Source organism: Oryzias latipes, chromosome 9, assembly GCF_053564925.1.
Source record: "Oryzias latipes strain Hd-rR chromosome 9, Olatipes_Hd-rR_3.1".
NCBI classification, from domain to species: domain Eukaryota; kingdom Metazoa; phylum Chordata; class Actinopteri; order Beloniformes; family Adrianichthyidae; genus Oryzias; species Oryzias latipes.
In genome coordinates this window covers 4,264,680-4,405,519 of record NC_136245.1, presented here as the reverse complement: position 1 = coordinate 4,405,519, position 140,840 = coordinate 4,264,680, and the positions used below count along the sequence as shown (strand labels likewise).

The 140,840-nt window shown below is 42.5% G+C and overlaps 8 protein-coding genes across 11 annotated transcripts; 4 read left to right on the top strand and 4 right to left on the bottom strand.

Annotated features, from left to right (window-relative positions):
- Nucleotides 1-799: 799 nt before the first annotated feature.
- mymk (myomaker, myoblast fusion factor) lies at nt 800-6,512 on the top strand. Its single transcript, XM_004072933.5, has 6 exons — nt 800-1,053; nt 1,302-1,416; nt 2,129-2,277; nt 2,420-2,536; nt 2,641-2,781; nt 4,497-6,512. Exons 1-6 carry the CDS (start codon nt 919-921, stop codon nt 4,698-4,700), a joined length of 861 nt encoding a protein of 286 aa, XP_004072981.1. The 5' UTR covers nt 800-918; the 3' UTR covers nt 4,701-6,512.
- A 16,802-nt stretch (nt 6,513-23,314) lies between these two features.
- Nucleotides 23,315-35,200, top strand: slc2a8 (solute carrier family 2 member 8). Its single transcript, XM_004072805.5, has 10 exons — nt 23,315-23,712; nt 24,254-24,416; nt 25,460-25,666; nt 25,812-25,911; nt 30,832-31,043; nt 31,122-31,271; nt 32,384-32,492; nt 32,568-32,720; nt 33,063-33,208; nt 34,672-35,200. The coding sequence occupies exons 1-10, from the start codon at nt 23,624-23,626 to the stop codon at nt 34,816-34,818; spliced, it is 1,476 nt and encodes a 491-aa protein (XP_004072853.1). The 5' UTR covers nt 23,315-23,623; the 3' UTR covers nt 34,819-35,200.
- A 2,687-nt stretch (nt 35,201-37,887) lies between these two features.
- hira (histone cell cycle regulator a) lies at nt 37,888-57,865 on the top strand. Its single transcript, XM_023958805.2, has 25 exons — nt 37,888-38,197; nt 41,704-41,766; nt 41,857-41,967; nt 44,145-44,235; nt 44,308-44,402; nt 44,478-44,573; nt 44,842-45,002; nt 45,086-45,253; nt 45,335-45,448; nt 45,531-45,601; nt 45,685-45,790; nt 46,139-46,354; nt 46,494-46,579; nt 47,374-47,568; nt 47,651-47,794; nt 47,869-48,082; nt 48,160-48,288; nt 49,487-49,635; nt 50,570-50,731; nt 50,804-50,862; nt 54,737-54,842; nt 54,959-55,081; nt 55,153-55,316; nt 55,534-55,622; nt 56,905-57,865. The coding sequence occupies exons 1-25, from the start codon at nt 38,161-38,163 to the stop codon at nt 57,019-57,021; spliced, it is 3,066 nt and encodes a 1,021-aa protein (XP_023814573.1). The 5' UTR covers nt 37,888-38,160; the 3' UTR covers nt 57,022-57,865.
- Nucleotides 57,866-60,519: 2,654 nt separating this feature from the next.
- On the top strand, nt 60,520-79,462 carry LOC101163013 (interleukin-6 receptor subunit beta). The gene is made up of 16 exons (XM_011479669.4): nt 60,520-60,722; nt 61,510-61,614; nt 64,315-64,432; nt 64,517-64,647; nt 64,717-64,847; nt 67,090-67,249; nt 67,566-67,648; nt 67,895-68,096; nt 69,265-69,447; nt 71,857-71,955; nt 72,365-72,505; nt 72,581-72,706; nt 73,127-73,211; nt 74,222-74,303; nt 78,077-79,071; nt 79,279-79,462. The coding sequence occupies exons 1-15, from the start codon at nt 60,650-60,652 to the stop codon at nt 78,479-78,481; spliced, it is 2,124 nt and encodes a 707-aa protein (XP_011477971.1). The 5' UTR covers nt 60,520-60,649; the 3' UTR covers nt 78,482-79,071; nt 79,279-79,462.
- Nucleotides 79,463-81,036: 1,574 nt separating this feature from the next.
- Nucleotides 81,037-87,517, bottom strand: nudt12 (nudix (nucleoside diphosphate linked moiety X)-type motif 12). 3 transcript variants are annotated; one of them, XM_011479670.4, is made up of 8 exons: nt 87,385-87,517; nt 84,457-84,667; nt 84,000-84,294; nt 82,416-82,689; nt 82,165-82,332; nt 81,934-82,047; nt 81,511-81,710; nt 81,037-81,339 (listed from the first exon to the last, which is right to left on the bottom strand). In XM_011479670.4, the coding sequence occupies exons 2-8, from the start codon at nt 84,660-84,662 to the stop codon at nt 81,229-81,231; spliced, it is 1,368 nt and encodes a 455-aa protein (XP_011477972.1). In that variant the 5' UTR covers nt 84,663-84,667; nt 87,385-87,517; the 3' UTR covers nt 81,037-81,228. The 3 variants fall into 3 exon arrangements, with proteins under 3 accessions (XP_011477972.1, XP_004072854.1, XP_020561944.1); XM_004072806.5 differs by having other exon boundaries at nt 87,230-87,447; XM_020706285.3 differs by having other exon boundaries at nt 82,416-82,566; nt 87,230-87,446.
- Nucleotides 87,518-91,718: 4,201 nt separating this feature from the next.
- On the bottom strand, nt 91,719-117,144 carry slc12a2l (solute carrier family 12 member 2-like). Its single transcript, XM_004072807.5, has 26 exons — nt 116,484-117,144; nt 113,819-113,941; nt 113,585-113,660; nt 112,519-112,614; nt 111,169-111,308; nt 110,974-111,084; nt 109,008-109,116; nt 108,765-108,892; nt 108,117-108,201; nt 107,162-107,310; nt 104,637-104,744; nt 104,202-104,325; nt 104,014-104,115; nt 103,735-103,890; nt 98,417-98,516; nt 97,907-98,018; nt 97,695-97,835; nt 97,478-97,584; nt 97,160-97,239; nt 96,130-96,270; nt 95,888-96,007; nt 94,929-95,040; nt 94,620-94,706; nt 94,263-94,398; nt 94,100-94,167; nt 91,719-92,157 (listed from the first exon to the last, which is right to left on the bottom strand). Exons 1-26 carry the CDS (start codon nt 116,943-116,945, stop codon nt 92,022-92,024), a joined length of 3,309 nt encoding a protein of 1,102 aa, XP_004072855.1. The 5' UTR covers nt 116,946-117,144; the 3' UTR covers nt 91,719-92,021.
- A 4,153-nt stretch (nt 117,145-121,297) lies between these two features.
- Nucleotides 121,298-140,018, bottom strand: gramd2b (GRAM domain containing 2B). 2 transcript variants are annotated; one of them, XM_020706286.3, is made up of 15 exons: nt 139,773-139,936; nt 139,643-139,677; nt 139,074-139,193; nt 134,041-134,128; nt 133,848-133,917; nt 133,517-133,620; nt 130,888-130,983; nt 130,739-130,810; nt 130,260-130,346; nt 129,284-129,377; nt 127,897-128,031; nt 125,782-125,857; nt 125,598-125,702; nt 125,413-125,497; nt 121,298-123,161 (listed from the first exon to the last, which is right to left on the bottom strand). In XM_020706286.3, exons 2-15 carry the CDS (start codon nt 139,645-139,647, stop codon nt 123,120-123,122), a joined length of 1,179 nt encoding a protein of 392 aa, XP_020561945.1. In that variant the 5' UTR covers nt 139,648-139,677; nt 139,773-139,936; the 3' UTR covers nt 121,298-123,119. The 2 variants fall into 2 exon arrangements, with proteins under 2 accessions (XP_020561945.1, XP_011477973.2); XM_011479671.4 differs by lacking the exon at nt 139,643-139,677 and having other exon boundaries at nt 139,773-140,018.
- Nucleotides 126,362-127,890, bottom strand: LOC144994388 (uncharacterized). The gene is made up of 2 exons (XM_078952149.1): nt 127,044-127,890; nt 126,362-127,011 (listed from the first exon to the last, which is right to left on the bottom strand). Exons 1-2 carry the CDS (start codon nt 127,841-127,843, stop codon nt 126,453-126,455), a joined length of 1,359 nt encoding a protein of 452 aa, XP_078808275.1. The 5' UTR covers nt 127,844-127,890; the 3' UTR covers nt 126,362-126,452.
- Nucleotides 140,019-140,840: the final 822 nt, after the last annotated feature.

The following is a 140,840-nucleotide window of genomic DNA, read 5'->3' as shown; positions in this document are numbered from 1 at the left end:
GTTTTTGGCAAGAGAGCTTCCTTCTACATGACTTCAAGAGCAAAGAGGAGTAACTCCGCAAAGGTCTAGTTTTGGTGGATTCTCATTTCAGACAGCCTGAAAACAACTCCTGACCCAAGGACTACCACTCAGTGAAGGTAGCCTCTGTTCATTAACCCTTGTGCTATCCTAGGCACTTTGACATTGGGAGTTGGGTCATCTAGACCCACTAGACAGTGCTCTGAATCTTTTTTCTTCAATGATTTGTGATCTTCACTGGTGTCCATGGATTACATGAAATCTTTCCACCTTTATCCACCTTTGTCATGGAAGGGAGAACACGTCAATGTAAGGGTGGGGTCATCTAAGATAGCACAAGGGTCAAGGCTTGTGCTCAGCTCTCTGAAGGGTTTGTCGGGATCAGTCCAGCTGTTGTGCTAGAATCTTTGTCTTTGTATTAGGCTGATGGTCTCACGTTTTTACTCTTTGAACTCTCAGAGCCAGTTGTCCCACAATAAGCCCCTATCACTAAAACTTCACCGCCGTGCTCCACAGTTGTTACAGTTTAATAGAACTGAAGTAACAGTTTAGCTAGCAGCATCTTCTAAATGCTGCTCATTCCAACCCACATGTCCCGTTCACCCCCAAACACATGCTCATACTTTAATAACCCAAAGCCATGCTGCAATGCATCATGGTAGCCCCTACCCTGTGCAAACCTCTCCCATGTTGGGCTGGTATGAACACAGCTGCTCTCCCATGAGGCAGCACGTCACATGCTTCTGGGGCATTTAAACTTTAAAGGGTCCAACGAGGCAGCTGGGTGTGTCCACATGCGGGCTCATGATCTGAAGGCATCCAACCCCAGCTTCTAAGAGAGAAGACGCTGCAGGACGTACAAACGTTTCTTCCACAGCTTGGTTTGCCGTTTTTCAAGCGATGGGGGCTTTCATTGCCAAGATGCTGCTGCCCACCTTCAGCAGTCTGGTATTTCTTCCTACGGCCAGTGTTGCCGCCAAGAGAGGCTTCCACATGGAGGCCATGGTTTACTTCTTCGCCATGTTCTTCATCGCGGTGAGAAAACTGTAGCTGGAAATGTATCTTAAAAACGATTTTAAAATGTTTTTCCCACACTTTAGAAGTCCTGAAGAATAGTTTGTAGAAGTCAATCTTAGAGATAATTGTTGCTCAGATCTGAATCCAATGTGAAGCAAGAACATAAAGTTATTGTCATTCCTTTAGGGTGACAGCCTCTGTGAAGGTCATAGAAGTTTAGTTTAGAACCAGAGGGTCCAGGTAAAACCCTGTTTGTCCCCCTTCAGGTTTACCACGCTTGTGACGGCCCAGGCCTTTCCATCCTGTGCTTCATGAGATACGACATCCTGGAGTACTTTAGCGTGTACAGCACTGCGCTCTCCATGTGGGTCACTCTCATAGGTGAGGCTGGGACTCCCAGAACCAGCTTTCCATAAACACGCTCATTCCAGAGCCTATTTCTGATCTCGTGTTTTTCTCTTGTTGTGATTAAGTGGGGCTCTCTGAAACACCTGTCCTGACTCTGAGAAAACAGGCAGTTGTCAAAAAAACACATGTTGTGGCTCAGAGATATTATGTCAACTGCCCCACACACTTGTTACTGTCACACACACACACAACTGTGTTGGGTCCCTGTAAAGCTCAACAGCCTTGCGGCCTGCACTGATGCTCCGCCTACTGGGTCACTGTACCGCAGAATCACAGAGAATGAGGACAGAACCTCATGTATTTCACTGATATTTCCCTGCACCTTCAAACAGACCGGCTCAGTAAAACCGAAAAACCAAACTGCGGACTCTTCATCTAAGCATTCCTCAGTCTGAGAAGGTTCACTTTAGTCTGTGGTCTGACAGGACAGAGTCGATGTCTGACTCAATAGAGTATGTAACATATTTTCTTGTTTTAACAGTACAGAGCTGCAGTATAAACACGATTCACTGCTGTTTTACTGTATCTGCTGTTAAAAGAAAAAAGTAAAACCTAACCTGTACCTTTTGGAAATGACACACCAGACATGCAGTTACGTTTGACTGTATGTTCTGGTTTGTTTGGCTGCTGTAATCACTTTGTTCTGTGCTTGGGTGCAGCTGTACAGTAAATGTTTTCCGTGCAGCTCTTGGTGACTTCGATGAACCCCAGCGCTCCACTTTAACCATGTTTGGCGTGTTGACCATTGCTGTGAGAATCTACCAGGACCGCTGGGGCTACGGGATCTACTCTGGCCCCATTGGATCTGCCGTTTTCATCATCACCGTTAAATGGGTGAGACACAAGTAACAAGAAAGGCTTTTCTCTTATTTATCTTCATCCCAAGGGTGCCCTCTGTTTATCCAACTTGCCTCCATTTTCCTCTTTCTCAATGAAATCTTATTTTATTTCGTCCTTTCAACTTCTGCCGTTTCAGCTGCAGAAGATGAAGCAGCTGCGGGCCGTGTATCCAGAGAGGACGGTGTACACGCAGCAGGTCGGTCCCGGCTGCTGCTTCGGTGCTCTCGCTCTGATGCTGCGTTTCTACTTTGAGGTGACTTTCTTTTCCAGCTGACACCAGAAACAGTCCAAGCTTGAAGCGGAAGCACCCATTGTTTAAAGTGATTTGTGGCGTCTGCGTTCTTGTCGTCTGGGCAGGAATGGGACTACGCCTACGTCCACAGCTTCTACCACCTGTCTCTGGCCGTGTCTTTTGTGCTGCTGCTGCCGAAGAAGAACCGCTACGCCGGCTCAGGACAGAACGCAGCCAAGCTCAGCTGCTTCACTCTGTGCTGCTGTGTAGGTCACACTGACATGTCAGTAACGCTGGGAGGGGGGGAGCGGTGTTTGAAGCCCAGGATCTAAAACATAAATTAAAAAAAAAGTATAGTGAAAAATAAATATTTTTTATTCCACACAGTGGAAAAGTAGAAGCAGCAAATGAAATTCTCAACCAGCCGATATCTACAAACATGTAAACTCACCTTGAGAGACAAGAATGCCATGAAATACTTTCACTCTCAGGTCTCTAATGTTACATTCAAACTGAACCCGATTCATGGGTCGAATTCGTGCCCCCTGCTCGATGTCTGCATAAAAATATGTTCCCTTGACGCTGCCGCTGTGTGTGGGAGGAACTACAAACTTTTTTAGCCTCATCCCTACATGGTAGCATTGACTTTGCATCTAATTTATAATGCATGGAAGACACGGATGATGTCAAAAAGCATCGGTAATCACATTTCTATGTCAGGGTTCATGGGATCATTCAGACTGAATGACAGACAGTCAGCTGTCCTTCCTTTTCTCTGTGACCCACTTTGAAGACTTGCTGTCTCACATTATTCCAAGAAGGGAAAAAATAAAATTAGAAGAACTTTTTATTATTGTCTTTATGAAAACAAGGCAAACCTCATAAAGCTCTGGAGGAGAACTATATCAGATTCTCTTCCATGTTGGCCTAGGACTCCACCCACTGATGACATCATCAACAAGCCAAAGCTAAGTTCCTGCTTGGTTGAAGCGACAGTCCTTCGTTGTTCAAGTTCAGATCTTTTAACTCTTGACGTGTCGCAACGTGACGCTCAAAACACGCTGTAGCTGCCCCTCTTAGCATGTCTGTATGTTGACTTAACATTGAAACTGGATGCCGCTGACGCTCAATGCTGTGAATGCAGCATTAAAGACCTGCTGTTATTTTAACCAAACGTTTAACCCTTAAGCTTTTTCATTTTCCCCTTTTATACTGTAAGGAAGTAGGCCTGCATCGTCAGCCTTCCTCTCTGTGCATCACAGTTGAATTCTGATCAAACTGTTCCTGTTTTGGCGGATGAAGAAATTTGATTCCAAAGTCTTGATTTTTGCTCAGATTCAAGTTCTTACACGTTAATTTTAAACTAAAGTGAGTCTTTCTCATTAACTTTCAATCAAACTAAACTCGTCATTTTCTAGCAAGGCTGTCTTTGATTCAAACACTAAATGTGTTGATGTCTGTGGAGTCTGAGGGCACATTCACAGTCTCCTGATTTGACCTGCACCAGAACCGGTTTTCTCTGATCCTCCTTGTTTGGAAGGGATGAAAGCTCACCTGGAACATTTTTTATAGACCAAACAAAAGAATTGTGGTCTTCTTAGAACAAAGATCTTTATTCAATTCAGTTATCACCTAAGAATGTCCTCCATGAAACACTTCCTGCCCGATGAAGCCCTCAGTTTTCACTTTCTGTGAACCTTTTAAGCTTTGAGCAGCTTTGTAGTTACAGTAGTTACAGTTTTTACTCCATGAGAATTAAAATTCTTGCATTATTTATTTACTTGCCTCTTTAAGCATTTCATTTAGGTTTGTCATTTTTACTATACAGGTTTTGCATTCTGTGTTCTGAACACAGTTCTGTTAACTTATCTGTGAGAAGCAATAGGAAATACTTTGGTTGATTTTTACTCGATCAAGTGTTGGCTTAGCGCAGACGGTATCGTGTTTTTCTAATCTGCCTCCTTGATTGTTCCATTTCCAGTCGATGGTGCCTGTTTCCTCGGAGAAGAAGACAGAGAAGCAAAAGAGGAAGAAGTCATCTCAGACGGTCTGGACGGTCCCCACCAAGAAACCCTGGAGCGGGGGATGTAGCTCCTCCACTCTGCCCCTTTACACCCCCCCACCCTCCACTCCTGTCAAAGGGACCAGCATCAGCAAACTCAAGGAGATGAACGGCTGGAAGTGACGCAACGACTTAGCAGGACTTTGTTCACAGGAAACCTTCAGTGCAGAGGAAATAAACTTGTCTGTGGCTGGTAAGTTAATCTACTTGGACAGGCAGCCAGAAGCCATGTGGACAGTCCTTTCAACCATAAAAACTCATTTCTGCTGCTGGAATATTTAAGGCCATCAGAGACTCATCCACAGCCGCGGCAACCATCAGATGAAGAGCAAATCCCTGGTGGAGATGAGATCTTAAGGTGGATTAGGCCTCTGGTGCCCTCGAAGACCCGACGTTAGCAGCTGTGTGAAGCGCTGTAGCAAAGCTGAAGACCGCAGAACACACACAACTCGAACACGAGACGGCAGCTGAGACAAGACAGTAAAACTGACTGGAAGATTCATGAGAAAAGCAAACAGGCAGACGGTTTTTTTCTCTCCAAAATATATAAATTGTCTTTGGAGATGTTCCTCTGGGGAGAACCTTCGTCTGCTTCCCTCTTCTTTTTCTCTTCCTTCTCTTTCCATCTCTGAGAGAAGTCATCCACACGTGTTAAAGAATTATTAGCCTGTAAAGCACCTTTCACTGTTTTATGTGTCCTGGAGGTGCCAGATGTGTCATGTGGAGCATCAGACGCTGGAAAGCTGCAGCCCAGACATCAGACAGACTGAGTACGGAGCAGGTGGACTCCTGTCTGTTAACCCATTATCTGCTCTGCAACCAAATATTTGGTGAGCACAGGTACTGTGAAGCTGTCAGTGAGCATTCAACACACACCACAGCTGCATAATCTAATCCAGCTGCTGCAACAACAGTTAATGCCCTAGCAACCACTGCTCTTACGGGCGGATAGGGGATGTCTCTATCCACCTGTACAGGGCACGCAGGTGGCCTGCAGGAAATATCAAACAATGGGATAAAAAAGTTTCGTGCACAGTTTTTTCTTCTGCAAGCGACAGATCACAATGAACCTCATAGAACACATGTTGGGAAGTAAGGATAAATAGACGCATGCGTATTGTACGTATTTGTCATTTTTTTCAACCCCCTCAAAGCATGTTAGTGCTGTTCAAGTGAAAAGTGAGTACTCCTTGCGCCTCCCTTGCACGCAGCCTGGCTTTTAGAAGTCAGAAGATCAGACAATCGGAGAGTAGTCTGTGTGGACATCCTTGGGCCTCCTACGGGCACTTATTTATCACGTGCAAACCTCATGCATACAGCTTTTGCATACAGTCAGTAAGGAGCCAGAACTCGCATCTTACTAACGACAAGAGCGTGGCGTAAGGACACTGTACGACAGCATCACTTATACGTCATAAGTGTCGTAAGACAGGCTTCTTCTGAGTTCATGTTCAAATCTAGACTTAAAACATTTCTGTTTAGCCGTGTATGTGACTAAAAAGTGAATTTTACGTTGATTATTTCTATGATGTATTGTGATTTTAATGCATTTTTCTGTTTTGTGAAGCACCTTGAATTACTTTGTGTACGAATTGTGCTATACAGATAAACTTGCCTTGCCTTGCCTTGCCAAAGACCTCAACCGAAGACAAAGGAGCTTGAACTACACCTGGGTTAAGGCCTAATGCTTCTAAATTTGAGTTTTTATACAAGTCTAAATCCAAGTGGTTCCGCTCACTCCAGGACTTGCTTAATGTTTCCTACGAGTGTTGGTGGAGGAAACCTTTGAGTGTTCATGTACACATGTACTAATGTCTGTTTTCCTTTAAAGCTGCATGTCTTTTTTTATTTCATGTGTGTATCATACTTGTTAATTATCAAAAAATGAATGTTGTACATTTCTGTAATATTTGAAATGAAAAAGAAATGTAGACAGACGTCTGAGAGCCGTGCAGAAGCTGACCACTCTGAAAAACCCTGACTGGCACATACTTCAAGGCCAACTTCAGTCTAGCAACACAAATCCATTTCCAGACCAACATATTTCATAACTGTTTCGCTTCAGAAGGACAGGGAGTTGTGCGTGCGTCCACGTCACTTGCCGCAAACACGACCCAAAGACTACAAACGTGCTCTGCGTATCTCAGACAAAACAGTCTGCGTCCAGGATGAGAGGGAACCTCCCTTTCCATCGGGGAATGTTTTGAGCCGGGGCCAAGCCACCGACTGCCGTGCCCAGAGAAAGGTGTTTTTGTCTGGATTCAGAGACCGAGCTGGCTGCTGCTCCTGGTCCTCAGAGGACAGTAACATGAACCTTTTATTGCACAAGTATGAAACACTTTTCAGCTCCTGTTCAAACCCTGTCTGAGAGGCAGAGGCCCACACACGTTCAGGACTGGAGGATCAGGGTTCCTCTGTAACCAAAAACCAAAACGTGAGCATGAGGGCAAACAGACCCTTCGCGGTTTGTAAAAACATTTGTGATAAACGGAGCAGAATCACTGATCTGAACACAGAGGGGTCTGCTTCAGACAGGAAAGTGCATATCTTTGATTTTCTCGTCTGAGCTGCAAAACTGCACAGCTGGATAGCTCCAGTGTTGGTGGCCATTTAGTTGCACTGCTAAGGTTAGCTTGGGGTTGTGAGGGGCTGTAAGCTAGCAGGAGAGATGGTAGACAAAGGGATGATGGGATGTCAGTGCAGGCTCACTTCACACCAGCAGTCCCGCCCACAACTCAGAGGTGAACATCTAGTGATATTCTGTCGTTCTGCAGAAACTGTGTCCTGGAAAACGACACTGTTTTTTTAATTTTGGCTAAAAACTGCATAATCATAATTACTTTTATTATTTTACTTTAACCTTTGTTTTTCTAACCAGGTAAATCATAATCTCTTTTACAAGGGTGACCTGCCCAAGAGGTCAGCAGCACACGTCACATAGCCACAGTATAAACATAACAAGACAAGGCATTGTTTTTATAATATAAAATTAAGGAACAGCAATAACTTAATGTTGTAAAATGTAATGGATGTAAAGCAATCTGACACAAGGTGCAAAACTGCATGAGAATGTTTAATTCCAAGACATGTGAGGTGCACAACAGCAACAAATTAAAAACACAGGTACTGATAAATGAAAAACTTTTCTCTGGTACATGGAAAGAAGAGAAGTGAGACAACTTCAGACAATTTCCGTTCAGTTTGGAGAGTGTTCCAAGCAGAAGCCGAGGAAATGTGAATGCTTTTTGCCCCAACTTTCGTCTAAACATGAGGAACATGCAGATGTAAAACAAGACCGCAAGGCATAACGACAAGTGTGTTTTTGTGTTTTGAAGAGAGAACGGAGGAACATTGGAACCAAACCAAGCAGTGCCTTATAGGCCGAGGTCATCCAGAGCGGGTACCTTTGACTGCTGCTCACAAAGGGCCACTTCGCTCATACAGGCATACAGTTAACGATAATGAGGAACAGGACCTCTGGGAAGGTTTTACAATTGATCAAAAATGACTGAATTGGGACTTTAAAGCTGAAAAAAAAGTAGCTGAAAGTTTTTAGATTCCATGAGAAAAATAAATGCTTAAGGAAATGCTATAGCACTTCATTTAATCATTATTGGCTGCATAAAAAGCTACATACTTGTGAATGTGGTCTTCAAAAAAAGGGGACAAAAACTTAAAATAAAAACATTCTTATAAGCAAACAATAAAGTCATAAAACCAATAAATGAATACAAAAAACACAAATGCCATTATCGAGGAGAATCCGTGATTATAATTGAATTATCTAATCTTTATATCATTGCTGAAATCTTTCAAAATCATTAAAGGAATTAAAGCTTTTTCTGGAATTTTTAAGAGGCAAAACTAAGCTAAACAAGGTAATTATTGATGCCAACTGGCTACCTGTGCAGAGCTGTCGGTCACGTGAGTTTTTTTTTATCTTGCAGTATTGTGAAATATGTCGTTTTTGATATGCCTCAAAAACCACATTCTTTAAGAGCAAACACGTTTTTTCCATTTTTTTCCAAATTGACATGCTTCCATTAAACAAATGTGTTATTGCAAACAATTTGCACAATTTAATAAGCAATGGAAACGGATCTAGCGTGGGAATGTCTAAGAGTCATTCATGCAAATTCAGCATCAATCAACAATCCTGAATGTTTAGAGACACCCTGTAGCTTTTTAGCAGATGTTACCAAAAACATCTCATTTTTACACCCTGTACATACTGAAACTTGTGGAGTAGGTTATGTTATTGTGGAACATTAACTCTGTATAACCATTGGTATGTTATTAGAAACACACATCCTTAAAAACTCATTGTCATTGTAAATGACTTGGTCCATGTGTTTTTGCCCTGTGGTTCATCATCATTCCACTAGTGGCAGTAGAAGGACTTTTCCCGCTAATTTCAAAAACATTTGCTAATTTTGCCAATTTTTTGTTAATGGAATGACATAATTCTGCACTGATTTATGAACTAGAACAATTTAAGAAGTTACCAATCTCCTGTTCCAGCACAACCCAAAGGTTCTCTATTGGGTTCTGGTGACTGCGGAGGCCGTTTGAGTCCAGAGAACTCATTGTCATGTTCTAGAAACCAGTCTTGAGATGATTCCAGCTTCATGACATGGAGCCTTATCCTGCTGGAAGTAGCCATCAGAAGATGACACTGTGGTCAGAAAGGGATGGACATGGTCAGCAACAACACTCAGGTAGGCTGTGGTGTTGGAACCATGCTGAACTGGTACTAAGAAGAAAAAGAAATATACTCACATCATTACACCACCAGAAGGAGCAGCCTGAACCAGTGATGCAAGGCAGGATGGATTCATGCTTTCATGCTGTTGACGCCATCAGAACAGGCAACGTTTGCTCTTTTAGTTCTTTGAGTTCCTGTTGTCTGTCTATCAGCTGGAACCAGTCTGGCCGATCTCCTCTGACATCAACAAGGCATTTCTGCCCACAGAACTGACGCTCACTGGGTATTTTCTCTTTCTCTGACCATTCTCTGTAAACCCTTGAGATGGTTGTGGGTGAAAATCCCAGTAGATCATCGGTTTCTGAAATACTCAGACATCAACCATGCAACACTCAAAGTCACATCAATCACCGTTCTTCTCCATTCTGACGGTCGGTTTGAACTGCAACTCTCCCTGCACTGCTTGCTGCTGATTACCTGTGTTCAGTCAGTCAAATTGCAGAGACATCTGACTGAACTCATCAGCAGCTAGCAGGGTTTAACCCTTGTGCTATCCTATGACCCCCCGTCCTTACATTGACGTGTTCTCCCTACCATGACAAAGGTGGATAAAGGTGGAAAGATTTCATGTAATCCATGGACACCAGTGAAGATCACAAATCATTGAAGAAAAAAGGTTCAGCACTCTGTCTAGTGGGTCTAGATGACCCAACTCCCAATGTTAGTACCTAGGATAGCACAAGGGTTAAAGATCTGGATGACATGCAGGCTGATAGATCCCAAAGACCAGGAATGAGCAGCCCTGGTCTTGACCATGTCTACATGCCTGAAGGCATTAAGTTGCTGCCATGTGACTGGCTGTATAGAAAATTGCATGAATGAGCTGGACAGGCGTGCCTAATAAAGTGGCCGGTGAGTGTAAATTAAAGGGCTGTACATGGCGCTCTGTGTAGCACTCACATCTCACAGTGTGAAGGCCCAGGTTCAAATCCCGCTAGGTTCTTTCTAAGTGGAGTTTGCGTGTTCTCCTCGTTAATGAGTTGGTTTTTCTCTGGGTACTCCAGGTTTCTCCCACAGTCAAAGAGCTTCATAGGCTAACTGGTGTCTCTAAATTACCCGTGTAGCTGTGGGTAGGTGTGTAAAAGGTCAACTAAGGATATCCTGACGTCACCACAGCCCTTATGAAACAAGTGCTATGAAAGTACTATTTGTGTAACTATTGTTCACTTGTTCTGGTCCAAAACCATGTAAATACTTGTAGTCTCTCCAGTCAACTTCCTGAGCAGAGAAACAGAAATCAGCATCACCATCCCAAAACAGTGACTCTGCTGCCACCTACAGGGAACCCTGCGAAAGAGCATGTTGAGGTAAAAGACTGTACTGCTGTTTTCACAGGGGATTTTATTTTTTTTTCTGTTTTTATTTGGTTTACTCCTCAGATCTTTTTTTTTTGTAAACCTGCATTGACTATAGACTATGAATTTCATTAGCTGCTCTATTCAACAACATTTCTTTTAATCCTGTGGTCCAAAGAGAGAAACGAAGGTGCAGTCTATAGGCCGCGTCACACAGCCACTACATACATTTTCTATATTTTTCGTGATCCACGCGTGATATACATGATTCATAAGTGTTTCTTGTGTTTGTCATTTGTCTGTGTGCGCAGATGTCTGTCGAGGGGTTTGGCCGACGGGTCTGAATTCAGTTCTGAGCTGTTCAAAATTTTTGTTCGGTTGAAAATTATGCACTTTATGTATAGTTTTTATACAATTATTGTGTAAATCTTATGCAATTGTACATGATTTTTGTTGTTTATTCATACTTCTTCGGTGGTTTTCACGTGATTTCTTCGCGATACATCCGTGAAAATTTCACGTGAAGACCACAACTTTTCGGTTTTTGCCGTGAGATAACTTCATGAGCAACGGAGGGACCTGCATAAACAAACAGAGGGAATGACATGCTTCTTGAGGTGAAACAAAACTTAAAGTTTATGTTTCAGAAAAAAACAGTTTTACTGAAGGATCGTGTGGTCGCCAATCATCAGTGAAATGATTTTTGAACAAAAGCAGAAGCAGAGTGTAAATTGGCTTTGAAAATCTTTTGTCAGGCGTCTGTAAAAGCAGAAGTCTGGACACATTGCTGACATTATGAGCTTTTTTTGCTGTTGTGTTCTAGTTTAAGACATGAATCCGTCTGACAGGCTGAAACTGGTTCACACATACATGACTATGATCCCTTGCAGAACCGCAGCGCGACTCTGACCTCATTGTTACTGGATTAGCGTGCAGACGCAGGCCTCTCTGGCCCCCTTAGGTCCAGGCTTTGGAAGGCCTTCGCTCTACCGCCATCGTTCTTGCTGACTGTGGGGCTGTAATTATGGCCAGAGATAACATATCGGCTGCCTCCTGGAAGTGGCTGCAGATGATCGCTGATTAGAAATCCACCAGTCCTACAGTTTTGGTTCGCCTAAGTGGGTTTTCTGAGGTTATGACTCGTCCTGGAATTATGAGCCCGGCGTGTTATGAACAAGGCCGAGACGGAGCTGCACAGCAGGGTCATCAGGACGCAGCATCTCCTCGGCCTGCTGGTCTGCTGGAGCGAAATACCAGTTTCCCTGTTTGAAGAAAAAGTCTGACATGACAACAGTCGAGTTTAGCAGAACAAGAGAGGAGGGTGACTCTGCATGAAGTCCTAGAACAAAACACGACTGACTTCTGCACAAATTAACTCATCAAGCTTAAGAGACTTCCGTATTTAAGTGGAGTTTTGCTGAAATAGAATGATTTGATTCCATCAAAAATAATTATAATGAATTGAGTAACAAACATCTTTAATTTTTTTTACATTTTTCAGCACATCTGTCTTGATGGTGAGTCACGAGGTATAAGTTTTAGATGCCATGACTCAACTTCAAGACATGATAAATGAGAACCTTCAACGAAAACCTTAAACTGTGCTTTTGAAAATCTAAAAACCTCAGCTGCAAACCTTTTTAAAGAATTTGTTGGACCTTGGGCTCCTGAACCTGTACTCTGTGTTTTAAAATTCCCTTTAGGTGTGAAGTTCACTGCAGCGACTTCATTATTATTTGGAGCATTTCTTAGATCAATTTTGGGAATTTTTACAATTCCCATTTTTTACTTTTCTTTTGAAAATCCTTTCTGCTTTTATTTTTTACTTTTTTTGGCACTTAATTTAATTTTACAGGACAAAATTAAGTGTTGTCCTGCTAATTTAGCATCGTATTTGTCCGGGTCAGTGGTCTGCAACCTTTCACACTGAAAGAGCCATTTGGCCCAGTTTCTTGCAGACAAAACCCAGTGAAAGCCACAAAGTTCACCATTTAAAAAAATACACCGTCTTTGTCGCCATTAATTTATATAGAATAGCTTTTAAGTATTCAAAATTCAATAAATTATCTAAGAGTTATATTTCTCTATCGATAACAAGTTTAATTTATTGTATTTTTTACAGCAGCACATATATGTTCCTTTTAAAAATACAATACACAAAATGTGTCCAATAGGATCCTCCTGCTGTCCTGAAGGGGGGGGGTTATGACCCAAACGCAAGGATGAGGAGGTAGGAGGTTCCAAGTCAACCAAAGTGGTTAATCCTAGAAAGAAAACATGCCCAACTAACAACTACAACTAGAGATACAAACAGGGAATGAGGATGTATGGAGGGCACAGGAAGAAGGCAAAGACAGGACTTAAAATACAACAGAACAGACAAATCAGGACAGATTGGGACCAGGAAGTAAAACTAGAACTAACACAAAACAGGAACCCTTCAAAATAAAACAGGAAACAGAAACTCAAAACATGACAAAAATAGAAACAAAGGGAAATAAACCCAAGCCGTGATTTACTTGGATTAGAAATGAAAGAGAGTCATACATGGCATTTTCTATCGTTATGACTTATGTGCTGTCATCCTATTTCTCCTTTCTCTATCGATTAAAGACATAATGACGAACAATCCAATTTTTAGAAAAATAAACAGAGCATATAAATGCTGTTACATACTTTTAAGAATGTTGCCTCTGAACAGCAACTTGTTGTGCAGCAGAAGATCAGATTTAGTGCTTTGAGTGCATTTGAATAATAAACCACTGTGACAGTAGATGAAATCTATTACTATCAAATTTCTCTGTTATCTGACCTGTGGGCATTTTTAAGTAATGGTAAAAAGCACACAGGCCTCTCCAATGGTAACAGTAAATGGTAAAATTAAATGCAATGGAAAAATTAAAAAAAGAATATTTTAAATAGTTTGCTCTATCTATCTAAACATAAAAAAGGATTGAATTTTAACTTAATCAAACCAAAACTGCAAACCTATTATTTATTCAAATTGATAGTATTGGTAGGAATTACAAGATGAGCCACATGTGGCTCCGGAGCCTCAGGTTGCAGACCCCTGGTCCAGGTAGTGTCATTGCTTTTGGCAGCATTTTTGTTGCTCTTTTTAATATCTTTTTTATTTATTCCCCATAACATTTAGTACCATATTTATACTTTCTGTTGTCTAAATTCTGAGCTCTACAGTTAATGCATGTCCTTTTGTCTTTTGGCTGCCTTGAACTTCTTTTGTGAAATGTAGAACTATATCAGTGACGGGACATTTTTTACCTACACTTTCCGCCTGTTTCGGTTGTTTTTGGTGCTTCAGCACACATCAGCGTTTTCAGTGAGCAGCTTCTGCTGTCAGCATCCTCACGTGCACCCTCACGTGCACCCGCACAGGAAACTGGTCATGACTTTTCTGGTCTTGTTTTTTGGCAGAGAAAATTTGCATGTCTGAAGATCTGTTGTTACAAAACAAATCAGTTTATCTCAGTAAAATGTTACCTGCTAAATATGAAACACTAAATAAAACTGCTGTGGCAATAGGATACAGGAAAAATATAAGTTATACCTTCAAACGCAGCGCCAAAAGAGAGCAGAAGTCAGCCTTGAGTCTGATCGTACAGCTGAGAGCAAGAACATCTTCAGATCCTTTCTTTCTTCTTTTCCTTTTGGCATATCCTTCATGGGTTGCCATCTAACCCTGTCTTCTGCATCCTCTACTGTAACACCAGTACCTCATGTCTGCCTTCACTCCATCCATAAACCTCCTCTTTGGTCTTCCTTCTGTCTGGCAGCTTAAGACTTTTATTGGCTTTTATTTATTGGCTTTAGACCAGGGGTCGGGAACCTTTTTGGCCAAGAGAGCCATAAACGCCACATATTTTGAAATGTAATTTCGAAAGAGCCATACAATAATGTGGTGTCCTTTTCCCACACTGAGACTTAACCTCTTTTAAGGTTCTTTATTCTGGTTAATGCTGGCTGTAACAAATGCCGTAAATTAATTCAGCAACTCCTGGATCTCTCCCGCCGAGACGAGAGCGCTTCTCCCAACTTTATATTCCCCTGCTCCCGCTCCAGCCCTCCCATTTCCCTTATTCGGCCCATAGCTGAACCCCATTGGTCCAAACTACCTAACAACAGGCTGAGCGACAGAACTGAGGGCCAATCAGATCACTGCATGATGCGTTCATTGAACTCCAGAACTTATAACACGGCCCAACAGCCACCCAGTTAAACTCAAGCCGCGACAATATGTTTAAAACTAAATATACAAGTGAATGTGTGCATTTGATGTAATTTCAACACTTCTAAAGTACAATAAGTCTGTGGATTCTTTTTAATAATATCGTTATGCTGTTGCTAATAAATGATGAGTATTTCTCGTGGTAGTTTTGCTGATGGTCTAGTCTGGTTGATACGTGGTGAGTTTCTGCTTCATGCAGGCGTTGAGACTTTAAACGTGATCTTAGGTTGGTATGAATGTTCTTTAGATGTGAGACAGACTGCTCACACAGACGCGGAGCCAAACACACACTCACACGCTGCAGTGAGTGACGGGCAGCAGGTTTTACGTTTTTACAATCCCTGCGCGATTCACCTGCTGTCCCCACAACACCTCACCCCCACCCTCTGCTTTCTCCCTCACACATCCCGTCCCCGCATCTGCGCGCTCTTTCTCAGAGACGGGAGCGCGCAGTTTTAGGCACGTCAATTCACAAGTTTCCAGCTGGTACAAACTCTGTGAAATAATAGATAATAGTAAAGTGATAATGCTGGCGCAGATCCTTCTCTCCAAGCACCGCTACTACTGCGCGCCTCTGGCATCGCATCGCGCCCGAGAAGGACTGGTCTGATGAAAAAAAAAAAATGAAGATTTGTCTGCGAGCCACATGTGACCATCAAAAGAGCCATATATGGCTCGCGAGCCATAGGTTCCCGACCCCTGCTTTAGACCAATCAATTCATTGTCTCTCCTATGGACATGTCTGCACCATCTCAGACTGGCCTCTCTGACTTTATATTCAAAACCTCCATCTAACATTCCTGATCCATCCTGCTCACTCCCAAAGAGAACCTCAGCATCTTCATCCCTGCTACCTCCAGCTCTGCTTCCTGTCTTTTCCTCAGTGCCACTGTCTCTAGGCTGAACAACATGGCTGCTCTCACCACAGTTTTCTACACTTTTCCTTTCATTTGAGCTGAAACTCTTCCATCACACCTGACACTTTTCTCCACCCTTTCCAACCTGCCTGCACTCTCTTCTTCACTTTTTTTCCACACTCTGCAATACTCTGGGCCACTGATGATAGAAGCTTCAAATCCTCCACCTCCTTTGTTCCTTCTCCCCGGAACCTCACCCTTCCAGTTGGGTGCCTCTCATTCGCACACATGTACTCCATCTTACTGCGGCTAACCTTCAGTCCTCTCTTTCCTGTTTTCCTGTTTCCTGCTCTCGCTACAAATCTCTAATATTGTCTGCAAACATCATAGTCCATGGTGATTGCTGTCTAACCTTCTCTGTCAGCCTGTCTATCACTATTTCAAATAGGAAGGGGCTCAGAGTTGATCCCTGGTGTAACCCCACCTCCACTCTAAATTCCTCTGTCGCCCCTACATCTCACCTCGCCACTGTCTTACAGCCCTCATACATGTCCTACACTGCTCTAACAGACTTCTGTGTCACTCCAGACTTCTTCATACAATACCACAGTTCCTCTCTGGGCACCCTGTTGTAAGCTTTCTCCAGATCTACAAAGACAGTGCAGCTTTCTCCGACCTTCTCTGTATTTCTCTATCAACATCCTCTAAGCAAATGTTGCTTAGCCTGGTCACCAAGTTCTTCTTGTTCATGCGTTTATGATCTCGCCTAACTTCGTTTTATGCCTTGTCATCAGGACATACTACTCATGAGTGGTCACCTGAGTTTCCAGACTTCCTGAGCAGAAGGACCTCACGGATTCATCCTGTCACGCCACGAGCTATTGACGAACCTCCTGTCACGCCACGAGTCATCATCCAGCTTCCTGCTCCCCCACAACTCCAAGCCACGTCGGACAATATTAAACTTTATTACTCACCTCATGACTCACCTGTGTTTTCCTTCTGAGTTCCAGGGTCTGGGTCTGTCTCGCCTAGCAAGTCATGACACCTACAAACACTGATCCCACCTTTTGCTGCTGGAGGTTCCTCTCAAAGACAAGACAGAGTCTCTCATCCTGGCTCTTTAGCCTGTGTTCGTTCCCTTATGGCTCTTCTCGTGCAACACAGACATCCTCTCACAGCTCAGTATAGATCTATGGAGATGAACTTCACTACAAGTAACTGGTATCTCGTTGCCATCACAACAACCTCCTGTTTCTGGTATGTGGCTGGTGTTGTGCCTCATCAAACTAAGGAAGGAATTTCAAACTGGAACTGATTTTCACAGGTTTATCAAAACAGAAAAACTTTAACTGTCAAAAGAATTTTTCATGGTTTCTGCAGACGATGAAGAGGGGTTGGATTTGTCAGGAGGTAAAAGGAAAGATGATGCTGTCCATAAAGACATTCTGAGCCCAAAACTATCATACTTTTATTCTAGGGTTAAAGTTTGTGTCAAAATGCTGCACAATAACATTGTATTAACTCCTTTTTGAGTAATTCGTTCCCCAAACTGGAGCTTTCGTTAACTAATCCTTGCTGACAACATTCTAGAAGACAAGGAGTGCAATAACAAACTCAGTAAGTTCTTTTAGGAATCATATTGTGGCGACCTGGGGGTCAGCCCCACCCATGGCCACTAAGAGTCCTGGGAAATGTGAAATCTTGTACCATGTGTGAGAAAGCTGTTGAGGGAAGTGAGGCTCATTTTGTAGACTGTTCACGTTGTCAGCCCTCCAATATAGTGGAATTGATGCCCGAAATGATTTTGAGGGGTGTGTTTATCTGTCTATCACACCCTCTCTGAGACTGTTTGAAGTACGCCCCCCCTCTGCAAGTGATGCAAGAGCTGAGTTGTAACAATATTATCAGGCTGCTCTCAGGCCAACAGATGATTCCAAATCCCCACTTTACTTCTGTCAGTCTTTTTTAACTCCTCTCAACATCTACCTGTTTTTTTTACTTGTCTTGTCCAACAGCTGAGCAAACAGATGAGAGCTGAAGGCCTTTTGTCTTGGACATATTTTATTGTTACTGCATGGAGTTATGAATCTTGTGATACACAAGGTACATATTTGAATAAACCCCTTTTGTAATTTAGACAAAACTTTATTATTATGTTTATGACCATTTTTTGTTTGAGCGGATGGAAAAGAAGAAGATGGAAGAATGGGGGGGTAGGAGGGTGATTATAGAAGGCGGGGGGTAAAATCAGAAAACATAACGCAACAAGTTTCTGGAAGTTTATAATCATTACTGTCAGACAGCACATCTAAAAGGGGCGGGGCCTGTCCACAGACACTCAAATGACATAAACCTACCTGTTGGCTCCAAAAATGTTCACATACAAACATGTCAGCATGTACAAAATACAACTACCGTTCACTCAAGCATACTTATGCATTCAGACTAACATGTGAAACATTTCATTCAGTCATGCAAACTATTTGTTGAAGCCCGGCTTTACTTGAGCAGCGCAGCTGAAAGCCTGCAGTCACAAGGAAAAGGCCTCTGTCAAATAAACACTGACCCTAAGGATACACAAAAAGCAGAAACATCAACATTTCATGTTTGCCTGTTCATGCAAGATTACAAATGAAGCGGCTCAATCCAAACAACAGCAGAACAAACAGGAATTACACAGTTATTCATGGTTTTAACTAGGCCTGCACAATAAATCGCAAATTTATCGTTGTCACAATATCAAGCTCTGCAATATAGATATCGCAAAAGACGGCAAAGATTGCCATAAATGGTTACCTTAAATGTGCTGAAACAATCTAATGAAGTAAGCTTGAAGAATTTAACGAATCAAATAAATCCATGTTTGACCAATCAGATATGTACGTAACTATGTAGACGAGGCAGCAGAGAGGAGATCCATTGTAAAAAAACTGCTGCTTTGATAGATTTGGTCAAAGCTCAGGATACAAAATAAATATAAATAAAACTCAGACACTCATGTTTAATTGCGTTGCAAATCAAGGTTTAAAGGATTGGAAGATAAAATGGGATGCCAAATCACTTGAGTACCTGGGGGTGAATATACCTAAAGACCCAGGAAAACTTTATCAGAATAACTATGAACGTATAAATATCAATATCAGAAAAGACATAGAAAGATGGTCCACATACACTCTAGGATTAAGTGAAAGAATACATGTTATAAAAATGAATATACTACCACGCCTCCTTTACCTCTTTCTAGCTTTACCAGTAGAGATCCCACAATCCCAATTCCAAAAATGGGATAAACTTATATCAAGATTTATATGGGAAGGAAAACGACCAAGAATACGATACCACACTTTACAACTACCCAATATTAAGGGGGGAAGAGCCTTACCTAATCTAAAAGAATACTTTAGAGCTGCCCAAATACATCGTTTAGTATACTGGTGTAATACAGAGTATGTTGCCCGATGGAAAGATATAGAACTTTTTACACCCAAATTCCCAATTCAAACATGTATGGGGGAAAACGGGGTCCCAGCCACTGCTAAAGAGCATTTAGATCTAAATCCAATAACATTATTTACTCTTGAGAACTGGTATTATGTTATAAAACAATTAAAATTAGGTAAAGAAATCAGATTGTTGAAATGGACAGCATATGACGACAAATTTAGACCTGCACAATTTGATCACAGATTTAAACAATGGGCTGACAAGGGTATTACGGCCATGTGCACAATGATAAAGAAAGGTGAAATGAGAGAATTTCAGGAACTTAAGGACACATATGGTCTAATAAATCAGGACCTATTCAGATATATGCAAATGCGAGACTACTATGAAAAGCAAATCAAAACAGAGGAACACAAAGTACACCCAATAATTAAGACATTTATACAGGCCTACAGTGAAAATATTCCCAAGATTATATCAGTTCTATATAAGCACCTTATGGAATCAAAAATGGGTTCAACTCTATATGTCAAAGCAAAATGGGAAAAGGATTTGAGAGAGAAAATCTCAGAGGAGAAGTGGGATGATATGTGGAAAGTTCACCAAACCACTACGCAGTCACTAAAATGGCGAGAATTTGCCTGGAAAAATCAAATAAGATATTTTATAACACCACAAATCAAGGGCAAACTAATTAAAACTCAGCAACTCTGCTGGAGAACTTGCATGGATGAGGACTCAAATCATACACATATTTTTTGGGAATGTGAGAAAATAAAGCCCTTCTGGGACACCATCCACTCTGCTATATGTGAAACACTCAGGTATAAGATACCCCAAACCTGTCTTGTGATGTATCTGGGTTACTTAGAGGGAACAGTACATAAAACGGACCAAAACCTAGTAAAAGTTCTTCTTGTGGCAGCAAAGAAAGCCATAACTAAGAACTGGCAGAAGGCTGAAGCCCCAACACACAAACAATGGATGTATATTGTGGAAGAAATCCAAACAATGGAGAGACTTACATACAAACTAAGAATGAAGGAAGAAAGATTTCTGAAGGACTGGGAAAAATGGTTTTTGTACAAAACAAGAAAAGGTTATGACATATTGTTAACTCTGTGATCAATATCCTGGTTAGGAGGAAAATTTCAACCTGACAACTTTACGTACCTTCTTGTACTAATTTTTCATTTTCTTTGGATTTTTGTTCAATATATGCTGTTTCACTGCTTCTAACTTTGTTCCTGTGTTTAAAAACAATAAAAAGATATTTGCAAAAAAAAAAAAACTGCTGCTGAATGGAAGTCACAGAGCTGCAGGAAGGCCTCGGCCTGACTCGCACACAGCGGAGGCTGAGACACAGAAAAGGTGTGACAGCGTTGGAGAAGCAGACTCATGCTCTGCCCTCGTCATTGCCTGCGCTTCATCTGAGCAGCTGTGGAGACAAACATCAGACCTGCAGAGACTCTGTTAAGTATGGTTCTGACCTGGGTTTAGGGCACATAAGAATCTGAAGAGTTTCACAACAGCCCAGCTTTAGCGTCTGGATGGCTCAGTTGACTGGGTGTAGGAGTGCAGCATGGGAAACCAGGATTTGTCTCTCAGGGGACTTGGTGAGCTTCATCCATTGTGAGTCCTTGGGAAAGATCCTTCATGCTTCTGCCCATCTTTGTAGCTTAGGAATGTCCAAAGTCTGGCCAATGGGCCAAATGTGGCCCACATTCAAATTTCCACCAGCTTTCAGGCTCCTGTCAGCTTCAAAAATGATATTCACAGTATTTTGATGAAAATGAATTTTGATCTAGGACCCTCTTGGCACCAGAGTTTGCCATGAGGTCCCGCAGCCGCCTTTGAGGGATAGAACTCGGATGGAAGTCCGAGATGAGGAATGGGTCGAGAATGACATTGGAGTGGACCCATAAACGTACCCCTCCCAATCCGCGAAATACTGCAGCTGTCCTCGCCGGGAATCCAGTAGTTTCTTGACCAGATAGGCTTCCTTGTTACCAACGATCAAGCGGGGAGTGGACACATTGGAAGCTCCTGACCCCCCGTCCCCAGGTCAGCCAGCGGGCTTCAACAAGAAGATTTGGAAGGTGGGTGGCAAGCGAAGGTGACATGAGACAAGAGTGACTTGTGTTAGAGTTCACGTAATTGTCCTTTGCTTACACGCTATTATCACCATAACATGATTGTCTTAGTTCTATCCTTCAGTAAGAAAACACTGACATGCTTGGTGCTGACTATACAAGATATGATGTTCCTGTTCTGCCTGATTGAATGACCCACTTTCATGTTTTCAACCCCGGCCACCAATAAAACCAGACTGGATCCACTGGGAGGGCAGAACTCCTCTGTGACAGCTTGTGCTGTGACAGACGGGCTTCTCCTTCAGCAGAAGTCTGAGAAAAATTCACATTTCCTGTGTGGTTCTTCTCTTTCATAAGGGAAACTCATAACCCTGAGCCTTGCTTGACTATTTGAAGCAGACCCACGTACCTGGGACTGAGCTTGTTGCTTGGAAGACACAACTGGACATCAAAGGTGGACAGCCAGACCCATTGTCCGGGAGCCAGACACGGCCCTTCTCAGCAATGACGGTCTGCTCAGTGGTCCTGCGGACAGCGTGACAGAGTTGCACGTGAGCCGTCACCCACGCCCCGCATCGAACTATGGAACTATGCATCCACTGCCAGTAGTTCAGACGGAGTCCCTTAACAGGGAAAGAAAAGTGGTTGTACTCCTAACGGTGACAGGCTAGTGGCTCCGTCTTTGTTTTAGTAGTCTATATGCTTTAATAAATCAAACATATGGTGCAAAGATTTGAAGAAAAAAGCCCACTTAAGACACCCCCTTTTAAAAATGCTAATTTATTTTAACTATCCAGATTATAAAATGCTTTTACACAACACTGACCTGTGCAGTTATGAAAGTTGTGCAGGGAGGGTGTCCTGACTTTGGGTTGTTCTGTCAGGAATTTGAGTAAATCATCTGCTGATTATACTGATTGTTCAAATTGATTAAAGGTTATATAAATAAATCAATGTCTTTCCTTCAGATAACAGATATTTACTTCTGGGTGGCGTACTGCCTTTTAGTGAAGACTTAATGATGTTTTTGAAACAAAGAAAATACTTTTTGCAGAAAATTTGCTGTCTTCCAAAACCTGAAATAATTATGAGCAGAGCACCATTCTAAGATAGAAATGCTGTGTTTTGTCATTGAAATGTGTTTACTTTAAAAAACACAACAATCTGACCACTAATTGGCACAAACGTAAAAGCTGATATTTTCAGTTTTTTTTACCTCTATAACTTTATTACAAATTAAGCTTGAATCAAATCTTGGAAGTCTTGAAATCAGACAACCGTAAGATCTTTTTGTTAAAACAGGACGCCTTGAACTTTCGTTTTTTATTTTATTTTATTTTCTATTTAGATCCAGACAAAAAAGGAATTTCATATTGACATTATGACAGTTTGTTCTTCATATATTGAAACTTTACTGACGATATTCATCCAGAATCTGAGCCGATTGAAGTTTTAAAAAAGAAGCATTTATGTCACCATAACAGGAACCAAGGGCACAATTTTAAACCATACGAAACTGCAAACATGACTTTTTTTAAACTTCGGTTTTACAGTTTTTTGTTTTTGTTTATATCTTTAAAAAACACAAGGGTTCTACAATATTTACAAAATATGAAAGAGATTTTTCATGATTTGCAAATGAATCAACCTACTTAACTTAAGAATGTATTTTTGTAATAATTAGCATAAATGATTGGCCTTTGGGGAAAAGAGTAAGGTGAAAACATAAATATTATTTAACTAAACTATGAACAATTTTAACATAGCAACAAATAGGCTTTAGGACTTGGAAGTCTACAGTATTCTTGAAATCCTGGCTTCTGGCTGATGATTTGCGACAGTTTACAGTTTTAAAGGCACAGATTTTTTAAGGATTTTAGGCATTCCCCACTAGTTTTCAACTAACAAACAAAGCAGAAAATTTAAAGGTGCTCTGAAAAAGCTGAAAATTTCAATGTAGTCAAGATCACAGATGGTCTTGGTGTAAAAGAATAAAACAAAATGAAAAAAATCTATTGGATGGACTTTTATTTTGAAAGCAACGCGTGCCGGATTCAGCTGGCGCACGCGGCGGTCAGGTGACCTCGCTGTTGACAAAGCGGATCTGCGCGCAGCTGCAGAGGCAGAGGTTGGTCTGTCTGCCGCGGCTGTGGGTCCGGGCTGGGAGCTACTGAAGGAGCGCCGTCCAACGTGCCTCGTTCTGGTCCTGGTTCGACTTCCGACCCGCTTCGTGCTCTCAAAGCGGCTCGTGCTCCTTCGGTACTTTGTGTTCCAGCCTCGCCCATATCCAGCGGTCCATGACAGAGCTGAATCCGGGAAGGAGCAGGCAGCGCGGCCGCCGGTATGGACAGCGAGAGACGGAGGCTGCTGGACGCCGAGAGCGGCGACGAGACCCCCGCGGGGCTTATATCCGAGCAGGACGCGTATCTGAGGTGGGTCCACGCGAGCATCACGGAGTTCGCGCTCCAACAGGTGCGCTTGATTTTTCCGGCTGTGAGCACCTGGTTCTGCCACGGCTGCAGTCCAGCCTCAGATCATGTGATCGGGATGACGTTACTGCTGCGCATACCTGCGAGCTTCACGGAGGGAAGTGTTCAAAATGTTTCCAGTTTGAGATTAGTTTCTCCAAAACGACCAAGACTTCTGAGAAATGTCAGAAATCCTGCACGCTGGGGTTAAAAAAAATTTTTTTTTTTCAATTGAAAGAAATCAATTATTAGAAATAACATTTTTTATTTGGGGATAAAGACATTTATCCACAAGTTGTCCCAAAAATACATGTAAAAACTAGTCAAAAGTAGTAGATGAAGATTATTTTATTAAGTATACTTGAGTATGAGTATATAGCAAATAGGATATTAGTGTGTAGTGCAGAAAATAACTAAATACTTCTACAGACTAAATTAGGAACTATTTAAATTTCATAAGCTGCACAACTTCTGAGTTGTTCCAAACTTCCTTTTCTCTCCACAGTAAGGTAAAGAATGCGAAGCTCTACCTGGCCACCTTCGCCTCCGTCCTGGGCCCCATGAGCTTCGGATTCGTGTTGGGATACAGCTCCCCTGCCATCCCGGAGCTCACCAGGATCTCTGACCCCCGGCTGCGGCTGGACGACGTGCAGGCCTCCTGGTTTGGGGTGAGATGCCCGCTGGGACCATTCATTTCTGTGTCTGGAGGATCATTTTTAGTCTCTTCTCAGCATTTCTGTGTGCTGCACAAGCACATTTTTGCTGTAGTGTTAAACAGAAAAAAGGGTGATAAAATACAAACTGAGTTAAAGGAATAAAGTATATAGCTCTGAGAATCAGACTCGGTCCAGAAAAAGGTGCTCAGTTGTCTTTATGTAGAAAAACACCAGGATTTTTTTTAAAACGTTCAAAGGTTTCACAGGAAACAACAATTCTGTTTGGAAACACTGAGTACTTTGTTCACCAGTCTACCACCAGTTTCCAAAACATTGAACAAAAACATTTTTAAATAAAACTGGTACTCTTAAAATTACAAAAGACAATTGGTGGGTTTTCTTTTTCATTCTAGTTTTAGAGCAGTTATATCCACTTAAGTTATCATTAAATCATCCTTTCAACTATTTTCAAAGCGTTCCCAGTGGTTTTTGCTGTTAGAATTATGTCATTTTTAGCCAAAAACAAAAAAAAACTGTGTTGTTTTTTAGGCCATAGTTTCTGCAGAGCAGCTGTAGTTCATTAGAAACTCTGAGTTGTGGGCGGGACTCAATTGCATGGATCAACCTGCCCCACCTTCCTCTTCCTGTTCGCTGAGAGCTCTCTACAGCTATCTTACAGCCCCTCACACCACCGCCCTAACATTCGCGGTGCAATAAAAATGGCGAGCAATATCGAAGCCATAAAGCCGTAGAGTTTAGATCCAGATCCCAGCTCGGGTGAGAAAACAAAGACGTTCATGGATCCATTTGTCTGACAGTGGATGATCAGAACGGAGCGGAGCAGGGAGCTTGTGATGTATTTGTCATTTTATTTTATTTTAGTTTATCTATCCCCCCCCCAAATAAGCTCTTTTCTTACCCCCCCCCCCCCTTTTTTTTTTGGCTGTGAAGAGGACCAGTGGGGGCTGCTAAAAGTATTATCTTTGCTCAAGTCTCCATTGGATCTTTGGATCTAATGTGTTCGTTGCTTGTTCTTCTTTCTTTTTTCTTTTCAGTCCATCGTGACGCTGGGAGCAGCAGCTGGGGGGCTGGTGGGGGGCTGGATGGTGGGGAGGATCGGCAGGAAGCTCAGCCTGATGCTGTGCGCTCTGCCCTTCGTCTGTGGCTTCACCATGATCATTGCAGCGCAGAACATCTTGATGCTCTACGTGGGCAGAGTTCTCACCGGCATGGCCAGCGGGGTCACGTCTCTGGTTGTTCCGGTAACTCTCATTTGAAGGGGCAACTGTCACCCCTACATATCTGATGTAACCACCTAGAGTTCAGAGACGTGCTCATTTGAGTCCTCTGAAGCACAGACTCTCCGTCAGCTGTATCCGATTGACATTAGTGTCTGTCCTTGCACAGCTGTACATCTCTGAGATGGCTCATGAGAAGGTGCGGGGAACGCTGGGCTCCTGCGTGCAGCTCATGGTGGTGCTCGGCATTCTACTGGTGTATTTTTTAGGTAAGTCGTCGTTTTCTACAACTTTGAAACTTTATTCTGTAATTTAAGACGAATTGGCAGTATTGGGTTGAAAGAGCTGTAGTCTGTTCTTTTTTTTTTTTTTCGTTAACTCCATCGGCCAGGTCTGCAGTGTTTAATCTGATGTTACCCAACTGCTCCGACACTCTCATGAGGAGACCTCATCATCGTCAGAGGTGGTCAGATCCCTCCTCCTGCAGGCTGCTGCTCTCTAATCTAGTTAACCGCATACCAGTCATATTTGTTCAGACAGTCATGCTGCCTCCTGTTATTCTGCCCCCTATGATGCTCAGGGCAGCCGAGCAGCACGGATGCAGCCCCGTCACTTCATAGTACTCGAACCTGATTGGCTGTCAGGAAAAGCTGAACAAAGTACGAATAAACAGAAGAGAGAAATGCAGTTTGAGACAAAACTTACAATAGCTTAGAATAATCTTAAACTCTTCGACCACCTGTTTTTGACCCAAAGTCCCTGAAGCTCTTCCTAAAAGACCCATATCATGCAATTCTTAAGTCTTTCAGAGAATCATTAATCCACATATATAATATATTACCTTTGGCATATTAAAAAAAATGTTTTTTTAAATGAAATGCCAGTTATTTTTGCAGCTCATTTTCCTAGTAAGACCACTCTATCTCTGAGGCCCCACCTTTTTCTACTAGTGACGTCATCCTAGAGTCGGCCTCGGCAGCGTGTCTGCATTTCACCCACAAAAACAAACAACATCCAAACTTTTACAAAGATCTATGTGCATGTTGTGCATAGCAAATGAAAGCGTTTAGCCGATCACCGCTAGCTCCGTAAAAGTGGGTGTGTGTGTGTTAGCCTTGGGGGACATAGCTGGCAGCTCAGACTCTTCCTGGAAGGGGCGGTTCCTCACTTTGTGACGTCACAATGTGAGAACCTGCTTGTTTTTGTGGATTGGGAGGGGCTGGTGCTCAGGGAGCAGGTTTTTAGAGGAATACTCAGAAACGCGTGAATGGATCAAAATACCGTTTTAGGGTTGTTTTTTGTGAGGAATTAACATTATACAACACTAAACGACTCAAAGAACTTAAATTTGGGCATATTTAAAACCATGCTCCATGGCAGAGTACATACACTTAAAATATGTAGCTGTTGTTATCTGACCATTGCATCATGATAAATATCCCTATGGTGGCTCAGTTGACTGGGTGGAAGACTGTCACACAGGAAACCTGGGTTCCTGACGCGTGCAATCCAGTGTGGGTCTTTAGGCAAGACCCCTTGAGCTACAGCTTATCTGGGTCTCCCCGTGCCTTGAAAACAGTGTTGTGTGAAGAAGGGCATCCGGCGTAAAAAATCTCCAAATCAACTGTTTAAATCCATGAAAGCTGAGTTGCTGTGGCGACCCTTAACAGGATCAGCTGAAACGTGAAAAATGACTGTCAATGAATCAAGATCATCATTTCATTTGGTAATACCCCACTATGATTATAAGAGCACATCTTTGTAAAATAAGAAGTTGAAGCAGGCGGGAACGAGAACATAATAATCAACCACGGCGGACGATGCTGCTGAGACCAGTCATTGGAAGGGAAGCGAGGTCACCGATTGGATTCATGTTCGGGGTGACGGCTCCATTCAGGCCAAACTTGAGGACTCTTATCGCAACCGGGCATTTTTTTTAAAAATTTCCAGCGAAATGGCCGAGCGGGGTGTTGAACCTTTCCAGGGGTGACTTTTTATTCCCTTTCCGACCGTGGACAGAAGCGCGGGGGACCGAAGGCGGATCCTCCTTTGGGGTTCACTTCCCTGTTCGGACCCTCAGATTCTCCAGAGAGGGTTAATAAAGAGTCAACAGCAGTTCTGCTGGGGGAAACCTTCTTTTATAATCGTTCTCCTTCCTCCCTAGCAAACATGAATGCGCACCCCCACTGCCCCTCTCACTGCCCCTCAGAGAGGAGAGAGCACGTTCAGTAGGCAGTATTCCCCATGCTGCGCTGCATGCGTTCTTCTCTCTCTCACACACAAGCGCGCGGCCCCAGCACTTTTTCTTTTTTTCGGCCCCAACACATACACATCCCCATTCCACAACTGTGGGTACAGACGATCCCGGCTCCAATGCCTTCTTAAAATGAGAAGATTGTTATTGTGCTGGCTCCTTTGTGAAAATGAATTTAATAATGCAAAAAGAGATCCGCTGTTGACAACACTGTTGTTGACATCCATTGTTAACGTTAGCTACTTCCCCCTATATACTCTTCTGCACATGCGGGTCATTTCACAGGAGATCACAAAAGTTCGCATTTTAATGAAAATGTGAACGGCCTTGCAAAAAAAATCGGATTTTTTCAAAAAATCTGAATTGAGCATTAAGCCCTGCAGTGCTAACGTTGCCTAAATGACTAATTTGTAAAATGTGATGTCATTTTTAGCAAATTCCTGAAAAATGAGGCAGATAATTGTGAAAGGAGAAATGAAGGGGGGGATATTTCTGTCCAGAATCAAATCAGTGAAAATGCTTTTAAGTCCCTGAAACAAGCCAGCTCAGAGTTGGAAGCTGCTCATGAATCAGGCTGTTGTCTGTGTGGACAATTCTTTTATGTCCTTTGGATTCACATAACGGCATTACTGGCAAAGCTGAGACTGGACTTTCCCTTAGGTTTTTCATTTAATCCTTGTGAGTCAGAAAATCTCCAACTGTCAGGTGAACTACTTGTTTGACTGTCTTCTCTCTTTACCTTTGGCTTTGTCAGAATTTCTTGGGGTCTGCCATTTTGTAGAACTTGTGTTTGCCGTTTTTTAGGCCTGTCCTAATCCACGATTCCAAAATCCAGTGCACTGGAGTTTTCCCAAAAATGTAGTGTCCATCAATGCCAACTTGATTGGTGAATGCAGAATGCAAATGGATTGCCTTTTATATACATTTATTTTTTATTAATCATCCAAGTTTTCATCATCAGAACACAGTGGATTGTAAAATATTAATATTTAAAAGTGAGAATGTGTATGAATTGCGTCAAAATCTACGGCACTGGATAGTCCTGCACTACATAGTCGTTTAGGGGTTGGTTGTCTTTATGTAATAGATGTTCAGGCCCATTAATCACTTGTTTCCAGCCTTTTCCATACCTACCTCTTTATTTTTGCACTTCCTATTAAAAACTCATGACTGAATGTTTAACTAGTTCAACCAGTTCTTCCCAATAAACCAGCTGCCCCTGCCTGACTTGTTCAATCTCTTAGTTTGTTGGCAGGATATTTCAGGACTTTATGGCCCATGTGTGCGTGATATTTTTTAAGGTAGCACTTAGCTATAATCGTAGGGGTTACTATACTTTCCTTGACAACACATTTTACCGTGCCATTCCAACCCCCAATTTTTGACATGACAGCAGTTGTATGTTGCCAAGGTCTGTTGTTTGGATGTACCAAAAACAGACATCACAGTAAAGATCAACTGTTCCTTTACAGAGGGAGTACGCCACCATCTGGCACATGCTGGTCATTGCACTAAAACTACAGAAGTACAGGGAAGTCTGTGTGTGATTTGGTACTGAGTTAGCCAGTTCAAAGATCTGACATTGGTCCTGTAGTGTCACATATTTAACTGACATTGTAGCATTGAAAGTCCCTCCCTGGTCCTGTAGTGACACACCAGAGACGTGCTGTGTTAGAACACGGTTCTGCTTTGGAAAACCTCTGCAAGCTGGCCTCAGTGCGGTTATATAGGTTATATTGGCTCATGTACAGTTGACCTGGTTTAAAGACTCTCTACAAGAGTCTTTAGATCTATTGTAAAAGGGTTCCCAGTGGTCTTTTAATTAGGTTGATGCGGTTTTTAGCCCAAATCAAATTACTTGTGTTGTTCTCCAGGACTTAGTTTCTGCAGAGCAGCCGTAGTTTGTTAGAAATTTGTCTCTGAGTTGTGGGTGGAACCATTGGTATGTTGCGACCCCTTCCCCTCCCTGTCACAAAAACTCTTTTCCCACTAGCTTACAGCCCCTCACACCTCCAACCAAACATTAGCGATGCAACAAAAATGGCGAGCAATATTGAGGCTATCCAGCTGTACAGTTTAGATCCAGATTGCAGCTCAGACGAGGAAACAAAGACGTTCCTGGATCTGTTTAATGCATCAGAATGAAGAGGAGCAGGGAGACTGTGGCCCGCCCAGCATATTTTCGACGTCACAAATATATATTAATACATAGTAATAATCATTATTATTAATTATTAATATTAATTAATAATAATTATATCATAACAATAATGTATTATAATAATGGTAATGATATACATTAAGCGGCTGGGTAGCTCTGTTGGTAAGGTAAAGGGCTGCCACACAGGAATCTAGGGTTCGATTCCTGGAGGGCAATAAACAATGGCACTGGGGGAAATTACCATATTAATGGCGAGCAATTAGCATCACCCAGTGGGGGTCCTTAACCCTAACCGTACTGCCTCCCGTTCAGCTGCAGCCCACCGCTCCCCCAGGCAATGGGTCAAATGCGGAGAAGAATTTCCCATTGTGGGTTTAATTAAAGTATCAATTATTGTTATTATAATCTTTTTCAAGAAACATGTTTTTTGTCTGCTTTTGACTTACAATGATATGAACAAAGAAACGGTCAGAAATGTAATTTTAAACTTAATTTTCTTTATCATTTGTCCTCCATGAGATAAAGGCCACAAGACCATGTTATCATTGGAGTGGCTCTTTGTGCAACCTAACCGGAGCCAGATGAGTTCATCAATGCTACGGAGAGTGTAGTTGGGCAGCCAAGTCGGCCTTTTCCTTTTTTCCACAACAAACCAGTAGCAGTTTTAGATTGATGCCAATTTTTTTCTTCATTGTGAAACGCAGTGGTCAGACATTTGATGTCCCCCTCCAATGGAAATCCTGTTTTTTGAGTTTTGACGTGCATGTGTGGCAGGTCTCTTCATGGATTGGCGCTGGCTGGCCATCTGCTGCTCCGTCCCTCCGACGCTTATGATGGTCCTCATGTGCTTCATGCCCGAGACGCCCCGCTTCCTGCTGTCTCAGGGCAAGAGGCGGGAGGCGGAGGAGGCGCTGCGTTTCCTGCGAGGACCTGACGCTCCTGTTGAATGGGAGTGCGCCCGCATGGAGGATGCCAGTGACAGCCAGGTGAGATGATGACTCATAACCTCACGGGGTAAGGCGTGTTCATGGCTGAGGCTGATGGGCTGTGCTCCGTCTCCTCAGGGGACCAGTTTCCACATATCTGACCTGAAGGACCCTGGTGTCTACAAACCCCTCATAATCGGCGTCATGCTGATGGTGTTTCAGCAGATGACTGGGATCAACGCCATCATGTTCTACGCTGAGAATATTTTTGAACAGGCTCACTTTGAGGTAACGGATCTTTGTAGACGTTTAGGTTGGCGTTTCGGAAAATGTCTCGTAACAGTCCGTCTGTTTAAAATATAAACAGACCCACAGTCAGCTTTTCTTTTATTTTTGAATTTTTCAAAATCTTGTTGCACTTTAATGAAATACTAAAGTCATATTTGTCCATTTGGCCTTTAGATCCTTTAGTTTATTGGTTAAATAAATGTTACCAAAAACTTGAGTTGGTTTAAACTCCGATCATTCATTCAAAAACCAGATTATTACATTTTTAATAAAACCCATAGACATTGTTTTATCTTATGAATGTTTTGGTAAATCATTAAACCAATTAATACCTGGAAAATACCATATTGATGCCTCTAATCTATCAATTAATTATCAAAACTTATATTAAACAAAAAATTAGCTTTTTTCAGATTTTAAATTGAAGACTCTAAGACAGTTTTACCTTTTTGTTCAGTTAAATATTTGAAAACTATTGTTTAAAATCAAACACACATTTAGACATAGAAATTTAAATTTAATTTCATCCTGTTTCATTGAAATAGTTTATTGTGAATTAAAATCCGATTGATTCAGTAGTTGTGGCACTAAACCCACCACGAAGATTTACCCCCACCCCCCAGTATTTGTTGAATAAATGAGCTCATTCTCATCATCAGATCATGGAATTAGACTGAACTTAAAACATTAAAGCGTATCTGACATTAAATGCTCTTTCAGTAAAAAAAAAAGCTTTTCAAAAATGCTTCCTATCTTTTGTGGTTTAGTATCTGTGGTGCAGAAAACATTCACCACCATGACTGAGAAAGGGAAAGGGCTGAAAATGACCGAAAGACGAATGTAGAAACGGTTTATAAAGGTTTAGAGAAGAATGTCGATTATTGAGATAAAACTCAAAAGTCTGGAGAGTCTTAGTCACCAAAGCTGGGTTTGTATTGTACTTTAAAATATTTAGATTTATTGAAACAAAACAATAACATAACACATTATAAGGTAAATGTTCTGCATGCGATTGATCACTAATGTATACATTTATTGGAACATAAGTGGAGAGGAACACGGTCATAAATCTTTATGTTCTCGTCTAAAAATGAAGTGTGGATGTTTTGCAGGAGAGCGACCTGGCCTCCGTGATTGTGGGTCTGATCCAGGTGGTCTTCACTGCAGTGGCGGCACTAATTATGGACAAAGCGGGCAGGAAGATCCTCCTCATAATCTCAGGTGTGCTGACCTCATCAGTTTGCAGCGTTTAGAGCTGTTATTCCGACGAGCCTCACTTGATTCTTTCATTTCAAGGTGTTGCCATGACAATCAGCACTGTGGCGTTGGGGGTCTACTTTCACTTGATGTCCAAACTTGGCAGCGCTGTCACTGACTCTACGAGTGTCACCGCTGAACAGCCAGATCTGTCCTGGCTGGCACTGGCCAGCATGGCTGTCTTCATCTCAGGTGGGTCTCAAACACTTGGACGTTAGATGTAGGTGTCGGCCGCTAGGGATCGAAGTTAAAGCAGTCATGTCCCAGTCATGAGGTTAATGGTTTCATTTCCGGATACCTCCGTCACATGGCAGTGTCCCTGGGAAACACGCTGAAAGCCCCTCTCCCACAGTTATCATGGAGAGAAAACACAGAATTTATTGTCAATTGAAAATTGCTCCTCCTGTGGTCGTTTGAGGAACTGCAAAAGTTAGTACTTCCTGCTTTGCTTCAAATTCAGGAACAGAATGTGGGGGCTTCCTTAGACTTTATTGGTTGAAATTGAAACCGCGTTTTGACGCCACTTCTTTTCAGGGTTTGCCATCGGCTGGGGTCCGATCCCGTGGCTGATCATGTCAGAGATTTTCCCCGCCAAAGCCAGAGGTTTTGCCAGTGCCATGGTGGTCCTCTCCAACTGGGGCATGGCCTTTGTTGTCACTAAAACCTTCCAGGACATGTTGGTAAGTTCTTCATTGCAAAAACCAAAGGTTCTGCAGCTTTTATGTTGGATTCTTGCTGATCCTGGTGGTCAATATCAAAAGTTGTTTCTCACATTTGATTCCTTCAATGAGTGGCGAAAAGTTGCAAAGAAGAGGATTTTTTTTAATCCAGTTCCCATGACTCAACTTCAAGACATTCCTTCTAATGAAATTGGAAGAGAAATTTGTTTTAGTTCTATTTAAAGGGCCTATATCATGGAAAAATCAACATTTTGAGATTTTAAGTGTATTGTAAAGTTTGATCCATTCATGCCCCTCCGAGTATTCCTCTAAAAACCTGCCCTCTGAGCACCAGCCCCTCCCAATCTGCGAAAATGAAAGGGTTGTCACATTGTGATGTCACAAAGTGAGAAACCGCCACTTCCAGGAAGAGTCGGTGCTGCCAGCCCCGCCCCCAGGCTAAAAGACACGCCCACTTTCTCAGTGAAGATAGCGATCGGACAAAGACTTTCATTTAATATGCACTTTATGAACATCCATCTTTGCAAACGTTTGGAAGTTGTTTTCGTGGGCGAAACAGACACAGCCAGCTCTAGGTTGACATCATGAAATGGGCGGCACCCACTAGGAGCAAAAGGCGGAGCCTCAGAGATCGAGTCGTCTTACTTCCGGGTAGGAGTACAGCTGCGAAAATAACTCGGATTTCATTAAAAAGTCATTTTATAAATGTATAGTGTACCAAAGGTAAGATATTTATATATGGATATAGTTTACGCTGAAAGACTTCACAAAAGCATGATATAGGCCCTCTTAAAAAATAAAATAAAATAGAAAGCCCAAATCTGGCCCACATTCCCCCTTAAATAAAACAGTGTCTGAATTAAAGGTGCATAAACTCAGACCATCGGCTGCATACATGCTTATCAGTGCAGCTTTAACACCAATGCTTGGTTTATGCCCAACACAAGAAAGTATGAAGTCTGCAGATGCAGGAGAGATGGAGGTGGGCGATACGGCAAAAAGAAATCAAATGTCCCCAATATCTTTTTTTTTTTCCTTCCAAACTCGATTTTCTGGTGTGAACGTAATAAGAGTTGTATTAGATTCAGTTTATTTATAACGTACTGGTTCACTACTTAAACCTTTGCACAAAATCAGCTTAAATACTTGATTTTTATAATTCAGTTCTGTCCAGATAAAGCAGATAAACCTAAAATACTTCAATTGGATGCTAAGGACGGCAGATTACATCGAAGTGTTTTCAATGAAATCTCTATTGATCAAGCAAATGGTGCAGAACATTTAAACTAAACCTGTTCTGGACTAGATCATCATAACACAGGTTGGATAAACATCCGTTCTGAGCAAACTTTGCTCGGCCTTGTTGATACAGATTCTCTAAATAAGGCTTGTATTGATTGAAGGGTAAATGGTTTATAGCTCTGTCCCTCTGAGACCTCATGTCTGTTCTGTGGTTCTTGCAGATGTCTCTGACCAGTGCAGGAACCTTCTGGCTCTTCTCGTCTACCTGCGTCGTCAACATCCTCTTCACTGTATTCTTCATCCCTGAGACCAAAGGAAAGACGCTGGAACAGATTGAGGCCATTTTCAGAGGCACCTCAGGTCCATAAAGGGCGGAGCCGAAGGACTTGTAGATGAAAGTGGACGTTCCTTTCTCCACGCCGGAGAGGCCAACTTAAACACATCACTACTGTCGCTGATTCATTCACGGTTGATGTAATGATGCCAACCCCGGCCTTCAGTCAGACCGGCCTGTTTCCCATTTGTTTAAAAAAAAAAACTGCGTCTGGAACTGAGCGGCTGACCAATCATTGGATGAAGATTTCTTTGAACTTTTCAGTCCGTTAAACGGAGGGTTTCAACTCTGCTGCAGCTGTTCTGCCGCCCTGCAGATCTCTGCGCCGACACATGGAAAACGGGGATGTTTGGGCACACTTGCACCAGAAATGTTTGTTTTACTGTTGGTAATGAATAAATGTTTGTTAAGCTCAACCTCCTCTAATCTCCCCCTGTGTTATCCTCGTGTTAAGCTTTACTTTTTACTGACCCACTTTACTCAAAGTCAAATGTAAAGACCAGCTTATGTCTGATTAAAGCAGAACTGAAACTTCTGCTCATGACCAAAATTCAGCAGAAGTCTTGACTACAAAGAATACATCATGAAGTGTTGAGATTGCAAGCTGACACATAAGGATTGAAAACTGACATAAATTCTAAACAGAGATGTTTTGAACTTTTGCTCGCCTAGTTTTGGAAAACTGAAGCTGTATAACTTCATTCTTCTGAATGAATCCAAACCAGAAAAGCTTTAACTTTTTGAAAACAGAAATAAAAAAACATGTTCTGTATACTTCAAAATAATGGATTCAAACGTGATGTTTTCTAAAAGATGGTGGCTTAGGTTTCTACAATAAAAGTGACTAAAAATGTGATACTTTCTTTACAACACAATACAATTTTTTAACATGTTGGGAAGATGCTTTCAGAGACAAGGCCCTCTGAAAACACTTTACTGAAGATAATTATCAAAAAGAAATGGATGTGATTAATGCAGACCAGAAAACATCTGGTCTTTGGTGATCAGAGCTCCTGGGACGGTAACCCCTCTTTCCAGCAGATCCCTGGAAAAACCTCAGACATCTCAGTCTAGAAAAGCGCAGGTCTAGGAATGTTAAGAGTACTGAGCAGGATCCTCAAACCCCCAGCCTCTGGTAGATGTCACGTCCAGCTGGACGTAGTAAAAATCAGGTGGTCTTTTCTCCAACAACGCCTTTCATCAGGGTGAATCATTGCTTGAGGTTGATGTAAAATAAATGGATTAGCCTGTGAAGGTTTGGATGTAGGATCATACTCAAAATTAAAGTGGAAAAACTAATCAAACTTCAATGTAATGTCTTTGAAACCAGTCAAAATGAGGCTCAGTAGTGGGTGTGGCCTCCACATGCCCGTATCTGACGTCCCTGCAACGCCTGGGTTTGCTTCTAATGAGGTGGTGGATGGTTTCCTGGGCAACTTTACACTTACACCGAATTCCTTCAGTTCTACCAGAGCCCTGTTTCTGTGAAGGACTTTTCGGTTGTTTTTGATGCCGTTTCCCTCAACCTCACCTATCTTTATAAAGGATCTCCATCTGCTCTCCAACCACAGCTTCATGTGACGGACACTGCTGTCGGAAAACTCTGCTTCTCTGCTTTGAGAAATCAAAACAAAGCCATCCGAAGACTATTCCAGCAGGAGCTAAAAACTGAATCCCCGGCCATAACTTTCTGGACTTCACTTCATGGTCAAATGTGTTGGGAAAAGGTTTGGCTTCTGCCAAACAAATATCTTCTAAACAACAAAGTGAAAGAGGTTTCGTTCAAGATCATTCATAGGTTTTATCCAACAAATCAGGATATGCAAAGGCTAAAAAGGGATATTGATAAAAACTGTTCTTTCTGTTCTCAGTCTGAGGAAACGTTGGTGCATATTTTTTGGACCTGCAAGTACACAGAAAAAATGTGGGACAAATTAACAAACTTGATTAAAACTCAAATTTATCCACATTTTACCTTAACATGGAAAAACATCTTATTTGGTTGCGTTAATTATAAGACATTTTTATTTCAATTTATTTAATAAATCTTCTGATTTTATTAACCAAGTATTATATTCACAAATCTAAATTCAGCAATAAAGCTCCTAATTTTCTTGATTTACTAGCCCTTGTTAGATGTTACTTACATTCCATTTCCCCCAGTACAAACAAAAAAGCTATTAAAACGTGTCACCTTGCTCAGCTGTATAATTTAATATAAGTTTATTTTCTTGCTTGTATATCCCTTGGCGTTTATTTTGAACATTTGATGTACAGTTTATTGTTCCTTGTTCTTTTGCTGTATGTCACTTTGTTCTGCATCAATTAAAAAAAAAAGAAAAGAAAAAAAAGGATGGTTTTCTGGGGTTCTCCTCCCAAACCTGGACCAAAGCATCTGCCAAGTGCTGGACAGTCTGTGGTGCAACCTGGTGTTGGTGGATGGACTGTCCCAATAGTGCTCAATTGGATTATGTGTATATTATGTGTATAGTTTAATTACACAAAAGTGTAATCAAACTATACACAGACTTAATTTTTTTAGCAGTGTGTGTATATAAATATATATGTGTGTGTATAATTTAATTTATATTTAATACATTAATTAAATAATCTTTCAGCTGATTCAAAATAATTCAACAATTGCATAACGATTAAAATAAAAACAAAGAAGAGAATGACAGAAAAAACACTGTGACCTCACGCGCGCACAAACAACATATACAGATATGCAATTGTTAATTTATTTTAAATTAAACAAAAAATCCTGAATGATTCCAATTGTTTGACTGAAATATTACTACGCTGACGAAGAAAAATCACTTGTAAAAATGGTAAGAATGAAAGATAAAGAAAGAAAATAGCAGACTTTTCTTTCAGGACTTTTGAATCTGGACACCCAATGGTTTCTTTTCAAAATAAAAGCATTTTAATTGTATTATTATTATTATCGTACTTAGGTGAGGGGTTTGATCGACGGTTTTATAATCACTACTACTGCAATGTAATAATTAAAAACCGGTTGATAAGACATGATTGGAGAGTGGCTGTTTATGCGTTGGTTTTTATGAATTATTTTTTAAAATCCAAAAGCCACCGCACATCCGCTTCCGGTCCGCGGTCAAAGTAACGGAAACTGGCTCGTTAACCGCCTGGTGTTACCCCGTTTGTCGTCCGGGCCACTGAGTGCTGCTGCCAGCCGCTTATCCTCAGGAAGATGCCCGCCGCAGGGATGGAGTTCGGTTACAATAAAAGCAAAGTACCGGACGGAGTTTGAGACAAAGAAGGGACGCTCGGCGATAGTTCTCGGAGTGAACTGATCGCCGGGGAGGGTGGGGGGCTTTTTAGTGCGGACAAGAAGCTGCAACTCGGGGCAAAGATGAAGCTGCTGAAGCCGAGCTGGGTGAGCCACAACGGTAAGCTTGTGCAGGAATCTGTTGGACCAAGTTGGGCTTTTGTTGTCGGAAGGGGGCGACCTGTTAGGGAGGTGTGATGGTGGGCGACACTATTTGGTGTAGTTCGTGACGGTAAAAAGTCTCTCTGAAAGCAGCTTTGGTTGAAAACCGGGACCGTCGTGCTAGTCGGTCTTTGGAACATCCATCGCTCGGGCTCCAAGTGTTTTGAAATTCGCTAACGCTGTTAGCTCGTTAGCCCCCCTCGGCTAGCTCGGATGCCCAGACGGTGGCTAACTCACTTGGCAAACGAGCCGTGGCGAAGTTCTTTAGCCCCGCGTGACAATTCCCTTCGGATGTGTGGTCGGGTTTTCCACGGGAAGGGGAACGTGGCTCTTTAGCCTGACTGTGGAAAGTTCGACTTCGAGGAATCGGCCTGAGCCGAGGTGATGGTGGTGCATCTACTGTCATACAAACTTACGAGGCCTCCAATAAAAACACCAAACCAGGAGCAAAGCGACGCTTCAGGAATGAAAAGATGCAAATCGTGAGGTTTTAAACCCGCAACCATCTGTTGTTCACGCGATATTTGATTATGTTCTTTAAGTTAAGATAGTCTTAAATCCTAAATTTTAAAATGCAAACCAGACCAGTGACCTGGGAAGTTCTAGAAATCCAACAAAGATCCTTCTTAAACTTGACTTTGTGTGGCTAGAATTAGTGATAATTCACCTCTGATATTATTAAGATTTTTGTCTAATTATGCATCCTCTTTATATTCAGGAAAAGACAGATGCCGGTTGTTCGAAATACTAAAAAATGCAAAAAAACACCAAATACCGATATCTTAGGAGAGACCTGGGAAAACCGACAGTATTTTCTGCCAGTTTAAAGATTTGATCATCTATTTTTAAATTGTTCCCAGTTGTCTTTTAGTCCTGGCAGTTTGTAGCCAAAGAGAAAAAAAAACGTTGTGTTCTAAGACATAGTTTCTGCAGAGCGGCAGGAGTTCATCAGAAATTCACCTCTGAGTTGTGGAGGAACGTTGGCGCGAAGCAACCCCGCCCCCCTTCCAGTCCCCCGCAGTGAGAGCTCTCTGTTTACAGGCTCTCCTGCTAGCTTACAGCCCCCTCACTCCTCCAACCTAAAACGCAACAAAAAGAGCCATCCAGCTCAGACGAAGGAGGACATGGATGTAGTCGTCTACAAGCATCAGAATGGAGCAGAGGGGGGAGCTTGTGGCTTGCCGTCGTAGCTCCTACATCACAGCTACAAGCTTTTTCTGACTGCAATTCTTTTGCCTGCTCCTGTTTCACAATGATTTGAATAAATCTATACTCAAAAATGCCATTTTCAGATTAATTTATGTCCCCCATTGTCAGAAAAATACCACAAGAACACGTTACAAATACCAAAAGCACAATTTTCATCGGAGAGGGTCTTTAAATATATACTGGGGTCAGCAGATTCATTTTATGTTACCCATACTGCAGAAAATGCCGTGCTCAGGCCAGAGGGAAAAATAAAACTTCAAGCTCTGTAATATTCCTTCCTTTGAGGTGATTCTATTGGCTGAGACGGTGGCGTCCACACGTGCACTGATCTGTATTGATGGAGATCATCCTCAGCAGGCTGACTGGTGGGAGCATGCTATAAATACAAGGGTAACTGGAGCCAGAGATCCACTGGAGGGTCTTGTCCCACAGTTTCTATTCACTCCAATGCAAAAGGGTCCAAATGTAACAAACTTAGATTCTGGTTGAAACTAGGGCTGGGAATCACTGTGTACCATACGATGCGATACATTGCTCACAATAACGATACCATCATGATATGGCAATAATGTGATAATCGATATATATCGTCTCTAACAACTCACGATATGTCAATCTTTAAGAAATAAGAATATGAACTTTTGGAAAATATTTCCCCATTTATTTTTAGTTTTTAAACACAATGATAATAAACAACTTGTGTCCTATTTAGTGTAATGAATAACAGACTTTTGTGTAACATTGCTGAAATCAGTAAAACTCTGTCTTTGACAAAATATGACAATTTTCATTTGGAAATATCAGTAAAATTTGGTTTAAACAATAGTAAACATGAACAGCAGCCATTATTTGGTACAAAATTGCTGTAAAAGGATAAAAAATGAATAAGTCAAGTAGCTGTCAGGTACATTGGTATTAACTTTTGAACAAAGCCATTGCATTATTTAAAATAGCTGTAAATCAGATATTAATTCTGTGAACAAATTATAGTGTCTTTGTTAAAAATAAATGACACCATTTAGTGCATTTTCTCCCCCTCTGTATTTAGATTTACTCTCCTGACATCTGTACCGCGAACAAACCTGGTTATTTTGGGTGAACGTTGAAGATGTGCATAAATAAGGATGTGGTCTTTTCATTGATGGGTGAGATGAGGTCAAAACCTTGTCCTCAGAACGGCTTCTGGGTTTGGGCGCAGCACTGGACTGGTTGTAGGATTCCTGTTATGGTTTCCGTTTTAGAGGCTTAGTCATGAGGTGGTCGTCGGGCAGAGGTCGAGCGGTCAACATCTGACCACACACATGTGTGGAGGTGTCAACGTTAAGGGACTGTGCAGTGCTTTGAGCCTCAAAGAAGGTAGAATAGCCATTTAAAAGTAGCAGACAATTGCCACTATTAAAAAGGCATTTTGACTTATTTTCAGTTGTTCCTAATAATCTGTATCACCATATTCTTGTTCATGGATCACCATAGGCCTGTTCGTGTGGGGAAATGCTTGGAACTGCACAGAAACAAAAGTTTTTGTGAAGACAATATTGAGGGAGGAGCAGAGCAGAAACATCTCTATGGGCTGAAGAGGGTAATGATGACTATCATCCAGTGGAGGAAAAGGATATATGAAGGGGCTCCGAGCTATAAATGTATGGGAGACTTGTTTAAACGTATTCAGTAGATGAAGAAGATGAGCCTGCTTTAGTTGAATCCTCTGGACTCGGTCTCTCTTCCTGAAGCCGGTTCTGGATTTTCTTCACTCGTGCTCTCTTCAGGTTTCAGGGAAATCCATCAGACCCGGCCTGTTTTTGGAAAATGTATTTTAAGAGGTCATATCAAAGAAATGGATGTTTGTGTAAGTTAGACAGTTTTTTTTAACAGAACTGTCTTCAGAAATGAAGGCCATGACTCTGTAGATAAAAAACGACGGGTTATGAGACCAGTTTAAAAGGTGTAGATCATCTGACCTTAAAGAGATTTTGACAAAAGGGCTTAAAATTCTCCCTGAAAGCACGCGTGGCGTCACCGTAAGGAAAAACACGGCTGCGGATTTCCCCACGCTATGACTTCTCTGTGGAAAAGCACTGCAGAGCTGGGAATTTTCCCCTAGAATTCAGGTCACAGAGGAGTTTCTAAGAAGAGACGTGTCCCGACAGATGCTGTTTCCTCGAGCTGCACGTGTGGGACATGATCATGTGACCTACCTGTTACTCCAGGATCTCTGGACGTTCAAGGATCATCCACCTGTTGCTTCTGTCTCCACAGGCAAACCCATATTCTCTGTTGACATCCATCCAGATGGAACCAAATTTGCAACAGGGGGTCAAGGTATGCCATGAAGACGAACACGGGCTGGGTCCGTTGCAGATGTGAGAAATGAATAAAAAAAAAAAACAAAAAAAAAACTTCTGTTTACAGGGGAGGACTCTGGGAAGGTGATGATTTGGAACATGGCTCCGGTCCTCCGAGAAGAGGACGAGAAGAATGACAACATCCCCAAAATGCTCTGCCAGATGGACAATCACCTAGGTAACCGGTCACGTCTGACCAGCCTCCTGCCAAAAGAAGCTTCTGCTCATCAGATTAATGTTTCATTTTTAATGAAGGCTTCAGTCAGAAGATGCCAACAGAAAAATCAGTAAAGTTCAACATTTTCATCCATCCATCCATCCATCCATCCATCCATCCATCCATCCATCCATCCATCCATCCATCCATTCATTCCATTATTCATCCATCCTTCCATCCATCCATCCATCCATCCATCCATTCATTCCATTATTCATCCATCCTTCCATCCATTTATCCATCCTTCCATCCATTTATCCATCCATCCATCCATTCATTCCATTATTCATCCATCCTTCCATCCATTTATCCATCCATCCATTCATCCTTCCATCCATTTATCCATTCATTCATTCATTCATCCTTCCATCCATTCATTCATTCATTCCATTATTCATCCATCCATCCTTCCATCCATCCATCCATTCATTCATCCATCCATCCATTCATTCTTTCATTCCATTATTCATCCATCCATCTATTCATTCATTCCATTATTCATCCATCCATCTATTCATTCATTCCATTATTCATCCATCCATCTATTCATTTATTCCATTATTCATCCATCCATCTATTCATTCATTCCATTATTCATCCATCCATCTATTCATTCATTCCATTATTCATCCATCCATCTATTCATTCATTCCAATATTCATTCATTCCATTATTCATCCATCCATCCATCCATCCATCCATTCATTCATTCCATTATTCATCCATCCTTCCATCCATCCATTCATTCATCCATCCATCCATTCATTCATTCATTCATTCCATTATTCATTCATTCCATTATTCATCCATCCATCCATCCATCCATTCATCCATCCATCCATTCATTCTTTCATTCCATTATTCATCCATCCATCTATTCATTCATTCCATTATTCATCCATCCATCTATTCATTCATTCCATTATTCATCCATCCATCTATTCATTCATTCCAATATTCATTCATTCCATTATTCATCCATCCATTCATCCATTCATTCATTCATTCCAATATTCATTCATTCCATTATTCATTCATTCCATTATTCAACCATCCATCCTTCCATCCATCCATTCATTCATCCATTCATTCTTTCATTCCATTATTCATCCATCCATCTATTCATTCATTCCAATATTCATTCATTCCATTATTCAACCATCCATCCATCCATCTATCTTCTAAACCCGTTTTTGTCCCTTTCGAAGTCACGTGGCTGCCGGAGTCTATCCCAGCCACTCTGTTCAACAAAATGTTAAAGGAAAAACAAAAATATTATTAATATTATTTATAAATTTACTGTTGCTTCACTGTTGTCACTTGAATAGAATGTTGGGATGTCATTTCCGGATATTATTCCACTTTTCCAATCCAGTTCTCTCATTTTCATTCAAACCAGGTTTAGCTTGATTTTAATTTTATTTTTATGTTTTTACTCAGTGATTTAAAGTGATAAAAAGGGACACTAGTATTAACAAAACTATGAATTATTGCATAAAAATCTATACATATATTGGAAAAGATATTTAACATTGAATTTTCGACCATGTTTGTGTTCCGATCGGACTAGCGACCCGTTTTTCAGAGCCTCACTTTTGGTGCTTGAATGTTTTCGCCTCCATCAGAGTCTTCGGACTCGTGTGCAATCGAACGATTTGTTTCCAAGACTCTTCCGTATGTAGAAGAGTAGGCCTGCACAATATACCGCAAATTTATCGTTATCGCAATATCAAGCTGTGCAATATGCATATCGCAAAAGACAGCAAATTTGCAATAAATGGTTACCTTAGATGTGGCCAAACAATCTTATGGCAGCTTGAAGTGTTTAATGGATTGAAAGAATCCCTTTCTGCATTTGACCAATCAGATGGACCCCTTCACGTTGTTAACTAATCGGATGGCGCCCTATTATGTTGTATGTTCGCCTCTTATGTCAACAAGGGTCATTTGTAGTATAATTTTTAAGCTGTTGTAATGGAATTGGAATAATAATTTTGGTTGTTTTGCCAATTGTTTATATACCGCAAATTATATCGTTATCGCAATATTAATCACTGATATCGCATATCGCGAGTTTTCTTCATATCGTGCAGCCCTATAGAAGAGCATAAATCACCCGGCTGCTTTTGTCCCTGCAGCCTGCGTGAACTGTGTGCGCTGGTCCAATAACGGGCTCTACCTGGCCTCTGGAGGCGACGACAAGCTGGTCATGGTGTGGAAGAGAGCTGCGTACGTACACCGGCATGTCTGAACTCTGCAGGACGGAGGGTTCTGTGGCTTAACGGCACGCTTTGTCCACAGACTGATCGGTCCCAGCACGGTGTTCGGCTCGAGCACCAAGCTGGCCAACGTGGAGCAGTGGAGGTGCGTCACTATTCTGAGGAACCACACTGGAGGTATGGGAGTCTAACGTTTCCAGGACCTTCTGTGCTTTCTGTGACTCAGACCGGGTTCTGCTGCCCTCTCTGCAGATGTGATGGACGTGGCGTGGTCTCCTCATGACGTGTGGCTGGCCTCCTGCAGCGTGGACAACACCATCGTCATCTGGAATGCACGCAAATTTCCAGGTGGGAAAACCGGAGCTGATTTTTGGAGGAAAAGTGGTTTTTGTCTTCGTTTCTTGGACTCTTCCTGTCAGACAAAGGAGGCAGAAGTTGGTTGATCTTCACCTTTGCATGTTGACACGGAGACCATGTGCCGGGTCACATGACCTCTGGGATGCAGTTGTAGTAACCATATAATTTGAGGAATAACCGTAGATACTAAATAGAAATCCAACAGAAAATCTGTTCAGGTTTGGGTAGTTTATTCTCCTGATTCGCCGGTTCCCCTCAGAGATGGTCACTTGCCTGCGAGGTCACACTGGTTTGGTCAAAGGTCTGACCTGGGATCCGGTTGGGAAGTACATTGCCTCCCAGGCGGACGACCACAGCCTGAAGGTGTGGAGGACCGTGGACTGGCAGATGGACGCCAACATCACCAAACCCTTCACAGAGGTACAGGGTCTGCAGACACGGCTGCAGGTGGGATGTCTGAGCAGCGCATTGATGGCTGGCGTTGGTGATTGTCTGTGCTCCAGTGTGGCGGGACGACCCACGTCCTGCGCCTGTCCTGGTCTCCGGACGGCCAGTACCTGGTCTCGGCTCACGCCATGAACAATTCAGGTCCCACGGCTCAGATTGTGGAGAGAGACGGCTGGAAGACGAACATGGACTTCGTGGGCCATCGTAAAGCTGTGACTGTGGTGGTGAGATGCTCGGCCTGCAGATGTTCTTTTTTTGGGGGAGGGGGCGAGCTGTGTGCTGACCGATCCAATTTGTGTCTGCAGAAGTTCAACCCAAAGATCTTTAAGAAGAAACAGAAGAACGGCAGTTCTCCAAAGCCCAGCGCCCCGTACTGCTGCTGTGCTGTTGGCAGCAAAGACCGCTCGCTGTCCGTCTGGGTCGGTTTGGTTCCGTTTTTTTCCCCTTGTGCAGGATCCTGAGGACCCGGCTTGTTTCTAACCAGTTTTTGATTTTTACCAGCTCACCTCGCTGAAGCGCCCCCTGGTGGTCATCCATGACCTCTTTGACAAATCCATCATGGACATCTCATGGTGAGGGATGCGTCCACGACCTTCAGGGTTTTGTAGCTGCAGCCTGGTTGTGGTTTGTGTTCGTGACGATATGTGTGCGTCAGGACGTTGACGGGCTTGGGCATGCTGGTGTGTTCCATGGACGGCACCGTGGCCTATCTGGACTTTTCTCTGGATGAACTTGGGGACCCCCTGAATGAGGAGGAGAAGGTGAGGTTCTGCTCCTCCATTTCAACTTTACCGACTAACCTTAGGATGTTCAAGGCAGTCTGACCCGCGAGCTGGTATCATACTCGGCATTAACCTGAAGATTTCGTTCTTCTCCCCGTTGGCGAGCAATCATTCTGCGTTTTAAGCCCCCAATCCAGCCCTCGATGCTGTCTAGTAAGGAGGCATTGGGCCCATTTCAATGTTTGACCCAACTGGATTTGAACCCACAGTCTCTCCTAATTTCAGGGCTGACACTCTAACATTAGGCAACTGAACTCGCTAGAGGGGCTTCTGTCTTTGCTTTCCTTAAAAGTCCATGTCCTTACCGGCTCCGGTTCTGTCTCCCAGAACACCATCCACCAGAACATTTATGGCAAGAGTCTGGCTATAACCAACATGGAGGCGCAGCTCTCCACCACCATCATTGAGAACCCAGAGATGCTCAAGTACCAGCAGGAGCGGCAGACCACCACCCAGGCCAGCATGGCTGCAGCCGGACCCGAGTCCTCGGCTCCCAAAGTCAACAGCGTGATGAACGGAGAGTCTCTGGAGGACATCAGGAAGGTGCTCATCCCAGATGTCCTGCTCAGGAACATTTTTACTGGTTTATTTTAAGACTAAACGATAAATGAGGAGTTCGGCAATCGGCCAAGTTTCATTTATTCATGTAAGTATATTTCATGGATGTGTGTTTGTTCGGCAGAACCTCCTGAAGAAGCAGGTGGAGACGAGAACAGCAGACGGAAGGAGGCGCATCACGCCGCTCTGCATCGCTCAGCTGGACACCGGGTGAGAAACAGGAAGTTGGCCATTTTTTTTAAATCCAACATCCAAGTTCACGTTTACCCCTGTGAGCCTGTATGAGCGAGCGTGGAACAGAGCTGAATGGAAGTTCAGCTGGAAACAAAAGGATTTCTTTGCACACATCCAGAAGTTGACATCTTAACCTGAACACCAACAGATTAGACATGCCTCATTTTATAATTCCATTCAATAAATCAGAAAGAAAACGGCCCCAATTTATTGGAATTTTATGGTCAGTTTTTTTTATTTGCTTTTTTTTTTTAAACGGTGATAAAGAGAAACCTTTGAGTTCTTGAAACTGGCTAAACCTTTTAGCCTCTCAAGCAGTGATGTTCCTGTCAGAGCTGCAGCTTTTCCTACGTGTTTCTGGTAGAGACTGTCCTGAAAATAAAAAAGAATGGCAGTTTGCATTTTTCCTCACTGTCAGAAAAGGCTGTGGAGGTAAAGGCAGGAACATCTTCATTGTAAAAGTTAGATGGGTCGATAAAGGTTTGCTGCTCCTTTCAGAGACATGGCGGTTGTAGCGGTGGGGTGTGTGTGGTGTGATCACACCCATCAGCCTGAACTAGACGTATTCACAGTAGCGCGTGTGTCCCTGTGTCCGGGACTTCATACACTTCCAGATTCAGACTTTGAGGAGACCTGTCTGACGTGTTGACCTGTCTGAGACGCTCACAGCCTCGGCGTTTGCTTCTATGTCTGTTTTCTTCTGAACTTTGCTCTGCCAAACGTTTGTTTTGTTTTTTTCAGTCAAAGTGAGCGCTCCTGTTTCTCTGCAGGGATTTTTCTCCCGCTCTCTTCAACAGCGTTCCCATCCTTCCCTCCGGCTCCTCCATCTCGAACCAGCTCGCTCCTCAGCTCAACTCAGACTCCAGCCCAGGACAGATGCCCTCAGGGCTCAGGCCCGGCCAAGACCCCGTGCTCACCTCTCCCCCCAACAGCGCCACCAGAGGCCTGGAGGACCATAAAGATAGGTGTGTGGGTTGTCCTCTTCGCCTTCCTCTCATCTTTGCTCCTTCACGCCTTCACCTCCTTCTTCTTCTTCTCTGGTTTTAGTATGAAGGCCACTCTGCTGCTCACCTCTGCCTCCAAGATCGAGCCCATGAAAGCCTTGGACTCCAGGTTCACGGAGAGGTCAAAGGCCACGCCTGGGGTCACAGCTGCCATCGCCTCCACGGCCGGACTTGCTCCTCTGGACAGGTTAGGAAACTCCTGTACTCAAGAGTCGGATGTGATGCCAGTGACCCAACAATTCTCGTCTGCTTGCATCCCAGGCCAAAAGAAACCCCCGCCGCCCTGAAGGAACCCAAAAGCAAAGAGGAAACTAGCAGTGACAGCGAGGACAGGACGCCCGCCATCAACAAGAACCTGGCGCTGGCCAAGAGGAAACCGGAACTCCTGACGGACGGAGGAGAGGTGGTGGAGAAGAAGAAGAAGGGGCGACCCAGGAAAGACAAGATGCCCTCCCTCCCTCAGCCCTTTACGCAGGTAAGGACGGGCCGAGCCGCCGGGTCTCGACGGAGCGTCGGAGCTTCTGAAGACTCGTTTGTCCCGTCTCCTCTCAGATCACCCCTCCAGCTGAGCGAGAGCCCAGCAGGGCGCCGGCCACACCAGCCCCTACTGCTGCTGCTGCCGCCGCCGCCACCATTCTCAGGCTGCCAACGCCAAGCATGAAGAAGTCTTTCAGCCTGCAGGTACGTCACAGACGGTCTGTCAGAACAGTGGGAAACGACCTTCACCCTTTCACACTGGAGGTGGCGCCAGCAGACAGGAAATGACCTGCTCTTCAAACCGCCGCAACTGTTCTTCTGCTCCATGCTTTTGTTACATTCAGAATCCGTTGGAACTATGTGACAGAGTTTTATTAATTCAAAAATAGTCAAGTCCGCAGCCACAGGATGAATTTGAGGTGAAAAATGGTCAACTATGAAATTCTCTTTGGCTCCCTCTGGTTGAAGGAAGCAGTACTGCAGGTGGGCAGGTGTTCTTCGTTCTTACTGCGCCTTTGAGTGACGATTTCACCACCACCACACACTCAAAGACTCTCCAAAACCTGCACACTCCTAGAACCCCATGAAAGTTCATGTGGGGCTCAGTGAATGACGCCCACTCAAAAATGATGACGTCACAATGGGCAAAACCGTCAAAAGAATGGCGCCAAAGCATCTTATGGGGCTCAAAAAATACTGCCTAATCCACTGATGACACCAAAACACACATGTTGGAGATATCCTAAGGAAATAATTATGGGATGGTCACTGATCCTAGGGCTTGCCGGCCGTTTTTTGGCAATTTTAGCAATTTTCAAATTTTCTCACAATATGGGAGAAGAAACTTTTGTTCGAGGAATCCTCACAAACTTTCACACATGTTGCCAGGTGCAATAAACAAACACCACTCAAGTTTTTTTTAAATTTGACCTAAGGAAGAGGTTTCTATCTTAGATTTTTTCAAACAAAAATCCTCTTTAGTATCAGCTACATATTTAAACTCTAGATTTCTATTTATCACCTCCTTGAGTGTCCTTGGAAAGCTACTTTACTGCTTTTGAACAGCGTTTGTACCGAGCTGTTGGCTCTAGCTGAAAGAAATGATACCACTAATATAAACATATAACAAAAAAAGAAAGCATCAGTGTCCAAGGAAACTCAAAAGTTTCCTTTTGCAGATTCTTTTAAACGTTTCATGCACCTGTTCGTCGCCCCCCAGGTGACCAAAAAGTCAAACGGTTGCTATGGGGCTAAAATGGCCAAAAGGCTTAAATTTAACAGTAACACAAACAAATAAGAGTTTGTTTTTTTTTCTATGCGCTTGAGGATAGAGATCTACTCTAAAGCTCAGATCACTGATGAGAGCTTTGTGTCTGAAACCTTGATTGTTTGTGTTGTGCAGGTCAGCATGGAGCCGTCAGTCTTCCTGGAGGTGGAGAACGAGCTGACCGTGGTTGCGGGTTCAAAGCTCAGCCAGCTGCGATGCACCAGAGACGGGCGGGACTGGAGCACGCTGCTGCCCAGCTCTGTGATGGCTGCTGCAGGGAGCAGGTAGGGGGCGCTGATGAGACCTCGGCGTCTGGTAGGGACGGCGACTCTACCAAACCAGTACTTTTTAAATGCTTTTAGTGTCTTAGCTGGGCTCCAACCAATGTTTCACAAAATGTAAAAAAACTTGCCAATTTTCCCCAAAACCTTTACTTTTGCCGTGGCGGCCTCACAGAGGGACGAAGGGCACTTGTATGCCTAAGATGCTTTATTTCATTCTTTCTAAATCTGTACTGCAGCGCAGCTTGTCCGTTTTCGCTTGCGCTGAAGTAAACCTGTAGGTCAGCGCTCATCGCCACGACAACGGTCTGTTCTTTAGAACAGTGCACACGTCGTTCTCATCCATCAGGTTGAATGAATCTGGATCTGTAGCTGTGAGGTGCAGCAGAACTCTTGCTTGCTTTACGTTTGGTATTTTGAATTGAATGAAACTCCACCTCTTCACCGCCTCGCCTGTTCTTTTATGCCCGCCCCTTTTGGGCCCACCCACAATCGCCAGACAGGTCAAATGATTGGCTAGAATTTTACAGCAGAACTGAATAGAATACAACTGATTGACGTGTCTGAAATGAATCACCAGAATCAGCTTTTTATGTTATCAGTTGTCCTGTATACATTGGCAGCGGTACCAACTTGGCATTGAGTTTTGGAACCCATCTCCACGTATCCTGGTCACAGAGCGGGTGGTCGTTGTTGGGTTTAATGTCACAGGTCCAAATTCTCTACCCATCAAAAAAAGCAGTGAGCTAAAGTTGGAAGCAGATTTTTCCTCAGGAGCTTCTGCAGCTGCTTGGCTTTGACTCTGGAGACGTGTCTACGTCCTGCAGACCTTCTGCCGCCTAAAACCAGCAGAGCTGCTGTGATCAAGACGATGCCCTTTGACCCGCAGTCACCCTTTAACCATGACAGAGTCAATAAACTCCGCCCTCTTTCACAGTGACGTTCTGGCCGTCGTCTGCGTGGACAGAATGCTGTCCGTGTTTTCGGCCTGTGGGCGGCGGCTCCTCCCCTCCATCCAGCTGGCCACGCCTGTGTCTGCGCTGCACTGCTCCGCCCACTTTGTCATGGTTCTGACGGCGGGGGCGACGCTGTCTGTGTGGTGAGGAAGCCAGACTGCTCCCGGGGGTCCTGGGTGTGAGGACGTGCTCATGAAGGTGTTGTGTGTCTGCAGGGATGTCCACAAACACAAAGCTGTGGTGAAGAACGAGTCTCTGCAGAGCATTTTATCAGGTGAGTCACATCAGGGTTAGGCCTGCACAATATATCGCAAATTTATCGTTATCGCAATATCCAGCTCTGCAATATCCATGTCGCAAAAGCCGTAAACCTTAACCCTTGTGCTATCCATGGGACTTTAACGTTGGGAGTTGGGTCATCTAGACCAGCGTTTTTCAACTAGGGTGCCGTGGGAAATGACCCATTAACTGATCTAAAAACATTTTCCATCTCCAGGATATCACCTCTGTGTTCATCCATACAAGACCCTGATAAAACACAGGGGTTGACATAACCCAGAAATTTGCACTGGCCCACAGGGCCAGTAGTTTTTGAAAGTTACTGGCCCGACACCGCGCACAGCGAGACCCGCCGCTCCGCAGGTGCTTGCAACTTTAGGGGGGTCCGGGGGCATGCCCCCCCGGAAAATTTTAATATGGTGCAATTTGGTGCATTCTGGTGACATCTAGCACTTATTTATACACTTTTCAATGACTAAAAATAGAGCATATCCAACTTAAATCTGCTCTAGTCTGTTTCAGATGTTTTGAAGAGAGCGCTGCAGTGTAGTAGGTAACACTAGTTAAGATGTTTTCATGCTGCTTCTAATCACTGCTATTTCACATTTGTTCCTAATCAATAGTTAAGAAGTTTTATTGACTTTTTTGCCCTGACTGCCTTAAGGTTCTGCTTTTTGTTACTGTTGCAAAGTTACATTTACTTTTTAGTTACTTTAGTTACCTAATTAAATTAAATAATTGAAAAATTAAATACAATTAAATTACTGAGATCATTCAGCTAACTAGAAATACTTACTGCTTACAGTGTTGTAAAGAAAAACAAAATTAAGTAGTTTGACCTTATACTCCATTTGAGTCTGAGATTCAGGTATTTTGAGTTGCCTTTGATTCTTTGACATTCAGCTTAAAGCTTAGTGCATACAGTTTCATCTTCAATGCATTCATTAAATATCTTGCTGTCCATAGCACTAATTCCACCCGTCACTCCATCTAACATATTCCTATCTATTCCTGCCATGTCTTCCACATCTCTGACATGCTTCAGTCTCTCTTCAGTGACGGTGTTGGATTTATGATCATCGCGGTGAAAAACCACCAGGGGGCGCTGATATGTGTGTCAGTTTAAATATATCTGCCTAAAATGTAATAATAACCCACTGGCTTGTTCCTTCGTTGTTGCTGTTTAACATTTAGTATTGAATTGTTACATTCAATAAAGTTTGAAAAAAAAATTGAGTGAGCGCGTGCCGCGTGGTGCTCGGCAGTGACAGCCGCGGTGCAGGCGGGAGAGGAGGAGAAGAGTGATAAAAGGTTTCCCATAGAAACCCTTGAAGTCTGAACACAGGACTAGCAGAAAAAGTGAATTATAAAGACGAGGTAAATCTACACGTTTTCGCAAAATATACTTTATTGTAAAAGGTGAAAAATATATTAATTGTTAGATATTTTAGTGGCCCGAATAAAGTCTTGTGGTCCGTACTGCTCGAAAAACAGGACCGGGCCAGCGGACAAATGGCTATGTTGAGCCCTGAAACACTGAGTAGTTGGGAATATGAAAGATCGTAAAAGAGTTTTTTATTTGTGTTTATTTGATTCGTTTTGATAAGACTGACGGTACCGCGATTTAGCTGCAACTAAAGGCGTTTTCTGAAAAGTCCCGCCCCTTTAACTGTCTCCACCAATCATTCTTGGAGGCTTAATCACACGTCATCAGTCTGACCAATCAGAAGTGGTTAAAGTCTTCACTTCCTTGTTCTGATCTGCTCATAAAGTCTCTCAGTTCCAACAAAAATACCAGCTAAAGCTCGTCTTCAGCCGTGTAGCTTTCCACAGAATCTGGTGTCAGACCGTGGAACAAATGAACAAAACAATGAAGCTCAGAGAAGCAATCTCCGGCCGTTTGCGCACTACATCTCCCATGATGCATTGGGTTAAAATGACAGCTTCTCGGCGCACAATGAGTCTCTCCTCTTAACATCTTGAAACCACAACGAACACACAGTTTTAAAATCTTCTAACTTAACTTTTATTACATCTTTTAGAAGAAAAAAAACAGCTTTTCTGCAACAATTATCACAACAATGCATGTGAGATTGTGGAGGAGCTGTAGATCAATACAGACTGATTTTCTCCTTTTTTTTTTTTTTTTTTTTTACTTTTGGATGCTGGTGTGGCGTGGGATTTTTGTCAAGGGTAAAGTATGCTGTGGCTCAAAAAAGGCTGAAAAACACTGGTGTAGACCCACTAGACAGTGCTCTGAACCTTTTTTCTTCAGTGATTTGTGATCTTCACTGGTGTCCATGGATTACATGAAATCTTTCCACCTTTATCCACCTTTGTCATGGTAGGGAGAACATGTCAATGTAAGGGTGGGGTCATTTAAGATAGCACAAGGGTTAAATGTGCTAAAACAGTCTTGTGGCAGCTTGAGGCCTTTAACGAATCAAATAAATCCCTTTATGCATTTGACCAATCGGATGGACGCCTTCACGTTGTTGACCAATCAGGTGGAGGCCTATTATGTTAGATGTTTGTCCCCTATGTCGACGAGGGTCATATAATTCTTATACTGTTGCAATGAAATGGCAATGATGTTTTTGGTTATTTTGCTATTTGTTTATATACTGCAAATTATATCGTTATCGCAATATTAATCTCTAATATCGCAAGTTTTCCTCATATTGTGCAGCCATAATCCGGGTTCACCTGAGCCCTGGGGTGAACCTGTAGTTTACGAAGGACCCGGTCAGTCAGAGACCAACCGCTAACAGCATCAGCAGACTGCTCTGCTTAGTGTTGTTGTCTGGATGGTGATGATCTGAACTCGCTAACATCGCCGTGACAACGAGCTGCATTCTGAGGAACAGACTTAAAACAGCAACATGTTCTGAGTCTGAACCCAGACTCACTGTGGTTTAAGCCTCACATTCGCGGCTCGATGCTCCTCCACACATGTGTTTATAAACTTGGCCCTCCCACTGCGTGTGGGAGGAGCAACAGTCTAAAGTTATTCGCCTCATCGCTACACTAAAGCATCGACTGTACGACTCATTTACAATCCATGAAAGACACGGAGGATGTTGAGAAATCAGGTTGGTTTATGTCAAAGAGCTGTACAAAAGCATCGGTGATGACGTCTCCATGTCTGGGTTCATGACGTCAGTCAGAGACTCACTGAGCTTCACCGTCTGCAGGAGCTTTCAGCGCTACTTCCCTCTCTGTGAGCCACTCAGAGAGGCTTTGCTGTCCTGCATTAGTCCAAGGAGGGAAAATATACAAGTGAGGAAACAATCAGAAAAACGTTTTACTTTGTCTCCATACAAATAAGAAAACTATCTTAAAGATCAGGAGTAGAACCATCAGATTCTCCTCCGATCTCGTCATCAACTCATCACAGGCCAGATCTGAGTTCTTGATTAGTTGATGCAACACAAATTTTTTGGCAAAGTTCCGATATTTGAACTTTGGAAACATCACGACACCCAAAACGCGCTGCTGCCAGTCCGCCACGCCTGACGCCTAAAACGAGCCGCAGGACCTTTAACGGCGTCCATACTTTGACTTAACGCTGAAGCTGGACGCCTCTGACTCACAGATAACATTCTGTTTGAACTTTTTTACGCTTTAAATTATTTGATCATGTTGCCAAACTCTTGAGTACAACTAAAATTCTCTTTATTCTTTGAAACTTGTCTTTTTGTTTCACAAATGTCAGCTGAAGGAAGCAGGTGAGGAATTCTCAGTGACCTTTGAACCCGCAGCAGCACGGCTCTGGCCGCTTGCTCTATAAAACGTCCGGTTCTGAGCCGTTCATGACCGCGTTTATGATCCGGTTCTGAAGAAAACTGTCCTGGGCTCCGTGTGTTCAGGTGCAGACACCACCGTGTCCCAGTCCCTGCTGACCCCACAGGGAGTGCCGGTCGTCGGCCTGTCCAACGGGAAGTCGTACTGCTTCAGCTGCGCGCTGGAGTCGTGGTGAGGACTCGTGTGTCAGATCCTGCATCCACAACAGCAGATGCGTCATATTTTCTCTGTCAGAGCTGTGCTGTAACCCCCCTTTCTGAGCCTGGTGGACTCTGTGTTTGTGTCAGGACTCTGGTAGCAGATAAAGGAGACTCTCTAGTCCAGTGTGCCGACTTCCGGAGCTGCATGGCTTCCCATGATGCACCTGCGTCCTCGGGGCCGCTGGCTGTCATGCAGGGCCGCAACCTGAGGTAAGTTTAGAGGCGGCAGCACATTCCCCGGGGAAAGGTGATTGTAGAGTGACTCTGTTTGGTGTGGATAGCGCCGGGCGGCTGGCGTCCCGCCTCTCCTCCACCCCCCACCACCTGCAGCAGAGCATGACCATGGCCTTCCTGGAGAACCAGCTGGCGTCCGCTCTGATGCTGCAGTCGGCGCAGGAGTATCGGTACTGGCTGCTCATCTACGCCCGCTTCCTCGTCAATGAAGGTGATCAGAATCTTCTTCTTTTTCGTTGTTTTTTTTCTTGTACAGCGCCACCATGAGGTGACATGCAGCCATAACGCTGAAAAACGTCCAGAAAAAGTCATTAGGACACCAAGGCATGGGCGTTTGTGGTCAAAACCCACAAGTTTCCACCTCTAATTTAAATGAGTGTGCATGTGTTTGTGCGTGTGAGTGTAACAGCGTGTTTGTGTGTGTGCAGGCTCAGAGTTTCGTCTGAGGGAACTCTGCAAGGAGCTGCTCGGCCCCGTCCATAAATCTGCAGCTTCGTCCTGGGAGCCCACCACTCTGGTATGAAAGTACCCCCACCCACCCACCCACACACACACACACGCACACACTGTAGGGGGGGCCCTCTGGGGAGTCGGTGTGGTAGAAAGAAATGACTCTGTTATGAACTGTTTGAGTGGTCACAGTCAGTTAATACTGCAAAAAGGAAACAACTAAACTGTATTTAAGACAAAAGAAATCTTCTATGGAGAGTCGGTGATGTTTTCAGTTTTATTTCTAATCCGATTCTGAAGGAAGTTTTATTTTGAAAAGCTGCTGGATTCCCTCTGCTGCATCCGCCTAATTCCTGACGCATGTCCAGTCTCTGATTCCCAAATCCTAAAACCCCCAAACTAGTAAAGTTAATGGTTAAAGTTAACTTCTTTTGGCCGCAGAGAGCCAGTGAGGAAACAGACTTTGACTTCAAGATAAAAGAATAAAAGGAGTTTTTACTCCAAATATGTTTTTCCCACAAACCGTCCTAATAATGCATAATATTCAGTAAACCTGCTGTGTAATGGGATGTGGATGCTGCTGTTCAAACAGTGGAATCACAGTTACTACATGCAAAAACAGTTTTCACACCTTAGAAGTCAGACTTGATGAGCAAAGTGTCACAGACCCACCCCAATGAGGAAAAAAAGAGTCAGGTTTTTTTTACATGTTCTTGTGGCTAACCGCTAGCTTTAGCATCTTGTAAGGAGAAACACTGAAACGAAACACTGAACGCACCAGGCAGAGGATTTTTGGCAGCAGCAGACTTGAAAAGGGTTTTGCTGCGTCTGGTTTGATGCTCCAAGTTTGAAATCACGACCAAAAAAATCCACATTTCTGACACACAAGACAAGTTGACTGGTAGTTAAAAAAAAACAATCAGCCAAAATATTCTATTATTTAACAAAGAAAAACTATAGCATTTATTTATTTTTTAAAGTTTATACGTTAAATGCAAACAGAGGAAGTCACATCATGAAAATATCAGAAAAAAATAACTTTTTTTTTTGTTCTAAGGAACTACTGGATTGATTTCTAATCCATCTTTGTTCTCTGCTTTTGCCCTTTTTCGCGCCGCCTATAAAATGTTTGATTTTCAATCACAAATGAGTCGTTTCTGTTTTCCTGTTTTTACTCCGAACGGCGGAATCGCAAGAGAGCTGGGAAATAAAATCTGATAACCCAGCAGTCTGTGCTCAGAACGACCTGCACCGGGATCTAACCGATTGAAGCTTCTTGTCTTAGTGTTGTCTCGTTTCGGGTAGTTGGCTAAAGTAGTTCCTGATCCGCCTCCTGTTCCCGTGATCAGGGTCTGCAGAAGAGGGAGCTGCTGCGCGAGGTGCTGCCCGTCATCGGAGAGAACCTGCGCTTCCAGAGGCTCTTCACGGAGTACCAGGACCAGCTGGAGCTGCTGCGCGGGAAATGACACGGTGCCACCGCGGCCACGGGTGCTTTCGTCAAACCGGAGATCCAAAAACGTGAGCCGCCGTTTCAGGTCGGCGCGGTGTCTGTGAGACGCTCTGAGGCACAGCTGGAGGAGGACTTGGGCTATTTTCTTAGGCTTTCCAGATTTAAGTTTTTATTACTTTCTCTTCTGAATGTGACATTTCTCTCCTGCCCCCCCCCATACTGCCCGATCATGTGATCATGAAGAAAAAGGTGGAGGAAGGTTGCAGAATGAGCACGACGGTTCAAAAAGGACAAACGTCGGCCGTACGATGCGAAAGAACCGCAGGACGAGGCGTGCATCATCCTGCAGCACAGACGTCCTATCAGAACCAAAAATAAAGTTTGTTTGGGGCAGCAGGACTTTTTCTGAGGATGTGCAGTGTTTGAGTGTGAAGCAGAAGCTTCAGCTGCTTCTGTCAGTCAAGTTCTCCTCGGATCACGTCAGGAATCCTGAGGCCTCGGAGCTCCCGATCATGAAATCAATGACTGTCTGGCAGAAGTGTTTGAAATCATGTGATTGAGAGCTGGTTACGCTTGTAAATAATCTGAGTCCGAAACCGGAGCAGAACATGAAGAATCCAGGCCGTTTGTCCGCCGCCGGGATGAAACCACTGCTGTGAGTGGAGCAGGTGCTGCCCCCACAGGCTCAGAGTGGAAGTGCAGCTTCCACGCCTCGCCTTTCTTTTCCCTTTGCTTTCCCAAACCATCAATTTAAAACGTTTGTACATTTCTCTTTTTGTTTTCTATAAGAAAAAGGAAAATGAAACCAAGTGAATTATTGCTTTGGAAGAAAAATGTAAAGATTAAAAGAGATTTTGGTATATGCTCGTTTGTTTTTCTTTATTTACGTGTAACACAAAACAATCATGACATCCAAAACTGAAAAAGTTGACTCCAAGCTAGAGTCCTGGCTGGACCAGCGCATGATCTCTGAGGAGCTGGGGAGGGAACGGTTTGGACAACACAGCTGCAGATTCAGGACAGCTTTTTCATGTAACATCAGCAGCTCCTGATGGACCTTCAGCTCGTGTGGAAGGAGGCAGAGGTGTCCTCAAAGCTAAAGCAAAATAAAAGAAGACATTTTGTTCCTGCTTAGTGGAACTAAATCTGGATTCCAGAACCTCATTCAGAAAGGACGGTATGCACAAAAAAAGGTGGGAAACGGGACTTTATCAGTGTCTTTAGGAGCATTTTTTTTTGCAAGCGTTGGTATAAATATGTGGAATTTCCTGCTGCCACGAAACCTTAAAGTAACCACTGCAACGTTTACCTGCAGCAAAACAAAAATCACAGCATTTGCAATCTTTAGAGAGATGCCTTAGCAAAAAGTTGAAGTTTTTTTCCAAGTATCATTGAATGTAAGTATATGTGGAGTGTAGGAAGAACGTTAACTGAATCTTCTAAATGGGAACATTTTAAGTTTATAATCTGCACAGGGCTGGACAGTGTTTCGTCCTCACATGGTTCAAATCCCAGCTGGGTCCTTTCTGCATTGAGTTTGCACGTTCTGCGCGTGCACGTGTGGGCTTTCTGCAGGCACTCTGGCTTCCTCCCACATAGCTTTCTTCCTCAGAGTTCATTGGTTTCTCCAAAGTGTCTCTAGGTGTGCATGTGGGAGGGATTGTGTGCCCTGCAACAGACTGCTAATCTGCACACCGTGCCTTTGCCTATCAGTGGATGGAATAGGCTCAAATTCCTGCAGTGTAAATACCATCTTTGGTATGACCTGAGGACCAAGTGCCTAAAAACTTCAAGGTTACTATGAGCACATGTTGAATGACTGAGTTTCCTGTAAAGGATGTTTCCTGACTTTTGCAAATATTTTTAGGGTGCGTTCAGACTGGGAAGTTTGATTCAGATCAGGGTTTGTGGGTGAACTGAAGGGCGGAAGTGAAGCAGTTTGAGTAAACGACGTCAGTCCATAGAAGTGAAAAAAAAATCGAAAGAGAGAAAGAAAAAGTTGTGACATGTTTACTCAGAATTTCTAACGGAGTAAAAGTGATGCAGTAAGAAAACGTAGCCATAGATAATAGCTTTTCCCAATTTGAAATTAGTCAGGCTGGTTGAATTTTCTTCTTTTTTTCTTGGTTTGGTTGAACAATAAGTTGTAGACAATGTGGTTTACTGTGTGTGAACCACACTGTTCTTCGTAAAACTCCTGAATATATATTTCTGCAGCCTCACATTTCTTATATGTCTACAATTAAATAATACATTTATATAATAGTATATATAATAGTATTCATGCTACTCCTCTTTAAGGATTGAAAACGATATAATTATGCAAAAACTGTGCAGTTTGTCAAGCATAAACAAAGATTTCTTGAAGCTGACCACCACTTCTCAGTCTCTTGATGACTTTCTTCTTTTTTTTCTTGTCACACTTGAGCCCATGTCCTAAATAACAGTTAAAAGATGAACATTTGGAGTTTGAGAGGAAATCAGACACACAAGCAGTATTTCTTATCTACAATTCATCAGGTTTCCTGTGTTTTGCCTAGAATGACTTCCTGTCCAAAACGTGTCCAACTGGAGGCAGCAAGAAGCACAAAGAGGAAGCAGAACTTCCTCAACTTTATTGAAGAGAGAGTTCCAGGTAGAACAGAAAGTTTTGCTTTTTAATAAAAAAAAATATATAAAAACTTCAGTTTTTTACTTTTCATTTGTTTTGGTGCAGTTAATATAATTTTCAACACCATTTTGACCATCTGCCTTTTCAACAAGTTAAATCTAGTGTAATTTAAAAAAAGCTGACATCTTTAGAGGGAAAAATTCCTGATAAATAAACCTACAGCAGCTTTTTGTTTCCATGAAATATACCTAGCTTGACGAAGAATTTGTGCAGCTGCTCCACGAGTAAGGAAGCTGCGGAGATGATGCTCCAAACCTCACTATGCGATGAAGATGAGAGGAAAGGACAAACACTGCATATCCTGAGACACAGCAGAGCGGACGGCATCATCACACATGGACCTCGCTTTTTCAACAGTTTCTTCCTGCCACAGTCAGACTGATGGCAAAAAAACAAAACAATAACTGAAATGTGACCAAAACTACGTCACTGCAAATTAACATGCAATACAACCTTTGAAATCGGCAAATGTGCAATATTATGTCTCTCTTATTATTTTTGCACTGTTTCTAGCTCTCTGTGTACCAACTCACATCTTTTTTGTACTTAACAGTATTAATATTATTATTTTCTGGTGTATTATAGACTTCTCTATCCATGTCCTGCGATTCTTCTTTCTTTTCCCTAATCTAAACCGTGACTCTGAGAGTTTTGCACAAGAATTCCAATTTGTTTCAATGTAAGTTGACGCCTACATGTTACTAAAACGTCTGGTTGAGGACTTCCCGAGCTGCTTGCATCATCTCATCTACTTTCATGACAAACAAAACTGCCGCCCTGAAATAGATGAATACGTAGCATAAAGCTGAAGCTCAATTGGGTTCAAATTAAATGTTGACTGCAGGACTGCAGTAACCTCCTGTGCAGCCGCACTCTGTCCTCCTCTCTCACAGTTTCATCATCCGTCCTGCAGGTCTGCCCCCCCCCTGCCGCTCTGGCTGACCTGCCTGCTTGCTCCAGGTTGCTGGTTCAAATGGACCTTGGTGCCGCTCAGCTGTTCTGTGTCGCCTGGTTCCTGGAGAGCGTCCTGGCCCTGGTGTGTGTCGGTGAGTTTCCCCGTCAGACGGGATCACAACAAGGTTTTTTTTTTTTCTTTCTGCCCAGCAGCTGATCTTTGAACATCAACTGTCTGTCAGCCGTCAGCTCAAAGTCTGACGCTGGCCTCACTGTTTACCCGTTTGTGGTGACTGCTGATCATGACGGCTGCTCCTGAAACCACTGCAGCTGCTCTTCTTCTAAGGAAACCAGACTCATTTCAGCACTTCCAACTGGGGTTCACAATAAGAGTTTTGAGGAAAAAAACAGAATTTTTATTTCATGTGAATGTGGAAAATGTATTTCAACAGCAGAGACAGGAATAATTCATAGATAAACAAAGGAAATTAAAAGAAAAAAAGTTTAAATGTTTGAATAAATTAAAACAAATTGGGCTGAACTTTAGGTTTTTAGTTTTATAGGTGAATTCAATTTCAATTATTTTGAAATTACAGTATAAATATGTTTAATGTGATAAAAAGAATCAGAGACAAATGAAAACAACCTAAAATTTTTTAAAGAACTGCTTAAGTTTCTTTTAAAAACAGTTTCATACAAGCTGATTTGTTCCGATGAAAATTGCCTTAACAGAAAAATCATTCTAAAAGATCAAACAGGTTGATCTCACAATAATAGCTGTTATTGGTCACGGCTGAAATGCTATAAGATGAAAAAAGGAGCAGAAAAGTCTTTTGGACTTTTTACTTTGTGAGGTTGGTTCTGTTTCCGATTCACCGACCCGTTCAAAACTCAGGGTTTGTGGGTCTCAGTGTTGCTTTGTGTTCTTTTGTGCACCAGGAGTGACGGTGACACACAAGGAGCTGAAACTGTGTGAGGAAGATGAGCGAGTGTGCGTCAGCGACCTCAGGGACTGTGGAGCGCACCCACCTCCATCCCTGCAGCGTGAGGACTCACAAACACATTTCTTTCTTTTGAAAAGCACAGGAAGGCTGGTAGAACCAGGAAATCGACAGTGTTTTTGCCCCACAGACACTAAAAGACTTAAGCCTGTTTCCATGACCACAACAATCTGAAGTAATCAGATTCCTTTCCTAGTAACCAAAGAACCCAGTTTACATGTTTTACTGCAGATTTCTTTCAGGTTTTATTGTCTGTCTGTGAAGCTTTGAGATCCACAAAATTACACAAAACAAGAGGTTTCATGAATGTAAAGTGTTTTTATTGAGATAATTTGTGTAATGAAAACCATCCAACCACTTTCCTTTGTTTTTATTCTGGACAAGTGGACTCCCGTTTGACTCGAGCCTTCTCCGCTCTTCCATAGCGTGTTTCCAGTCCAGATGAAGTATGGACTGATACAAATTTGGAGCCACAGACTGAAGGATGGGAGACTTTTACAGATTCTAAAGTCTTTTGCATACAAAGACATTTTAGACAAATCCATGCTCCCGCTTTTGTGGGAACCGGTTCCGGAGCGCTCCTTCCCGTTCCAGCATGACTGAGCCCCAGAGAAAAATGCAGGTCCTTAATCGTGTAAAGCCCACAAGGAATTGACAGAAAATGTCATTATTTTGTGGGACTGAGATATTTTTAAGCCCTTTTAAGAAATCCACATAAAAAATGAATATTGTTGTTTGATAATATTAACAAATGAATGAAGTTTTTGCTCACAACAGTGTTTACATCAGACGCAAAAATATTGACATTAAGCACCTTATTTACCCACTGTCTCAGATTTGATCCTCACATTTTTAACATGATGTAACTGTATTATACAGAATTATTTATAAGTACATTTGGCATTCTATTAATACAGCAAGTAGTCGTTCAAAAAACAAAACAAAACAATAGATGAGTTATTCTCCCTATAAAGGTCAGAAAATTAGGAAAACTTTTTCCCCCGCCAAAAGTGTTAGAGAGTTCATGGACGCAGCCATTTTGAAATGAGCAGGAAAAGCTCTTCCACTGCCCCTAGAGCAGGGGTCGGGAACCTTTTTGGCCAAGAGAGCCATAAATGCCACATATTTTGAAATGTAATTTCGAAAGAGCCATACAATAATGTAGTGTCCCTTTCCCACACTGAGGCACGGAGACTTAACCTCTTTTAAAGTTCTTTATTCCGATTACTGCAGACCGCAACAAACGCCGAACAATTAATTCAGCAACTCCCGAATCTCTCCCGCCGAGACGAGTGCGCTTCTCCCAACTTTATATTCCCCTGCTCCCGCTCCGCCCTCCCATTTCCCTTATTCGGCCCATAGCTGAACCCCATTGGTCCAAACTACCTAACAACAGGCTGAGCGACAGAACTGAGGGCCAATCAGATCTCTGCTTGACGCGTTCAATGAACTCCAGAACTTTTAACGCGGCCCAACAGCCAAGTTAAACTCAGTCCGCAACAATATGTTTAAAACTAAATATACAAATGAATGTGTGCATTTGATTTAATTTCAACATTTTTAAAGTACAATAAGTCTGTGGATTCTTTTTAATAACATCGTTATTCTGTTGCTAATAAATGATGAGTATTTCTCGTGGTAGTTTTGCTGATGGTCTAGTCTGGTTGATACGTGGTGAGTTTCTGCTTCATGCAGGCGTTGAGACTTTAAACGTGATCGTAGGTCTGAATGTTCTGTAGATGTGACAAAGACTGATCACATGCAGACGGGGAGCCAAACACACACTCACGCTGCAGTGAGTGACAGGCAGCGGGTTTTACGTTTTTATAATCCCTGCGCGATTCACCTGCTGTCCCCACAACACCTCAGCCTCACCCTCTGCTTTCTCCCTCACACATCCCGTCCCCGCATCTGCACGCTCTTTCTCAGAGACGGGAGCGCGTAGTTTTAGGCACGTCAATTCACAAGTTTCCAGCTGGTACAAACTCTGTGAAATAATAGATAATAGTAAACTGATAGCGCTGGCGCAGATTTCTCTCTCTAAGCACCGCTACTACTGCGCGCCTCTGGCATCGCATCGCGCCCGAGAAGGACTGGTCTAATGAAAAAAAAAAAACTATAATTAAAGATTTGTCTGCGAGCCACATGTGACCATCAAAAGAGCCATATATGGCTCGCGAGCCATAGGTTCCCGACCCCTGCCCTAGAGGAATGATGATGAACTGCAGAGCAGAAAACATGGAGCAAGTTCTACGAAATGGGTTTGTAAGGAATGTTTGGATCATGCTAATGAGGGGTCTCCTCATTAAGGTATTTAATACCTGTATTAAATATGACACCAATGGTTATATGGGGTTATGAGAGGCAGGCCTTGTCATCCAACCACAGCCACTGCACTCACAAATGTGCCTCTGGATTATCAGACCACCCTGTAAAGAGTGGGTAGACTGACTCAAAACTGGCACAAAACAGCAAAATGGGTCAAATAAACATGGTTCTTGACAACAACAAAAAATACACAAAGAATTCTGTTCTTTTTTTTTAAGATCTAACTTTCATCAGTTGGGAGTTCAAATCCCAGGCTCTGTGAGCCAGTGTGCTGACCTTCTCTGTCCTTGTAATTGGCCTTTGTACAAACAGAGGCCTGTAGAGTGGGAGCTGCTGATTTCACATGAATGAGTTTAATCTCTGTGGACGGAGGAATTCCAGATCATTTGAAGACTTTTGTCTTTTGTCTCTGCAGAGAACCTGAACATGTCCTGTTACTACCAGCAGTCTGCAGACGATACCAGTTCCATAAGCTGTGAGTGGAGTGAGGAGCTGGGCTCTCACAGCTCTGACGTCTCTCTGACCTTCAGCAGGTGAACTCAGGCTGACAGTGGAGGTCATGGTTCTAGTTTTGGACATCTTCAGAGATCTTTTGTTTGGCTGTTGTTCTTCATCAGACGGAACAAAGTCATATCGTGTCAGGGCATCTTCAACCCACTGGCTGTCTTCAGCGTCACGGCTAGGATAAAGAACCCGCTGACCGGGACAGAGATCTGGTCTCGGCCTCAGACTGTGTCTCACCCTAAAGGTTAGAGGCTATGGATCAGCTGCTTCCCGTGGTCCTGTGATGGTCCTTCATGAGCTGCTGTGTCCTCAGAGAAACCCTTTCCACCTGTGGTAACTGTGCTGGCCTCCACCCACGACTCGCTTGTTGTGTCCTGGAAAAGCAACACATATGGGAACTGTCAGCTTCGTCATAGACCCAGCAGGACGCCGGCGTGGACACAGGTTAGCTTCATGGAGACGTTGAACATCGTCATTTTCTGGGGTCTTCTGCGGTCCATTTGGACCACGTTTTGACACACAGGTCGTCCAGATGTCTCCTGCTTGTGGTCAGCGACACACTTTAGCATCCAACACTGCCTCACTTTCTGCTCACTCTTGTGTGCGAGTGTGTAAAGAAGACTGAAGAGCTTCCTGTTCTGTGGTGATTTGGTATGCTCAGTTAGTTTAGACCTTCAGAGCTGGTCCAGATGTGTTTGGAGATAAAAGTCTTTCTTAGGATTTGCATTGCAGGATGTGCAAAACTACAAAAGTGCATTGAGGAGTATGCAGATGCGTGACACTAATGTATACGTCTTTGGTAGTGTCAAAAATGTGTACCAAAAGTATTTACTGAAAGCAAATATGGACGTAAAAATGAGACACACGCTCAAAATGTTGGATCAGAACACACAGTCCTCTGATTGTGCAACATCTGAGAGACACTTCTACCAACTGAAGTGACTGAGTCACAAATGAGTTTAGGTCCAAACAAAAACAAAATGTTTAATGTCAACCATATCTGTGTGCAAGTAGTATCAAATTAACCAACCAGGTTAAAGGAAACTATAAAATCACTTGTCTTTTCTACTGTCTTGCTGTTGCAATAATCTCTCTTTGAAAAACCTTTATTTCTTTTTAAACCTGTTAGTCAATGAAATACCATTAAAGACATACAGCGCATCGAAATAAAACATTTGTGACCGGAACTTTTTTGTTAGGTCCGGTATATCATTTCTTAATCCAGACCTAGAGGCCAATCAGAATCGAGTATTCCCCCGGACCGTGCTATAACTTGTAATAAAGCACAGAGGAGGTGCTGTGATGGTGCAGCCAACAAAAGGAAGAGTAAAAGTAAAAACCACAAAGTGCTTTGCAAGACACGATTAAAAGCCAATACAAATGTAATAAAACAAATAAATGAAACATCATAGGTAAAATACAATGAAGGTTAAAACACATAAGAGGCAGTCACAAGCAAAGGTTAGCTACAAGGTAAAAGGACAGGCCTCCACAAGTTTTAAATTTGATTCTCAGGACTTTAAAGAGGTTTTGATCCGCGGACCGAAGAGATCCCTTGGAGGTGTAGGGGGTTAACAGGTCAGAAATACATTTGGGAGCTTGTCCTTTTAGGGCATTAAAGTTAAAACTAAGGTTTTAAAATCTATTCCAAATTTGAGTGGTAGTCAGTGTAGTGAGAATAAAACTGGTGTGATGTTCTGTTAAAAGCCTTGCTGCCGCGTTCTGGACACGCTGGAGACTGTCATGGTTTGGGTTTCTTTGTATTGGTTTTTGCTTTTCGTTTTGGTCTCTGACATGTTTGAGTTCTGTTTCCTGTTTTATTTTGAAAGGTTTCCTGTTGTGTCATGTTTTTGAGTTTTACTTCCTTGGTCCCAATCTGCCCTGATCATGTTCACCTGTGTCTTGTCTGTATTTAAGTCTTGTCTCTGCCTTCCTCTTGTGCTGGTCCATTAATGTCATTAATCTCTCTAACGGCTCTTCCCTGACTCCCTTCTGCCATGTTTCCATGTTTATGCCCACAGTGAGTTTTAGTTTAGTGTTCCTGCTCTGCAGCACTTTTTGTTAAGATTAAACTCCTTTGCCCTGGAACCCTGTGCCTCCCGTCTCTGCATTTTGGGTCCTTCATGCTCCCCAGCCCTCCCAACCTGACACAGACGGGCAACAGCAGATCTGTTAAGACAGATAAAAAGAGTTGCACTAATCTAAACGAGAGGAAATAAAAGCATGCATGACCAACTTTAGGTCAAATTTAGAATGAAGAGACTTCAGTTTGGAGATAGATCGTACATGTAAGAAAATATTTTTAACAGAGTGTCTTAGATTGGCGTCCAGGGACACGGGCTGCTCAAAAAAGAAAACAGAGGTTTTTGAATTGTGGTTTGGGGGTGGAGCATAAATAACCAAGGTGTGATGGGGTGTTGGGATTTTCTATTCAGGTGCAATAATCAGAGTTTCAGTTTTCTTTGGCATTTCTTGGTTCAATTGAAGCCATTTATTGGAAACTCAGTCTTGATTCAAAGAAACGGGGTTCAAAAGCTGTGCACCTTTTAAATAACTTGTTAAATGAACAGTAAAGTTGAAGGTTTTGTTGCTTAGATAAGAAGAGAAGTCCCTGATAGTTTTATAACACCCTGAAGAACCTCAAGGCTCTTTAGAAGCTCATGAACTCATCTGTCTTTGTGTCAAGGTTCCAGATTTCTTCTCGATCCATTCGGGCCAGAACCTGAACTTCAGCATCACAGGCCTCTCACCTTTCACAGAGTACAGATGTGCTGTGGCCTGCAGAGGGGACTCCGGCATCTGGAGTGACTGGAGCTCTGACGTCAGAGGAAAGACACTGGACAAAGGTAAAGGATCATCAACACCTGGAGGAGGTGGAATTATCGCAGTGGAGGAACTCCTCCCGCACCGAGGTGACCACAGCACTCCTGGTGGTCACCTATTTGAAGCTGCAGATATTTAAACCTTTTCCTGGGACAGCAGTTATGGTGAAGTAGTTAATAAAAGTTGAGGACAGGCAAAAGGGGATTCTGCAGCTGACAGAAGAGCAGGGAAGCTCTGTTGATACAGTAAAGAGGAAGAGGGGTTCCAATTCCGTTCAGGCTGTCACAAAGAGGGCCCTTTGAGGTTGGCCCGGACCTTTACTTGTCCTCTGCTCAACAGAACCGTCCAGGCTGGCAGAGGTCTGTTACCGTGTGGAGGAAACCACGTCTAGAGAAGCTCTCCGTCTTCATCTGGTCTGGAAGGTAGATGTGAAAATCTCAAGAATTCTTTTTAAAAGCAAACTTTACTCATGTTTTTTCACATCTTCTACACAGCAACAGCAGTGTTGAAAAAAAATTCAGCAGTTTTCGCTTTCTTTTGTTATGTATAGCATTAAAAATGAGTTTAAAAAAAAAGCTACATTTTACGCTTTTTAAGGTTTTAAAATAAACAGTTTATTTTTAGTTTATTTGTATATACTGTCAACAGATCTTGTCTTTTGTTGTCAGGCTGCAAACCCTCAAAAGGGCGAAGGTCGCGTTTTGTGGTATGAGCTGAGCGTGGAGCCGGGCGGAAAAACTCGAAACATCACAGAGACAACAGCACTCCTGGTGGTCAAAGAGGGAAACTACAGCGTCTCTGTTCGTGGCTTCAACACAGCTTGTTCTGGTCCAACAACACATGTGCAGATAGACACACAGAGACGGAGCAGTGAGTGTTAGGGGACGTCACTCCAGACTCTATACTCTCCGGCCACTTTTTAGGCACACCTGTTCAGCTTTGTGTTAACACAAATTTCTAATCAGCCAATCACATGGCAGCACCTCACTGCATTTAGGCGTGTAGACTGCAGTTCAAACCAGCATCAGAACAGGGAAGAAAGGTGATTGAAGTGACTCTGAACGTGGCATGGTTGTTGGTGCCAGACAGGCTGGTCTGAGTATTTCAGAGACTGTTGATCTACTGGGATTTTCACCCACAACCATCTCTAGAGTTTACAGAGAATGGTCCAAAAGAGAGAATATCCAGTGAGCAGCAATTCTGTGGACGGAAATGTCTTGAGGTCAGAGGAGAACGATCAGACTGGTTCCAGCTGATAGAAAAACAACAGGACCTTGAAGAACCACTGGTTCCAACCGAGGTCTGCAGAAGAGCATCTCTGAACGCACAACAACACGTCCAACCTGGAGGCAGATGGACTACAGCAGCAGAAGACCACACCGGGTACCACTGCTGTCAGCTAAGAACAGGAACCTGAGACCACAATTCACACAGAATAACCAAAACTGGACCATAGAAGATGGAAAAACGTCTGTTAAAATGTGATTAGTAAAAAATAATATGATAATAATGTGAATTTATCTGAGGAAGAAATGGCACCAGGGCCTTCCTGCATTATTAACGGCTTTGCAGTTCATGTTTCAGTGATTGTTTTGACACAAAGTAGCACAGCTGTCATCAGGGTTGTGCTCACAAACCTTCAGTAAGGGACTTTCGTGATGTCAGACTTGTTTGTGATAATTTGTGATGACGATCATGTTAAGGGTGCGTGTTTTCACTCTTGTAACATCCTGTCAGTGTTTTTAGATTTTCATCTGAGAAGGAAGTTTGGTGACAGGATGTTCAGACAAGACGGCACATCTCTCACATCATCTCTGCTGTCGCTTATCTGAGAAACCAAGTGTGAGGTCCACCAGAAAGGAAAAACTGCAACAAAAACATTTAGTCCTAAATTCCATTCTTACCTCATCTTTTAACTTTATTTTTAACTTAAAACACACTTATGGGACACACTAATGTTTTAACATTTCTCTGAGAAAACATGTGTGACTTAAAACATCTTATAAGAACATTTGAAACGGATGGTTTGTTTCTGCAGATCCCCCCTCTGTCAGGAACCTGTGGGTGATCAGCTGTTATCCAGAGAACCGTACGCTTCAGGTGGAGTGGGAGATCAGCGCTGCAGTGAGCCATGTCATCGTCCAGCTGCGCTCCGACGCCAGTCCGTCCACCAGCCGATGGCTCAGAGTCCACGGGTCCACCACCTCTGCTGGTCTGCCAGGTCTGGGGGTCCATGTTTATTCCAGTCAAAGTCAGGATTACAAAGCTTCACTGTTCAGCTTTCCTTCCAGAGACCAAACCAGAACACGTGGAGCCTTGTACATCCACTTGTGGACCATCCAAATGCTCTCTAGGAGACTTTAGGTCTGCACATGGACTGGCTTTAGCAGGGGGACACGTATGCCACTGCAGGAATTGAGTCCCTGGTGGTGAAGTGTGTTACTGATGGTAGTCTTTGTTACTTTGGTCCCAGCTGACTGCAGGTCATTCACTAGGTCCCCCGTGTGCTTCTGGGATTTTTTACTCACTCTTCTTGTGAACATTTTGACCCCACGGGGTGAGATCTTGCAGGGAGCCCCAGATGGAGGGAGATCATCAGTGGTCTTGTGTGTCTTCCATATCCTTATATTTGCTCCCAGAGTGGATTTCTTCTCACCAAGCTGCTTACCTGTTGCAGATTGCGTCTTCCCAGCCTGGTGCAGGTCCATAATTTGGTTTCTGGTGTCCTTAGACAGCTCTTTGGTTTTGGCCATAGTGGAGTTTGGAATGGGACTGTTTGAGGTTGTGGACAGGTGTCTTTTACATAGATAATGAGTTGAGGACCAGAGGATCCTCTTACAGAAGACGTTAAAGGTCTGTAAGAGCCAGAAATCTAGCTTGTTTGTAGATGACTAAATACTTATTTTCCACCATGATTTACAAATAAATTCTTTAAAAATCAGACAATGGGATTTTTTTTATTTTGTCTCTCATAGTTGAGGTTTACCTAGGATGAAATTTACTCTCATCTTTTTTTAGTGGGTGAACTCGACCCATTGGTGGCTGATAAATTTTTTTTCCCGCCACTGTAGAAAGTTCTTTACATGATGGTTGCAGACGGCTGTTAACATAGTATAAATAGTTACCTTATGACATAAAAAACCCACTCTGATCATGTTTGATGAATTTTCAAAGCGTTCCCAGTGGTCTTTTAATTTTGATTTTCCGTTTTTAGCCAGAATCAAACAGCTCGTGTCGTTTTCTTGAGCATAGTTTCTGCATTTCTTTAGAAATCCACCTCTGAGTTGTTGACTGTTGGTGTGGAGCAGCCGGCCCCCATTTTTCGTCATTTATCTGTTCTCACTTCCTCCTGCTGGGTTACAGCCGCTCACACCCCCATCCTAACACTACTGGCCATAACATAAATATATCTGAGCCACACTGCTTTGAGCCAGATTGCGGCTCAGACGACAAAAACAAAGACGTAGATGGATTATTTGTCTGCAGGCGGATCCATCAGAATGGAGCGGAACAGGGAGCCACGCCAGCTGTGGCTTCTATGTCACGACCACAAGCTTTTTCGAACAGCATTTTTCCGTTTGCTCCCAATTTACAACAGTTTCAAAACAGAAATGCTCAGAAGTACAATTTTAATCTTAATTTTTTCATATGTCCTCCATCAGAAAAATGCCATAAAACAAGTGGAAAACACCAAAGACACCATTTTCATTTTGCGCTGGTTTTTACTCTCAGTGATGCTAAAACTCTCCAAACAGCATTCTTAAAGCTTAGATAAACAAACCTTATCACTTTATAAAGGTAGACATTTATTGTTTTTCATTGGTAAAAAACAATCTGGCTTTAGATGGAAAACTGACCTCCCATGTGCAGACAGACAACTGAACTGCAGACGCAACATCAATAATTATAGGATGTTGTAATAATTAAGTAATGATGTGGAATGGGAAAGGATTAAGCCCCAACTATAAATTCCAGAATGTGATGCAAATCAGGAAGTTCCTCATATGACCACTGGAGGCAGATAGAAGAAGTTCCCATCAATACTTGTGTTAAAAAATCAGATTTTACATCAAACTAGACATATTTGCATCATTTTTTTTTTCAAGGAACTTTCTTGATTTTTTTCATGAATTAATTTTGGGTGGAAATTTTCTTTAAATCTTCTGGGAGGTGGACCCAACAAAGCTTTGACCTTTTACTTTCCAGTTCAGTGTCCGGTGGGATCAGATCTACGTGGAAAAAAACTCGTCAAAATGTTTGGATCATATTAACAATTTCAAAACCAGAGCAAGTAACGTGGAGCTCTACAGGGCTCAATATTTGTTCCAAAACTTTTTATACTAGTGTCAAAAGTTCAATAAAATTGATGACGTTATTAAACTGTTTTGTTTTTTGATGATGCCACAGCTTTAGAATTACTGTTGTGTAAAGTTAAAGTGTTGAAAACTATTAACCAATCATCCATTAATGACAGGAATGCTAAATTGATGGATTTTGGACATTTGAAGGAGGGAAATAATTTGTCACACAAAGTTTGGAGAAATCTGTTGACTGATCATGAACATAAACCTGTTTCTATTACATCTGTGCAGCAGGCAGTCCAGGGTCAGACATGTTAACTTGTTTGCAGACGTTGAAGCTGATGAGTCGTACCAGGTCACCGTGTTCCCCGTCCAGAACCAGCAGTGTGGACCGGCCCGGTCTCTGAGCGCCAGTCTGCCGCATGGAGGTTTAACACAAAAAGATCTGTCTCATTTGCTTGCATAAGAAATTATTCAACTTGATTTGACATGTAGACATTTGTTTGATTAGTAAAACATATTCCTCTGCAGTCATGTACAAAATGTTTAAGTCCAAAACAAAACCACAGTGAAAACAATTCGCAAAAAAAAGAATAATCTTTTGATAGGCAAAAAAATTAAGTTTGCCAGTGGGGTAAGAATTCTTTTTTTAAGAAAAAGTCCTAGTCCCTAAGACATGTTTTCTCAAGCGACGATTGTTTGGCTATTAAAAAACTTTCCTGAAATGCTAATTTTTCTTGATACGTTTGTTTACCTTCTATAAATTCAGTCTCTGCAGTGCATAAAGCAGAGAATCGAGTAGAAACAGGAGACCAACCAGAGTCTGTTTGTTCTCAGCACTGATAGAGGCGGTTGGCCTGAAGGTCCTCAGAGTGACAGAAGCAGAGGTCACCATCAAGTGGGCGTGGCAGCCCAAGTCTGGACCAATCAGAGTGAGCAGATACATGGCGGCACTGCGAGGAGACCCACACAGCAGAGGTACTGTTTCCTCCTGAAGCTGCTCCAGCTTTACATTTGAAAAAAACAAATCACCTGCTTGTTTTTCTTTAAAAGCTTGGAGATTATTTCCGGACGAGAACCAGCACACCTTTGTCAACCTGACCCCCGACACAGAGTACACCGTCCTGCTGCTGGCTGACAGCCGTCCCGTGAGCTATGTGGCTGTGAAAACAGATCTCAGTGGGTTTCTGCTCACACATTCCTCTGTTTTAATGTTTAGGTTTTTTTTAGAAGCTGCAATAGCTTTTGATTTTTTGTAAATAATCTGATTTCTAGGAAAGCTGTTAACATTTAACCCTTGTGCTATCCTAGGCACTCTAACATTGGGAGTGGGGTCATCTAGACCCACTAGACAGTGCTCTGAACCTTTTTTCTTCAATGATTTGTGATCTTCACTGGTGTCCATGGATTACATGAAATCTTTCACCTTTATCATGGTAGGAAGAACATGTCAATGGTCATCTTGACCCCAAAGGATAGCACAAGGGTTAAGCTGAAATTTAAAGCTTCTTGGAGCAAAAGAGCGCCCCCTAGTGGCAGTGTTTTAGTTATACCTGCTCAGCTGAACTTAACCCAACCTTATTCTTCATGAATGTGCAGGTCAGGGGCCGGGCGCCGTGGCGATTGCGACTCCTCTGCTGCTGGCGGTCGCTCTCTTGATCCTGTCCGTTCTGTCCAGGACTGTGTGAGTCAAGCCTTTTTCGGTCTCAAGGATCTAATGTGACATTCGAAATCAAGGAGCAAAACATGTAAACCAAGAACAAAACTTCATTCAGAAAACTTGAAAGTGAAAATTAACTCCAGGTATTCAGGGCCGGCGCTGCTTCATCTCCACCCACCTGTGTAGTTCCAGCTTCTGACTGGCTGGACATACCTGAAATTGGAGGTTAAGACAGGATATCTGAAAACAAAACAGGAACGTGGCGCCCAAATATGGAAGACGTTCATTTAGAGTTTACACTTTTAAACAATTTTCTACTTTTCACTTCCTTTCAGACAATTTCTTTTTACTTGTCTTGTCCAGCATCTGAGCAAACAGATCAGAGCTGAAGGCCTCATGTGTTGGACACATTTTACTGTTACAATAGCGGATTGTGAATCTTTGGACACATCAGGTGTACAAACCCATGTTGTATATAAAGTCAATATTTTCCTATTTAACTCATTTTCAGACAACTCTTCATAAAAAAATATGTATTCTAGTATTTTGGAAATAATCTGTGCTAAGGAGGCACCAAAACCCAATATAGAAACATTTTTAGAGATGTGATGGCCAACGCAATGAGGATATTTAGTATTTCAACCTTTTTTTTGTTTTCTTTAAAATATCCCTGCAAGGTGAACATTTGACTCTCCCTTCAGCCTTTGAAACATCATAAATTTGAGCTTTGTTGTCCTCCTCTGACTCTTCCAAACATCTACGCGGCTGACGACCTGCAGGTCGCAGCAGGCGCTCTGACATCATGACTGTGAGCGTTAGTATTAACCTGAACTTTGGGGCAGGAACACGGTCTTCAAACACAGACGTTTGACTCTGTCCTTCAAGGACACAATGAATGGACTTTTTTTTCTCCAGATCAGGTTTTTATTTAGAAGCTTCAAGAAAATGAATTCATTTCATCCACCAAATTATCATTGTAAAGTTCTTGGTTTTAAACTCATGAAGCTATCTGGATCGTTTTCATCTGTGTGCAGGTTCAGGTCCCTCTGCTTCCCGCCTGTGTCGAGCCCTCGAGGAAGCACAGCCGGCCTCTGGCTGATGAACTCAGACCGGCAGGTAAGCGGACTTTACCGCCAATGCCAGACTTTGTGGTAGTTTTTCACCCTTTTGTTTTTCAACATTTCCATATCTGTTTATTGAACTCTTTAACATTTATTTTCCATCCATCTTCTAAATCCACTTTCAGGGTCACAGGGTTGCTGGGACCTATCCCAGCCTAAACAGAACTGCCATAAATGTCCACAAAGGATTAATACGACACCTTTAACATCAAATGAGTCATTTTAAACATCAAACTTGAATAGTTTTTCTTCAACAGTTGTTGCATTCAGGGATGGAAACACCTGCATTTACCTGTAATGTGACAGAAGTTAGCAACTCTCGCTGTAGCTTCCTCACACTGATAAATACGCTTTTATCTCGTTATGTTGCATTCGTGGCTTTGTTCGTGTTCGTTTAGGGAAAAGTTAGCATTTTGAGTTCATTTTTTAGGCTGTCTACACACTACATACATATTGCTCATGTTGCATGTATGAAAATTAGTCATACGTGAATATACGTGGAAAAAGTGAGAAAAGTTGTGGTCTTTATGTGAACTTTTCACAGATGTATGACGAATGAACCACCTTAAAACCACAGAAGTTCGAATAAAACACGCAAAGAGCACGTAGAATCAACATAGAACATGAAGCTGGAATGGAGATTGGAAAGAATTTTTTCAGATTGCAGTTACCAAAACTCTCCAAAATCTCCAATGTGACCAAATAAATAGTTTAAAACAATCACAATGAACATGCTATTGCCAAACAAACAATGAAAACAGCCACAAATGAATAAAACACACATCCAACAAGTTTTAAAGTAGCAAAAAAAGACTGAAACCAGGCTTTTTGAATCAAAGTACAGCAGAAGATGACTGAGCAGCTTAAACCAAACTCAAACTGCGACTGCGCTAACGACACAAACAAACATGGAAATTCACAGTAGAGTCCTAAATGATACCAAGTGAACACAAAAAAACAAAACAACGTACCGCCAGAGCAGAAACACCAAGTAGAATTCATTTACATAACAAAATAGACAAATGCACGCCTGAGACAAAAAAACAAGGTTGTATGAGGTCCTAAAAAGTTCTTCAGGACTGTTTGGTTCTGTTCCTTTATCCCTTGTGCTATCTTAGATGACCCCACCCTTAAGGCCCGTTCACACCGGGACGAATTTCGCCGGCGAAGTTTAACGCCTCGTGACTAAACAAAGGGCACCAATGAGAGTGTGCACACCGACGCGAAAAAATGTTACGCGTCAAAGCGTCAAAAAAAACAAAACGCCTCGGGTTCATTTTTTTTTTTGACGCCTCGCGTCGAAATCTATTCGACCAATGAAAATGGTGCTTTTGCACACGTGTCTGGAGCTTCTGAAGTTACAGTAAAAAACAACTTGGGGGCGCTCAAACACAAAACTGCCTTGCTAAGCACACATACCAGCGAAAAAGATTATAATAATGACGGACATTCTAAAATATCCCCGAACCAAGCACCAGTTGGAGCTACTGGTGCTTGAAATATTCATGTTTTCTTTGTATTATTCTGACAAGTGCGTAAATACTTGCTCTCTTCTTCTGAGTGAAAAGCGACTTTAAGAAGCGTAAAGTTGCACAGCGCCACCTTGTGTACAGGAGTATTTCTGTTTTACATTAAGCGCCATCTAATGTCAGGGAATGAAATTGCATGTTCGCTCGGCTCATCGCCTGGGTGTGAACACAAAAGACGTGGCGAAAAACGCTGGCGAATAACGCCTGGCGAATATTCGTCCCAGTGTGTACCGGCCTTTAAGGCCTGTTCACACTGGGATGAATTTCGCGCGCGATATTCGCCGACGTTTAACGCCTCGTGACTAAACAAAGGGCACCAATGTGAGTGTGCACACCGACGCGAAAAACGCCACGCGTAAAAGCGTCATTTTTTAAAAAGCGCCTCGGGTTCGTTTTTTTGGTTTGACAAACCGCGTCAAAAACTATACGGCCAATGAGAATGGCGCTTTTGCACACGTGTCTGGAGCTTCTGAAGTTACAGTAAAACACAACTTGGGGGCGCTCAAACACAAAACTGCCTTGCTGAGCACACATACCAGCGAAGGAGATAGACGCCAAGTAGCGTCTACACTGCCGCAAAGAAATAAGACGAAGAAGATGCACTCACTGACGGACATTCTAAAATATCCCCGAAAACGCTCAGGATACATTTTCAGCTCTTGTACCAGTCGATAAAACTCCCCATGTTCTTCTCTTCTCGTAACTATGGGATGTACCCAAAATCGACGTCTTTTCCGGCATCTTTCATCATTCAACAGAACAATAATTTCTTCATCGCTGGAACTGGAGCTACTGGTGCTTGAAATATTCATGTTTTCTTTGTTTGATTCTGACAAGTGTGTAAATACTTGCTCTCTTCTTCTGAGTGAAAAGCGACTTTAAGAAGCGTAAAGTTGCGCAGCGCCAGGAGTATTTCTGTTTTACATTAAGCGCCATCAGGGAATAAAATTGCATGTTCGCTCGGCTCATCGTCAGCGAAAATCGCCTGGGTGTGAACACAAAAAATGTGTTGAAAAATGCTGACGAATAACGCCTGACGAATATTCGTCCTGGTGTGTACGGGCCTTTACACTGACGTGTTCTCCCTACCATGACAAAGGTGGATAAAGGTGGAAAGATTTCATGTAATCCATGGACACCAGTGAAGATCACAAATCATTGAAGAAAAAAGGTTCAGAGCTCTGTCTAGTGGGTCTAGATGACCCAACTCCCAATGTTAAAGTGCCTAGGATAGCACAAGGGTTAAAAGTGAACTCTAATGTCTGAGAGTAAATGCGAGCAGAGATCCAGAGACAGGAGGAAGGATTTGGCGAGACATTTACAAGTTACAGCATTTAAAGACCCACTCCGAGGAAAAGGATGTTTTTGACATGTTCTGCTTTTTTCTGATGAAGGACAAACATAAAGAAACTTGAGCCTAAAAATGGATTTCTGAGTATTTCTTTATTCAGATTGTTGAGAAAAAAAAGTGTTGAAAAAGAGCTTATTTGGATGGATGGGTCACAAGCTCCGTGCTCCGCTCCATTCTGATGCATTCACTGTCAGACAAATAGATCCGTGTACGTCTTTGTTTTCCTCGTCTGACCTGGAATCTCCATCTAAACTTGGTTTCAGAGGCTATAAGCTAGCGCGAGAGCGTGTAAACAGATGGATGACGGAAAGTGTGGGCAGGCTTACTCCCTGCTGATAGTCCCGCTAACAACTCAGAGGCAAATGACTCCTGAACTACTGCTGTCCTAAAAAAAGACACAGGTTGTTGTTTTTTTGGCTAAAAACGTCATTATTGTTATTACAGGTCACTTTTATTTTAGCAGGAAGTCCCTTAAGATGAAATCTCTTTTTTTTAAGGGTTCCTGGCCAAGAGACATTGGCACACACAAAAAACAAGCATAAAAAAAAGAAAATAAAACTGTAAAAGGATTTTCTGTACAACATGTGCACTCTTCTGTCCCACACTCAGAGATGCTTTGTTGTATCCCTTGTGCTATCTTAGATGACCCCACCCTTCCATTGACGTGTTCTCCCTACCAGGACAAAGGTGGATAAAGGTGGAAAGATTTCATGTAACCCATGGACACCAGTGAAGATCACAAATCATTGAAGAAAAAAGGTTCAGTGCACTGTCTAGTGGGTCTAGATGACCCAACTCCCAATGTTAAAGTGCCTAGGATAGCACAAGGGTTACAAAAATCAAAGTCCATTAGCAGTTAGATGGTTCCGTTCTGTTTTCGTCCAACAGATGTTCACTGGGAGCATCCTGGACACTGCAGACTTCCAGGTGACGGAAGCTCTTGCAGAGAAGACGCTGTTTTCTGTTGACCTGAGCGTACATCGACCCTCTGAAGAAGCCCTGGATGAAGACTTCTCTCCAGCGGCGGTCAGCAGCCGCCATGACCAGCTGCCGGCGCTCTCACTGTTTGCTGCGCAGATCACAGATGAGACTGCCGAGCATCTCCATCAGCGTGAATATGACCTCTGTCGGTCTCAGGAAGACGAAGAGGGTTGTCCGTTTCGTGAACTCCTGCTTGATGGATTCTGCGGTGGCCTGATGACGGAGACTCTGGGAGGACAGAGCTGCTCTCCTCTCATGTGTGAGACGGAGTATCTGTCCAACAGCTGCTTCCAGGTGGAAACGGAAGATTAGAGCGACCAGAGCGACTGCTCAGGGGAGCCAGTGGAGACCCCTCCTCCCCCAAATACACCCTGTGATGCTGCTTTCCAGAACAAGTCAGGAAGATGAACTGAAAACACATGTGAAGCAGCTTCTAGATGTTACCGTCATGATGGTAGTTTTATCTACATTTTTCTGATAGCAATGTGCAGCAAAAATGGATTATTTAGCATAAAAAGGCTATCATATTATTTTAGAAATTACAGCTATGCTTAATTTGATCAGATAATGTACCCACTTCTGTGGAACCTGCAGGAAAATACCAGGATGCTAACATTTTTCCAAAGAAGATGGAACATTTTTATTTTTATGAATAAACATGTTTTCTGGTTTCATAAAACACGTTTGATGCAAGGCAGCTGGTCTTTTGAGAATGTGAAGAGGTTAGAGGTCATTTTGGATATGACTCCCACTGTTGTACAGCAGGCGACTGGCATTTCATTGCATTCTGTTTCCATGGAATCAAATCCCATTTAGAGTTGTACAGGCTACACTGTGTTTTACCTAGGTTAACATTTTTCAAGCACAATGAGAAGAGATTTACGAGGAAAACATTCACATGAGTTTAACCCGTGCTATCTTAGATGACCCCCCCCTTACATTGACGTGTTCTCCCTACCATGACAAAGGTGGATAAAGGTGGAAAGATTTCATGTAATCCATGGACACCAGTGAAGATCACAAATCATTGAAGAAAAAAGGTTCAGAGCTCTGTCTAGTGGGTCTAGATGACCCAACTCCCAATGTTAAAGTGCCTAGGATAGCACAAGGGTTAAAAGTGAACTCTAATGTCTGAGAGTAAATGCGAGCAGAGATCCAGAGACAGGAGTAGGGATTTGGCGAGACATTTACAAGTTACAGCATTTAAAGACCCACTCCGAGGAAAAGGATGTTTTTGACATGTTCTGCTTTTTTCTGATGAAGGACAAACATAAAGAAACTTAAGCCTAAAAATGGATTTTTTGAGTATTTCTTTATTCAGATTGTTGAGACATAAAAGTGTTGGTTGAAAAAGAGCTTATTTGGATGGATGGGTCACAAGCTCCGTGCTCCGCTCCATTCTGATGCATTCACTGTCAGACAAATAGATCCGTGTACGTCTTTGTTTTCCTCGTCTGACCTGGAATCTCCATCTAAACTTGGTTTCAGAGGCTATAAGCTAGCGCGAGAGCGTGTAAACAGATGGATGACGGAAAGTGTGGGCAGGCTTACTCCCTGCTGATAGTCCCGCTAACAACTCAGAGGCAAATGACTCCTGAACTACTGCTGTCCTAAAAAAAGACACAGGTTGTTGTTTTTTTGGCTAAAAACGTCATTATTGTTATTACAGGTCACTTTTATTTTAGCAGGATGTCCCTTAAGATGAAATCTCTTTTTTTTTAAGGGACCTGGCCAAGAGACATTGGCACACACAAAAAACAAGCATAAAAAAAGAAAATAAAAGAACTGTAAAAGGATCTTCTGTACAACATGTGCACTCTTCTGTCCCACACTCAGAGATGCTTTGTTGTATCCCTTGTGCTATCTTAGATGACCCCACCCTTCCATTGACGTGTTCTTCCTACCATGACAAAGGTGGATAAAGGTGGAAAGATTTCATGTAATCCATAGACACCAGTGAAGATCACAAATCATTGAAGAAAAAAGGTTCAGAGCACTGTCTAGTGGGTCTAGATGACCCAACTCCCAATGTTAAAGTGCCTAGGATAGCACAAGGGTGCCACATAAAATGATAATTTTCTGTTGGGATAATAGACAGTAACTGCATTCCATTCCAAAGCCAACAGTATTAATGGTCCAGTATTTCATTTTCTTTATCATGTGAGCACACTATGGTTTGATTTTTATGTATTCATGTTTTGACTGTTTATGTTGTAAATGAGTGTTTTATGGAACTACAAATATGGCCAAGAGACTTCCTGCGGATGACTTCCTGTCTCTCAGGTGTGGCTTATTACAGCTAATTACAGCAGGAGGAGGGAATGGAAGTCAAGAGGAGGAAGAAGGAGAAAAAAACTGGATGGGTTTGACGTTTGACTGCCGCTTGATGGATGGATTAGCAAAGGATGGTTCTAAACAAAAGCTGAGGAAAAACCCGGAACTGTCTGTCACCATTCCAAAGGTCCTCCTTTATCAGAAAGTCACACGATTTCCGACACAGCTGATCCGGTAAGAAGCCGTTTTCCATCGGAACGCGGACGCAGCGTCACAAGCCCCACCATCTTTGAGACAAAAGAGCCAGAGAAACTTTAAAGTATTGTGTAAATAATTCAAAGACTGGGTTTATTTGGGTGGTGGTTTCAACTAAGGATGGATTTTTTGTATATATGTATATTTTTTTTAAAAATAACAACGTAACTGGGAAACATCATCGTGTTGTGTTGGAGTTGTTTTGTATGACTCGAGAAAAAGAAACAAACAAACGCATCCAGTTAGAAAAGAAAGGAGAACCCTGATTAATTTTTTGTAAATACTCTATTTTCATGCTGGTTGTTACAACACTTTGAAAATGGATCAACAGACTCACATGGTTTTGTTGGACATGCGTTTTTCCAACACATTTTATTCGCCTCAGAACATTTATTCAAATGGTTGTCTGCCAACTTTCAAAATAAGTGGAGAAATATTTATCACGAAAAGGTAAAACGTGTCTGAATCTTTGTGTTTGTTTGTTTTTTTTGTGTTTGTGGAGCACGTGCAGAGCTTTGCGTTTCTGAATGTTAGAGGTTGGAGTTGATGCCGATCCAGTGTCTGATCAGCTGATGGGCGATGGTCTGTCTGGGAGGGATGACTAAGGTCTGGTGAGCTCCTCTGAACATCGAGTCCACCACCTGAAGTGAAAGGCAAACTTTCAGCGGCCTCATACGTCTCAACATAAATGACTAACACAGGAACCAAAGGAGTTTGATCGTGAAGTCCCCGAACACGCAAACAAAAACGGACATTTTATGGAGGATTCATTTCAAATCAGAGCTCTGAAGCCTCACACAGATCGCACGTACCTGTTGTCGTGGAAACCATCGGGCATCCTCAATCTCATCCTCGTCCACTTTGATGTCAGTGGACGTGGCGATGGCATGGCAGCCAATCATGAGGCTGGAGGGCATCGGCCAGGGCTGGCAGGACACATACTGGACTGGACCAACCTTCACCCCGCTCTCCTCCTCCACCTCCCTCCTCACCGCCTCCTCGATGGTCTCCCCTGTGTGAGGAGGGGGGGAGGTTAGGATGTTTTTATCTATTCACATAAATATTATGTATTCATCAATCCTGGTTCTACATATCTACTCTCCTGTATATTTTTTGGGTCACAAACATTAAATCCATGTTCAGGACAGCAGCGCCACCTACTGTGCAAACTAAGCAGTGCACGTTCTGTAGCTCGTGTGTGAGTAGCGTGTGCGGGCGGACCCGTGTGCACGTACCAGGCTCTACGAATCCGGCCAAGCAGGAGAACATGCGTGCAGGGAAGATGCTCTTCCTACCCAGCAGGCACTGGTTTCCATCAGGGTGGATCACCAGCATGATGACAACCGGGTCTGAAAAGATCAAAGCAGAAACTGAAGCTTTGAACATGAAGCTATGATGAATGAAGCAACGAGTCTTGATGAACTGGTTCTTGTTAGAGTCCCGGTTCTGAGGATTGGTGCTCGTACCGACTCGTGGGTAGCAGGTATTGTGGACGCCCTTCAGGCTCCTGCACTCAGGGTTCAGGCAGCTCCTCTTGTGCCCCCCCTCCTGCAGGCTGGTGGGGCTCCCACAGGTGGGGCAGAAGCTGTAGCGGCTGTGCCAGGCCAGGACGGAGCGGGCCTGGGCCACCACGCCTCGGGACAGAACCGGAACACAATTTCAGTTAAAGGACAACTAGGCAGGACGGAACAGGTGACAGGACTGGAGTCTTCCTCACCGGCCTCTTCCTCATCGAGTCTCAGGAGGTCACGGTTTGGGGTCTTTGGGAAGAAGCAGCCGTTGTCTTCACAGCGTTTCAGTAACTCCGCCGCATCTTCATCGGCGTTGATGGCAAACCAAACCGGAGTATCTGGGGTACCTGGCTCCATCTGAGAGGAGGAGGAGGAAGAGTTCTTTGTCCTCTCAGCACCGAGGAAGATGAGTACAGTCGCAGGTTTCTGGAGAAGGTCCTTCACTGCGTTGTACCTGAACCGGCACAGTTTGAGGTCTGCCTGTCAGAGAAGATGTCTTTAGAGACTTGAAGATCATCAAGACACTGATGGGCTTTCCGTTCCCATGCTGGACATCAGACATTCAAGTCTTCAACCTAACGCCGCCGCCTCTGTTTTGTCGCCCGTCATAGTCATGATGTTTACCCAAACTGTGATCATAAGCTTTACGCTCCCGCCGCATGTGGGAGGAGCTGCTGTCAAAAGGCTTTTAGCCTCATCACTACATGAAAGACACGGATGACGATGAGACATCAGGTTCATTTTTTGTGAAGAGCTCTAAAAAGGCAGTGTGATACATCTCCACGTCTGGGTTCATGAGATCATCCAGAGACTCTTCCAGTATGCTGAGCTTCACCATCCAGCTAGAGGACCTTCTTATTATCGGCTCAGCGCGTAGGACTGGTGCATGAGAAATCAGGGTTTGATTCCCAGGGGGAACTTATCTGGACCCCAGCCCAGATAGATGACAGGTTTGTGTCAGGAAGGGCATCTCTGCCAAATCACCTGTGTGAATCCGTGAAAGCTGATTCGCTGTGGCGATCCCTAAAGGGGTGTGCCGAAAAGTAAACTACAAAAAATAAAGAAAAATGTCAAAGTTCAGGAGGAGAACGATTAGATCCGCCTCCCATGTTTGTTCTAGACTTCACCCGCTGGTTACATTCCCAACGAGTTACGGGTCAAAGCTGAGTTCCTGGATGATTGACACACAGTGGCGCCTAAAACCTTTCGCCGCTGGTGAATCGTGCCACCAGAAGTCCCACTTTGATCATCTTTTGATCAAAGTCTTCCCAGTTGTCTTTTCAAACATAGTTTCTGCAGACTGGAAGAGGTTAATTCGGTGCAGAGCAACCCCGTTCCCACTTCCCGTCACCCATCTGTTTACATGCTCACCTGCCAGCTTACACCTTCAACCTCACAGAAAATGGCGAGCAACATTGGATTCCAGCTCAGACGAGGAAGACAAAGACGTACACGGATCTGTTTGTGAATGCATCAGAATGGAGCGGAGGAGGGAGCTTGTGATTGGCCGATTGTAGTTTTTACGTCACAAATATGATCTTTTTCAACTCGAATTTTTTCATCTGCTCCTGATTCACAAGGATTTAAACAAAGAAAAAAGAAGAAATGAAATTTTAAGATGACTTTTCTTTATCTAGGTCCTTTATCATCAGAAAAATGTCTTGAAATTGTGCCGGATCATGTCTGTACATTCACTTAACATTGAAACTGTCCGGCCCCGCTGTGCAAATCCCGTTAGGTGTGAACATAACTTTACCCTACTGCATTCAGCCACAGGTAGAGGTATGTACCCCGTCTCCGCTGGTGTCCTTGGTCACGGTTGCCATGGGGCTGAGGTTGGAGAACAGGAGGTAGACTGTGTCCGGGTCTCTCTGTTTGGCTTCTAACCAACCCGCGTCGCTCCTCTTCCCACTAAGCCGGTCCAGCGTCTCCCTGCTGAAGTAGTTCTCCTGCGGGTGGAGCGTGCTGCCATGCAGGGTGCCGTCGTCCGCGCGGCTCAGGAGCCGGGCGATGTGTCCGTGACCCCAGAACTTAGCGATGTCGTAGGCGGTCTGAGACGAGCTGTTTGTGCAGAGCTTGTTGCAGCTTGAAGGACAGATTTACAGAAGGAAAGAGCTTCTATTCAGACACATGTAAACCGGGCCAGACTGCCTTTGCTGCCTTTAACCTTTACGCTTGTTAACTTAAACCAAACCATCATCTCTAGAAAGGTATAAGCGGAGAGTTTTCAGAGGAAGTGGCGTGTACCCGAGTGACAGCAGCTTCTCCGCCACATGATGGTGGCCGTTGCGTGTGGCTAGCATCAGCGCCGTCCAGCCGCTGTATCCAGTCTGGTTAAGGAGGGAGGGGCTGTGGGACAGCAGAGCTGACAGCTGGCTCAGGTCGCCTCTGGCGGCAGCATCCAGAAACTTCTCCACCATCTCCTCCTGCGCGCTCATCTGCAGGCTCGTCATCCGGCCTGAGGAGGGAAAAGGTATGAGAAGGTCCACACTATTTTAAATATTGTTAACCTCAAAATAATTGATTTTGCTTGGGCTTTTAGTTTCTTTCCCTTGTGCTATCTTAGATGACCCCCCCCTTACATTGACGTGTTCTCCCTACCATGACAAAGGTGGATAAAGGTGGAAAGATTTAATGTAATCCATGGACACCAGTGAAGATCACAAATCATTGAAGAAAAAAGGTTCAGTGCACTGTCTAGTGGGTCTAGATGACCCAACGTTAAAGTGCCTAGGAAAGCACAAGGGATAAGGGGTTGAAATATTCTGCTGTTTTATCCCAAATAATAACATAAAAGAAAAGCTTTAAATACCAACACACTGTGGTTTAAAAAAAAAAAAAAAACCTTCAGCGAACTGTCCTCTTCAAAGTCCCACCCCAATCTTTCTTGACCTACTGCAAGCATTCTTTCTATGTTGATGATGCCGTTTTTTGTCTAGATATAAAGAACTTGTGTCGTTTTCTAGGACAGTTTTCGTTTTCTACAGTTTCTGTAGAGCGGCTGGAGTTCATTAGAAATTCCCCTCTGATGTCGTCGCCACTTTGGGTTTAAGCAAACTCTCATCTACTCACCAATCCATTTTTCTCACCTGCCCTAAATGATTTTGGTTTTAAAACCAAAGGAATTGTGCTTTTTACTGATTTATTTGTTGATGGTTCATTCATGCCTTTGAAAACATCTGTAAAAAGTTTTATATTCCCAAGTCTCATTTTTTTCATATACCTAAAGGTCCGCAGCTTCGTAGGGAGACACTTCACCACCTATCCAACACAATCACTTCCTGGTTGCCTGCAACCTCAATTTGCCACCAAAGGTCAGATTTCGCAAATATATCATCAACTACATCTCATTGATCCTACGTCACTAAATCCGTTGAAAAACTCCTGGGAGCAAGAGTTGAATTTGGAGATTCCAGAGGAAATCTGGAACATAAGTATTACTCTCATCCATTCAACATCCATCTGCATTAGACACAGTTTGACACAATTCAAGGTTTTTCATCGCTCATACTTCACAAAGGCTAAGATGTAACCAGTCACCTGCCACGATGAGTCGCATGTTCTGCTCATGCACTGCCTTAGGAGAGGTCTGGGACTCTGCTTTTAAAACTTTTTCACATCTGTGTGGGAGGAAAATGGATCCCGATCCATTTACAACAGCTCTCCTGAACTAAGAGGGCCTAAGCTCACATCAATTGAATGCAATAGCTCTTCTATCTCTCCTGGCACGAAGACTGATCCCAGTGAAGTGGAAGGATAAACAGCCCCCCCCCTTCCTTTGTCCAGAAGCTATTATGTGTCTACAAAAGGTGTGGCTCAAAAGCCATGTATATGTACATACTTGTTTCTTTTTTTTCCTCTGAAACTGTACAGTTCTAAAGTTGCTTGTTATGCGTGTTTCTATAAAAATGTGAAAATCTTTAAATACAGCGTTAAAAAAAAAAAAAAAAATCACCTCTGATTGGAGGGCGGGACTGTTGGGGTGGAGTAGAGCTGCCACTACTTCCCATTATCAGTCTGTTTACACTCTCTCCCTCTAGCTTACAGCTCATCTCAATCCCAAACTATTAGCAGTAGGGGAGCGATCTCGTAGCTTTGCAGCCGTACAGTTTAGAGTCAAACATCAGCTCAGACAACGAAAACAAAGACGTTCACCGATCTGCAAGTGGATGCATCCGAATGCAGCAGAGCAGGGAGCTTGTGGGTTGCCGTAGTAACTTGTACTTCACAGCTACAAGCTTTTTCCAACGACATTTTTTTGTCTGCTCCTGATTCAAATCAATTTGAATAAAGAAATACTCAGAAATGAAATGTTGAGCTTCACTGTCTTAATATATTTTCTTCATCAACAGAAACATTCTACATGTTAAAAACATTTAAAAAAATCATTTTCATCTGTGTAAGTCTTTAAAGATCAAAAACCTTTATTTAACCACAGCAAAGTTTTGATTTATTGCTATTTTTTGAAATAATTTCAGCCATTCATGTTTTTAAAGCTCTATTTTTGCAAATGTGGCTTTTGTTTCGTCATTCTTTATTTTTTTAAACCAACACATTTCTCACGTATCCAAGAAAACTTTAATATATCTGATTATACATATTCTGGATATAAATATGTATTAAATAAAGTGGAAATGTAAAAAAAAAGACATTGCCCCATAAAACAGCGTAAAAGTGAATTAAAAAAGTCTTGATTTAATTTTAATATTAATATTGATTAATAGCATATTTATTAAAACATTTTGCAGTTTCTGTATAAATCAGAGCTAGATTGGACTTTTTTTCTCTAAAACATGAAGAGTTCAAAGTGAGCCAAGCACCTCTCATTGGAGAATAGAGCTGTCAATCAACATAAGGCTCCACCCACCGGTTATGAATGATGTTTTCCTCAGTAACATAACTGACACGTGCAACAATTTAAGGTTGAAGTCCACGGTTTCGTTGTCTCCTAACCGGGTGTTTCTTACATCCACGCGGGACTTAAAGACACCTCAACGGGCTGCTGGGGGGTCAGACTCACCGTGACTGAGAACGCAGCTAGTAAGTTCAACGACTCTGGACTTGTTTGCCGGTCCTCTGCCGGTTCTTGAGTTCGTTTGAAGTGTGTGAAGGTGACGAGTTAATCCCACGGAACAGAGTGTGTCCACGCTTCCTATAGGGTCCTCGGATACTCACATAACTCAGTCAATGAGTCCTCTTCTCTGCGGCTGCGTGCTCAGCTCTCACTTTCTGAGGGCGTGTCCTGTATGTCACGTGGGGCGTGTCATCCAATGGCTGACTAAGCTGCTTGATAAACTGTCAAACTACCGGAAATTACTTATTTATTCTATTTTTATTGAAAAACTAGAACTCTACAGAACAAGCCATGGCTTGACATTGTAAAACAGAATCTTTAAATAATTACAAGCAAACAGAGGAGACAATTGCAGAATTGAACAACAAAAACAAAGCTAATAAAATAAAGATCAATTTGAGCAAAGTGAGACAAACAACATTGTTTTTCACTTAAAAAATAAAACAAAGGGGACGTTTTCAATCTATTATATATTATTTTTATTTTTGGTCACTTGGTGAAGCAGGAAATTTTAGGTAAAAGCTGCCTTCTTGTTTTATTGCTAATACTTAAACTGCAATGACAAACATTTATGTGCAAAGAGTCAATTCACAGCTACGATAGTCTCAAGGGACCATGTAAAACACTGATGAAAATTGCTTAAAATGTGAACCATCATGACCGTCATTATGCCCTATATCAAACAGTGACTTGTTAGATCTGCTGGACCACCACAGGACATCCTGCCCACGACCAAACACACAACAAATACCCCCTGAAGAATGTTTTCTGTTGATGGTTGACATATAGTTAAGCTCAAAATTGCATTTCTGAGCATTTATTTTTTTTAGATCTTTGTGAATCAGGAGCAGAAAAAAAAAAGCTGTTTGAAAAAGGCCGTACTTGTGATGTTGAAAATATGCCGGGCGGGACCAAAAGCTCCCTGCTCTGCTCCATTCTGATGCTTCCATGTACATCATTGGTTTTTTTCTCATCTGAACTGGCAAATGTTTCAAATCAGGTTTGTCACATGGAATGATTGTAGTTAATAATTCCAAAACATAGATATCACCAGATTAGGTCAATTCCGTTCATTTACTTCAAATTTGGAATTATCTATTTGCAATATTAGTTTTAAATTATTTTAATGATTTATACTTTGTAAAAATTGATATGCTTTTTGAAGGTCATAATGTAAAAAAATATTTGAAATGTATATATATTATTTATTGCAAATATTTTCTGTTTTAGACAATACCGACAGTGTTAATGAGGATAAATTATTATAGGTTTTGATTTTTTTAAAAAAATCAAATAAGTGGTTGCTAAATAAGTGGTTATTTTCTGTTTTCTATTAAATCTGTAATAAAGAAAAAAGTTTAAGAGTTTCAAAAATAATGTTTGCACAAAAATATTTGAGTGTAACATGAGCTAAATTGACCTGTTTTTTTGTCTTGTTTTGTTTTTCTTTGCTAATAATCCTGGAGGAGTTTTGAAGCAAAAAAATAAATAAATGAAATTCATAAGTTGACTAAAACCCATAATAACTAGTATCCACTTTTGTTTTTTCTTTCCAATTATACATGAAACATCTCATGGATGCACTGGGATTCGCATCCTCAGAGATGTATCCTGAGGTCATCGGGTGTTTCGGGTCTCACAACATCATACACCCTCACTCAGGCGACCCAGCCGGGGTTGATCAGACCCCGACTTGCGTCCCAGCAGCAGTCCACCGATCAGCCCTCTTCATCCACAGCCACCTCATAGCCTTCTCTGCGGCTTCGCTCACGGATTGAATGGCCCTCTTTTTGGCCGCCCCTGTGATGCCTAATCGGCAGAGGACTTTACAAAGAGAACGTCCAACTTCTACAGGCTCAGAACGTTTTCCAGCCTCTTTCCCTGCACCCCTCAACCAGTTCCTGGTACTTAGCGCGTTTCCTCTCGTTTGCTTCCTTCATACGCTCTTCCCATGGCACCGTGAGTTCCAGCATGATCAGGTGTTTTGAAATCTCAGAGATCAATAACATGTCTGGGCGGAGATTTGCACTCACAATGTGCTGAGGGAACCTTAGCTGTTTTTCTAGGTCGACCTGCAGCTGCCAGTCTGAGGCTTTGTGGAGGAGGCCTGTTGTTAATTGTAGTCGCGCCTGAGGTTTCTCCCCAGCCGTGATGAAGGGTACTGCCTTCTTTGGAGTGCGCTGGTTTTTGCTGGTTTTTATGGCTGAGGCTAAACTCTCAGCAAGTGCTTTAAGCACCAGGGGCCTCATTTATAAAACTTTGCGTAGGATTTGCGTCAGAAGTGGCGTACGGATGAAACATAGGACGTGCGTACGCACAGAAATATTCGGATTTATAAAACCGTGCGCACGCACATCCTACGCATCTTTCCCTTAATAAATCACAACCGATTCTAAATGCTGCGCAGCTTTTGCGGCCTCATGACACGCCCATAGTTGCCCATAAATAGTCCGTGAAACGCCCACAAATGAATATTCATTGATTGCGAAACCACGGCAAACACCGTGAGGAAATGAAAAAAAACGTATCTTCACTCAATGTGAAGTAGAATTTATCGTTGGCGAGGTGTAAAAGAGGAGAAAAGTGTTGTTTGGAGGGCGCAGTGTGGGCATTACTAATGCCAAAAAGCCACGTGAGTGGCAGACGCCGTTAATGCTGTAGCCTCACAACCTCGGACCGTGGCCGAAATAAAAAAGAAATGGTCGGACATCAAAGTCAAGGCAAAAAAACGTCTGGCGCTGCATCGCCAGAGTGCGATGCAGGAGCTGACCCCTCTTGATGAGAGACAAGCGGCAAGAATTGGGGAATCCTTTAGTGGAGTGGTGACTGAGGCGCAGGGGGACACCGACGCGCCAGATGCACGGGGTGACACCCCCCCAAAAGCCCGCAGAGGTCCAACAGGACGGCTCGAGGAAGTCGGAACCGGCTCATAAGCCACTCGTCCTCGTTTGCCAGCACGTCTCCTTGCTGTCTAAAGATGCGTTCACTCCGAATTCTTCCATTTGCCACATCTTCTAAGAGCGCAAGATCAGCCATTGTGCGTCAAGCTACAGATGTCGGGAATAATCGATGTGGAAATGGGAAATTGTTCAGCGCAAATGTAATTTCTTGTTGCTTTCTGAATGGTTGAGACATACGCCATACATTGTTTTATCAAAAATAAAACAAACTAAAGGCATATGCATGAATACCATAATTCTGTAGCTTATTAAGAAATGTTTTACTATGAAAACAACTTTCCCTAGTGGACAATTAATGCATCTCTCTCTATCTATCCATCTGTCCGTCCGTCCGCCCGCACCTATATCTGCTCCGCCAGACGGACACACTGACGAGAATATCAGTTTTGTAAATTATTTCGTTCTGTTAACTATATTATTTATGAGGATGAATTGCACAACATGCCAATATTGCAGAACATATTTCACTTTTCTTTTTGCAAATAAATGTTCATTTGAATTTCTGTTGTAATTTTCGTTTGGTTTTTTTGTTTGTTTCACTGCTGATCGATCAAACGGGTGTTCGTATAGGCTGTTAATTGTAAGTCTTGCTTTGTGAAGTCTTCATGTTATTTATGAGAGGCAGTATTGTCATTTTCACTTTCACGTGTTTCTTCCATCTGCCAACGGTGTCGCCGTTTCTCATTTCACCCGTTTTTGTGCGTACGCCTGGGTCAGAGCTTGCGTGAAGGACCGCACATTTTCCCGTCAAGTTTGCTTTTTATAAATCTCAACTATTGCGTAGAGAGTGGCGTACGCCTTCTTTTGTGCGTACGCAACGTTTATAAATGAGGCCCCTGGTCATGGCGCCAGCGGTTGCGACTATCAGCCAGGGCCCTTGGGCAGCTGCTAAGGAGATGTTCTAAAGAGCCACTCCCAGAGCAAAGAAGGCAGGATGGTGTTTCACTCTTTCCCCAGACATGGAGGTTTGCTGGGCTTGGCAGGACATCATAGACAGCTTGTACCAGGAAACGGACCCGATGGAAGTCTGCCTGCAAGATGTCTGCCTGCACTGCAGTGTACTCTCCCACCTAGTCCATGCTCCCTGCTGCCGAAGACCCGTCAACCTGCTCGCTCGCTCTTCCTCCACACCTGCTCGGACCTCTTCCTGGAGAAGACGGTGTCTTTCCTTGCCATGGGCCTGGCTGACCATAGTCTTTGGGAAGTAGCCCAAGCCCGCTCCGCCTGTCGCCACGGTGCCCACCAGTGCCTTTTGTTAAATATAAAATTTAGAGTCATTCTGCCACAAATGTTTCTGCAAAGTAACTGGAAATTGTTTTTTAAAATGTGTTCTGAAACATAATTTTTTTGAGGACTGTTTGGAATTTTTTTTAGCAGCAAGACTGATTCATGTTTAGCTAAAACATTTCATTTGATACAAATACTTTTCTTTGAATAGTTTTTAAATGAGATTTTGATTTAGAAAATCTGAAACATTAGAAAAAAGCAACAATTTTTTATTTAAAAAACACACACACACAATTTAGTTAATACTTGAATAAAACAGTGTACAAAATTAAGTTAACTGTTACTTTGTTCTGCCTCATAAAAGTAAAAATACACCTTCAGAATACAATCACATATTCAGAAATCACAGTCAATGCAAAGAAAACTTAAAGACTGAAGTTTTACTGGAGTTAAAGCCTCCATGAAAGAAACCAAACACTGACAGAGTGGATTAATTTATTAATGGAATCCAAGCAAACATTCAGAGCAGCCAGCAGGACCGTGTGCGGGTGTTAGGAGTAGAAGGTGAGGACGCTCTGGTGGTTCCCTCGCACCAGCAGCAGCGGCGGCAGATCTTTGGACAGAGTCTCCAGCCAGCACATGTAGAGGGCGCTCGACACCGTACCCTTCCTGGCCAAAGGCATGCTTCTGCACACACACACACACACACACACACACACACACACACACACACACACACACACACACACACACACACACACACACACACACACACACACACACACACACACACACACACACACACACACACACACACACACACACACACACACACACACACACACACACACACACACAGAAACATTAGTCAGTTTCAACGTTTAAAAAATAAGTTATCTAGAGCCAAAGACCAACGCTTCAGTTTGCCGAGAGAGTTAGGTTTCTGGATCCCACAAATATTTGAAGCCATTCAAACAAACTTAAAGTTTAGGTATTTATAAGGGTTTAATAATTAATCAACTTATCGATTTCTATTCCTATGATCAAACCAAATCGACCTGGCTGAAGCAGAATCAAATCGAATCGACTAATACCATTAAAAATAGTTTCAAAGTTAGATAAATCGATCATCGAATCGAAATAGGAAAATACCATTTGGATTGAGACTGGATAGGTTTATTTTACTACAACCTAACGATGACCAGATCTCATCACAGCTGACAAGCAAAAAAACATCAATTCATCATTCCGGTCCAATGTGTGGAAACACCAAATAGTGATGATTAGATGATTCCAGCTTTATGACATGGCGCCTCATCCTGCTGGATAGTAGCATACGATGATGGTACACTGTGGCCAGAAAGGGATGGACATGGTCAGCAACAATACTCAGGTAGCTGTGGCATTGGAACAAAAGTCAACTGGTACTAAGGGGCCAAAAGTGTGCCAAAAAATATCTCCCACACCATGACAACACCAACACCAGCCTGAACCGTTGAAACAAGGCAGGATGGATCCATGCTTTCATGTTGTTGAGGCCAAATTCTACCATCTGATTGTTGCAGCAGGAATGGAGACTCATCAGACCAGACAAAGTTTTTCTGACCTCTGGGATCAACAGGGCGTTTCCACCCACAGAACTGACGCACACTGGATATTTTCTCTTTCTCTGACCATTCTCACAAAGGGTAGGGATTATGTAACTTTGCTTCCTTCCACTCCCTTTCAAACAATATTTTATTTTATGTCTAATTATCCTAAGTTTGATACATCATTCTCTGTAAACCCTAGAGATGTTTGTGGGTGAAAATCCCAGTTGTTCAGCAGTTTCTGAAAGCCTCATAGCAGCCCACCTGCGCCAACAACCATGCCACGTTCAAAGTCACTTCAATCACCTTTCTTCCCTGTTCTGATGCTGGTTTGAACTGCAGCAGATCATCTGGACCATGTCTATATGCCTAAATACATTCAGTTTCAGCCATGTGATTGACTGATTAGAAACGCGAGTTGACTAGCAGTTGGGCATGTGAGTGTATTTTAACTTATGTGGTTTGATGATGATAGATGACACTGTGGACATGGCTGTGTGAAGTTACATGCTTAAGACAAAAGGACTAGCCATGTGTTTCAAACCATATCGAGGTTTACTCACTGTCTTAACTTCCACAAACATTCTCACCAAATTTCATTCTCTGCTTCAAATGAGGAATCCAACTCTCAACGCCTGTCCACTGGTGTTCCACAGGGTTTTGCTCTGTCTCCTATTTCTTTTTCATACCTTATGTCTGAGCTCCTTCATGGAAACATTTTACTGTCAGCATAAAGCAACAATTTTTTTTCTTCAGTAGATTGCCTACTTTTGTTCAAATGGCTTCCTCGTTTATTGGCTTAGTGCCCAGGAAACCTCAAAAGTACCACCTGAAACTGCTTTAGCCTCCTCTTTCAAAAGCTGTGTTTTTAGGGAAAAAAAAAGTTTTATCATAGATTTTCGTTATGATAAAGTACAAAGAGCTGTTTGGATTTGGTAGGTCTTGTATATATTCTGTTACTATTAATATGTGCCAAATATTAATTGTTATTGTATTGATGTTGAGTTTCTAAACAAAGGCCAGAAAAAAGGCGCTCTCACATCACGATGAGCTTGGCGGAGCTGGAGTGTTCCCTCAGCAGCTCGTTCAGCCGGATCTGACGGTTGGTCTGAAAGTCACACGAGAAGTGCAGGTGAGTGCCAGTCTGGTGTGCAATCAGAGCTTAGCTCAGTAATTAGTTAGAGCAGTGCTGGATGGGCAAACCTTGGCCTTGTAAAGCTCCAGTTCATTGTCCGTGATTCTCCAAGGTTCCTGAGCCTTCAGCCGCTCCGCAGCCTCCTGCTCCATGTCGTCCTCCTTCAGCCTGTACGGCTCAATGAGCTCCTTGAAGCTCAGCTTACTGGTCCAACGATAAAAACAAAACCAGGTCTTTACAGAGCAAAAACGTCATTGTTTATATGCAGCATCTGTTTTATGTTAAAACATTCATAATCTGTTGATCACTTAGACAAAACCTTTCTGCCATTTCCGAACGGCACTCTCTGGACTCTCAGGTCCTTGTCAGTGTAAATTCTGCGGCACAGAGCGGATTCATGTCTGTAGACTCATCAGAACTCTTACTTGTGCTTCTTGGGTTTGGTGTTGATGTCCCCGAGGACGTTGATGTCAGAAAAATCGATTCTGAACTTGCTGAGCAGCGTGGCCATTCTGAGGAAACACAAACAGGATGTGTGGAGCACAAGACTCAAACATCTGAAACACGAGCTGCTGTTGGTTCATGAACGTGAGTCGTAAAAAAATGAGACTGAGATGTCTTTGATTTACATCACTCTGGATTGTAAAGTACTGCGTGTCTGGCAGAATTAAAAACTGCCTAATCCTGACTCATCTTGCCAACAAAATGAAACCTGGTAACATCTGAGGACTCACGCTCGACGGTCATGGTCGATTCGGTTGATCTTCCCTCCGATGAAGACTCTGATCCTGCAGTCGCCCCACTTACTCCTATTGGTCAGCAGGTATGGAATGAGCAGAGTCAGACCTGCAGACACACAAGGGACAGAGTGAACTTCAACCAGTTTGTGTGACGCCATCCATCCTTCCATCCATCCGTCCATCTATCTATCTATCCACATGTCCATCCATCTGTCTATCCACATGTCCATCCATACACGCATCTATCTTTCTATCCGTCGAGAAGTTCTGAACCGTATTTGTGACAAAGTACCTCTGGCTTGTAACAACTGTACACGTTTTAACATTACCTTAGTATACAGTAAGGAATCATCTTTTTAGAAGTGTCTACAGCTTTAGTTTTCATTCGAATCAAAATAAATAGTAAATATTTATTCATAAATAATCAAAGAAAAGATGTTCCATAGAATAGTCATCAATAGTAGATCAATCTTAAAAATTAAATTAAATTGTTATTCAATAATTATTTAATTATTGGTGCAGTGGACACTACAGTGATATTTTAAGTAATTAATAATATAATTAATAATATAATAAGTAATAAGTCACTCGTTTGAGTCCAGGCCTTATTGCACTCTGGCACAACTCTTTGAAATGAGACACAACTAAAACACAAAACAACCCACCTCAGTTTGCATCTGATTTAAGAAGAACACTGAAATTTGACACAAACAAAAACGATCCGGGGTTTAAACTAACGGCCTTCTGTTGTGAAACTGACCCCTAAACAGCTGCCCTAAAGAAAGACATCGAAAGTGAAGGGCATCTTTTTGATGCAACAACTCGTCCTTCACCCCGAATGAACTTTTTCTCGTTTATTTGTCAAAATGTTGTACTCATTAGGCAAACACGGGTTTGGTATTTTGCAGAGTTGTAGGGGGTGTCACTGATGTGGGGGTGGGCTGAAAACTGACCTCCGTCATCAAACAGCCACCACACATCGATGCTTCCTTTGCCTTGTTTCTTCTTAAACTGTTGGCTGCTCTCCAGCAGCCGCTGGTCAGTTAGACTCAGAGGAGACTTGATATCTGTAGCTGCAAGGAAACACAACAACAAAACATGTTCTAAATACACAAAGTCACACTAAGTCCTATGATCTTTAGTCAGTGGGGAACGTTGGCAGTCCAGAACAAATGGAAATGGTCTGATTCTTAACCTCGTATGATGAGTGGGCTGCTTTGGTTGCTGGTGGACTTTGAAGGGCAGGAGTCCGAGTCCGAGTCTTTCACCAAGTTGACAGATATTAAGGCATCTTTGGCGCCCACTGGTGGCTTCTCGTGGGATGACAGCAGCTCATCTGTGGGGGAGAACTGAGACGTTAAATGACTTATCATAATTCGGAAACTCTGTGCTGGAAAGAGAAGACTTCAGGAGTAAACAGAAGGGGGGTCATCAGGGTGCCAGAGCCAATCCCAGCTACTGTTGGGTAATAGGGGGATGCACCACCCTAACCAGGCTACATCAACACAGGGCCACACAATCACATTGACACGAAGGGAACACCTGGAATCATCAAGTAACCTATGAAGCATACTTCTAGACTACGGACAAACACCATGCATGAAAGGTCCCAGCTGGGATTTAAACCTTTATGTTGTGAGGCAAGACTGCTAACCACTATACCACCATGCAACCAAGAGCAGAAACATCTTAAGGAAATGTTCTTTCTTCAGATTGCTCACCCTTTAGAATTCCCAGAAAAACACAACCTACAATCTTATCTTCTAAAGCGTATATGACTCAAGGGACTTCCTAAATAAATCTACCAAAAAATGGAAATTTGTCATTAACAGCTTTTTAAAATTATGGGTAAGTAATCTAGATTTCGCAAGGTTTGATTCAAGGATTGAATGATTCAAGCCTTGGTGAAAATGTCATTATGTCACCATGATGTGAAACTTACTGATCTGATGAGGTTTAAAATGTTTCCTGAGTCAAACTGTCCTTAGTAAAGGACTTCTCAAAACCTTAAACCCACACACCTACGGGGATGCTAACAAACCTGCATGGTCAAGTCTTCTTCTACTTGATCTCTTCAGCTACCACACACTAAAGAGACACGTCCAAATGTGGACAGGAAATGGCTTCTCCCTGAGTCTTTTCTACAACTTTACCAGCTGCTTCATGTGTTTTGTCATCAATTGAAGCCCTGTGGTGCCCAGTGTGGAACCTTTAGAGAGGCGTACCTGGTCCCTGAATGTGAGAGATGTCCAGTCCGTCCAGAAGTCTGAGGATTACAACTCCGAACTGCAGGTCAAAAGCGTCACTGCAATGACAGATTTCTGCTTCAACATAGAAACCCAGAGTTTATCTTTTGACTTTTAAAACTCTGAGATTGATTTTCCTTGACAGAGCACATCCAATCCAGACATGTTAAGTCTTTGTAACATGCTGCTTTTCTAAGGTTTGGAGCTGCTTTGTTGCACTGAGGTTGTTCTTCTTTGGTCCACTTTCAAATTAGTTTGATGAAGAAAAGAAAAACTCGACCAATGAAAGGTCTTTACTGTATGATGTTGATGTAGTTCTCCACATCTCTCATGTCTCCATCACTCCAGTTGTTCTTGAAGCCCATGACCAGTGTGTTAGGCTTCAGACGTCCCAAACCAACAGCCTGAAAGAAACTATGAATTGTTTAGCCCAATTCTACACAAAACTTATTTTTCACATTAATGAAAGTTATTAAATGTGCTCATATTTAAAATGCTGATGTGCTGCTCATACCTGCAGAAGTAGCTGCGCTCCGTACCTCATGTTCTCTGCAAAAACTGGAGCATAAAACGCCTTGATGCGTTTCTTGGAGAGCCAGCGCTGACAGCGAGCGTAATCCTGAGTCAGCTCTTTGAAGTTGGGCCTTCGGGAGACCTGCAGGAGAAACAGGACTTTGGAGGACTGGTTCCATGTAAACCTCAAGAGTTTGGTGTGTCGGTGTGTACCGTTCGGATGTGACCGCAGACCATGAGGCTCACATTCTTGGTGAAAGAGTTGACCAACTGAAGCAGAGCGGGTCGAGAATTCGGATAACCGGCCAGCACCAAGCACTGTGGCCTATTTGCGGGAAAGAAAGGCATGTTTAATTCCCACAATTATTCCTACAAATCAAAGAATACAAACTGCTTTCATCTGATAGTATTACAGCTGCACACTGAATCAGAATTATTCCTTTGAATTGGGAGTCAAGTTGGGCTGATCAAACCCTAAAGCGATTAATTGGTTAGGAGTTCATGTGTTGAACTGACTGTCATTATGTCTTTTTGAGTAAAGCTTCTAGCCCACTTCGCTCCTAACAGTACAAACACTGAGATGAGTGACAGGATCCTACAAATGCAATGTAAGGTAGAATTGTTTATGTGATCATTTCTTCAAACAGCATATACTGCACACAAAACAATTGGTTGACATAAAGTCCTGCATTGTAATAACAATTAGAGTCTCCTCGCACTGACCTGAAGTTTTTCACATGTTCTTCGACTGAAGTCAAGTTCAGACTATGAGTCAGAGCCTGGTTGTAGATCAAAGCCTGAGTGGATGAACCCCAGTTCACATCTGTGGCAAACAGCAAATCACAGGATGAGGAGATGAACTGATGTTACTATGGTGATGACTGTACCAATTCAACTAAATATCTTACCTAACCACTCTTGGTTTTTTTTACCAATAAAGTGAATAATAGCTCACCAAAAATGGTCAGTTAAGCTGTTTTGCTAAAAAAAAAAACAACTATAAAATTAAAAACTGACCTGGGTTCAACTTCAAACAGTTATAGCTAACTTCATGTTAGTATTAACATTCTGCTCTAAATAAACACTGGACTTTTTCCATTATCCTTCATTATGGGGCTGCCATGGCGCAGTGGCAGGGCGGTTGACCTCTGATTGGAAGACTGCATGTTTGATTCCTGGCTTGCCTCCCTCTGTATCCTTGGGCAAGACACTGAGCCCCACATTGCATCTGGTGGTTATTGGTTGGTGCCAGTGTTCAGCAGCAGAGGCACTATGAGTGTGTGAATGGGACTGTGACTGTGAAGCACTTTGGACCTTTGAGGAAGGAAAAAAGCGCTATACGCTCAGTGTACACCATCTACCCCATACACGCTGCCTCTGAATTAAAGAAACTCATCAGATTTTGTGAAATTCACTTTTGTAAAAGTCACAACAAAGGTTCTGAAGTGGACTAGGCATTCATTTACATTCTGTCTCTCTCACAGTTTAACATTAGGTCTATAGACCTCTCTCACGTTTTTAAGTAAGACAACTTTCAGAATCTGTGATTGACAAATACTTTTTTGTCCCACTGTGACATTGCTGCTAAAACAACAACGTAAACCAAACTGACATGACGTTCAATAAGACAGTCCATGTGGAAATCAGAAAAAAAAAACAGTTTTGTCCCTAAAACACCTTTTTGCAACCTACCCACATCTCTAAAAAACTAAAAAACAATGTAATTCTACTTCTATGTTGGTGGATGGTGAACCAACAGAGACTGCAAACTGCTACCTACTGCAGTGTTTTTCAACCTTTTTTGAGCCACGGCACACTTTAACCTCGACAAAAATCCCGCGGCACACCAGCATCCCCCCCAAAAAAAAAAAAAAAAGCAGAAAGTCATAGTCTGTTTTGATCTACAGCCCCCCCCCCCCCCCCCGGCAATCTGACGTGCATTTTTGTGATAATTGTGGCAGAAAAAGCAGGAAGTTGCAGATGTTTTTCTAAAAGATGTAATAAAAGTTAAGTTACATACAAGCTGTATGTTCGTTTTGTTTTCAAGACGCTGTCCCTTTAAGCCAATGCATCATGGGAGATGTAGTGTAAAAACTGCCAGAAAACGGCAGAAAGACTCGCGTCTCTAAGCTTCATGGTTTTGTTCACTTGTTCCACGGTCTGATACCGGATTCTGTGGAAAGCTACACCGCTAAAGACGAGCTTTAGCCGGTGTTTTTGTCGGAACTGACTGAGTTATGAGCTAATTTGGAACAAGGAAGTGGAGACTTTAACCACTTCTGATTGGTCAGACTGATGACATGTGATTAAGCCTTCAAGAATGATTGGTGGAGTCGTGGAGACAGTAAAAGCTGCGGGACTTTTCCTTACACAGTTATAGCTGCAGCTATTTCGCGTTACCGTCATTCTTATCAAAATGTCTTTAATAGAATCAAATAAACACAAATAAAAAAGTATTTTATGATCGTTTATATTCCTAACTACTCAGTGTTTTATCAGCCACAGGGGTTGCAAGCCAGTAACTTCTGTGCCGGTCCCAAGCCCGGATAAATAGAGAGGGTTGCGTCAGGAAGGGCATCCGGCGTAAAAATTGCCAAAATAACCATGCGAATCATCCACAACACTTTAGACATACCGGATCGGTCGAGGCCCGGGTTAACAACGACCGCCACCGATGCTGTTAACCTACAGGGTGTCGGTGGAAATTTGACTACTGTTGGTGGAAGAAAGAGGGGAGGCAGAAGGGTCCGTGGCCAGAGAGAGAAGGGAAAAGGCAGGAACATAGGTTTGAGAATAGGGACTCTTAACGTTGGCACAATGACAGGGAAAGGCAGAGAGCTGGCAGACATGATGGAGAGAAGGAAGGTAGATGTACTGTGTGTGCAGGAGACAAGGTGGAAGGGCAGCAAGGCACGTAGTATTGGAGGAGGATACAAACTGTTCTATCATGGTGTTGATAGGAAGAGAAACGGGGTAGGAGTGATTCTGAAGGGGGAGTTTGTAAACAGTGTTCTAGAAGTGAAAAGAGTCTCAGACAGGATGATGAGCTTAAAGTTAGAAATCGAAGGGGTGATGGTGAATGTAGTCAGTGGGTATGCGCCACAGGTTGGCTGTGACTTAGAAGTGAAGGAGAGATTCTGGAGTGAGTTGGATGAGGTCATAGAGAGTTTTCCCAGAGGAGAGAGAGTTGTTATTGGAGCAGACTTTAATGGGCATGTTGGTGAGGGCAACAGAGGTGATGAGGAGGTGATGGGCAGGTTTGGTGTGAAGGAAAGGAATCTGGAGGGACAGATGGTGGTGGACTTTGCGAAGAGGATGGAAATGGCTGTAGTCAACACTTACTTCCAGAAGAGAGAGGAACATAGAGTGACATACAGAAGTGGAGGTAGGAGTACTCAGGTGGACTACATCCTATGTAGACGAGGTCATTTGAGAGAGGTTAATGACTGCAAAGTGGTGGTAGGAGAGAGTGTAGCCAGACAGCACCGCATGGTGGTGTGTAAAATGACTCTGGAGGTCAGGAAGAAGAAGAGAGGGAAAACAGAAAAGAAGACCAAGTGGTGGAAGCTACAGAATGAAGAAACTTGTGAGGAATTTAGGCAGAAGTTGAGGCAGGTCCTGGGTGGTCAGGATGAGCTTCCAGAGGACTGGGAAACTACAGCAGAGATTATCAGGGAAACAGGTAGGAAGGTGCTAGGTGTGTCATCTGGAAAGAGGAAAGACGGTAAAGAGACTTGGTGGTGGAATGAGGAAGTACAGGAATGCGTCCAGAGGAAGAGGTTGGCTAAAAGGAAGTGGGATGTAGAAAGGACTGAGGAAGGTAGACAGGAGTACAAGGAAGCGCAGCGTAGAGTGAAGAGAGAGGTGGCAAAGGCCAAACAGAAAGCTTACGATGAGCTATATGACAGGTTAGACACAAAGGAAGGAGAAAAGGACTTGTACAGGCTAGCCAGACAGAGAGACAGAGATGGGAAGGACGTGCAACAGATAAGGGTGATTAAGGACAGAGATGGAAAGGTGCTAACAACCCAGGAGAGTGTACAGAAAAGATGGAAGGAGTATTTTGAGGAGCTGATGAACGAGGAAAATGAGAGGGAAAGAAGGGAGGAAGATGTGGTTGTTGTGGAGCAGGAAGTAGCAGAGATTGGAAAGGATGAGGTTAGGAAGGCTCTGAAAAGGATGAAGAGCGGAAAGGCCGTTGGTCCTGATGACGTACCTGTGGAGGTATGGAAGTGCCTAGGAGAGACAGCAGTGGAATTTCTAACAAGGTTGTTCAATAGGATTTTAGAGAGTGAGAAGATGCCTGAGGAATGGAGGAGAAGCGTTCTGGTCCCGATCTTTAAAAACAAGGGTGACACGCAGAGCTGCAGCAACTATAGAGGAATAAAGTTGATGAGCCACACAATGAAGCTGTGGGAAAGAGTAGTGGAAGCCAGGCTTAGGAAGAAGGTGGAGATCTGTGAGCAGCAGTATGGTTTCATGCCCCGTAAGAGCACCACTGATGCCATTTTTGCTTTGAGAATGTTGATGGAAAAGTACAGAGAAGGTCAGAAGGAGCTGCATTGTGTGTTCGTAGATTTAGAGAAGGCGTATGACAGGGTGCCGAGGGAGGAGCTGTGGTACTGTATGAGGTCGTCTGGAGTGGCAGAGAAGTATGTCAGAGTAGTTCAGGACATGTATGAGAGAAGTATGACGGTGGTGAGATGTGCTGTAGGTCAGACAGAGGAGTTCAAGGTGGAGGTGGGACTACACCAAGGATCAGCTTTGAGTCCTTTTTTGTTTGCTATGCTGATGGACAGGCTGACAGACAAGGTAAGACAGGAATCTCCCTGGACAATGATGTTTGCGGATGACATTGTAATTTGCAGTGAGAGTAGAGAGCAGGTGGAGGAACAGCTAGAGAGGTGGAGGTTTGCTCTGGAAAGAAGAGGTATGAAGGTCAGTCGTAGTAAGACAGAATACATGTGTCTGAACGAGAGGGATCAAGGTAGAAGCGTTAGGTTACAGGGGACTGAGGTGAAGAAGGTGCAGGAGTTTAAGTACTTGGGGTCAACAGTTCAGTGTGATGGGGATTGTGGAAAAGAGGTGAAGAGGCGAGTGCAGGCAGGTTGGAGCGGTTGGAGGAAAGTGTCAGGAGTGTTGTGTGACAGAAGAGTGTCAGCAAGACTCAAAGGAAAGGTGTACAAGACAGTGGTGAGACCAGCTCTGCTCTATGGGTTAGAGACGGTAGCAGTGAGACAGAGACAAGAGGCTGAGATGGAAGTAGCAGAGATGAAGATGTTGAGGTTCTCCTTAGGAGTGACCAGGTTAGACAGGATAAGGAACGAGTACATCAGAGGGACGGCTCATGTTGCCTGTGTTAGCGACAAAGTCAGAGAAGCCAGACTGAGATGGTTTGGACATGTTCAGAGGAGGGATAGTGGATATATTGGTAGAAGGATGTTGGAGATGGAGCTGCCTGGCCGGAGGGCAAGAGGACGACCAAAGAGGAGATATTTGGATGTCTTAACAGAGGACATGAAGTTGGCTAATGTTAGGGTAGAAGATGTCCATGATAGAGTGAGGTGGAAAAGGATGATTCGCTGTGGCGACCCCTGATGGGAAAAGCCGAAAGAGAAAGAAGAAGACTCAGTGTTTTATCAGGACCTGTTTGGATGAACAAAGAGCTGATTTCCTGGAGATGGGAAATGCTTTTAGATCAGTTAATGAGGGCAATTTTCCACGGCACACTTGACCATCTCCCACGGCACACTAGTGTGCCGCGGCACACTGGTTGAAAAACACTGACCTACTGTATGGGAACTCATCAGATCATTATGGACAAAAGAACGCTGGACAGGTAGAAGTCAGACTTCTCTGTATTGTCTGGTGTTAGTGGCCCCCGTCTGCTTTTCTCACAACACTGCTGCTCCACAGGATGAAGGATTTCACTGCTACAGCAAGGGTGTCAGGTCATCTTGGCGTTCATGAGCATTTATTTACAGCGGTTCCAAAAATGTTCTGAGTTTGCTGTGTTTATGTAGGCACCATGGCGCCCCCACCTGGTTTCTTGTAACTGACGTAGATGTACAGAGCAAGCACAATCAGCAGGGTGACCAGGGCCGCCCACCAGTTGATAACGAACATGACCACGAAGCACAGGATGGCTCCTGCCAGGGATACCCACATATTGTAGTACTTGAAGCTAGGACGCCACCCTGTAGAGAGAAAAACTCCAATTTAGCTCAATTCAAGAACATTTAAAAAAAAACTGTAACATTTTAGTCATGCTCCTGGTGAGCGTCATCCTAAACTAAAACCAAAATGGCAGCAGAGTTTACCTGGAGAGTTGGCCAAAGAGGCGTGGAAGACAGAAAAGTTTATGAGTGCGTAAGAAGCCAAGAAGAAGTTGGAGATGATGGGAGCAATGACGTTCAGCTCGGCTGGAGGAGAGAAAAACCACGAGTTTGTTACCCAAACCAACTGTTATGTTTGTTTCTGACACAGAGGAGTCGGGTTTACAGCCTACCGATGAGGATGAAGGCGAGGCCGATGCAGAAAGTTAGGACGTAACCCCGGAGAGGCTCGTTGTTCTTTCCATACCCCTTCGCAAACACACTCAGCCCGGGATAGATGTTGTCTTTGCAGAGAGCCTGAAAACAAGACAGCCTTTGTCTCTTCATTGATTCAAAAATAAGATCTTGATCCCCTGTTGAATCCTGCAACATTTCTGAACTATTTTTACACTCATATGAACCAAAGTGAAGGGTCACTTCTTCTGCTTTTCTTCGAAGAGCAGATCCTTCTTCAGTAGCAATAACTCTCCAAGAGGCTCTGTTTCTCGGGTGACAGTGATGTTTTTTTGTTACTTCTTTGTGCAAAATTATTCTTGCTGCTCTGCTTAGATCATTGTATGAACCCTACATTTTCAGACAAAACCAATAAACCAAAGGAAGAGCTTAACCTGAAAGACTTTGGGAGCAGAGACCAGCGAGGCCAAAGCAGAGGACAGAGTAGCAGAGAAAATGCCTGCAGAGATCAGAGGGCTGAAGGCCGACACCAGGCTCATCACCTGTGCATCACACAGAAAACACACAAACTCACTCAACACATCACTGTCATTTTGCTGTCGTGAAACATGCCGCAGGTCTTTGACGAGATGTTTCTTCTGTCATGTAAACGAAAATGTTACTGTTTTCAAGTTCCGACAGAATACAGATGGAAGTCCCACTCTGATCATCTTTTGATCCATTGTCAAAGCATTCCCAGAGGCATTTTAATATGAATTTTTTCCTCTGAGTTGTGGGCGGGGAAGTAAGCCCGATCCAAACTTTGCGGAGTTACTGTGGTAATACACTACCGCTAGGAGCAGTCACACATTTTATTTGAAAACATTTGTCCTCAGTTTGAATGTGTTTATGGCATTAGTGCTTATGTTTTATGAATCTTCAGTGTGTCATTTCACTAAATGTTTATGGATAAATTAGGAAAACATTCCTTCATGCAACTCCACTGTTGTCTTTGGCTGTCATTCTGAGGGTTTGGGACACAACACTGCACCTTGTCAGTGATATCAGTGACAGTGTTCATGTATCTGTGCGTACATGCATTTCAGTGCACAGTGTGTAGGTGGTTGGTTCTCAATGCTCTCATTCAGATCTGTGTGGAGCAGCTTGTGACTCGAGACAACAGTCACTATTATGTTTGCTGCACTTTGTTAGGGAACGGCTCTGTCTGTCGCACACTCGCACAAGTGTGTGTTTGTATCCAGAGAGGCAGCACCAAGCCACATCATTTACCTGATAAGCCACAAAAAAAGCTGAAGTTCAAAGTTTAAATCTTGATAAACTTGTCTCTGTTTGGTCAAAAAAAACCATCACTTTCATGTTAACATGTTAAAATTAAGAACCGAAAGGTTACAAGGTCGGTCCACGTGGACGAGTTTGTCTGAAGTGGATGCGTCAGCATACAGAGATCAGCTGAGAGGACGGTGGGAAATAAGACATTGTTCTATCCTGACAGCCTTCATCGTAGCCACCGTGTTGCCTTTCAGAGCAAACAATAGCTGCGGGCGTGTGGACACACGTCATTGCGCTGAGTGCCTTCATTTACACACATTCCTCCTCGTCCCTGAAGGGTTACTGTCTATTATTACAAACACTTTGAACCCTAATGCCAAACCAGCCATTGAGTACAGTTTCAATACATTTGAAAGAACCACTGATGGAAATAGTGTTTTGAACATACTGTTGAAGCATTTTTCTCATGAGGGAGGACAAATAATGACAATTAAGTTGAAGTTTTGCTTTTCTGAGTATTTCTTTTTTCAAAATGTTGCAAATCAGGAGCAGACAGAATGCATTTGGAAAAAGATGTAGCTGTGACGTAGAGGCCACAATCAGTGGGCCATTAGCCCCCTGCTCCGCTCCATTCTGATACATGTACCTGCAGACAAATAGATCCATGTCTGTCTTGGTTTTCCTCGTCTGAGCTGGAATCTAGATCAAAACTGTATGACTGGATAGTTCCAATATTGCTCACCATTGTTTTGCATTGCTAATGGTAGGTTGGGGGTGTAAGGGGCTGTAAGCTAGCAGGAGATGGTGTAAACAAACTGATGGATGATGGAAAGTGGGGGGAAGGCTTACTTAAAAAGTTAACTATATATATAAAAACATTTCATTTGTAATAGACAATGGAAGAATCAAAATGTTAATATAAACTTGAGAATAGTAATTACACAAAACATTCTCATCAAAATATTCTAAAGGCACATTCCAATGAAACTAATGTTTTTGATGTTTTTAACATATTATTGTGGAATTTTTCTGATGACGAGGACAAATATAAAGAAAAAGAATATTAAAATTGCAATTTTCAGTATTTCTTTATGAATTAGGAGGAGATGAAGAAATGCGGTTTGGAAAAGATGGTATTGGTGACAGAAGACACGCTGGGCCAGCCGGCCACCAGCTCCCTTCTCCGAGCTCTAAGCAACAGAGAGGGGGAGGGAGGGCGAGTTTGCTCTGCATCAACAGTCCCACTCAGAGGTGAATTTATGATAAACCCCTGCCGCTCTGCACAAACTATGTCCTAGAAAATGACACAGGTTTTTGGATTTTGACTAAAAATAGCATAATTCTGATTAAAAGACCACTGGGAACACTTTGACAATAGATAAAAAGATGATCGGAGTGGGTTTTAAAAACAAAAACAAAAATGAATGTATTATGTTTTACTATCCCACATCAGCTTTTACCTCTAAATAATCAAAATGTAAGATGGTCTTAACTCTAAAAATCTTACCCTTCATTGCTATTTTCTTGTTGAATAAAATAACTACCAGAAACCAAAATATGGCTGACGGAGTTAAAGCAGCTCAGAGTTCTGTCCTCTGCAGAGGATTTAATGAACACAACATGTTGTATTGTAACAGGTTTTTTTCAAATTACTTCAAGCATCAGTTGTGCGTCTTTTTATTGTTTTCACCTGAAAATCGTTCATCAGGCCGTACTTGCAGCCCCCCTCTTCACAGATGGAAAAGTCATAGCCGAGTGTGCAGGCAGCGTCTGTGCAGTTCACTGTGTCCACCACTGTGTCGTTATGGTCACCGGTTGCATCTCTGACAATAGTTGCACCTTAAAATGAGACAAAATAAACACGGTCAGACATTTTTTCGAGGCACTAGCCAGAAATCTGACCAGTTGTTTTGTCTTGAAATGTTGATTCTTCAGTTTGTATATGTGTATGTATACGTGAGTATGTTTATGTAGGACCTGGATGTGGGTATGTTTGGGGTTGGGAGGGATATGGGGAGATCAATGTATCAATGTTAAAAAGTCTTACCTCTTGAAAATATGCTCTGTAGTTTAAGGTTTAAATAAGGTTTAAAACATAATTAAAAAAAAACCTTGGAATAAAAATAGTATGACTGTAATTATCCAAAAGAATAATTATACTCTCCCAACTTAATGTTAACATCCGCGCTAACATTTTAGTATATTTTTATTAATATTGTTGACTGAACTAGATCTTTTTTTTTTTTTCATCATCTAAACCATTTTGTCCCCTTCGGGGTCACGGGGCTGCTGGAGCCTATCCCAGCCCCTCATGGGCAAAGACAGGTTGCCATTCTGTCGCAGGGCCACAAATCACACACCCGTTAACACCTATGGGACAATTTAGAGCAACCAATTAATCTTTAATGGATTTTTTTGGATGGATGGAGTCCCCAGAGAAAACCCACGCATGCTAACTCCACACAGAAAGGTCCCCCATTGGTTTTCTGTTTCAGGTCCCCCAGCTGGGACTTGAACCGGGGGCCTTCTTGCTGCCAGTCAAGTAAGAGCGCTAACCATTGCGCCACTGTACACCCAGAACAAGAACTTGATCAATGTTAAATAAATCCCAATGTAGATTAAAAAAAAGTTAGACTCAAGCCTACCTGTGGAGATGGCAACAGCCACATAGGTGAGTCCTGTAATGAGGATGGCCAACAGGGTTCCTTTAGGGATCGCAGACTGAGGGTCCTGATCATGGAGACATCATAAGGGTCAAAGTTGTTTTGCTAAACCATAAAATATGCATTTGGGTACAAGACAAATTTACTTTACATGACGGTTAGTCCATAAAAACTAGAATGCCCAAAACAAAAGCTTCACAGGAAACGGAACGTCTGACACTTAAAAAAACCTTAAAATATGTTTTCACTCTGTGGCTCACTGATTTGATCAGCCTGTCTGCCAATGGTATGATGGTTAGGGGCTCAAATCCCAGGGGAGCCAAACACAGAGTCCTCAAAGGTAACTAAAAGACTAACACAACCAAGCATTACAACTTGTCAAGCACCAAAACATAAATTAAAGATAATTTGAATAACATTAAACTAAAGTCCCAACTATCTGACAGACAAACATCTGAATCAAAAGAATGTTGGCCAATCTATTGACTGTCTAAACTGGTGTTTTGTGTAATGGAGCTTTGGCTGCACCACAAATGTTTTGTAGAAATGGAAACATCAGTCCTACATCAGGTGGAGCTGGAAATCTGGAGTTATTTCTCAAAACTGCTTTGTTTACGTCTAAAAACCCACAGCAAGGTCACCGGAGATGTTGGCTCCAGCCAGGATCCCAGTGGCTGCTGGGAAAAAAATGGCAAACACAGAGAAGAAGGTTTCTTCATCCCTAAAATCTGGTCCAAAGTTCTCCACGAGAATGGCAGCTGCCAGAGAGCAGAAGTAAAACAAAATTACAGTTAGTACAACATCACAATGGGGTATGGCTTTTTACACAACAAAAATAATATTTGAAAAGGAAAAATCACAGTAAAGACTGACTTTGATAACCAAAGTATCCTTTTGGCTTTTTGTTTTCGGATGGCATGACGGTTCCTATGAAGAAGTTGGCGATGGCTCCCAACAGGATCACCAAGAGGACAATCTGAGCCTGATGCACAAAGAAAATAAATCTATAAAACATATATGTGCATGTTGAATTACAACACATCAATCTCATTTACAGTATAATATCAGTTGATAAACATTTCTTTCCTTGATTCTGGCACTAACTAAACTCATATGCACTGTTCTTAATGATGAGCCAAAACTGAGCAATAAAGATCAAATAATTTCACTAAAATTCCCTAAATGGTCATATTAAAATTTTAATATACCTTTAGCCTATAATTTAAATATAGGTTTAGAAAAAAAACTGTCACTGTGTGTATAATCCAACTTTGACACTCCAAGTATGTTTCCTTATCAGTCTTCCAGGACTACAATCTAGACTCCAATTCAAATTCAAAGAATTTGCCAGACTTTGTTCACATGTTTATTCATATGTGGTCCTCCTGTACTGCATGATTTCCTTTTTTGGGGGCTAAGACACCTGATTCAAATAACTATGACTCATTTTCAGGTCTCTATGCAGCTGATGATTGGATTAAAGTTTCTCAGACAAACGAAAAAGCTACTATATGCAGGGCACTTGAAGACTGTTGTTTGTAAGCAATGGTCCAGATCAACTAATCCTGTTTACTTAACCCCCCCCCTCCGGAAATTATCAAAAACCATGGAACTAAGCCGGAACTATGCAGATGACTCACAACTTTTTATTTCATCTATTTTGAACAGACCAATAAATAGTTTTAACCGGAAGCCTGTCTGCACCACATTAAATTTGGATGTCTTATTGACTTCTATTCTTTAGTCCCACCAAAACGGATGTGATTAGCCTCGACTCTAAAACATCTACCATGATCTGTTCCTCTGATGGATTCATTCCTGATCCATTCATTCCTGATCCCTCCCAAAGAGAACCTCAACATCTTCATCTCTGCTCATTCCAGTTCTGCCTCCTGTCTCTGCATCCGTGTCTCTAGCTGCTCCCACCACAGTCTTCTACACCTTTCCTTGTATTCTGGAAGACACTGTTTAGTCACACATCACACCTGAAACCTTCCTCCACCAGTTCCAACCGGCTTGCACATGCCATTTTTTCCGTCTTTCCCACTCTATGTTGTTCTGGACAGTTGACCCTAAGAACTTAAAGTCCTTCACCTTCTCCACCTCTGCGCACTGTAATCTCACCGTTCCACCACTCTAGATGTTCCTCCACCTCAGGGCTGCTCATTCCTGGTTCTCTACCAACCTGCCTGTTTTTCAGCTCTCCCTGTACTGCTTACTGCTGATTAACTGGGCCAGGTGTGTTCATTCAATCAGAATCTGGAAACATCTGATTGAGCTAATCAGCAGCTAGCAGGGCTTGGAGATCTGGAAAACAGACAGAGTGGTAGATCTCGAGGACTAGGAATGAGCAGCCCTGCTATACATGTTCCCTACTTTCACTACAGATCAAAATGTCCTCTGCAAACATCATGGTCCACACAGATTCCAGTCTAATCTCATCTGTCAATCTGTCCATCATCACAGCAAACAAGGAGCTGAAAGCTGATCCTTGGTGCAGTCCCACCTCCACCTGGAACTCCTCTGCTTCCTCTACAGAACATCCCACCACTGTCTTCCAGTTCTCATGCATGTCCTTTGACATTTTAAGGAATCTTACTTGTGGAATTTTACTTAATAGACATTTTACTATATTTATTAAATTAAGCACTTTGAGTTGCAACTTTGTTGCAAATATACTACAATCATTAAAATGATGTCAACTTTTTTCATCTCAGATTTTTTTTTTTATCATTGAGCTGTGCTGCTGGAAAGTTTGAATGAATTTTATGAAATATCAAAACCTTTTTTATTCCTTTAAACTAAGGCTACAGCAAAAGAATTGAGTGTTCATCTCCACCTTGGCTTCCCATTCCATTCCGGCCACAGAGATTCCCAGCAGCAGGATGACGGTCAGAGTCCCAACGATGCGAATGTCATTCAACTCGTCAAACATCAGAGCATCCACATCCTGCAGCCAGTAACCATGTCATTATTCATTTGACAGCTCAGTCAAGAAAAATAAAGATGATTCGTTATAATAAAGTTTCCTTACGTTGAGCATCTCCACAACAGTCTCAGCAAAGCCTACAACGTACATGGCCACAGCCACTGCATTGGCAAAGGCAAAGATGAGGCCAATGGAGCCTCCAAACTCTGGCCCCAGACTCCTGGAGATGAGGTAATATGCACCACCTGAAAGCAAATGTTTACAGGAGAACCTCAGAGAAAATAGTGTTACAAGTTGGTGTCAAAGACTCGTAAAGGTATTGGAGAGTTTTAGGGAATGCAAACACTCTGGTGGTTTCAGTTGTTCTTTCTGGGTCTGAGAGGTTTCAAAAATGTCATTAGAGGCATGAACGTAAGGGTGTGATCAGAATGGAAAAGTCTGTTTGTCCAGACTGAGTCAGCTTAACCCTTGTGCTATCCTAGGCACTTTAACATTGGGAGTGGGGTCATCTAGACCCACTAGACAGTGCTCTGAACCTTTTTTCTTCAATGATTTGTGATCTTCACTGGTGTCCATGGATTACATGAAATCCTCTTCACCTTTATCCACCTTTGTCATGGTAGGGAGAACACATCATCTTGACCCCATAGGATAGCACAATGGTTAATTTGGTGCAGATCGAGTCCTGAACCTTGCGTTTGGTCTGTTTTCAGACTGCCAGCAAGCAGACTTTCCTGTTTTGAACCAAAGCTTGTAAACAAAACAATGTGACTAAAGATCTCTTCACTCATCGGCCAGGAATTACGAGCAATTTTGAATGTCCGTATCAACGTCGGCTTTTTACTTTGGTCCGGTGGAGGCATGCTGCAAGATGGTTACTGAGGAGATGACGGCTAAGAAGGCACACTGCTCAGTGTTTATGACATATGGATTGTGAAAAGCAACGTGAATCACGTTAAAAGTTGCCCTAATGAATCTGCATTCATTCGACCACATTTGAATGAGTTGCTGTGTCTCATCGTTGTGGTGTTATGGCATTGTTTTTAAGAGAAAGTTGCTAAGGACCTACAAGATAGCTTTTAGGCTGACGTCAACACGACAACCGTTACTTTACATTTGTCCACGGATCATCGGTTGCTACATTCTACTTGTGTTTAGATCATTTGACCCCTACGTTGGCCGTTTTGGTCTGCTCCAAGCATGGAGCCTGATCAGACCGAAGAATCTCAGTCGAATTGGAGACGAACTGAAATCACCTTGAAAAATGGGTCAGATGTATTCAGACTGAAAACTTGCTCACGATTATTGGAGGACATAAACTCTGGTTAACTTAAACCAAACCAAATGTGTCCAAAGGAGTCGCATATTTATCTTAACATATACAATTCAGGCTTTCTGTGTTTTCTATGTGGCTTTGTTGTGCAGGCTGAGTGCCGCAGAAGCCTCAGGACTCACCTCCTCGGACAAAGCCGTTGGTTGCTATAGCTGAAGTGGACAGACCGGTGATGGTGGTGACCACAGTAGCCATCAGAATGATCGCAATCGTGAGTCCTGTTTAAAAAAACAAGATGACACAAAACCCTGTAAACATCTGTTTTAAAAATGGAATACTTTAGGAAATGTCAAGTCAAAGTAAAAAAAAAAAACAAACATCAAATGATTACATTTGATTTATTTCAACTCTTTAAAATTAGGATGAAAAGCAGATGATTTTGCTTTAAAAAAGATCTGTTTCTTAACTATTGGTTATGCAAAATGTGAAAGGCAAAGTCTAAACTGTATCAGATAAATGCAAAATGTTGGATATTTTTTCAAACAATTAAGACATTACGAAAACTTAGTGCACAGAAGTGTTACAGAAAGTCAATCTCAGTGTTTTCCTGTGGGACAGAGGAGTGTGTGGAAATGCTCAGGGTCACGGGGTCACAGGCAAATACATCGAGTCCCGAAACATCGATTCAACTGAGCGAGCATGCGCTCTGAGGCTCGTTTATTAGACTAAAACATTATGGGCCAAAGGTAATAATATATTATCATGTAAATGTATATAGTTTCCTCTGAAAGGCTTAAGAAAAGCATGACATAGGAAATTTAAATGTTATTAATTTTACACGAAAAAGAAGTAACATACTCCTTAATCTGAATGTATTAGAATTGACAACTGAAAGAATCTGACCTTTTAGAGAACCCGAGACCAGGATGAAGGTAGAGACTAACTACAGATCATCCGCACTAACATAATAAATCAAAGGCATTTTATGTCCTAAGGTTATTCTTTAATAATCCTACATGACTTTTGTCACTAAAGAATTAAAAGCAGGGAAGCTGAACCTCAGATTTCGGTGTTTTTCTGGTTTTTTTTCAAATGTTGGTGTTTTTAGTCAGTCATAATCTGGAACGCTGCTCATCACTTGCTACTAGGAACAGAAAGTGAAAGAGTAAAGAGCAGATCTAGTTCAAGGCATCGTGATCCACATGAAAACAAACCATCTGATACCATCAAGGTCTCATTGATACTCACCAATTCCAGCCTGACCCACAATCCAGGACATCCTGATGAAGAGCATCACGCCCCAGATGTTCAGCATGCAGCGCACCTGGAATGAAAGGAGGACACAAAGTGATGAGGAAGAAGGATGAAGAACCAGGGCACATGTGCTGCTGTTTATTGTCCCACAGCAGATGATTGCCAGCAAACAAGAGGTCCAGATTTCACTAAACCGGCTTTTCTCCACACGCTCCACCTGAGACTAACCAGGACTCCTTTGACCCAGCCGAACTTGACCATCCCTCCTTTCGCCTCTTTGGCCATCAAAGCTGCTGCCTCTTCGGCTGCCGATGGTTCGTCTCCATTGGCCAGACCGTCCTCGAATGGTTCCTGATAAGGCAGAAAAGCAGAATGAATAATGAGAAAAAGGTCAGAGGTGGAAAACCTCCTATAAAGTCCAAGTTTTATTTGTTCAACTTTCAAGAACAAAAACATACAACCAGAAAAATATTACAAAGTATATAATTGTACAAGTTAAAATGTATTTTCTGGGGTATCTTTAATGCTTTATGATTCACAGCTTTACCTGCTACGATAGGTTATGACTTTGCTTTTGACTTTGTGACTGCAATGCATTGTGGGACTGAGTCAGAAAAGATGTTCTTCTGCTAAAGAAGATGAAAAAAAAGGAAAGCCAAGCCACCTCATTTGCTTTTCAGTTTGCTGAATGTCCTTCTCAAGGGAAACACCCAGAAAATAAACGTTAATAAACTCAGTAAAAAAATAATGGATAACTTTTCAGCATCGGAAGGCTGAAAAGTTTACGCTTTAATTTTTCTTTCACTTGTTTTCCACGATCCTTTCTAAGCACAGAACTAAAGACAAAAACAAATCAAACCACGTTTATTTTTTTACATTTTTTTTAACATTTGCTCATGTGGAGGCAACTACCCCCCTCTTGCCTGTTCACAAACAAAAAAACTGAAGAAGCATTCGTCCCTCCACAGCCTTTCATGTTCACTTTTCATGTATGTTATTGCCGTGACATCAGATTTGCTCATTTTGGGATGTTTTTTTTCTCTCTCCACTCCATGTGTTGCACTCATTTTTGTTCTTTGGTGTGGATAGCAGGTCATTTATGTGAATCCCACCACAGTTTAGGCCCTTTGGGGTAGCAGGAGGTTAGATGCAGAGTCAAATACTTGACTTTGATAGCAGGTGAGCTCTCACTGATGACTTCAAGCTGCTCCTTAACATAAAACTTCAATAATAATCATTTTTTTGATGTCCTTTTAAAAAAAAATCAAGTTAAAGTAAAGAAAAAACGTAACAATTTGAACTGAGTGTTGTTATTTAACTTACAGCTTGTCTTTTTTTCACAATCAGCTAAATTAAAATGCAGACACGATTCTGCTTATTTCAGGAGTTCAATGGAAAGTTGATTTGTTTATTGACTGCTTGTTTACATTTACAGTGCGACAAAAAAAAAATTGTCTGCCACAGACAAGAGTTTTTGTCTCTAATGTCCATCATCGAGACACTTCACCTGTTGGTGTCATGGTTTGGGTTCTTTGTATTGGCTTTTTCTTTCCGTTCTGTTTCCTGTTTTATTTTGAAAGGTTTACTGTTATGTCATGGTTTTGAGTTCTACTTCCCTGGTCCCAATCTCTCCTGATCATGTTCACCTGTGTCTTGTCATTGCTGTTTGTATTTAAGTCTTGTTCCTGCCTTACTCTTGTGCTGGTCCATAAATGTCTCTTCCCTGGCTGTCATGTCCATGGCTTCTTCTGCCCTGTTTTCATGTTAACCCACAGTAAGTTTAGTTCTGTTTCCCTGCTCTGCAGCACTTTTGTTTAAGAATAAACCCCTTGCCCTGGAACTGTGTGCCTCCCGGTGTCTCTGCATTTTGGGTCCTTCGGGTTCATCAGCCCTCCCTCCCTGACAGTTGGAGACTTGAGTTTAACAACAAATAATTTAGCAGCAATTGTTAACATTATTTTCATAGCAAAAACAGAGGGAGGAGGGGGGGGGGTTGAATTTCTGTTTTTTCTTTTGGGGCCAATTAGGGGATTTACCTAATCTTTCTCTTGCATGACGCAGTTGGAGTTGAAAAAAGACAGGAATGGCAAATACACAGTTTTTATTTACTTATGTTTTTAGTTGAGCATTGAAAATCTATTGAAAGATGAATTAAAACCTCTCAAAAGTTCTGTTTTTTCTTTTTTAGTTTTAGGGTGACTAAGCCCTGTAAGGATGGGATCGAATTTCACTGGTTTGCATTGATGGTTAAGGTAAAGCAACACATGAGCACGCGCACTGGCTGCCTAAAACTATGCTTCCTCACATGTACCCTAACTACACGCATGCATGCACGCACAGACAGGCAGACACGTATTTGCAACATTCAAAATTCAAAGATATTTGCAACATTCAAAATTCAAAGTTAGTCAGAGCTGAAGGATTTCCCTAGACGCGCCCCCTTTTAGATGTAGACACACCTCGCGTCAGACTCAGAGAAGCGCTTTCGAATGCGCGCTCCCCTGGCTCAGATCTGGAAGAGGCGCAGCTTCAATTCTGCTGGAGGTCAGAATCGGACAGTCCGTTGAACAAGCTGACACTTCTAGTGACCTCAATCCAAACGTTTTATAATGTAATTTGAATTTTCTTTAGCCTGGAATTTTTCATAAATTGTATTTTGGTATAGCTCGGGTTCAGATGGTCTTTATGAGTTGACTTTATTTTAGGTTGAAACAGTTAAAAGAAGCACAAATCCTGATTTTTAAAATAATTTACTCAAGTTGAACTAAATTGGTCATTTTCTGCTTCTTGGTCATTTTCGGCGCGTAAACATAACTATTGTAGGTACTTTTCATCCAGAGTTTTTTAATTTTCTTGTAGGAAAATAAGAAGAAAATCTTTCAAATCGAGTTACTTTATCGAGTTCATCGTGCAGCTCCGACAGGGACGGTCTGGTCCTCTTCTCCCCGAAAGGCGCCGCAGTCTGCCGGTAGAACTCGATGTTGGGGACGGCGTCGATGGTGTTGTGGCCGAAGGTCCGCATGTAGTAGGTGTTGGAATGGGAGTCAGAGATGTGCGTGTGGCCCGTGCCGGTGGAGTGCAGGCTCACTGAGTCGCTCTTTGTACCGTCCGGCTCGTGGAAGACGTCCGGGGGGAGCCCAATGTCCGAGGCGGTGCCAAGCGCACCGGGGTCCAGAAAGCCCACCACCCTGAACCGTCCCCTGGACTCCTCAGGAGGCCGCAGGCCATCGATGGTCCCAGGGACCGGAGGGGTTTGACCCGCAGATGCAGCGGACGAAGCCTCCGTGACCACGTCAACCTGAAAGCGGCTTTGAGCGGAGCCGCCGGTCTTCAACGACGGTTTCTGTCCCGACATCTCAACCACCGAAGCAGAACCCCCCACCAAGCTTTAAAGCAGAAAAAAGTCTTTGGTTCCAAAGCGGAGCCCCTTCAGAACGCAGCGCTCGCGTCAGGGCGCACTGCAGAGATGTCCTCGCGCCGTGCGTAAAGAGCGCAACTCCCCCCTCTTCTGTGGCGCTCCACCTTGTTGTGGCTCAAACAGTTTATTGTCATCTGTTCTTGTCTCCTCTTTCCCCCCTGTGGTGGAAGGGGGGGGGGGACGCACAGAGGGAGGGGGGGTCGTTGTCGTTTGCACTCCCTGCGCTCTGACGGCTCAGCGGAATCCTGGACTTTCATTTACGCATCAGATAAAAACAGTAGAAATAAAGGAGCTTGGTTTCATTGTCATTTCTCTCTTTACGCACGCGCCAGAGCGCGTGCCAAAGTGAACACCACGAGAAAAGCACAGCATGTGCGCGTGCATGAGAGTTTTCAACAAAGGCATTTGTTATCAGTGCTGGTGACGCACTCTGAGGCCAAGACACTGATGGGAGGGGGGCATTAGCATAGAAAACAAAAGCTACTGTTGATGCTGAAGCCAAACACCAAACAATAAATAGCAACTTTATCAAAGTGAACTAGCGTGGTTTTGGTTAGCTTGCGCATCAGATAAAAACTTTGCCACCGGGGCTTTTGTTGTGCTTTACTCAGAGATCACGTGACATGCAGGAGATCTGTCTGTGGTGCTGAAGGGACACCTGTGGATGCAGATGACTGCTGCGTTTGACTCTGGAAAATCCTGGCACCTTGTGGTTGTAGATGTAATTGCTGGACTAACCTTGTCTGATTTAAAGGGCATTTCATGTCTAAAATAGATCAAATGTCTGACATTCTTTTGTTTTCTTTAGTATTTAGTATATTTTGGACGAGAATGAAGTTCAAACTCCAGGAACTTCAGGAAAGCAATCAAAGAAGAAACTCGTCCAAGCAGCAGGAAATAATGATCCTCCCCTTCAAATCTTCTTGATCTTCTTTTTTTTTTCACGGCTTCTCACTATGATTGGGGCAGGGGGTACGTTTGACCTTTGGGTTTCTGATTGCCTTGAAAAGATGAATGGCACAGTGAGGAGAAAGCAACTTAACTTGTAGAACGCCCAAGTAGGGGGAGCCAAATTAGAAGGGCAGGTTGGACCTATGGACTTCAGGCTGGGGGTTGTTCTGCGGCAGCCTGTAAACACTCCAAGAAACTCCAGGATAAGACCCTGCCACAATTCGGTTAACACATGATGAGTGTTAACTAAGGGTATTACGATTTATTTTAACAATTTGTTTCATCTGATTTATTGTTGCTGATCTTATTCAAAGTCGATATTTGTTCATTTTGAATGATCCGATTCTCTGATCTAAAATGGATCCAGAACATCTTTATCCAAAACGTCAACCAGTGTGACTCAGAGAGAAATTCCTGGTACTGAACAGTGCAGGTGAAGTTTTCCAGATCTCTTGGATTTCTTCAGGAGAATCAAGTGTAAATGAAATGTGTCCAAACAAACGAGCCTAAAGCTCAGCTCACGGTTGTTTTTTCACATCCAAAGAATCCAAAGGGAACATTCTTAGAACATTCAAGCACACTTTATGGTCACATGTCTTTACTAAATTGAAAGAGTTTCCACACATTTAACTGGAATGATGGACTAATCCGGTTTTGCTGCATCGCATGTGTATTGTCTGCTGCAATGACACGTGGTTGTTTTTGTGTTATGGTAAAATAAATCTACCATGTTTCAATCAAAATGGTATCATCTCAAATTGATATAACTGATTTATTTCATTTTGTGATGATTCGATTTAACCCTTGTACTATCCTAGGCACTTTAATATTGGGAGTTGGGTCATCTAGACCCACTAGACAGTGCGCTGAACCTTGTTTCTTCAATGATTTGTGATCTTCACTGGTCTCCATGGATTACACGAAATCCTCTTCACCTTTATCCACCTTTGTCATGGTAGGGAGAACACGTCACTGTAAGGGTGGGGTCATCTAAGATAGCACAAGGGTTAACATCTTACCTCAGGCAGATCTACTGTATTTGGTTAAATCATAGCAATAGATAGCGATTAATCAAATAAGTCGATTAATCGTTACACCCAAGTGTCGAAACAACCTTGCAAAACTCTAAACTACCACTTAGATTCATGAACCGTCTCCTTTTAGAATGTTTCCCAGGACCCAGAGGAGAACATTATGGGCAGATCCTGTATGGATTACATTCCTGTTCATAGCTTTGTTTTCCATGACAGGGTCTCAACTCTGAATGTTGAGTCTATCTCCTCTTCTTGAGAAACAAGATTTCTGTTTGACCTGAAGTCCAAGTGTAAGTTGAACTCCACCTGTGCCAGCAGGAGTTCAGTATGTGATCTGCTCCAACACATCTCACTGCCAGCGGGTGGCTGGGAAACATCGGAGGAGCGAGCTTGTCTTTCTAGGTCAGTCCTTCATTGCTGGAGCAAAATGTGAGGAGGAAACCACCAAGAACGCCAAAGCAGGATAATAAAGTCAGAGGAAGCTTTAATCCAAAAGTGCTAAAGATAGTACTTGAAACATGAATCCAAAAAGTCTACCTAAATTCTTGAAGGATCGACAACAGACCAAAAAGTAAAGACACCGTAAAACACAGAGGTGGATCATCAAAGAAAATAACACAAATGAGCACAGCTGTGTGCTCCTCCATGAGGAAGTGGATGGACATAAAATGGGAGGAGCCACAGTAGACCACGACCTGTGATAAGCCCAGCTCCATTTTTAAATTTCCCATTTGACCAACAACCACAATACTGCGCTGCAGTGTTTTTTTTCCTGTGTTTTGGCTGTAAATATAATGTAAAAACCGAATCTTAAAGTAAAAAGATATTTTTTTTGTGACAAAATGCCAAATAATCTTATTATCACAGTTTTTCAATGTCAAAATAAGCTTAGTTTAAGAAAACTTGTCTTGGTGACTCAACTTTTTTTCTTAAAATAAGAAATCTTGGTAAGACAATTTTTCTCACCCCATTGGTTATTTAGAGAAAATCTGGCATTGGGGTAGGAATTTCTGACTATTTCTATAGGGAGTATTATTACAGTTTAAAGGTCTGTTGCACTAGACTATGTTAAGGTAAAAATGTGTCGAAATGGACGAGCTTCTAGATTTGATGTGAGAACTTGTAAAATAAGACTAGGTAACAACGTTAGGATGTACATAAATGAATGAGTCCAAAACATGATGGCATGTTGCTGACAGTGTTATGTGGATTCTCATGTTGCTATTTTGACCATAACTGTGAGTTAGTTCTCTGAAACACATCAATAATCACCTGAATCATTAAAGCAGAGCAGTCATAGTTGGTTGAGTTGACCTAAATAGTTTTTGGAGATGTTCACATGACCGTACAATGAAGCTGGAGAACACAGTCATGGACCGTGTCACCTTAAACAAACGGTCAAGAAACTAGCTCTGTCCTTATCTCTCGTTCTTGTTCACTACCTAATTGGGTCTCGGTAAATGTTTTTTTTTTACGATTTATGATGAGTCATCGTGTCACTTCAAAATCTAAAAAAGAAGTTTACTTAGCTTAGAAAGGTTTCTTCTTATAAGCTTTTTATGAGCACAGCAGAAAGATCCCTCCATGGTCATCCTGGGTTAAAGTTTCTCTAGTCATTAGAACAAACTCCTTCTCCCCCTGCAGAGGCAAATCATCAGCCAGCCAGAGACCAGCGAGGTCAGCAGGTTTTAGGACAGAGGCTGGAAAGCAGCACAACCCAGGTTTGGTGGATTGACCACCTTCGGATGCTTTCACTCTAAACAGGAATCCTCCTTGTTATCTTTCTGCCCACAGCCAACACTTTAAGAAAAGAGGATGTGCTTTGGCCCCAAAGTGGTCATAAAATGACACTGCAAACGTTCAGGGAAAAGACAGATTAGATTTTATTGAGTTCATGTCATTTCACTGAGAGCTTCTTCCTCTCAGAACAGCCTGAAATTTAACCTGATGTTTACATTGGGCAGCCTCTGGCCAAGGAAAGCATGTGCTCAGCAATCATTGTAAAACAAAAAGTGGGGGTGGTGGTTATATCAACCTACATTTTTTATAAACATGTCAGCTTAAAGGTTGTGTGACACTTTTTGACACGCATATTATTCTGAGCATGGACGTAATTTTCCCCATTTTCAAGTCATTTATTTTATATTATATAAACTGTAATGCACAGGGACAACAGAGTGCTTTAAGGACATCACAAAGAAGTTTGTTAACTTTGTTTTCCCTTCATATCACTCAGAATAAAAGAATACTAGGCTCACATTTAACTTTGTCAGAGAAGAAAAGAGAAAACACAAAAGACTCACCTTACAGCAAAAATAAAACTTTATTTATATAAGCTCATTTTACAAATTAACATCACATCTTTCCATTCTTCAGTTTCTCTGTTCTTACTTCCTATGTTACTTTACACTCTGCTGAAAAAACAGAAAGAACACGGTCTGGTCCATATCATTTTTAAAGTTTATTCATTCATTTTTAAAGTCATCATCCAGCTATTAATTTAATAAATTTCTCACTAACTCTTGTTTTTTTTTTTTTTTTTAAAGATAACCTTCCACTTTGAATTTGCTTTTTTTCTTTTTCACATTTAGTCCTCAATGAGGACAGAGGAGACTTAGATTTGTAACTTAAAAGAAAACGTCAACATAACTAAAGCAAAACTTGAAGCACGATAAACGAAAAGCAGGAAAATGATGAGGCAGAGGACAACTGAAGTCCATAGAGATGAAACACAAAACCAGATGTGCTGTGATGGGGAAAACAAAACAGAACTTCATATAGCATGACTAAAGAAAAGAAAGCCAATACAGCTAAACTGAAAACAGGGAGATCACCAAACTTTCTCAGCCTATTACATCATTCTGACCAAACTCAGAGCTCTGCTTCTTTTTGAGTTGGAGAAATGTTTTAGCAGAACCACAAAATGAAAAGTTCTAGAATGTAGCCACGTGGGAACCAAAAGACCAACATTTTTCTTCTCCCTTATTTTAACATAGTTGTAGATTTGAAAACCTAAAAAGTAAGAAATAAAAAGAGATGGACAATAGATTCATTCACTTTATCACAGATCATCCATCCATCCATCCATCCATCCATGCATCCATCCATCCATCCATCCATCCATCCAACCCACTGAATCCCTTTCCGAGTCACATGGTTGCTGGAGCCTATCCCAGCCACCGTAGGGCAAAGGCGGCGTACACCCTGGACAAGGCACCAGTCCAGTGCAGGACTGCACACATACACATTCACACATAAGGGACACTTCAGAGTCACCAATTTACCTATGAAGCAAGGTTTCGGCTTGTGAGGAGAAGGCGGAGTAAAAGCCTTGAGGCTGCTGTCAAAATTCCACCATGTATCCACCGACCATGTATTTTTTGGGGGGTTTCCATGCAACATGTCTAACACCTGGCCAAATCATGTCAAATCAAGTCATATCCATCAACTTCCTCTTCTTCCGCTCATCCAGGACCAGGTCATGGGGGGGCAGCAGTTTAAGCAACGATGCCCAGACTTCCCTCTTCTTGTCCACTTCCTCCACCTACTAGTCTCTTCAGCGTGTCCTTGGTCTTTCCCAAGGCCTCCGCCCAGTGGGACATACCCAGAACACCTCTCCAGGAAGGCGTCTAGGAGGCATCCGGCTCATGTGGTCCACATATCACAGCTCTGTTACTGAACCAGAAATGTGCCAAAAGTAGCCCAGATTAGACCCCAACCATGCGTGTCATCTGTACATCTTGAGGAGACTGAGAGCCATCAGTAGATTTCATGTGCAGCAATTTTGGACCACAAACATTCATGATTATTGTGATGATCAGCAAGGTTTTACTGGCTGTGCTGGTGAGTTGGTGAGGTGTCCATGCTGGGTTTGTGGTTTGAATCTACAGATTGATCAGTAAAACCGCAGACTTCCCTGTTTGACATTCGGGAGGAATGGATGGATAGATTTAAGGATTGGGATGCTGCATTGGAACGCTGCTCCACAGCGTTCGAAGCAGGTCTAAAAGTGAAGTCCAGGCAGCCATGTGATCTTCCCCTTATGCGCCAGAGTCCAGCCCTGTCTGTAACAAGGGCTAAAAGTGAATTCAATATTTACAGGATCAGTCCTCTCTATGTAGGAGCTTCAGACAGCTTCCTCCAGCAGCCTCTGGAGGTTCTTCTGCACCTAAAAATCAAACAGTCATTTAGTTATTTAGATTGACACTTGTAGCTGAAGTTCACAACAATCCTTAAAAGGCCGGAGCACGTTTGACCCCAAAGGCTGGATTGTATATTTGACCATATATATGACTTCTCTGATTGTTCTAAAGTGAGCCCCAAAAAGTGCAAAGCCGAAGTTCTCTAAAGCCCTGATGATAATTGACTAACATCCCAACACACATGTTAACGGCTAGAGACAGCTCAGACGGGGAAAGACTGGTATGTTGGTCTGGAAATCAATTCAACGTACTTTACAGAGAAAAAGCACTTTTAAGTGAAATCCCAAATAAAAATCTAAAATCAGGAATTGTGATCAAAATAATGTAAAACTAGAACAAAAGAATGTTGATAAAATACATTAAATAGACATAAATGAGTTAAAACAAACACTTTTGTCCTAGAATGTAAAACCCACTTTTAGTTCTGTGAGATCTATTTTTTCTATTCACCTGTTTCTGTTGTTTAGTTGCTGGTGGATGGTGAAGCAGAGTAAAGAGTGCTCGCTGCCACCTTTTACATGGGGAAGTTAAAGAGTGACATTCATCCTCATGCCTGAACTGATTTGGAAAATTCGAGCATTGAGCCTTACATTTCAATGTGAGCAGGAACTTTGTCACATTAGAATGAAAACCTCACAGCCAAAGGACATTTCAAGAGGCTGATGGGATTTATGGGAGTGGCTGTAGGGTTAGACAGTCCAGTCCGCTGTGGTTGATCACACAGCAGAAAGGTTGATTGGGCCACTGGATGCTTCAGGAAGGGGGTATGTGGGCCTGGATGAGGGAGTTCAGTTAGGAAGGTGCTATTGAGCCAGCCTTAGTCACAACTGCCCTTATGGGTGGATATAGGGTGTCTGTTGGTAAAAAAAATGGGCAAATTCGTTCGGGGCACGTAGGTGGCCTGCAGAAAAAATACTTGTCACGACAGCTCGGTGAGCCCGTAGAGCGAAAATGCACAAGAGGCCAGTAAGTACTGTTCAAATGATGAGTGAAAGATGAATTATGAGCAGCCTGACTGTCAGAAATTTGGTGAATTGGACAGTTCCAGTGTGGTTTGTGTGGACACCTATGGACATCCTTCGGGCACTTACGTATCACGTGGACATCCCGTGTGTGTGTGCACATGCGCATGGTCGGTAAGGGACCAGTACTCACACCTTACCAATGACTAGAATGTGGCATAAGTATACGAAAGAATCCCCCGTACGTCGTAAGTGTGTGCAACTCCCATTTGCCTTAGGAATACTTTAAGATATTTTTACCACACGCACGATAATGGGACGTTCCATTTTCATGACATTCCTTGAGGGAACTGTCTTTCTTCTCTATGACCCTCCATGGGCCCGGACAACAAAAAACCTGCAGTGTCTACCCTCCCAAATCTAGGGTTCAATGGCAGGCATCTTGCAGGTGTTTGTCGCAACTTGAGGCTGATTACCTGGATCAGGTGTTTTTGCCAATGAGAAGAGACAACGGCAGATTAGTTGGAAAACATGTAGGACGACGGCCCTCCAGGCCTGGAGTTTGACACCTGACACCTGTGATATAGACGATCTTTAGAGGTTAAAATCTAATGGAGCAACGGGAAACTGGTGCTGATCTCTGAACTGTAGTGTGACGCGTCCATGTTTGGCCGATAAAATATGGAACATGCTGCAGCATTTGCATCAACTGTAGATGCTCGTTTATGATGGTGAGGCGGTGGATTGGCAGGAAAGAGGAAATTGAGAGACTAAGCTGAAGATGCGTTTCTTTCAAGCAAGACCAAATCTAGCTTCTGCTGTTGACACGACCTGACTGAAACGCTACTGCTAAATGATGCAGAGCCCTACAGGTGACACCTCCACTGATCAGATCACCAACCATAAATGTTTCATTAATTCCAAGAAAGCTCAAGTTAACCTTCACTCTCTGTGAAGCCTCAATGTTCATTCTGCTCATTAAGATGAAAGAAATACAGTTACAGCTTTTTTAAAAACAATGATCTAAATAAGAACATATTTGACTCAGTCATTACTAGCTCCTAAAAAGATCTAAAGTAAATCTGAAGTTGTTTTGGTGAAAACATCTCAAAGAGGTTAACATCTGTAATGTTTACATTTAAAACTTAGGAATTGGCACAAAAAAAGGAAAAGAATTGTCAGCAGGCATCGATGGGGAGGGCGACACTCTGGGTGTTCTGTCTGTTTTAACATGAGTCAGACGGGAGCAACCCACCTTCTCCAGCTTCAGCAGGTTGACGGTCAGTAGTTCAGAGAAGAGCTCAGTGTTTACCTCAGCACTCCTCGAGAGAATGCTGTTTCTGAGAAGCAGACACAAAGCAGCGTGTAAGTTTATGCGTAAAAACACAGGATGGCTTAGAAAAGTTTACTAAAATAAGAGTAACCTCCAGACATACTTACTCATGAAGCCTCAAGTCGGGCACTAAGCTGAGCGACGATAGCCTTTGCTCCAGCGACACGATTCTGAACGTCAGGTAACACGAGGACAGGACCAAGATGCAGACTCTGATGAAGGGCATGGACAGGTCAGATCCGTGAGACCGCATCATTCAAAAAAAAACACGCAGGACTGAAGGAGCCTTACAGGAAAATGTAGATAATCAGCAGATTGTTGAGAGAAACTGGTTTCAGGAGGCTGTTGTCAATGCTGACCTCTGAGCCTAAAAGGAAATACAAAAAAGTTAAACTTCTCCTGTTTTAAACCCAAACAAAGCTGGAAAAAGGTTAGTGTCACTGCTACTAAAGAGGCAGTCTTAAGCTCCTGAAAGGCCTGGAGTCTGAGGTATTGTGTTCGGGTCAAAATTGACCCATTTTCAAGTGTGAAATTGGGTCAATTTTGACCCGAAAAAAATATAAAGGTAAAAAAACAAGTAGGAAAGAGAAACTAGGACAAAACTGCAAATTAGAATATCATGGGAAAGTGGAAAAGTGTTTTTATTTCCATGAGTCTATTCAACAAATTCAACTTTTATAGAATATAGATTCAGGGGCCACTGTTTAATAATATCAAGTAGTTTTGTTTATTTTATATAAATGGGGTTTCCAGATCAAGGAACCCACAAAAGCAGAATTTCAGAATGATGTGGAAGAATTCTGTGGAACACAAATGTTTTAAACTGAGTTTCACCAACTAATCATGTTCTAAACTCAAAGCACAGGTTCACCAGATGTCCTTAGATCAGTCCAGTTTGGAAGTCCACAACAATATCTCTCTCTCTCTCTCTATATATATATATATATATTTATTTATGTCCTCTACCAGAGGCCTGGGAGCTTGAGGGTCCTACGCAGTATCTTAGCTGTTCTTAGCACTGCGCTTTTCTGGACTGAGAGGTCTGAGGTCTTTCCAGGTATCTGTTGTAGCCACTCCTCCAGCTTGAGGGTTACTGCCCCGAGTGCTCCAATTACCACAGGCACCACTGTCACCTTCACTTTCCAGGCTTTCTCCAGTTCTTCCTCCAGTTTCTCATGTTCCTTCTTCCTGATGTTCCCATCGCTTGGCACTGCCACATCCACCACAACGGCTTTCCTCTGTTCTTTATCCACCACTACAATGTCTGGTTGGTTCGCCATTACCATCCTATCAGTCTGGATCTGGAAGTCCCACAGGATCTTTGCCCTCTCATTCTCTACCACCTTCGGAGGTGTTTCCCATTTTGGTCTTGGGGTTTCCAGTTCATATTCTGCACACATGTTCCTGTATATTATTCCAGCCACTTGATTGTGGCGCTCCATGCATGCTTTCCCTGCCAGCATCTTACACCCTGCAGTTATGTGCTGGATTGTTTCAGGCGCCTCTTTGCACAGCCTACACCTTGGGTCTTTTCTGGTGTGGTAGATCTACACCTTGGGTCTTGTCTGGTGTGGTAGATCTGAGCCTCTATTGCTCTGGTGCTCAGGGCTTGTTCCTGAGCTGCCAGGATGAGCGCTTCAGTGCTGTCCTGTAGGCCAGCCCTTTCTAGCCATTGGTAGGACTTCTTGATATCAGCCACTTCAGTTATGGTCCGGTGGTACATCGTATGCAGGGGTTTGTCCTCCCATGAAGATCTGTCCTCCAGCACTGTATCCTCTGCTCTCCATTGCCTGAGACATTCACTGAGCATGCTGTCAGTTGGGGCCTTGAGCTTGATGTATTCATGCATCTTGGATGTTTCATCCTGGATAGTGGCTTCCATACTCACTGGTCCTCGGCCTTCTTCCTTGTGGCTACCATATAGTCTCGGGGTGCTGGATTTGGGATGGAACCCTCCATGCATGGTGAGGAGCTTTCGTGTCTTAACATCCGTGGTCTGTATCTCTTCCTTTGGCCATCTTATTATTCCTGCAGAGTATCTGATAACTGGCAGTGCGTAGCTGTTTATTGCCCGGGTTTTATTTTTGCCATTGAGCTGGCTTCTCAGGACTTGACTTACTCGTTGGAGGTATTTAGCTGTTAGCATATAGCTTGATGTCATCCATGTAGAGGAGGTGACTGATGTTGGCCCATTTCTGAGTTGGTATCCATAGCCAGTTTTGTTGATTATTTGGCTGTACAACGGCAAACGTAGAAATTCAAAGGTAATAAACACAACACTGATGTGTTTTAAACTCATGAATTTGAGGAAAGGATTCAATCTTTCTAAGGCAAACAGGTCAAAGCAAGTCATGAGGGAAAAAACAAACAAACATCAGCATTTTGTGATTTGAAAGAGTCTCTGACCGGTGCCATTGGGGCTGTGCTGCTTGACATCTGTGCTCTGCTGGTTCAGATGCTGCTTCTTGGCTTTGTGCTGCTCTGCAGCTGATGTGTTTTCAGCGTGGCTCAGAACATTCAGAAATGGAGGAACAGTGAACTCTGACGAAAAGAAGAGATAAGAAGTTACTCAAAACACAATTTAACTTTGCTGTAAGCCTTTAAACTCATTTGTTCTCTGCTGCAATCTATTTGTTGTAATAAATACTGATGAACTGCGTATATATTCTTTTATAGCGGAAAAATGAAAATGTTTTGATGTGTGCCAATAAAGGTTTGTGTAAAGCAGTGGATTTTAATTGCTGCACTGAATAAAACAAAATGATGCCAATTTGCATATTCAAACTTGTTGAAATGGTACAGTAATACATTTTCTGACTGAACACAACAATATGGCTAAAAAGAATATCTTATTCAACAATTTTGGCAAATTGTCCAGGAGTAGTTTCTTAGCATAAATGAAGCTGTTGGAATGTTTAACTTTTAAAGAAGCACAAAACCATCTTTTAGAGAGGTTCTCTAAAAGCATCACTTAAATCCAAAATAGACTGAACTTGAAGCCCCCCTGGACCAAACATCTACTGGAAAAAGAAAGTCTAACAGTCGACACTTTGTCAACAGCATAAACAAATAAAGACAGGACAGATAATCTTTGAAGTCGCTCATAGGATTTCAAAATTCAAAAATGAAGCCTGAAAAAGGAAAGGCACACTGAAAAGTGTATTTTGCCAAATTTTAGCAATGTGCTAAAAATGGTCAAAAACGGGGGGAGGAACTACTTGGCAGTGGCCCCCCTCCCATGGTTGCTGCATGGGAGCAACTACGGTGCAGTTAGACATGTGGGACCCTTGGTGCTTGGCCATCACTGCCAGCAAGGAGCAGATGTCCTCTCAGTGCCCTACCTGCCAATTTTAACTGCACCCTTTACTACACCTCTACCCCATCCCTGCCGGTGGGAACCAGACCCTCGGCAACGGCATCTGAGCCTGGGGGTGTGCGTGTCCCTGTGGTGCCGGTTCTGGCCCTTGCCCTTGAGCAACAGCCTTCTCCAAAACTCCTACAGTGGGTGAACCTGGGGTCATTTTCACAACACTCCTTGAGGACCCACACTTCTCTTGGCCATTCTCCTCCCGGGCAGGAGGGGGCGGCCCCTGCCTTGTTCTCTCCAGGACCTCCCGTGGGCTAGGTGGGTGGCTGCCTGGAGCATGTTACAGCCATGCAACAGCATGTCAGCCATTTTTCTAACTCTAGGAGACTGTCCATGCACAGCAGAGAGGCCCACTCATCCATGTTTACCACTTCAACTGGAAAAGGCTTTGGATGTTTGCACTATATGTTGGTTTTCGGTGGTTACCTGCCATCTTGTCGTATTCTAGATTCTGAGAGTCGGAACTGCTGCTCTCCTCGGACTCCGGACTCCTCTGCCTCCTTCCTCCAACTCGGTCACTCTGCAAGAAGTCCATTATCTTCAATGTACTTTGTTCTCTAATCAGTTTTTTCTTTATTTTTTTTTGACAGAAACTCTTCAAACATGTTAACGAAACATCTAGACTGGGCATCTACTATAGATACATTTAAAAGTTTGACCGTAATGTTTGATAGACGAGAAACACATGTTCGTGTCATGTGTAAAACTACATTCCAAACAGGATACAGAAGAGTTTACATCCTCTGGTTTCAGTTTAAGCAGAAGATTGATTTTAAATTAAGTTTTGCTGTTGTAATCACAAAGTTGTTTGGAAGTTTTACTCTGACCAGCATTTCTGATTGCAGCTTCAGCTGGACCAAATCCTCCTGGGAACTTGTGTCCTGGATGGTATGTTGATGTTGTTATTTTTGCTGAGGCTTTTGGTCAGAGTCCAAAGTCAAATGGATGTTTCTGACATTCTTAACCTGCAGTTTGGCCTCAGTTTGACCTCCAGAAGAATCAACAAGAATCCACTGAGCTGGACCTGAGCAGAATATCTCTGTTCTGACTCAGGAAGACGTTTCTGAGCGTCCGGTAACGGATGTAGATCTGTGTCGGGATACAGGGTCATGTGCAGCTGCATGTCATCATGTTGCATTTAGTTAAGATAATTCGTTTTGCTTGTGTCAGAGAGGAACCTGGTTAACCTTTCAGACCACTACAAAAACTTTCCATGGATAACTGAAGACAACAACAAAGTCATGCCCAGTTATCCATCAAACTGCAGCAAATCGTCCTTGGTGGGGGTTTGGGAGGGGCAAGGCAAACGAAGAGACCAAAAATGAGTCCTATGGACCCATGTTGACCTGTCAGCGATTTGACCCCCCCCCACCACCCAGTTGTCTGTCATTCATGGACCCACCAGAGGAAAACGAGGCGACAGCGGCGACCTCTGGCTTGTGAAGCTGTGATCAACTGAGGATGGGATGGGGCTGCTGCACGGACTCTTCTGTGCACATAAAAAAAAACAGTTTTCAGGCACGAGTCTAAGAAACATCTTCAAATTTTGGTTGCAATAACTCTTTAAAACAATGGGTGTTGTGTTGCACTTTGATCCTTTTACTCAGAAAACGTTGCTCCTATACATCCTTTGCCACCATTTAATTTCGATAGTTATGTTGTGTCTTTAAGCACTCAGTTTCAGTTCACCTAAAAAACAATCTCAGATGATTCCTTAAATCATTAAAAACCATCAAGTAGTTTGTTCCCCAAAAGATCCTCTGAAATTAAAGCTGAAATTTTTTTTATGGATTAGAAAAACGATTCTTTTATGTTTGATTGTTTTCAGGATCTCAGCCTGATGTCAGGGACAGGAAAGGTTGTGTGGGAAGACTTTCTGACCTCCAGGTGAAGACAGGCGGAGATCAGAAACTTGTAGGTGTTGTCTCTTGACAGGAAGGACACAAAGACGTACTGCAGAAGAACCAATTGAGAAAAATAGTCAACAAAAACAGACAGCTGCTCTTTAGGAATTAAACTCTGCCTCTCACCCTGTCGTGTGCGGTAGCAACCACCAAAGCATTTGGCAGAAGGATGGCAGTTTTGGTCTTCTTGATGTTCGTGATGGAAGTCACTGGAATGGCAATCTGGGATGTAAAAACACAGAGGTGATTCCAGATTTTTGCTTAATGTTGGGATGTTTTCTGTCCTTCTTTGTGGGACGCTAGTGTCAGAACTAGGCTGCTGTCTAGTGAACCAGAGGGACAAACCAGAAAACCACTTAGGGATGATTAAAAAAAAGTAGTGTCTCTGAATAGAAGCACTGGGAATTGAAGGATTCTTTTTGCTGAAGAAGGTTTGACGTGTAGACCAGGGTGAGGCGCTGGTGAGTATTAGGGTTCCCAAATGGTGAGAAAGAGAAAGACGTGTCCTGAGTTTTATTTTAGTAATCCATGAAGATAATCTTGTGATCACAGAAAGCCCTTAGCATTGCAACTTGTGGTTTGTACGGGTGATTGTTGAGAACTATAGGTAACTTGTGGTTGGGACAGGCAATTGTCAGGAACCTGACATGGCCACTTGCTGTAAGGAGCAACTGTTGAAAGTGCAGTGTGGTAACTTGTGGTTAAAAAGGAGAACAAAGGTTGGAAACTGCGAGTTGAAATTAAATGAACAAGACACGAGTGATTTACTTTCCCTTGATAATAATAAGTGGAAAAAGGCACAGGAAGTTCCAAATCCTCCTTATATTAGACAGAAGAGCGTAACATGTCAGAGCTTCTATCTTAACAATCGTTTTAATCAAACCTGCTGTACAGATAGAACTCTGCTTTACGTCTCATTCTCTTTAGATATCAGAAAAATGAACTCCACCTTCATCCCTTTAGCTACACCTGCCCTGAAACCCACAGTTATATTCCAATCAACTAACTTCAGAGAACACAAAGTCTTCTCTCTGTCCTATCTCCCATCTTATATGAGGTTCCGTTTGTGCCAAAAATCTATACGTTTTGCGCATTTTTCGCATATGAAACTTGGATCTTTTGTGATCCATGCGTAATATACGTCATTCATAAGTCTTTCTTGCGTTCATCGATGTGCGCAGGTGTCTGTTGAGGGTTTCAGCTGACAGGATTCACTTTATGTGAATTCAATTTTGAGCCGTTAAAAAGTTTTGGTCAGTTGAGAATAACGCAGTTTATTCGTATTTTACATTGTTTCTAAGCAATTATTATGTAAATCTTATGTTATTGTACGTAATTTTTGCAAGTAGCATGAGCAAATTTGTCTTTCCCCGACCCTTCAACGTTTGTCTAACAGACTTTTCACGCATGTGCCACTGATGTATAACTTTTATAACGTGGAAACAGTGCACATATGACAATAAAATTGCGTTGTTGTTCTTTGCGTGATTTTTTTGTGTGCGCCTTCTGTGGTTTTAATGTGTTTCATTCATGGTTAATTCATGACACAACACGTAAAGACCCCAACTTTTCTCACTTTCTCCACGTGTATTTACGTATGACCAATTTTTATATGTTAAATGTGCATAGTGGCTGTGAGACACGGCCTTTACAGTGGTTTTGTCTGCATGAAATGTTTCTACTTAGAAAAAAAATCAAGTCTGTCATTTAACCCAATGGAGATGTGGCTTCTCTACCCACATGTTTAAAGTTAGTGTGGGGCTGTTTTTACATTCATCTCTAAGATGATCTGAGGTGGAACAGATGAACCTCATCTGTGAGGATTATATATAAGGCTAGATCAGTCTCAGAATTACACTTCAATGAGCTGCACAGTTTCCAAACTCTGAAAATGTTTCTGAACGTGTTTCTGTTGATCAGAAAGGAAATGACCAGACACATGTTTGCAAGAAGAAATGTCTGCAGAAATGCTCTTCATTTCATTATCTTGAACTCCAAACGATTTGGAGCGAACAGACTAATCATTTTATTGACAGCTTTGTCTTGACTTTTGTTTAGGTGCTGCTTGTTTACAACATTAAAACTCTTAAGAAATACACTACATTAGTTAAAAAAGTAATTTTTAAAAGTCCAAGCACAATTCTGTGCACAGTGAGCGGACATCTGCACATATTCAAATGCGGATCCTTGCAGACTGCCCTGGAGTGATATTGAGCTTTTATGAATGCAGAAAAGCTCCACATGAATGGATTCACAACTGAAACGGAACAGAAAGTTTAGCTCCATGACATTAAATGATCGTTGTGGATCTTTGGCTCGATTTCACTGAGGAAGATCTACCTCACTTCCAGGTAACCTGGGTTCTTACATCACTCACTCTGCACGCCACTCATCAATTAAGCCTTCGCTCTAATTGCTAAATACCCCGCCTTTTCTTCTCAGCCAATCACAGTCACATTTTTCTCTCTCACTCTACAGTCATGGCAGAATTACCGATGGTGGGGGGGGGGTTTATTTATTTATGATCCGAGGCTATCCCACCAGCATTCAGGACGTCATTGGCCGCCAAGTGTGGAATAATTTCATTCACATCTTTTGTGTCAGTCTTTAATTTTTCTCATTCTCCTTACTGAATTATCATTTCCAGATCTTAAACGAGGTCAGAGATCATCAGAAGAGGCTCATGACGCGTGACATCACAGCATTTATCACTGGTCAGCAGCAGAGTGTGAGGAAGATGGATTGTGTCTCCTACCTTGGTGTCTCTTCCAAAAACTTTGGAGTGAAAGCAAATCCAGTTATCGGAGACAAACATCCGCCCCTGATAGAGGATGTCCTTCTGCAGGGCGCAGGTGTAACCTGACAAACAGGTCAATTTCATCAGGTTACATCACCAAAGGTAACCCAACCCCCTACTTTTAAAAGCAGTAAATTATGGAGAACCATTCCGAACATGTTCAGTCGATCAAACTGGGATTCGCTCCTGAAACATCAGATAGTAACTAAAACATCTTAGTGGCACCAAACTCTGAAGCTTCATTCAGTATTTAAGGTGGAATGGTTTGTTTGGATCAGTAAAGACTCACTCTGTCTGAGCTGCTCGTCTTTGCTGATCTCCTTAAATATTTTATGGTAGTGGCTGTTGCTCTTTGAAAGCTGAACCAGAGAAGAAGAAAGAAGCACAATGATGAAGAAGTTCAAGTACATTTTCATCTTCAGAACTGCATCAAACAGACCCTGGATTGTCAAACGGGATAGCGGTAAAAGGTGACGCCTCACCTGGCTGTAGTGAGACTTCTTTCTGTCCAACTTGGAGTCTGCGTCTGTTTGGACTGACGTCAGCAGCGAGTTATCCAAAGTTTTTGACCTGAAAACAGAAAAGTCGGGAAAGGTCACTTTAAAACCATAACATTTAAAAACAATTCAAGCAAAAACATCACTAAAGATCAAGTTTCCAGCAGAAAAGAAGTCACAAAGCCTGAGAGTCAGAGAAGGTCTTCTTTAGAAAAATGCCACACCACTGCTATGTTGAGAGAGTTCCTCTCAACTACTCTCTGAAGGCTGGTTCACTTTCCACGAGTCATGGTTAAGTTCTTAGGAAAACTTTTTAAAGCTGTTTTCTTATCTTTTGCTCAAAAAACATTGTGTGTTTTATCAGCAAATTAAAGCAGACACGGTTAATGTAGTTAATTGTGTTTTCTTCTCCTCTTCCTTTAGGACTTAACTTATAATACTGTAAAATCCTGACCCCCTTCATTAGGTCTGGTTTTAGGAGAGAACTAAAGACTGAAGTGGATCAAACTACCAGAAAAAAAATCCCAAAGTTCCTAGCACTGCTCATGTGGTGGCAGTATTGGATCAAATGAGCTCTGACTGAGATTTAAAGAAAAAAAAAGGTTATTATCAGAAAGCCAACAGAATCTTTGGCTGCCATGCAAGCACTTCACCATTCATGGAGGACTTACTGCTCCTCAACTTCCAATGATCTATGTCTTCAGATACGGACTGTGGGCTGTTGTTTGTTTTGCAGTATTGTCTCTTTTTTTTCTCTCCTTATTTCTTTGATGTGTCTGCTTTCACATTTAAGTGAATTGCACCAGAGTTCATCTGCAAGTGAACATAGATCATCGTTCTCTAAGCCAGTGTTCTTTAAACTTTGGTACTCTAGTGTACTATGAGAAATGGTCGGGTGTGTCATGGGAAATTCTTCAATTTCAACTAATTGGTCTAAAAAACATAAACTCTACGATCATCCAAACAGAACCAGGTTTTTAACTGAGTTGGTAGAAATATGATACATCATCATAAACTTTTATTATTTTATTGCTTCCTGTTCAAGACACTTTGATAAGAATGACTGCATGATGTTAATACACACTCCATGGTTTCTTTTTTTGATATATTTTCAGTTGGTGGTGTGCCTAGTGATTGTCATCAAGAAAAAAGTGCATCTTGACTGAAAAATGGTTGAAAACTACTGATCCAGAGCACTATAGTTTGGCCTACTTCAGAGCTCAGGTGAGCTTTCACACCTAACAAATGAAGAGGACTACCTGAGGAAACAACATTTTAGTGCAGTCAAGCAAGTACCAAACATATTCATGTGCTTTTATTGTCTATAATCAATTGTTTTTAGAATTACATCTAAGTACAGCGTGGCTATAGACACATGAAAGTTGAAATAAATCAATCCTAAAAATATGTAAATATCTTCAATATCCTTTATAAAAATATGACACAAAAAGGCAGGTGAATCAAAAGTCACTAATGCAAATTTTCTTTACTTTTTAGAGAAAATGTTGAAACTTTGATCAATTCTTCAGTCTGTCCGTAAACAAAGAAATACATCTTAGGGTCATGATCATGATTTTACGGAGCCCCTAAAGTGACATAGCAGTAAAAAAAAAAGGTTGTGGTGAGCCCGAAAAATCAGATCATTTTTTATACTCCTGTGTCCTTTTAAGGGCTCTGCATGATTTGGTGCAACTGCAATTATTTTGATCTCCAATTAAGTTTAGTAAAAATATTATCTAGAAATCTCTTTGAAGCAACTTGCATTGTTTGCTCTAAGCCAGGGGTGTCAAACATGCGGCCCGCGGGCCGTATCCGGCCCCCCAGATGATTCAATCTGGCCCAGACATAAAGAGTAAAAATTATAAACGTTTCTAGTCCATTCCTGTGGCGAGTTATGATTTTTTTAAAGAAATAACCGAAATGAGCAATTCCGCCACTAGGGGGAGCAAAGGAAAAGCAAAACAGGTGAAACAGCTTGCTAAAAGCAAAACCAAACAGCTCTGCGGCTGGGTAAGAGGAAGTTTGGTTCCCTGCGAGCCTCACCGCTGTTACATTGCTATAAGAATGATCAGTATTGACACAATAATGACCAAAATGTTGTCAAAAAGAAAAAAAGGTTAAGGTGGAGTGCTGAGCTTTCCACGAAAAATGAAAAGCGTTTTATTTGTTCACGGAGCTGAATGCAAACCTGCATGCTTGGTATGTTATCAATAAGTCTCAGTGCTCAAAGAATATAACATTTAGCACCACTATGAGACTCAGTATAAAGAAAAGCTTCACCAGTTGTAGTTAAGAAAAGAGAAGATTTATCAAATATTAGTTGGACGGAAAAACAACCGTCTGCATTTACTGCAGCCGTGACGTCAATGATGGAGCAGTGAAAGAAACCTTATTGCAAACAAGTTGGAGCAAACATAGCGGTCTGTCAACATGTCAATGATTACGATTGCAGATCCAATACCTCTGAGGATACTTGGATGCCAAATGAAGGAATCCAGTCATTTATTTCATTTTTTGTTACTATTGATGAAAGCACTGACATCACAAATCTATACAGCTGTGCATATTTATTAGAGGTGTTGAAGAGACGTCAAAGCGGAGTTTCTTGAGTTGAAGTACACAACAGCAGCTGATAGTAAGCTCTCTTGTTACTGCGCCAGACTATTTTGGAGTGAACTGGTCACGTTATGTCAGTCTGGTCACTGATGGCGCTCCATTAAAGGTCAGGAAGTAGGCAGGTGTTGACACAAAATATCGGACAGCAACCAGGAAAAGACTCTTGGACATTTCGTGGTGTTTTACACACTTGAATGACAGTAAATGTGTTGCTGCTCAGGATCTGAATCCTGATATTAATGGCCGGGTGAAGTTTCAGGAGAGAAAGGAGGTTAACTTCAAATTCTTATGTTCATAAATGTTTGCAAGTTTAATTTCGTTTAATGTTTTATTGATTTGCACATTTACATTTTAGGCAGGGTGTTTCATTTCTTTCCGTAGCCCCTCTTGAGTTTATTATCGGGATTACTTCAGTGTCAGATGTAAAATATTCAATCTGTATGAAATTGAATAAACCAATTTTTTTAAAGTGAAATGCATTTTATTTGAGATCCATTGGCCTCTGTGAATGAATGTGTAATAATAACTGATTAGGCGACCATGTTGGTTGAGGCATTTTTTCCAACTGAGTAAAAAAAAAGAAGCTGTTTTTTGCTTTTATGTTACTGGTCCGGCCCACTTGGGATCAGACGGGTTGAATGTGGCCCCCGAACCAAAATGAGTTTGATACCCCTGCTCTAATCAGTGGGGGGTTGTCACTATGCCACTTTATTCTCAGACTTTTTAGTGTACATACAGTATGCTAGCCCAAGAAAAAAAAAGATTTTTTTATGGGAGTGTTTAATTCAATTCGGATATTTATTAAAAAAGGTGTATTCAGACTGGAAAAGTCTGTTGGTCTGTACCGAGTTTGATTAATCGCTTGAGTCCTGAACCTTGTGCTTGGCCTGTATACAGACATTTAACCGGAAATTGTAAACAAAACCAGATGAGTAGAGATCTCCTCAGTCACTGACCAGGAATTACAGTATGAGAGCAGGGCAAAGCAACAGGAGAAAGAATAATGGAATTCCTGCGCTTTGGAGTCTGTGTCGGGATAGTTCACTGATTCACACTTTATATTTGGCTGACCAGTTTTGAACGTCTGTATCAACGTCGGATACAACACTTTTTACTGCTACTTTGGGATGGCAGAGGCATGCTGCAAGACGGTTACTGAGGAGAAGGCAGCTGATAAGCTGCGCTGATTAGTGTTTGTGACATGCAGATTGTCAGCAAAGCAGCGTGTATCACGTTAAAAGTTGCTCCACTGAGCTTGCATTCATCAGACCAACAGGTTTCTGTGTCTCACTGTTGCTCCGTTCCGCTACTCCATTTACATTCTGGCTACGGTGGCAGTTTGGAGTCTATTCAGGCCTGTTCAGTAATTGTATAACAGTCAAAGTATTTTATATTTTAAGTTTTGTATCTTACAGAATTATAAAATAAATTCCTTTAAATTTAAATTAGACAAATATTCTTGATAGGGTTCCTTTAGTCCACATTTGCTGCTTTACCTCATGAGCCAACTTAGAACATAGGAACGAGGTTGTGGGCTTGTTTTAGAAGATCTGCACTCTAAAAAAGAGTATTTGGGCTGTAGTTGGGAAATTAAAATTAAATTAAATTAAATTATTTAGTTTGGTGAAAATAAATCTTTTTTTTTTTAGTTCAGTCAACTTAAAAATAGCACATAGTTGTCCGACATAGTTATTTTACTTTCAATCAACTTTATTCAATTAAGCTGGTGTAACTTTGGTGTGAAGCTGTCAATGCATCATGACGTCATAACGTAAGGCAGCGCAAGGAATTGTGGGATACCATTTTCTTTGCCTGTCTGGGCAGATTGGGGTTTAAGTGTGAGTTTTTGTCCTTGTGTTTTGTTGTCTAACTGTTTTACTCTGTTTTAAACTGTTATGTTTATTTCTTTCTGCACCATGAGTTAGCGTTTGGGAGAGGATGGTGACCAACCCAATTTAAGTTGTATAAACAAAATTGAAAAAAAACATTTTCAATTAAGTTGGATAGACAGAAAATTAAGTTGAATAAACTGAATTCAATTACATGTTACCAATTGAAGTAATTCATTTAAGTTGGATCAACTTTTTCTTTTTAGATTGTAGACTAAAGTGTTAGCACCTCTGTTACAACAGTTTTGTCATTTGAGTCTATATGTGTTCCGCTCAAGATCTTGAACAGAATACTGTAGTCCAAACACTCCAGCAGATCTACAATGGACTGAAGAGAAAACAAGGATCTGCAATGATGCAGAAGTCCAGACCTCAACCTAACCTAGAATTCTGAGTGGATCTTCAGAGATCTGAACCTTCTTTGAACTGTTGCAGTGTTTGACACTGAGTTCCTGAGAGTAGCCTTTAATTGCTGTCAAAGAAAAATTGGACAAAATTGGACATTTATTCTACCTGACCAGCACAGGTTTCTTCCTGCCTGGAAGCTCCAGGTGGTCCTGGTCAGCCTGCAGAGCCTCGTCAACCATCCTCCCACATCTGTGACAATGTCCTGTCGTATTTTCAATGTCGGAACTGCAAAGGAGAAATATAAAAAAAAGAAGTTCACCTTCAACTCAACGGTGTTTCAAGTTCCATGAATCCATTCCCAGATCAGTGTCAATTGGCAACAACAAACAGATCTGATTGGTTGGAGGTGTGGCTTTCAGCCTCTCCACTAGCCAACCAGAAGACAGTAAATAAATATTTTACTCTGCTTGTTCATGGGATCATGTTGATCATGATCCTGTGTTTAAAACTTAAAGACGTTTAAATGATCAATATTGGAATTCCATTCACAATTGAATTTTCATTCTGATTTGTCTTCCTGCTGAGATCATTTTTTTTTTTTGTTTTTAATCAAAAAAAAGTCATGCAGATTATTTTTAAATATAAAATCTAAATTTCTAAGCTCTTGATTCTGTAGTTTTTGGTGCACATCATCTTTAGTAACCCAAAGACTGCGCTCACAAAGTTGACAGTACCTCATGTTACCATTTCCACACGCTTGATGCAACCTCTGAGGATGAAGCTGAGATCAATTACTATATAAACTCCCTCAAGAAGATGAAAAACATCTTCTAAAGCATCTGGATCCAATGAAGAGGAACTCACTGGTAGTCTCTTTCCTCAGACTTTAGGGTTCCTCTGTTGCTCCCCCGGACGTCCTCCTGCGATGTCTGCTGCTCCACACACTGCTCTGTCATCACACGCTCTGGATTCGTCCAAGCCAGCGCCGGCGTGTGAAGCCGTGAGAGCTGAAAGCTGAAGCCTGATCTGCTGCTCCCGCACCTGGGGGTGGGAGTGTCTGCTGGGCTTCTGGTGTCACATGTCATAGCCAATCACATGGAAAGGACAGGGTTGTGTGTGCGTGAAACAGCATGTAAACCTTTGATCTGGCTTTTCCTTCAGGTCTGTTCAGAACTTCCATTTAACAGGAGTCAGGACTTTTCCAGGATCTGGAGGAACCCCTGACACTTCCTCAACCATCGTGTGTGTTCATGTTCTTTGAAACAATGTCGGCTGTGTTTCACACTCAGTGATTAACAAACATGTTAATGTTCTGCAAAACAACAAACTACTTCCCTCTATGATTGTGCATTTTTAACAGAGCATGCTAAAGTTCTGTCTTCATTTGCTTTGTCATGGTCAACTTCTGAGGAAGAAGCTGCCATACAGCACAAACTGATGACTGTCTGCGGTCTCCTAACGTGTTCTGATATAAAAAAAATCGTAGTTTTCAGCCACACGATACTCCTGATCAAATTTAATTGGGTATTCAAATTTCATGCAGTACAAATGAGACCCACTGACAGCCTGTCTACTTCCAACCTTATATCTTAGTTTACCATGTTTTTTATGCAGCAATTTTAAAATATAAAAGTGTGACTGTAAGAACATAGAAGAGTTAAAACAGCATGTTTTATGTGGTTAGGATGGCAGCCATTGGACAGCTTCACTTAATTCATCCTGAATGTCCACAGCCTTAGTCTCTCTTGTTTTATTGCACACCGGGACATTGGACTGCTGTGTACTACCATATGTCTGCCACCTACAGTTGGAAGTGGATCGGTGCAAAACTTTGAAGCGGTGCAAAACTTGGCAGTGGTCCCCCTCCCCTGGTTGTCATATGTGAACGCCCCCCCCCCCCCCCCCCCCATCTCGGTTTTAAATTGCACCTTA

What these genes read in the sequence shown, in the direction of transcription:
- slc2a8 (XM_004072805.5), top strand. Translation starts at nt 23,624, where the DNA reads ATGGACAGCGAGAGACGGAGGCTGCTGGACGCCGAGAGCGGCGACGAG. An exon ending in AGGATGCCAGTGACAGCCAG is followed by an intron (nt 31,044 to 31,121) that starts GTGAGATGATGA and finishes CCGTCTCCTCAG; the next exon opens with GGGACCAGTTTCCACATATC. An exon ending in TTGAACAGGCTCACTTTGAG is followed by an intron (nt 31,272 to 32,383) that starts GTAACGGATCTT and finishes GATGTTTTGCAG; the next exon opens with GAGAGCGACCTGGCCTCCGT.
- nudt12 (XM_011479670.4), bottom strand. Translation starts at nt 84,662, where the DNA reads ATGACGAGCCTGCAGATGAGCGCGCAGGAGGAGATGGTGGAGAAGTTT. An exon ending in ACTCGATGAGGAAGAGGCCG is followed by an intron (nt 82,333 to 82,415) that starts GTGAGGAAGACT and finishes TTCTGTCCCGAG; the next exon opens with GCGTGGTGGCCCAGGCCCGC. An exon ending in GATGGTTTCCACGACAACAG is followed by an intron (nt 81,340 to 81,510) that starts GTACGTGCGATC and finishes CTTTCACTTCAG; the next exon opens with GTGGTGGACTCGATGTTCAG.
- hira (XM_023958805.2), top strand. Translation starts at nt 38,161, where the DNA reads ATGAAGCTGCTGAAGCCGAGCTGGGTGAGCCACAACG. An exon ending in ATGGCTGCTGCAGGGAGCAG is followed by an intron (nt 49,636 to 50,569) that starts GTAGGGGGCGCT and finishes CCTCTTTCACAG; the next exon opens with TGACGTTCTGGCCGTCGTCT. An exon ending in ATGCAGGGCCGCAACCTGAG is followed by an intron (nt 55,082 to 55,152) that starts GTAAGTTTAGAG and finishes TGGTGTGGATAG; the next exon opens with CGCCGGGCGGCTGGCGTCCC.
- mymk (XM_004072933.5), top strand. Translation starts at nt 919, where the DNA reads ATGGGGGCTTTCATTGCCAAGATGCTGCTGCCCACCTTCAGCAGTCTG. An exon ending in TCGCCATGTTCTTCATCGCG is followed by an intron (nt 1,054 to 1,301) that starts GTGAGAAAACTG and finishes GTCCCCCTTCAG; the next exon opens with GTTTACCACGCTTGTGACGG. An exon ending in CATGTGGGTCACTCTCATAG is followed by an intron (nt 1,417 to 2,128) that starts GTGAGGCTGGGA and finishes TTTTCCGTGCAG; the next exon opens with CTCTTGGTGACTTCGATGAA.
- LOC101163013 (XM_011479669.4), top strand. Translation starts at nt 60,650, where the DNA reads ATGGACCTTGGTGCCGCTCAGCTGTTCTGTGTCGCCTGGTTCCTGGAG. An exon ending in GTCTCTCTGACCTTCAGCAG is followed by an intron (nt 64,433 to 64,516) that starts GTGAACTCAGGC and finishes GTTCTTCATCAG; the next exon opens with ACGGAACAAAGTCATATCGT. An exon ending in GGACGCCGGCGTGGACACAG is followed by an intron (nt 64,848 to 67,089) that starts GTTAGCTTCATG and finishes CTTTGTGTCAAG; the next exon opens with GTTCCAGATTTCTTCTCGAT.
- LOC144994388 (XM_078952149.1), bottom strand. Translation starts at nt 127,843, where the DNA reads ATGACTTGCTTTGACCTGTTTGCCTTAGAAAGATTGAATCCTTTCCTC. An exon ending in CACACCAGACAAGACCCAAG is followed by an intron (nt 127,012 to 127,043) that starts GTGTAGATCTAC and finishes AAAAGACCCAAG; the next exon opens with GTGTAGGCTGTGCAAAGAGG.
- gramd2b (XM_011479671.4), bottom strand. Translation starts at nt 139,993, where the DNA reads ATGACATGTGACACCAGAAGCCCAGCAGACACTCCCACCCCCAGGTGC. An exon ending in TCTGAGGAAAGAGACTACCA is followed by an intron (nt 139,194 to 139,772) that starts GTGAGTTCCTCT and finishes TCTCCTTTGCAG; the next exon opens with TTCCGACATTGAAAATACGA. An exon ending in GCACAGCCCCAATGGCACCG is followed by an intron (nt 125,858 to 127,896) that starts GTCAGAGACTCT and finishes ATTTCCTTTTAG; the next exon opens with GCTCAGAGGTCAGCATTGAC.
- slc12a2l (XM_004072807.5), bottom strand. Translation starts at nt 116,945, where the DNA reads ATGTCGGGACAGAAACCGTCGTTGAAGACCGGCGGCTCCGCTCAAAGC. An exon ending in CTGTTGTGGAGATGCTCAAC is followed by an intron (nt 111,085 to 111,168) that starts GTAAGGAAACTT and finishes TACTGGCTGCAG; the next exon opens with GATGTGGATGCTCTGATGTT. An exon ending in TCCGCCAAGCTCATCGTGAT is followed by an intron (nt 92,158 to 94,099) that starts GTGAGAGCGCCT and finishes GTGTGTGTGCAG; the next exon opens with AAGCATGCCTTTGGCCAGGA.